A 121,896-nucleotide genomic window follows, 5' to 3' on the forward strand; every position below is an offset into this window, starting at 1 on the left:
TACTTTTATTATAATGATGTATACGCTCTTTTATGCAGCATTGTATGTATTTACACCTGTGTTTTTTTGTTTTTGTCTGACCTCAATTTCTTCCTCTTTCTGTATTTCTAACTGTTTTTTTTTTATAATTTAAAGGGAATATTACAATTTTGCAGTTTTGGTCAACATTCTCAGTAATAATTATATTGCACTCACTAAATTATTTGCTGAGATCTATGTGGCGACATTGCTCCACTAAAGGCAGACATGACATAAAGATTTTAATAGAAACCCGGGTAGCCAAACATATTTATATGCTACTAACAGCAAATACATTGAATAAAAAAACGTAATGATGCATGGATTATGTGTTTTTAACATAATGAGCAAAGGTTTTTTGCAAAGTTGCAAAACATACTGATTGTATCTGCAAAACGCTGACCAAAGCGGGCCCTACTGGGAGGTTTTCAGTGTTATTTTTGTGCATACAGCTTATAATACAGCTACCATATTGATTATGAGACAAAAAATAATAATTAAATATGACCAGAATGCACCAGTCACAGTAACATATTGGAGAAAAAAAACAAGGTAAGCTGATATACAGCCTATCTTTTAAATTAAATTGTCTTGTTTCAATAGGCCAAAAATGTAATTGCAGTACATGTAGGCCTATTTATAACATAATTTAACCATCTAAAAGTGAAAAATGAAACCGAAGGTTATATATTAATTAGACTGCATGTCTCATTGATCACCATGATCTTAAAATTGGAATTATTCTCCTCCTCAGTTCTTGGTTTACTGGCCTACTTTTGATGATGGATCATCTGACTGGCGTTAACATTACTGTCTTTTGAAGGCCGTTGCCAGTTTCAGTTTCAGACAGTGGACATTCAGTGCTACCATATGAATCATGATGATATGAAACATTTAGTTTACTATTATAACATTCAATCAAACCACAATGTGTCCCCAACATTAGCCACGGTCCTTTTGTAGCCCTGTGATGGCCGCCCCTGCTGCCACACAAGGGATTTAAATGTCGGTAACCCTCCTGCACATACCTTAGTTTTCTTTAGGTTAGTTTACACTTAATAGTTAAATATTTTCTCTCATTTAGTTTGTTGACCTTTTGACCTCATGCTCATCAGGGAACAGATAAAATGCTGAAACACAGCTTTTGTTTCATACATTATACTCCCAGCTTATTTGGTATTGTTGGCAGTAAATTAGCTTCCATTTATAGTGCACACGTTTAGTTCTTCTGTAGATTCAAGCTTTATTTCGTCTTAAATTGTTCTAATTTCTATTTCTTTTAGTTACCAGTGCTGCTGGTTGCTGCTGCTGCTGCTGCCGGGTGGACATCTTGTCAGACTGGAGCAAAAGATGGCCCCCTAAAACAGAGCTCTTAAATACAGGAAGCAGCCAATCAGAATGTACCAAGTGTGTGCCACATCATGGGGGGGATTGGGATTTCTAGTTTAGAGATTTTATTTGTTTCTTTAGACTATATTAGTTTTTTGCTTTTGTTTTGGTTAATTGCAAAATACTGCTAAACTAATTGTTCTGTTTTGTTCTGTTTGTAGTTTAGTTGGTCGTTTGTGTTACTCCTTTGTTTCAAAAATAGTCTGAATTTTGTGACACTGTCAATGCTCTGCCCGGTTCATTAAAAGAAGAAGAAGGAGAGGAAGAACTGCATTCCAATACCCATACTAGCGTACTATTTAGTTTGCAAGAAAAATATTTAGTATGGCCCAATACATAGTATGTCAAACGCAGTATGCCAAAAATACCAGGATGTCCTACTACATCCGGTCGCATTTTGCAGTATGCAAGCCAGCATGCTTCTCTGACTATTCTGACCCACAATCCTCTGCACAGCGGATGTATGAGCAAGAGGGACAAAGTTCAAGGCTTAATGTTATGACAAAGTGGTATGTCTCAATTGCATGTATACTGCCTTTGTTAGGGCAGCTGCAGTGCGTACCAAATGTAAAAAGAAAAAGTATGCAATTCGGAACATAGCCAAAGAAGAAGAAGAAGTGTGTTCTGTCAGTTTTGTCTTTGAGTAATGACAAAAATCTACCTTTGACTCCTCATGCTTCCTCCCTCACCCTCAGGCCTATACTCCTCTTCCTCGTTCTCCAGTGACAAAGTTCTACACTTTGTATGACCACCATCCACCCAGGGTGCAAGACTGTAACACTCTCTGGACATAATCCAGGCAGCTATCACATTTGCTCCAAAATGGAATTTTTTAGGAGACAGAGTTGTTAAAAGCTACTGTAGCTTTCCAGTGCAATGGAAGGATTATTACCCACAGTTTGACTGTGCTCATTTTTGTCTTTTTACCACCAAAGTGGTTTGGATAATCTGGCTAAACCATTGGTGTGTTTAAAGCGACAGTAGGCATTATATGTTTGGCATTATTGAGCTAAAATTCCATAATAACCTTTCAGCATATTGTAATTCAAGTGTTCTGAGAAATAACTAGACTTCTGCATCTCCTCTTGGCTCTGTTTTCAGGCTTTAAATAATCTAGCCCGTGACGGGAGACTTTGGCCAATCACAGGTCATTTCAGAGAGAGATAGCGTTCCTATTGGCTGTTCATTCAATGGAGGCAGCTGTAAATCACTCGTGAACAATGAGAAAGTTTGCTCCGGCTGGTGGGCGGTGCTTGGTATTTCCTCAACTGATCTCAACATGGCTGCCAGGTCACAAACTTTCTCATTTTACAGCTAAACACTACACTACAAGACGTTTGTGAAAACATTTGAGGTGAGAAATAGGCATTAGAGTAACAGAATATTGATTCATATTGGATCAGCGCTGCCTAGTTTGATCGTTTGATCGAAGTTCGTGAGTGATTGACAGCTGCTCAGAGACGGCAAGGCTCCAGCTCAGCTCCTATTGGTTGTTTTCCTCCGGTCTGTGAAATCTTGCAGATACCATTAGGAGGACACAGAGGCACATGATTTTTTTCATATTACCTGTCCCATGCACTACTGTCAGGATATGGTGACCGTTTCATAAAAATATATTTTTTTTAAATCTGCTCCAATCTGCCTACTCCAGCTTTAAAACCTGCTGTCAGGCTGCTCGTGTTTCTCGCCCCCTTCAAACTTCATTACCGTGATCCCAGATCTTTGCAATTACTTTGGTGAGTACAATGTTGTCATATAACGGACAAAAAATGATGGCCAAAAATAAGAGCCAAATTGTAATAAAGCAGAATGTTCCTTTAAGTCAGCATTGGCAACGAATGTGACTCATACACACATTTTTAAATCCCGCAAACCGCTAACCACACTGATCGCTATCGAGAGTATCCATTCAAGTTAATGTATACCTGTTGATTCAGCAAGACAGACATGTATTATTGATGTGTTAACTATCCTGTATGACTCAGCAACATAACTGTAGACGTGAAATAGTAGCTGAGTGGAGGCTGATAATGGATGAGGGCCTTCTTCTCATTAACGTCAGAAGGTAGTGATTCACGCACACACATAAGGTCATAACTCTGCCACACCACAGAATTCATCTTCTTGTGAAGTGAATGCATCCTTTACTGAGGCTGCAGTTTCTCATAAAGGTCCTTAGGAGGCGCTGTGAGTCAGGGCTTTGGGACTGCTCTTCTCATCGCCTTCATTGACATTTAATGATAATTATAACTTGGGTCACACCAGGGACAGATGCACACACGCACACTGGCTCACTAACAACACACACACACACACACACACACTGCCTGGTTAAAAACATGAAGACATTAGCGGTAACTTGATGCTGAGTGAGTATCGATCTACTCTCAGGGGGCTTAGAGAGTGAGAGAACACTAGACAGCACTTTATCACAGCACTTGACCATCGAGGCTGGCCAGTGCAAGTGTGTGTGTGTTGGTGTGTAAAGAAAGAGGAAGATGGAGCTTTAGCAAAACACTTAATGTACAGATATTTTGTAGAACACAATAATAGGATCTGAAATGTCAAATCTGTCTTTGAAATCCAGCATTTTACTCACCTTGTATTTCATTCATTACTAAAAAGCAAACTTCCTTTTCCTTCCTTCCTTCCTTCTTTCCTTCCTTCCTTCCTTCCTTCCTTCCTTCCTTCCTTCCTTCCTTCCTTCCTTCCTTCCTCCCTCCCTCCCTCCCTCCCTCCCTTCCTTCCTTCCTTCCTTCCTTCCTTCACCATCGCTCCCAATATCCTCCTGTGAGGTCCTGACTGACACATTCAATCTGTATCTATAACATTACACAGACCAGACTGAGTAGTAATCAGGCCTAGTGTGTGCGTGCGTGTGTGTGAGACCAGTAGGGATTTCATGATTATGATTGCCGAGGACACGTGCTGCTCAAATTCTTCAATGATTGCCTCCAAACGAAACATAAATGCCAAACAAAACAATAAACCCTTCGAGAGAGAGAGAGAGAGAGAGAGAGAGAGAGAGAGAGAAATGACAACATCATATACTCGGAGTCTGTTTCTTGAAGATATCCAGACCACAGCAAAAAAGTGACCAAAAGGGACTTGAAAACAAGGAGCAGATGGAAAAACAACCACATAAAAGTGCACGTGTGTGTGTTTCCATGCGTGTGTTCTTGTATCTATACATTATGTACACTGTACTCAGTTAGGCAATAATTGTGGTGTGCTCGTACGGTCATTTTTGATTACATGTTATGCTTGTTTTCACCATTCTGTTACACACAGCTCTCCAGTCCTCCATCTGTATTTGCAAATTTATCCTCAACACACACACATTTCACACACTGTCTTCTCCTCAGAAGCCAGGTCAAACTACATAGGTGCTGGTCCAGACAGACAGAGTTACTGTACGTCTTGTCTCAACCCTTTGGGCCATTGGTACACCTTTGTTTGTCTCTTGTATTCTTTCTATTTGTCTCTTAACTTGATATCTGCTTACTGTTTTGGCTCCAGTTCAGAGCCATGTTGTCACTATGATCACCACCTTTGATCTCTCCATCCTGATTCATACAGATTTATGAGTAACACACTCACATAAAGAACCTATAAATTAACGTGCACCCATGTATACAGCTTGTTTTTTTGCCTTTTGGTGTAGCTAAAATCATTGATGTTAAATATGATTGATTCTCTTTGCAACGTTTTGGGCCAAAAGCCAAAATGCCCAGCGCTTTGAAATTCCTCAGATTAATGTGTTTATTTCATCTGATTAGTAGAAAAACGGGATTTTCGGTGAAATAACATCTGACGTATTCCACTCAGCGGCTCCTCGGTGCTCTCTGGTCACCATCGAATGATTGATCGTTCAAAGGGGAGTTTGAGAAAGAAAGAGAGAAGCTGGATACGCTGGTTTGCCGTCATTCCTTTGAGCTAAAGTAATGGTTTATACAGGAAGAATGATGATTTGTAGAGAGAAAGAGAAAAAAAATGATTCGAAAAATGTGAAATCTGCCAGATAATTGCTCACTTGCATTCAGTTTAAGGATTCATTTTAATAACTATAAACCTTAAAAAGATGCCTACATATAAAATGACGTATTTTATGCCAAGCAGCCAATCTTGAATTCAGTTTTGAATAAAACCAATTCTGAATGTCAAACCTGAAATGTACACTTTGCCTAATTAAATTCACGGATGAGTAATCACTCAAGCTGACACACTTCTATTCTAGCGTTTTCTAATTACGGACTTGTAAAGTTTGAAATTTATCTTGGGTAATCGGGGACCATGACCATTTGAGCAAATGTTGTGTCAACTATTCTCTGATCTCCAACCTTCATTAGCTCTGAGAAAACTGGACTCATCATCATCATGTCAAACATGCAGAGGAATACAAATTGAACGAGGGACACTCGTACGCTCTGCTCTCCCCTCTATTTCCTCTTTTCCCTCAGTGTGTTTTCTTCTCTCAGCCCTTTTTTTTCTCTTTTAATTTGGCCCCTCTGTTTGTTTTTCTTCATTCTTTCATTAGTTGAAAAAACATAGCAGACATTCCAGCTGTAATACCACTGAGATTCAGTATCAGTGGATTCAAACTCGTGTGTGTGTGTGTCAGCGACGAACAGAGAGAGAGAGAGAGATGGCAGTACACTAGAGATGTTAGGCATTGCCTCATAATGATTCATCCCTGTGCTATGCGTACATGCAGGCAGACATATCAGCCACACAGGGGCATTATGGGAATACTGGAGATTTCTAATGAAGACATTCAGACTGGCTGAGAGCTGTATTTTTGTTTATTTGTTTGTTTTTGGCTGGATTATAGTTTACATTTTTCAGTCATCAGCATGGACACCCTCCATGCATGATCCGTAATTGGACCATAACACACTAGATGCAAGCATCATATGACTATTGCCTTCATTACACAACAGTTGACATGTATACCAAAACAGCTCTCTAAGAAATTACTTAAAATACTTGATATACATTTTGACTGATATTGCAGCACATACAAGTTAAGTCACTTTTTTTTATAAAGCCCAAATCCCAAATTTAACTCAAAAATAATTAAAAAAAATAAAGAAATCTGTGGCCTACACTCTCCATCCTTAGACCATCAGTTCACATAAGCAAGAACTCCCCAAAAACAAGGAAACATTATACAAACAGGAAAATTGTCTTAATCATAGTCTGATAACATTTTTACATAAACTCCAAAAGTATGTTTCATTCACCTTATATTTACAACATATCACAAAATGATGAACTACAAACTTTTTACAGATTCAAATAACCAGCCTTACCTCTATCAACCTGTAAATCACACACTCTACTTAAAGGGACTGTATGTAAGTTTTTCATGTATAAACATTTTTCGAAATATTGTATTGACAATGTGTGAATGGGTTGTAACCTAACCTAAAAAATGAAACTTTCTGGTTTCCTTTATCAGCCTGTAGACTACTTTAAATGTGAGGAATACGGGCTGTTTCTTTTGGATAAAATCGGATGTGACATCATGCCCACTCGCGAGTGCCTTTATTTCCTGCTTACATAGACGTTCGGTTAGAAATAGAGTCCTCTAATGCTAAAAAACGACCAGCCCCCACCATAACTCAGACTCCAACTGTAAGGGACCAAGCAGTGAAGCAACGAGGAAACAGGAGTTGTTGAACTAATTTGGGCTTTTTTATTCAGCCAAAAAATAACAAAACATTATTAAACAATAATTGAATACCTAGGTCTAACAAAAAAGAGGTTAAAGTAATATAACAATACTTATTCCCACTATTAAACCAGATGTTAACTGAACAAAACTAACCCCCCCAATGAACCATGAGGGCAGATATATATAGGGCTTAGCCAAACCAAAATAGAACACAAAGGGGTAAACAAGATGGACACAAAATATAATTAAATACCAAGCAGAACTAATTACAACCAAATCCCCCCCATAACATTGCAGCACTTGGTTTGGCCCAGTTTGAGTCCTCATGGCAGCACTTGGTTTGAGTCCTCAGCCAAGCCCCTATCTCCACCAGGAAGTCAGCTCCCCCAACAGCCAACTCAAACAAAGAAACAAATGATTAATATAACAAATAATAATATGTGTAACCTCACAGTGTTAATGTGTGAATCTAAACTATATAAGGTTAAACACAAATAAGTGATGTTAATTGTAAAGGTATAGTTGGCTGCAAATTAAATGAACCTGTGGTGGTAGTAAACTAATGAGATGAGAGAGTGTGAATCGGAATGATATTACCCTGTGTGGCTGTGACCATCACACCAACACAAACTCCAAAGAAGTACAACAAAACCAAAGTTATATCAAGTGAAGCCCATCTTGCAAAAAAGGAATGGGACCAACGTAGGGGGGGGGGGGGATCTAGTGTTGTGGAAGTGTGTGTGTGTGTACAGGGGAAGTGAGTGGTGAAGCAAGAGAGAGAGAGCGGCAGCAAGTGTGTGAGAAAACAAGCGAGCAGCGGAGCAGGAGAGAGTTAGTTTAGCTCTGATAATATCAAGTAAATGTACAGTGGAAGTTGCAGTTTGTCCAGAAATAAATGTTGCAGCTCCTCAAGACCAATAGAGGTTTCCCGCATCTTGTTTCTCCGGCTCAGGAGACCAAAACTACGGTGTTCCCCCTGTGCCTTCTGACAGCGGTCGGGAGGCTGAAGCAGGAAAAGTTAACGCTAGGATCAACATCGGCCGGGCTTTCGATTCATGGAGGGCTAACATTACTGCCAAGCATGTGATAGTGAGTATATAGTGATATTGTGTTTTTTTACTGGCTAATGTTGCTACTGATAATCAACATAATGCCTGTCAATCACGTTCAGCTTTGTGTGTGTCGCCTCACTGTTTTTACCAATGTCGCTTGCGTCTACGTAGTGCGAGCACAAGCGCAAGCAACAGAACGCGGTTTGTTGACTTAATGTCCACAAGTGTCACTTTCAACAAGCAATTTCAGATTTTTCCAATGAGTCCCTTTAAAACATACAATGGATTTTGTGATTTAGTACTGTACTTCCATAAAGTTGGAGGTCTCACAAAAACTAGATTAAAATAAGCCGACTATTAGTCCCTAGCATGGGTAAACCTCCAAAAGGACAGGATCCTACATTTCCCATAATGCAACCCCATAGCATCTTTCATTAGACCCTCCCTGCCTCATAAATGCCCATATCTTTCAAAGCTCAAAATCAGTGGAGTGTCCCTTGAAGGTGGACTAAACCAAATAGAAAACAAGGAAAGCCTGCGTGATGACTGACAACAAGATTTACCTGAATATACTGAAATCTGAGAAACATAACCTAAAATTTGTAAAAGTAAAAATAAAGAATGAAAAATGGATTATACAGAAATAAAAATTGTGGCAACAAAGATTTGCTATAGGTCATATAAACGCTTAAGGTCCCAGGATAAGGCCTCATCTTGTTGTTTGAACTCCGCAGTAACGCAGAATGTTTATCTGGGTTTTCTTATCGCCACTGAAAGTTCACCTGGAAGAATTTTTGTATCATGACTAAAATACGGAAAGACCGTTTCTTTGAAAGTGTGTTTGATGGTGTGTACAGGTGTTTTCCTAACAAGGTCAAAAAATGATATAATCCCTTGGTCATAGTCCAGCTGCACTCTGACCCTTTGGGGAAATGAGTCTCTAGATAAAACTTTCAAATCATTCTCTGGAGAATGTTCACGCAGCATGTCAGTGCAATCGCACATGAAGATGCCCCAGATGATTATATCGGTTTTACCCTTAACAGCCACACCAACAGTCCAATAACCCCCCATCTGCACGTCCCAGCTGTGTTTTCCAGAACTAAAGCCTTCAGAGCCAAGAACGTCAGTGCTGCGCAGCCTTTCTGGGTTATCAGGAAGCGGCTGACTCTCGGCGCTGTTTGTCGAACGGGTCATGTGTTCGGATATAATCAATCCACTGTCACCAGTGTTTGGGTCCAGAGTTACAGGAGCTTCAGAGAAAAACAAATATAGACAAAAGAGAAGGTTTATTGAGATAATTAATAAAGTAAAGGTATTTTTTTACTGAAGGCGTTATAGTGTATTCATAGAACAGCCTGGTGATAAAGTTTATCAGTCACATGTACAAGGCAGATTAAAATGTAAAAATATGGCGAGGCAGAAACACTTTGCTTACTGTACTGGATTAAGTTCTTCATCTTCATCCAGACTGTGAACAGCAGGTTCCCCAGGTGTTTGGCCTCATCGATCAGGGCTCCTGATGGAGTCTCTGGGTCTGGTAGCTTGCACTGAGATCTGAGGGAATATTAGGCAGCCACACATTACCAGTCAAATATTTTTGAAATACCCCATATTGGTCATATTTTTGTTTGGTGCTAGTGCATATCTTAAAGATATAATCTTCACAATTTGTATCATATCAAACCCATTTTCTGTATTATTCACGGCTGGTATTTATTCTTCTCTAGCTATAAAATGTTTGTCCGCCATTCCCACACAATGTAAAAACATTCATACAGTGTGTTTCACTTTTCCAAATTTGTGTCAGGCTAACATCCCCACCTTCAATCACAGGAAGCACAAAGAAAGCAGCTTTCATCTCCCCTAAACTTTTCAATGGGATTCACTCAGCTACCATCAACCCTGCTTCAATGTTGAAATGCAATGTTGAAGTTGACACTTTCAAATGTTGTCTATTGTTCAGCTGTGCTCTGATAGATAGTGTTCAGGACAACAACTTACCGCTCCATAGTGGATTTGACATTCTGTCAGATAAAGACAAAACAAGATAACAAATCAATACCTATCATTTTTTTAAATATTCAATATTAAGATCAGAATATGAATTAACAGAGTTCAACAGTACCAGCATGAAGAAGACGTCCTCAGCTTTCATCTCCCTCTCTAAGGTTGTGATTTTGTCTGTGAGCGAGGAGATCTCAGCCGTCAAATTAACGATCCTGATGTTCATTGCTTCACTCTTGATTGTCGCCTCTTTCCTCACTGCATCAATCCTAGCAGCCTCCTCTGCTCCCAGGAACTGGTAAAGCTTCTGAAACTCCTCTTTGATGTTCTTCTCAGTCTGCTGAGCCTGGAGCTGAGGAGGAGAAACACATTGTTTTAAATAACACATGTTGCTTTCTGCTTCTATAACCATTATGTCTGAGACTTACCTTGATGTGGCCGTCCATTTCATCACACCTGAGTTTATGAGCTTTAAATGACCCCAGTTTGGTTTTTAAATGCATCTTCTCAAGCTTGAGTTGGGCCTACAAATTAAAGGCGTACAGGTTAAATACATAGTAAACAGTGGATTAGTTACACAACACATACAGTATATGCCTGCTATGTCAAGTGCAATATGCAATATTTCTAAAATTATGAAAACTACCAAACCCTAAACCTGTCTCAGTTGTTATTAACTATATATATTTGCTTACCCTACAGGATCCTGCTGCTTCGTTGATGGGCACACAATTGTGTGTCTTGTGTTTTTGTGCATCTCTACAAATCACACAGATGAGCTGTTGATCATCCTGACAGAAGAGCTTGAGTTTCTCACTGTGCAGTCTGCAGATGTCCTTAGATCCTGAGTCAGCTCTCTTGATCTTCTCTCGTCTCAAGTCGTCAGACAGGTTTCTCAGTGCCAGATTACGTGGAGGCTGCGCCATTGGAAATATTTCCTTACAGACTGGGCATGTCTGGAGTCCACTCTGTCTCCACCACTCCTTAAGACAGTGCTTACAGAAGCTGTGACCGCACAACAGCACAACAGGATCCTTAAATATCTCACAGCACACGGGGCAGGTGCAATCCACTTCTGTTGGTGATGCTTTAGCAGCCATTCTGTTGATTTCTCCTGCGTCTGTAAAAACTGCAAACTTACTTTCACTTTCACAGATTCACTCGTATTTTGCTCAGCCAGAGCTCAGGTTCAGTGCTTTTAGCTCCAAAAGCTTTCAGCAAACACTCGTGAATACCTTGTTAAATTTAAGCGTCCTATTTACTGGATTGTCTTGCTTATTTTTGTTTTCAAAAACAACACCACGGTTGTCCCGGCGACTTTCAGCCGAATGAGTCTGTGGTTGTCGTAGTTACGGCAGCTGTTGAAAGCAGGAAGAGAATACGTAGCTGTCCTCGTGAATGCCTCTTTGTTTAGTGTTTCATTACAATGTTTAAACATACCGGATTGGTCTTTGGAGCTTTGGAGTCTTGTTTGTGGAAACGTGTCCGCTATATTCTGCTCGCGTTTGAAACGTTGCTTGTTATGATGAATATGTTGAAATCAGGAAGAGCAGCGTCGCTCTTCCTGTAAGCTAATAAAAGTTTCTAAATACACATATTCGTCTTTGGAGCTTGTTGTAGTAAACATGTGTCACGTAGAAGAACCTCATCCCTTTAAGAAAAAAAAATGAATAAAAATGTCAGGTTTTACGGGATTTGAACTCATACCAAAATCACAACTTTTGTGACAGACGGAGGTTTCCTCCAATGCGCCACCAGCACTGGTGTGGTCACAGGTGAATGTCATATTTATCTCAAATATCACACGCTAAGTAGTCACTCTGAGACGCAGAAGGCAGCCAGATTAACTTGTGACCACACTGTCCGTGTACTTCAGACCATCTGATTTACAACACAAGTAAGTGTCTGTTTATGTTTATGTTGTTGTATTCACGTGGAAACATTGAAGTTTGAAGATCTCGCATCAGCTGCACCATAAAGAAAATGTTTTCAAACCAAAAAGGCACTAGATTGAGAATTGACCCAGACAACAACACAGGAGTCAAACACTCAAGTTATTTTTATTCAGGAGAGGCCAACACATTTCACTTGTAGCCAATCAATCTGCACAACATATGACCCTCTCAAGGGGAAAACATACTATTTACACAAAGGGAGAAGAGGCAGAGAATATTGCAGGGCGTACATGATGTTATGTTCACAATATATGCATCCATTTTTGACATATGGATTGTCCATGTTATATTTTCATTATATCGTTACTCTGTACACACACAACATCTATTGCACGTCTGTACATCCTGGTAGTTAACAAGACGTACAACCTCATTCTGAAACACTTCTTCTGGCCAGGGTTAAAATCTGAGGTCGTTAACCATTGTCGCACTTGTCATGTTTGTCAATTAGCAGGTAAGCCAAACCAGACCATCCCGCCGGCACCGCTGGCGGGATGGTCTGGTCTCGCAGAAGTGTTTCAGAATGAGGTTGTACATCTTGTTAACTCCCAAATGCCCAGCCCACGGGCTTTCGTGTGCTAGAGTTAAAACATGCTCACGATAACTAACAGGAACAACAATTTGGTGGATGACATTCCACTCCACTCCAGCAGTTATCGTGGGAGACCATTTACGCATGAGAATGTCATCGTCCACATAATACTGGGCATCAGGGTTACTGGATGCATCACTTACCGTGGCAGACAAACATTTCCTCAGGCTTTTGTCTGCCCTTTGAGCAGCGAGGAGCCGCTCCCGAGTTACAGGCAGCCGGAGCTCAGGAGATGCGGTGCTAATATTTACCTGTTCTTTTACCTCCTTAGGAGGAGAATGGGACGTCACAATGGCGTCTAGTTCGGTCTCACCTGCAAGGACTTTCAACAGCACACTGTCCGTTAGATCAACATCATTACTCCTGTCACTCTCTGCAGCACGCTTCTGCTTTTGAGCGCGCGTAATTACGCACGACGGGAACAAAGCCAGCAGCTCCGACTCATCACTGTTAGCGGCGAGTCTTGGGCTGACAGAGAGTATCGGGGCCCTGTCTAACACCTCAAGCGTAGGCGTCACCTTACCCCCGGCAATGTCATTCCCCATTAACATTACGATGCCACGGATTGGCAACGCCGGGCAGACCGCTACCGGGAAGAAACCGCTTATTAATTTGGACTGCACATGCACCCGGTGCACTGGCCGCGGAACACAACCCATTTCGATTCCACTGAGCATCGTACTGTAGCCACACGCCGATTGCTCTGAAAATGGTAACGATTTTGCAATTATAACAGACTGGGAACCCCCGGTGTCGCGCAAAATCTGTATGGGACGCTGATCACCTGGCGCGCCGGTTAGCGACACTAAGCCCTCCATAATAAACGGCCTGAAGCAGGGATCAGGACTATCATCATCACACGGGTCTGTGGGATTTCCAATACGCCCTGATTTAATTAAGCCGATGCCTTTAGGCTGGCGCACAGCCGGAGACGGCTGCTGCTCCTCCTTACGTTTCAATAACAAACAATTTGCAATGACGTGTCCGGCCTTGTGGCAGTAGTAACACTCCCTCTCCTCTCTGCGCACGAGAGGAGCTCTGCTAGGACCTCTATCAACAGAGGCAGCGGGAACGAAACGAGGCCTGTCAGAAAAAGAGGACGAAGTGAACGTAACCTTGTGTGTAAGCATATACTCATCCGCCATAACAGCTGCCGCAGACAGAGTGTTTACCTTCTGCTCATTCAAATGCACAACCATGCGCTCAGGCAAACAATTTTTAAACTCTTCCAACAACATTAACTCACGAAGGGCAGAAAAATCATTACATTTATTAGCGGAACACCATTTGTCAAAGAGACTTCCCTTATCCCTCGCAAACTCCACATAAGTTTGGGTGGCGGACTTTTTCTGGGCTCTAAATTTTTGCCTATAAGCCTCTGGCACCAATTCATAGGCGCGCAGAATGGCGGCTTTCACAGTGTCATAATCTTTACTAGCCTCAAGAGGGAGCGCTGCTACTACCTCTTGGGCTTTACCAGATAACCTACATTGTAGTAGTAGGGACCACATCTCAGCAGGCCATTTAAGAGCCAGAGCAATGCGCTCAAAGGCGCTAAAGTAACAGTCCACTTCGGTTTCTCGGAACTGTGGGACTAAAGTGATGTTTTTACTAATGTCAAAAGCTCTTGGTGAATAACTAGCGAGCATTGAGGGTGAGCCAGCTGACGCAGAAGCTGCCTCTGCCGTAAGAGTTTCCCTCTGTAAATCAATCTCCATCTGACGTAACCTTACTTCAGTCAGGACCACTTTAGTCAAAGAACTTTATTTTCATGCAGTAATATATACATTTATATTTTGGCGGTACGGCTCTGCTCTGGGATCTCCCTGCCCATCCACGCGCATACGTGGATCCACGAGCCCATGTGGTAGCGTGAGACAAGGAGAGCACTCCTCCTTGCCCTTCCATGCGCACACATGGAAAGCCAAAGGCAGGGAGAGCAGCAGCAAAGACCCCCAAAACAACCATACCAGGCAATCCTCCCTGGCCTTCCATGCGCTTACATGGAAGAGCCACAGGAGGAGCCAGCTGCGCACCCAGTGAAACCCGTATAGATTCAAACGACATACAGTGATGCCATCCGCATCTACACAGGTAGCGCCCATCCACGCGCATACGTGGATCCACGAGCCTCCGTGGTAGCATGAAGCAAGGAGAGCACTCCTCCTTGCCCTTCCATGTGCACACATGGAAAGCTAAAAGCAGGGAGCGCAGCAGTAAATAACCCCCAATGACCACACCAGTGAACCTCCTTGGCCTTCCATGCGCTTACATGGAAGAGCCACAGGAGGAGCTAGCTGAGCACCCTGTGAAACCCGTGCAGATTCAAACGACATACAGTGATGCCATCCGCATCTACACAGGTTACGCCCATCCACGCGCATACGTGGATCCACGAGCCTATGTGGTAGCATGAGGCAAGGAGAGCACTCCTCCTTGCCCTTCCATGTGCACACATGGAAAGCTAAAGGCAGGAGCGCAGCAGCAAAACCCCCAAAATGACCACACCAGTCAAACCTCCCTGGCCTTCCATGCGCTTGCATGGAAGAGCCACAGGAGGAGCTAGCTGAGCACCCAGTGAAAACTCGTACACTGGTTAAACCGATGCCACTTTCCAGAAGTGACAGAACACTAAATTACCCCTCCTGCCATTATTATATTATACTACAATACAATTATTGACCAAGATTTGGTTTACACACATAAGATGCATAAAACAATTACAGTTTAATATACATGTATGTTATAACTCAAAATATACTTACTAGAAAATGGACATTATATTATATGGATATAAATGGATTACCTTGTAATATATAATCATTCTGAACAGCCTTTACTGGCGCAAAATACAGTATATCACATGGTTAAGATCATATCTGCCTGTTTTATAATCTTTGACCACCAGGTGGTTTCGTGGACATGATACATCCAGATATTAACCCTTTCCGAACCAATATGCTGGAAAGCTTTGATGCTTCATGAAGCTTCAGTTCGCCTGCATCTACACAGGTTGCAACCTTCCACGCGCGTACGTGGAAAACATGAGGTAAGGAGAGCAACCTCCTTGCCCTTCCATGTGCATACATGGAAAGCTAAAAGCAGGGAGCGCAGGGAGCCCCAAAAAATGACCACTCCAAGAAACCTCCCTGGCCTTCCCAGCGCCTACATGGAAGTACCTCAAAACTGAACTTAAGTATAGTACTTGAGTAAATGTTCTTTGCAGAACTGGTAGTACTGACAGATCTGCAGGGTTAATTTAAGGCTGTAACATGGAAAACGTGATCATCTACAGACCGATGTGTTCCTCTCTGAACATACGAGTCAGCAGAGCTGAAGAATTCCCTCCGTCATGGAAACTGAACCCGAGTCTGATGCAGCTCCCAACATCTTCCAGCTTCCTGCATCCTTCTTCTTCTTGAGTTTCCTCTGTCAGCGTGGAGCAGGAGCTGCAGAAACAGCAGCAACATGAAGCAGCAGCATGGAGCTGCAGCATAAGCAGCAGCAACATGAAGCAGCAGCAGCGTGGAGCAGCAGCATGGAGCTGCGGCAGCATCATGGAGCCGCAGCAGCAGCAGAAGCAACATGAAGCAGCAGCAGCAACATGAAACAGCAGCAGCAGCGTGGAGCAGCAGCATTGAGCTGCAGCAGCAGAAGCAACATGAAGCAGCAGCAGCAACAGTGTGGAGCAGCAGCTTGGAGCAGCAGCATGGAGCAGCATTAGCAGCAGCCGCAGCAATGTGGAGCAACAGCAGCGTGGAGCAGCAGCAGCAATGTGGAGCAGCAGCAGCGTGAAGCAGCAGCAGCGTGGAGCAGCAGTAGTCAATGTGGAGCAGCAGCAGTAGTGTGGAGCTGCAGCAGCGTGGAGCAGCAGCAGTAGTGTGAAGCTGCAGTAGTGTGGAGCAGCAGCAGTATCGTGGAGCTGCAGTAGTGTGGAGCAGCAGCAGTATCGTGGAGCTGCAGTAGTGTGGAGCAGCAGCAGCGTGGAGCAGCATCAGCAATGTGGAGCAGCAGCATTTCTTCTTTTTTCTCTTTTAAACACAGAAAACAACAAACATTAAAAACCAGACAGCAGTTAGTAAAAAACAGAGACAGGTTATGTTACACATTAAAAACAGTTCATGTCAGTGTCTGTGGCTCAGATCTGCTCAGTCACTGTGTTGAGTTAAGAATATTGATGGCATTTGGGATGAAAGACTTTTTAAACACATTTCATAAACTTAATGAAAAGCTAATTAGACTAAAACATATACAGTGAAGCCTTTGATTCTTCACAGGTTGCAGGCTGAGGCATATGGCTAGAAAGTCAAATGAGAGAGTCAATCAGATATGCCGTAACATTTACTATATATAGCCAGTAAGTTACTGAGCACTCATAGCTTTTGAGTTTCGAGGATGTCTTGAGCCTCCGGCCGGAGGTAACGCTCATAAGCGGTTGATGACCATCGGCCCCAAGCCTCGAGTGTGGAGACAAGAGTTGTTAATCTGGTGGCAGTCCGCATGATTGGCAGAGGAGGCGAAGGTGTGAGGCAAACCAAGCTTGGGACATGGGCTTCCCCTCATCTGTGACAAAGAATGACTCATTGGCTGGCTTGAGGTCGGCATCTCAGATAGTGGATCATTGAAGACGGGATTAGACTCAGATTAAACAGATGTTCCTTCCTATCTCCATCAGTCTTGCACCCTTTATGAAGGATGGCTGCAAGGATTTATCTTCTCAGATTGTGCGAAATTGCAGCAGCAGGTGGAATAATGGACCCTGGTGGAGATTTGGACTGCAATTCCCAGAAATCTCCGCGGGACTGTGACGTCATCAAAGCTCGATGGAGTGACGTAATCGATCTGCGGCGCGCGTCGAGGTGACGGCCCTTCCGTGTTTTGAAAGAAGCCGGCTTGCTGGAGATGCCGACATGGACTCTAAGCTTGGATCTGGAGTCATACTGGCGAGTGACGACTGGATGCTGGATAGAGCTGTCATGACAGGGTTGTCCTCCTGCTCCAGGGGCTGTAGCTCGGGCCGCTGGAGCTCGGACTGCTGGGCTTGGACCGGGCCTCGAACCGGGCCTCGGACCGGGGCTTGGACCGCTGGATCTCGTGCTCTTTGGAAGGCGGCTCAGCGGCCGTAGCTGGGACTGCAGCGGAGTTTCGGGCACTTTCTTTCCTTTTCTCGGCGGCTTTCCTGGGAGCGCAGGTTTTGAGAAGATCTGCTGGTGGAGTTTCGCCATGGACGCTTTCCAAAACATTACAAAAGCTCTTCATTAGAAGACCCGACTGGAGCCGTGATGTGGTTTTCAACCAGGACTTGTAGGAGCCTGGACACTGGCCATTAGGAAATGCTGTGAGCAGAACTTGAATGTCTACTTATCGGATGCGAGCTCCGGCGGATAGGGAACGGGCTCTCTTTGCCGATGGCTTCCTCTGCCTCGGATACTGTTGTTGTGACTCCATAGCTCAGTCATCATGGACGGAAATCGACATGACGAGCAGCAGGGTAAGTTGAAGCTTGTACGTGGAAAATCTGGTTGTTCTCATGTTGGTTGCGAGCGGCTTTGTAGAAGAAGCAGCACAGGTGGCCAGGTTGAAGGAGCTTAAATAAGGCGCCCTGTATGAAATTTGCCAATGAGGGCCTAGAGGGGAATCAGCTGATCTGTCAGATGATGCGTCAGCTGATTGGCCGGCCTAAGATCGGCCGCCATCAGCCGACAGCTGTCACATGAGCAGCGCTTGACTTCATGGCCTGCCTGAACTAACGCTACGCTCGATGTCTTTATCTGCCTCTATCTCCAGTTTTTTAACTTGCAGGCGGAAGTCAAGCTCTGCCTGACGTTCCTGCGCATGAGTCTGAGCCTCGAGGTGGAGACGAGCAAGGCGTACTTTTAAACGTGCCTCGTCTCGAGATCCTGCAGAACCAGGCGATAGGGGATCGTATCGAGGGAGAGTAACCGGCGTCTTAACCCGGCCCTCCGCCTCGAAGGCAATACCCGGGGCTGGTTTCGGCTCTCGCTCAGCCACAGTACTGGGAGTTCCACCCTCAGCCAGAGCGACTTCCTCCTGCATACTGGACTCTGCGGGCGCCAACATCTCAATCACCCTCAGCTCAACAAGTTTATTCACCACTAACTGCTTTAGTTCTTTCTTAATTAGCTGCCTCGATGCCGAGAAACCGAAGGGGCTGGCTATGCTTAACAGGTCGTCCTTTCTACACAGCGCAAGTTGATCACGGGTGGGGGTTTGAAGAAAACGCTCTAAATTGAACGCCATAGCACCCCCCGGTGCAAACAATCAATTAATTAATTTAAACAAGAAATTCTCGGGAATAATTAATATCCCGGACGAGCCCCCATTTATGTTACAACCCGGAGTTGGGGTAGGGGTAAAGGAAGTAACATTTGAGCCGATGTTATCAGGCAATCACTTGTTTATTAATTAGTGATTGAAATTAAAGCAATATAACACATACAATGGATGGAATTAGTACTACTGAAAACGAGGGTTTAGGGGTGGCCGAAACGGAGGAAACAAAAAGGCACACACCCTAGCCCTGAACGAGCCTAACCAGCAGACAACTCAAACAACTGTTCTACTCACAACAAAATATAACTAAACACGAGTACCTCAAACTAGTTAACAGCTAATATTACAATCTAAAGTCCACTGACTCCAGTGGGACTTATACACAGGTTCTAGTTAACAGTTTCCACACACACAGTCGAGAGGCACGGGGAACAGATCAAATGAAATCACTGCCCGCCTTGGTCTGGTCACAGCTGGCCTTTAATTATTTCCCCCTCGGCCCAGCCGGCTGGTGATTGGCTGATCACTTGTGATATGGCAGAGGCAGGACCACAAACGGCGGGAAACAAAGGGCATCTCCCTGAGAGCGTTCCGGAGGCGTGGCCCCGAAGGGAATCCCCAAGACGTGACGTCGTCTTGGAGCGACGGGACAGCTGGACGCACCAAGAGAAAAAGAACACAGGGAACAGCGCCGCACAGCAACATACAACAATACAATACTAACAATACCGAACGGTCACCTCGGCGACCGTAACACCCCCCCACATAAATACAAACCCACCGGAGTTGTCACAACCTCACATCCAACCAATACTCCTTACCCTCTGGACAAGGCGTCGGCCACAATATTTTCTGAACCCTTTTTATGTTTAATCACAAGGTTGCGTTCCTGTACCAGCAGGGCCCAGCGCATGAGCCGCTGGTTGTGGTTATACATCCGCGACAACGGATATGAGTCGGGTACGGTGACAGCGTTTACTTTACGAAAATCAGTAATGAACCTGGGTGAACCATCTGATTTAGCCTCCAGCAAACAGGGGGAGCTCCACGAACTAGTGCTGGGCTTGGCCAGGCCATTTTCCAACAGATATCTTACCTCTTTTTTCATCAGCTCTCTTTTAATCTGGTTAACACGATAAGAGTGCTGCTTAATTGATCGGGCATCTTTTACATCTATGTCATGTTCTAGTACCGTCGTACGAGTGGGAACATCACCAAAAAGACACGGATACTCAGCTACTAAGTTAACAATGTCCTGCTGCTGTTCTGCGTTCAGATGATTAAGCAGATGTGGTAACTCTTTCAGCATCTCTGAATTTGGTAACCGCGCACTGTGCTGTGAGGAGGGGCGTACAGCCAAGCCATCCTCGTCACCAGGACTTTTTTCGGCTACAATGAGCGCGGAGCAACCACTTACTGGAGAGGGGTCATGTCTTGGGGAGCGAGTTTTCACGTCACGAGAGTGATACATTTTTAACATGTTCACATGGCAAACACGAGTTTTGCTCTTTCGGTCAGGAGTATTTATCACGTAGTCTGTCTCACTAAGTTTCTTTTGGATACTATACGGTCCGGAAAAACGCACAGAGAGGGAAGAGCCCGGAATGGGTAACAGAGCCAACACTTGGTCACCCACTTCAAAGTGTCTGGCAACAGCGGATCGGTCGAACTGTTTTTTCATCTCCACCTGGGAGCTGGCGAGTGCGTCTCTCGCCAAACTACGAGCGTGATGCAAACGGTCACGGAATCTACTTACGTAGTCAAGCACATTACTCTCCTCGGACAACTCAGCCACGAGGAATCTATCTTTCAGCACCTTTAAAGGGCCGCGAACGGCGTGCCCAAAAACAAGCTCCCCTGGGCTGAATCCTAGAGATTCCTGCACGGATTCACGGGCGGCAAACAACGCAAACGGAATACCCTCATCCCAGCTTTTGTCTGACTCCAGACAGTATTTACGCAGCATGGATTTCAAGGTCTGATGCCAACGCTCCAGCGCGCCCTGTGACTCTGGGTGGTAGGCACTGGAGATCACATGTTTTACCCCTAAGGACTGAAGAACCTGTCCGAAGAGCTTGGATTTAAAATTGGTGCCTTGATCAGTCTGTACTACTTTTGGTAGACCAAAGGTAGTGAAAAACTTGGTCAGCGCTTTAACTATGGAACTGGATGTTATTTGGCGCAGCGGCACTGCTTCAGGGAACCGAGTGGAGGCGCACATAATGGTAAGTAGATACTGATTACCTGACTTCGACTTCGGTAGTGGCCCAACACAGTCTACTATGGCTCTCTCAAATGGTTCACCGATAGCAGGTATCGGGCGCAGCGGTGCCGGCGGGATGGTCTGGTTTGGCTTACCTGCTAATTGACAAACATGACAAGTGCGACAATGGTTAACGACCTCAGATTTTAACCCTGGCCAGAAGAAGTGTTTCAGAATGAGGTTGTACGTCTTGTTAACTCCCAAATGCCCAGCCCACGGGCTTTCGTGTGCTAGAGTTAAAACATGCTCACGATAACTAACAGGAACAACAATTTGGTGGATGACATTCCACTCCACTCCAGCAGTTATCGTGGGAGACCATTTACGCATGAGAATGTCATCGTCCACATAATACTGGGCATCAGGGTTACTGGATGCATCACTTACCGTGGCAGACAAACATTTCCTCAGGCTTTTGTCTGCCCTTTGAGCAGCGAGGAGCCGCTCCCGAGTTACAGGCAGCCGGAGCTCAGGAGATGCGTTGCTAATATTTACCTGTTCTTTTACCTCCTTAGGAGGAGAATGGGACGTCACAGTGGCGTCTAGTTCGGTCTCACCTGCAAGGACTTTCAACAGCACACTGTCCGTTAGATCAACATCATTACTCCTGTCACTCTCTGCAGCACGCTTCTGCTTTTGAGCGCGCGTAATTACGCACGACGGGAACAAAGCCAGCAGCTCCGACTCATCACTGTTAGCGGCGAGTCTTGGGCTGACAGAGAGTATCGGGGCCCTGTCTAACACCTCAAGCGTAGGCGTCACCTTACCCCCGGCAATGTCATTCCCCATTAACATTACGATGCCACGGATTGGCAACGCCGGGCAGACCGCTACCGGGAAGAAACCGCTTATTAATTTGGACTGCACATGCACCCGGTGCACTGGCCGCGGAACACAACCCATTTCGATTCCACTGAGCATCGTACTGTAGCCACACGCCGATTGCTCTGAAAATGGTAACGATTTTGCAATTATAACAGACTGGGAACCCCCGGTGTCGCGCAAAATCTGTATGGGACGCTGATCACCTGGCGCGCCGGTTAGCGACACTAAGCCCTCCATAATAAACGGCCTGAAGCAGGGATCAGGACTATCATCATCACACGGGTCTGTGGGATTTCCAATACGCCCTGATTTAATTAAGCCGATGCCTTTAGGCTGGCGCACAGCCGGAGACGGCTGCTGCTCCTCCTTACGTTTCAATAACAAACAATTTGCAATGACGTGTCCGGCCTTGTGGCAGTAGTAACACTCCCTCTCCTCTCTGCGCACGAGAGGAGCTCTGCTAGGACCTCTATCAACAGAGGCAGCGGGAACGAAACGAGGCCTGTCAGAAAAAGAGGACGAAGTGAACGTAACCTTGTGTGTAAGCATATACTCATCCGCCATAACAGCTGCCGCAGACAGAGTGTTTACCTTCTGCTCATTCAAATGCACAACCATGCGCTCAGGCAAACAATTTTTAAACTCTTCCAACAACATTAACTCACGAAGGGCAGAAAAATCATTACATTTATTAGCGGAACACCATTTGTCAAAGAGACTTCCCTTATCCCTCGCAAACTCCACATAAGTTTGGGTGGCGGACTTTTTCTGGGCTCTAAATTTTTGCCTATAAGCCTCTGGCACCAATTCATAGGCGCGCAGAATGGCGGCTTTCACAGTGTCATAATCTTTACTAGCCTCAAGAGGGAGCGCTGCTACTACCTCTTGGGGTTTACCAGATAACCTACATTGTAGTAGTAGGGACCACATCTCAGCAGGCCATTTAAGAGCCAGAGCAATGCGCTCAAAGGCGCTAAAGTAACAGTCCACTTCGGTTTCTCGGAACTGTGGGACTAAAGTGATGTTTTTACTAATGTCAAAAGCTCTTGGTGAATAACTAGCGAGCATTGAGGGTGAGCCAGCTGACGCAGAAGCTGCCTCTGCCGTAAGAGTTTCCCTCTGTAAATCAATCTCCATCTGACGTAACCTTACGTCTTTATCTGCCTCTATCTCCAGTTTTTTAACTTGCAGGCGGAAGTCAAGCTCTGCCTGACGTTCCTGCGTATGAGTCTGAGCCTCGAGGTGGAGACGAGCAAGGCGTACTTTTAAACGTGCCTCGTCTCGAGATCCTGCAGAACCAGGCGATAGGGGATCGTATCGAGGGAGAGTAACCGGCGTCTTAACCCGGCCCTCCGCCTCGAAGGCAATACCCGGGGCTGGTTTCGGCTCTCGCTCAGCCACAGTACTGGGAGTTCCACCCTCAGCCAGAGCGACTTCCTCCTGCATACTGGACTCTGCGGGCGCCAACATCTCAATCACCCTCAGCTCAACAAGTTTATTCACCACTAACTGCTTTAGTTCTTTCTTAATTAGCTGCCTCGATGCCGAGAAACCGAAGTGGCTGGCTATGCTTAACAGGTCGTCCTTTCTACACAGCGCAAGTTGATCACGGGTGGGGGTTTGAAGAAAACGCTCTAAATTGAACGCCATAGCACCCCCCGGTGCAAACAATCAATTAATTAATTTAAACAAGAAATTCTCGGGAATAATTAATATCCCGGACGAGCCCCCATTTATGTTACAACCCGGAGTTGGGGTAGGGGTAAAGGAAGTAACATTTGAGCCGATGTTATCAGGCAATCACTTGTTTATTAATTAGTGATTGAAATTAAAGCAATATAACACATACAATGGATGGAATTAGTACTACTGAAAACGAGGGTTTAGGGGTGGCCGAAACGGAGGAAACAAAAAGGCACACACCCTAGCCCTGAACGAGCCTAACCAGCAGACAACTCAAACAACTGTTCTACTCACAACAAAATATAACTAAACACGAGTACCTCAAACTAGTTAACAGCTAATATTACAATCTAAAGTCCACTGACTCCAGTGGGACTTATACACAGGTTCTAGTTAACAGTTTCCACACACACAGTCGAGAGGCACGGGGAACAGATCAAATGAAATCACTGCCCGCCTTGGTCTGGTCACAGCTGGCCTTTAATTATTTCCCCCTCGGCCCAGCCGGCTGGTGATTGGCTGATCACTTGTGATATGGCAGAGGCAGGACCACAAACGGCGGGAAACAAAGGGCATCCCCCTGAGAGCGTTCCGGAGGCGTGGCCCCGAAGGGAATCCCCAAGACGTGACGTCGTCTTGGAGCGACGGGACAGCTGGACGCACCAAGAGAAAAAGAACACAGGGAACAGCGCCGCACAGCAACATACAACAATACAATACTAACAATACCGAACGGTCACCTCGGCGACCGTAACAGATGCACTCAACTAACATCAGCCCTGCTTCAATGTTGAAATACTATGTTGAAGTTGACACTTTCAAATGTTGTCTATTGTTCAGCTGTGCTCTGATAGATAGTGTTCAGGACAACAACTTACCGCTCCATAGTGGATTTGACATTCTGTCAGAAAGACAAAACAAGATAACAAATCAATACCTATAATTGTTTTTAAATATTCAATATTAAGATCAGAATATGAATTAACAGAGGTCACCAGTACCAGCATTAAGAAGACGTCCTCATCCTTCATCTCCCCCTCTAGGGTTTTGATTTTGTCTTTGAGCGAGGAGATCTCTACCGTCAAATTAACAATCCTGATGTTCATTGCTTCACTCTTGATTGTCGCCTCTTTCCTCACTGCATCAATCCTAGTAGCCTCCTCTGCTCCCAGGAACTGGTAAAGCTTCTGAAAATCCTCTATGATGGTCTTCTCAGTCTGCTGAGCCTGGTGCTGAGGAGGAGAAACACATTGTTTTAAATAACACATGTTGCTTTCTGCTTCTATAACCATTATGTCTGAGACTTACCTTGATGTGGACGTCCATTTCATCACACTTGAGTTTATGAGCTTCAAATGACCCCAGTTTGTTTTTTAAATGCATCATCTTCAGCTCGAGTTGGGCCTACAAATTAAAGGCGTACAGGTTAAATACATAGTGAACAGTGGATTAGCTACACAACACATACAGTATATGCCTGCTGTGTCAAGTGCAATATGCAATATTTCTAAAATGATGAAAACTACCAAACCCTAAACCTCCCTCAGTTGTTTTTATTAACTATATATATATATATATATATATATATATATATATATATTTGCTTACCCTACAGGATTCTGCTGCTTCTTTGATGGGCACACAGTTGTGTGTCTTGTGTGTTTCTGCATCTCTACAAATCACACAGATGAGCTGTTGATCATCCTGACAGAAGAGCTTGAGTTTCTCACTGTGCAGTCTGCAGATGTCCTCAGATCCTGAGTTAGCTCTCTTGATCTTTTCTCGTCTCAAGTCGTCAGACAGGTTTCTCAGTGCCAGATTATGTGGAGGCTGAGCCATTGGAAATATTTCCTTACAGACTGGGCATGTCTGGAGTCCATTCTGTCTCCACCGATCCTTAAGACAGTGCTTACAGAAGCTGTGACCGCACAACAACATAACAGGATCCTTAAATATCTCACAGCACACGGGGCAGGAGAAATCCACTTCTGTTGGTGATGCTTTAGCAGCCATTCTGTTGATTTCTCCTGCGTCTGTAAAAACTGCAAGCTTACTTTCACTTTCACAGATTCACTCGTATTTGCTCAGCCAGAGCTCAGGTTCAGTGCTTTTAGCTCCAAAAGCTTTCAGCAAACACTCGTGAATTCCTTGTTAAATTTAAGCGTCCTATTTACTGGATTGTCTTGCTTATTTTTGTTTTCAAAAACATTACCAAGAGGCCCGGGACAACCGTGGTGTTCAGAGAAACCGACTGTACTTTCACTTTAGGCTGCGTAAATATGATGCGACGGAGGCGGATGATAGTGACGTCAGTCTGCTGTGGTGAAACTACAATGTTCTGAAGATGGACTACAAAAGACGCAATTTCCCTCCGTGCGTTTTTAAATAGGTCTTTCAGTGACAGACTCCTTCACCTGCGGTGTGTGAAGAGAGATACCACAGGTCCTCCTCCTGCTGCTGGAACACTTTACATCAACATATAATAAAGGATTATGGTGAAAAATATCACTTCATTACCAAGGTTGGAATTGAAATAAACAAAGGAATATATGATAACTATTGAGTTAATTGTTGGAGTTATGGAGAAGGTGTATAGGATCATATACATCTTCCAACTTCTTTTCGGACATGTAATATTTATTGATGTTGATTATTTGTTAATTGATTGTTTACTGTTCATTTTATTTGTTATTCTTGTTTTTTTTTTTACTGAGGTATTTGTTATATGTTCGAAATAAATAATGAATTAAAAATAAAGTGAAACCAAATGGTTGTCACTGTCCACTCATATTAAACATGAATCCCAATTAGCGTATGAGCGTATGATAATAATATGCAAGATAAGCATATAGTTTGTTATTATGAATGGCCAATGCTGCGGCCACAAGGAATTGTGGGATGTTATTCTCTCTTCTCCTTTGGTAAAGGATGGTCCAGTGTATCCTCTGCTAAAGGAGATAAGAAAGGAAGCATTGAAGCTCCTTTCCTTAGTATTTGGTGAATTCGAACAGCTCTTGTCATGGCTGCTACTGAGGTACTTACGGTTCATTTCACTCCGTTAGGAACCTTCCTCATGGATGTATTAAAGGGACTGTTTGTAAGAATCAGAAATGCATGTTAGCAGCGACACCTGCGGCCGTTCACTCTTGATGCTTAAACCTAACCAATCCAACCAACAAAGGCAGTGAGTACTAGCCAATCAGAAATAATTACCACCATCTTCCTCCAAACAACCAGTTTGTGGCTCAGTGACGGTCAGAATATGAACCTATTAGTAAAAACATATCTACAGTATAAGTTCTTTTCAGAGTTCCCAGATTGTTAACCCCTTATTCCCTAACTTCACATTTGCTCCCTTGTTCATATGTGTATCATGTACTTGCATCACCATTAGTATAACTATACTACACTGTAAATTGGGAAGAATTATGCTGCAGGTTGAAGGCAGTAATCAAAAGTGTTAGCAAATAATCCTGTTTATGTGATTGGTTTCTGTGTTTCAATCGGTAGGCTACATTCTCTATCTTTAGACCCAAAAGGACATCACATTTACAGAACATCATAAAATTACACTAAAAATTATTTTAAAAAATCAAACTTTCAACAGATTAATATATTTAGCCTTACCTCTACCAACCTGTATATCATACAATCTACATAATGAATTGTGTTAAATAGATTCTCCAGTGATTTAGTATTGTACTTCCATAAGACTCACAAGAGCTATAAAAATGGTCAAAATCAATTATGATGATGATGATGAATTATGGTGATATATCGCATGATTGTCCATAGCAAATTAATCACACATTTTTTTATCTGTTCAAAATGTACCTTAAGGGAGATTTGTCATGTAATTAATATTCTTATCATCAAGGGAGTGGACAAATATGATTGCTTTATGCGAATGTATGTATATATTTATTATTGGAAAACAATTAACACAAAACAATGAAAAATATTGTCCAGAAACCCTCACAGGTACTGCAATTAGCATCAAAAATGTGCTCAAATCATAACATGGCAAACTGAAGCCCAACAGGCAGCAACAGCTGTCAGTGTGTCAGTGTGCTGACTTGACTGTGACTTAACCCAAAATACATTTGATTATCATAAAGTGGGCATGTCTGTAAAGGGGAGACTCGTGGGTACCCATAGAACCCATTTGTATCTACATATCTTTATTTACATACCAAAATTTAGCGAAAGCTTGGAGCGTTATTTAGCATCCGAATGCGACAAGCTAGTATGACATAAATGGATTCCTTAGGTTTTTTAGTTTCATATGATGCCAGTACCTTCACTCTAGATTTAAAACTGATCCCGGTACAACCTCCAAAATATTGGCAGCCCGTCCGATTTTTAAGAGGTTAATTAAAAACAGCAAGTTGCGTTAATGCGTTAAAGAAAGTGGCGTTAAGACAAATTTGCGATAACACATTATTGTCACGTTAACTTTGACAGCCCTACATTACACATCTGTTTTTTACACTCCTCGTTATATGTAAGCTGGATTTTGTGAGGGCTTTGGTTTAGGACCCAGAAGCAGACACAGACACAGCTGGATGGTGGTTGAAAGTCAGGTGGATTTATTATAATTAAAGGTGGTGAGGGCGCTGGAGAAGGCAGGGGACAGGCAGGCTGTTGAGCAGGGTGGAGCAGCTGGAGGAATGAGCTGCGGCGGCGTGAGGATGGCTCGATGGGAGGCTGGCACTGGAATCCAGAAGACAGGAGAACACAAGGTTAGATATCAGAAGCACTAGGAAACATAAGAATAACTCTGGTAAGTAGAATACAGAGCGGCCGGGAAAATACCAACTGGTAGGCAGAACAATCTGGCGAGGACTGGCAGGAAAGCTGGTGTTCTTGTACTGTGGGTTGATTAGGTGATTGTTGACAGGTGCAGAGTGCAGAGTGGAGAGTGAGACCAGGTGCCTGATGAGGAAGCCGCGCCCCTGCCACACCCACAGGCAGGGGAGGGGGAGACCCAGGGAAAGCAGAACACTGAAAAACTCCTGGAGTCAAGGCCAGAGACGTGACAGATTTCATGTGTAAAATCAGGGGAATGCGCCTTAAAGGCAGACAAAGCCAAAAAGGAAACAAGGAAAGCCTACCTGATGACAGACAACGCTAACATGTTATTGGTCACTGACATCAAACAGTTGATGTCAAGAAGTTACAGAGATAGACCAAGATGTACACAACTATACTGAAATCTGAGAAACATAAACTAAATATGGAAACATAAAAAAAGATCAAAAGATATTATACAGTACTAAAAACTGACATAGGCAACAAGTCCAGGATCTGCAAAGGTAGATGATATCGTGAACACTTACGTTCCCAAAATAAGGGCGTAATGTGAAATGTTTATCTGGGTTTTCTTGTCGTCACTGACATTTCAGCTGGAAGGATTTTTACATTCTCACCAAAATACGGAAAGACTGTTTCTGTGAAAGTGTGTTTGATGGTGTGTACAGGTGTTTTCCTAACAAGGTCAAAAAATGATAGAATCCCTTGGTCATAGTCCAGCTGCACTCTGACCTTTTGGGGAAATGAGTTTCTAGATACAACTTTCAAATCATTCTCTGGAGTAAGTTCACGCAGAATGTCAGCGCAAAGGTGCATGTAGATGCCCCACATGTTTATATGGATTTTACCCTTAACAGCCACACCAACAGTCCATTTACCCCCCACCTTCACGTCCCAGCTGTGTTTTCCAGAACTAAAGCCTTCAGAGCCAAGAACGTCAGTGCTATATAGCCTTTCTGGGTTATCAGGAAGCGGCTGACTCTTGGCGCTTTCTGTCGAACGGGTCATGTGTTCGGATATAATCAATGCCCTGCCACCAGTGTTGGGGTCCAGAGTTACAGGAGCTTCAGAGAAAAACAAATGGAAACAAAAGAGAAGGTTTATTAAGATGTTTAATAAAGTAAAGGTATATTTTTACTGAAGGCGTTATAGTGTATTCATAGAACAGCCTGGTGATAAAGTTTATCAGTCACATGTATACGGCAGATTAAAATGTCAAAATATAGCGAGGCAGAAACACTTTGCTTACTGTACTGGATTAAGTTCTTCATCTTCATCCAGACTAGGAACAGCAGGTTCCCCAGGTGTTTGGCCTCATCGATCAGGGCTCCTGATGGAGTCTCTGGGTCTGGTAGGTTGCACTGAGATCTGAGGGAATATTAGGCAGCCACACATTACCAGTCAAATATTTTGAAATTCCCCACATTGGTCACATTTTTGTTTGGTGCTGGTGCATATCTTAAAGATATAATCTTCACAATTTTCATCATATCAAACGAAATTTTCTGTATTATTCACGGCTGGTATTTATTCTTCTCTAGCTATAAAATGTTTGTCCGCCATTCCCACACAATGTAAAAACATTCATACGGTGTGTTTCACTTTTCCAAATTTGTGTCAGGCTAACATCCCCACCTTCAATCACAGGAAGCACAAAGAAAGCAGCTTCCATCTCCCTTAAACTTTTCAATGGGATGCACTCAGCTACCATCAACCCTGCTTCAATGTTGAAATGCAATGTTGAAGTTGACACTTTCAAATGTTGTCTATTGTTCAGCTGTGCTTTAATAGATAGTGTTCAGGACAACAACTTACCGCCTCTTAGTGGATTTGACATTCTGTCAGATAAACACAAAACAAGATAACAAATCAATACCTATCATTTTTTCAAATATTCAATATTAAGATCAGAATATGAATTAACAGAGTTCAACAGTACCAGCATAAATGAGACGTCCTCAGCTTTCATCTCCCTCTCTAAGGTTTTGATTTTGTCTTTGAGCGAGGAGATCTCTACCGTCAAATTAACAATCCTGATGTTCATTGCTTCACTCTTGATTGTCGCCTCTTTCCTCACTGCATCAATCCTAGCAGCCTCCTCTGCTCCCAGGAACTGGTAAAGCTTCTGAAACTCCTCTTTGATGGTGTTCTCAGTCTGCTGAGCCTGGTGCTGAGGAGGAGAAACACATTGTTTTAAATAACACATGTTGCTTTCTGCTTCTATAACCATTATGTCTGAGACTTACCTTGATGTGGCCGTCCAATCTATCACAAGTGTGTTTATGAGCTTTAAAAGACCCCAGTTGGGCACCTGGGTTAGCTCAGTTGGTAGAGCGGGCGTCCATGTATCAAGGCTTGGTCCTGACCGCGGCGGCCTGGGTTCGAATCCGGCCTGTGGCCCTTTCCGCATCCACTCTCTCTCTCCCCCCTTTCAAGACTCTATCCACTGTCCTCAATAAAAATGGAAAAATGCCCCCAAAAAATAACTTTAAAAAAAAAAAAAAAGACCCCAGTTTGGTTTTTAAATGCATCGTCTCAAGCTTGAGTTGGGCCTACAAATTAAAGGCGTACAGGTTAAATACATAGTAAAAAGTGGATTAAAAAGTGGAATACCACTGAGATTCAGTATCAGTGGATTCAAACTTGTGTGTGTGTGTGACAGCGACGAACAGAGAGAGAGAGAGAGATGGCAGTACACTAGAGATGTTAGGCATTGCCTCATAATGATTCATCCCTGTGCTATGCGTACATGCAGGCAGACATATCAGCCACACAGGGGCATTATGGGAATACTGGAGATTTCTAATGAAGACATTCAGACTGGCTGAGAGCTGTATTTTTGTTTATTTGTTTGTTTTTAGATGGATTATAGTTTACATTTTTCAGTCATCAGCATGGACACCCTCCATGCATGATCCGTAATTGGACCATAACACACTAGATGCTAGCATCATATGACTATTGCCTTCATTGCACAACAGCTGACATGTATACCGAAACAGCTCTCTAAGAAATTACTTAAAATACTTGATATACATTTTGACTGATATTGCAGCACATACAAGTTAAGTCACTTTTTTTTATAAAGCCCAAATCCCAAATTTAACTCAAAAATAATAAAAAAAAAAAAAAGAAATCTGTGGCCTATACCCTCCATCCTTAGACCATCAGTTCACATAAGCAAGAACTCCCCAAAAACAAGGAAACATTATACAAACAGGAAAATTGTCTTAATCATAGTCTGCTAAAATTTTTACATAAACTCCAAAAGTATGTTTCATTCACCTTATATTTACAACATATCACAAAATGATGAACTAGAAACTTTCGACAGATTCAAATAACCAGCCTTACCTCTATCAACCTGTAAATCACACACTCTACTTAAAGGGACTGTATGTAAGTTTTTCATGTATAAACATTTTTCGAAATATTGTATTGACAATGTGTGAATGGGTTGTAACCTAACCTAAAAAAATAAACTTTCTGGTTTCCTTTATCAGCCTGTAGACTACTTTAAATGTGAGGAATACGGGCTGTTTCTTTTGGATAAAATCGGATGTGACATCATGCCCACTCGCGAGTGCCTTTATTTCCTGCTTACATAGACGTTCGGTTAGAAATAGAGTCCTCTAATGCTAACAAACGACCAGCCCCCACCATAACTCAGACTCCAACACAAACTCCAAGGAAGTAGAACAAACCAAAGTTATATCAAGTGAAGCCCATCTTGCAAAAAAGGAATGGGACCAACGTCGGGGGGGGGGATCTGGTGTTGTGGAAGTGTGTGTGTGTACAGGGGAAGTGAGTGGTGAAGCAAGAGAGAGAGAGCGGCAGCAAGTGTGTGAGAAAACAAGCGAGCAGCGGAGCAGAAGAGAGTTAGTTTAGCTCTGATAATATCAAGTAAATGTACAGTGGAAGTTGCAGTTTGTCCAGAAATAAATGTTGCAGCTCCTCAAGACCAATAGAGGTTTCCCGCATCTTGTTTCTCCGGCTCAGGAGACCAAAACTACGGTGTTCCCCCTGTGCCTTCTGACAGCGGTCGGGAGGCTGAAGCAGGAAAAGTTAACGCTAGGATCAACATCGGCCGGGCTTTCGATTCATGGAGGGCTAACATTACTGCCAAGCATGTGATAGTGAGTATATAGTGATATTGTGGTTTTTTACTGGCTAATGTTGCTACTGATAATCAACATCATGCCTGTCAATCACGTTCAGCTTTGTGTGTGTCGCCTCACTGTTTTTACCAATGTCGCTTGCGTCTACGTAGTGCGAGCACAAGCGCAAGCAACAGAACGCGGTTTGTTGACTTAATGTCCACAAGTGTCACTTTCAACAAGCAATTTCAGATTTTTCCAATGAGTCCCTTTAAAACATACAATGGATTTTGTGATTTAGTACTGTACTTCCATAAAGTTGGAGGTCTCACAAAAACTAGATTAAAATAAGCCGACTATTAGTCCCTAGCATGGGTAAACCTCCAAAAGGACAGGATCCTACATTTCCCATAATGCAACCCCATAGCATCTTTCATTAGACCCTCCCTGCCTCATAAATGCCCATATCTTTCAAAGCTCAAAATCAGTGGAGTGTCCCTTGAAGGTGGACTAAACCAAATAGAAAACAAGGAAAGCCTGCGTGATGACTGACAACAAGATTTACCTGAATATACTGAAATCTGAGAAACATAACCTAAAATTTGTAAAAGTAAAAATAAAGAATGAAAAATGGATTATACAGAAATAAAAATTGTGGCAACAAAGATTTTCTATAGGTCATATAAACGCTTAAGGTCCCAGGATAAGGCCTCATCTTGTTGTTTGAACTCTGCAGTAACGCAGAATGTTTATCTGGGTTTTCTTATCGCCACTGAAAGTTCACCTGGAAGAATTTTTGCATTGTTGCAAAAATACGGAAAGACCGTTTCTGTGAAAGTGTGTTCGATGGTGTGTACAGGTGTTTTCCTAACAAGGTCAAAAAATGATAGAATCCCTTGGTCATAGTCCAGCTGCACTCTGACCCTTTGGGGAAATGAGTCTCTAGATAAAACTTTCAAATCATTCTCTGGAGAATGTTCACGCAGCATGTCAGTGCAATCGCACATGAAGATGCCCCAGATGATTATATCGGTTTTACCCTTAACAGCCACACCAACAGTCCAATAACCCCCCATCTGCACGTCCCAGCTGTGTTTTCCAGAACTAAAGCCTTCAGAGCCAAGAACGTCAGTGCTGCGCAGCCTTTCTGGGTTATCAGGAAGCGGCTGACTCTCGGCGCTGTTTGTCGAACGGGTCATGTGTTCGGATATAATCACTGCCCAGCTGCCAGTGTTGGGGTCCAGAGTTACAGGAGCTTCAGAGAAAAACAAATATAGACAAAAGAGAAGGTTTATTGAGATAATTAATAAAGTAAAGGTATTTTTTTACTGAAGGCGTTATAGTGTATTCATAGAACAGCCTGGTGATAAAGTTTATCAGTCACATGTACAAGGCAGATTAAAATGTAAAAATATAGCGAGGCAGAAACACTTTGCTTACTGTACTGGATTAAGTTCTTCATCTTCATCCAGACTAGGAACAGCAGGTTCCCCAGGTGTTTGGCCTCATCGATCAGGGCTCCTGATGGAGTCTCTGGGTCTGGTAGCTTGCACTGAGATCTGAGGGAATATTAGGCAGCCACACATTACCAGTCAAATATTTTTGAAATACCCCATATTGGTCATATTTTTGTTTGGTGCTAGTGCATATCTTAAAGATATAATCTTCACAATTTTTATCATAGCAAACCAATTTTCTGTATTATTCACGGCTGGTATTTATTCTTCTCTAGCTATAAAATGTTTGTCCGCCATTCCCACTCGATGTAAAAACATTCAAACAGTGTGTTTCACTTTTCCAAATTTGTGTCAGGCTAACATCCCCACCTTCAATCACAGGAAGCACAAAGAAAGCAGCTTCCATCTCCCTTAAACTTTTCAATGGGATGCACTCAGTTATCATCAGCCCTGCTTCAATGTTGAAATACTATGTTGAAGTTGACACTTTCAAATGTTGTCTATCGTTCAGCTGTGCTCTGATAGATAGTGTTCAGGAAAACAACTTACCGCTCCATAGTGGATTTGACATTCTGTCAGATAAAGACAAAACAAGATAACAAATCAATACCTATCATTTTTTTAAATATTCAATATTAAGATCAGAATATGAATTAACAGAGTTCAACAGTACCAGCATGAAGAAGACGTCCTCAGCTTTCATCTCCCTCTCTAAGGTTGTGATTTTGTCTGTGAGCGAGGAGATCTCAGCCGTCAAATTAACGATCCTGATGTTCATTGCTTCACTCTTGATTGTCGCCTCTTTCCTCACTGCATCAATCCTAGCAGCCTCCTCTGCTCCCAGGAACTGGTAAAGCTTCTGAAACTCCTCTTTGATGTTCTTCTCAGTCTGCTGAGCCTGGAGCTGAGGAGGAGAAACACATTGTTTTAAATAACACATGTTGCTTTCTGCTTCTATAACCATTATGTCTGAGACTTACCTTGATGTGGCCGTCCATTTCATCACACCTGAGTTTATGAGCTTTAAATGACCCCAGTTTGGTTTTTAAATGCATCTTCTCAAGCTTGAGTTGGGCCTACAAATTAAAGGCGTACAGGTTAAATACATAGTGAACAGTGGATTAGTTACACAACACATACAGTATATGCCTGCTATGTCAAGTGCAATATGCAATATTTCTAAAATTATGAAAACTACCAAACCCTAAACCTGTCTCAGTTGTTATTAACTATATATATTTGCTTACCCTACAGGATCCTGCTGCTTCGTTGATGGGCACACAATTGTGTGTCTTGTGTTTTTGTGCATCTCTACAAATCACACAGATGAGCTGTTGATCATCCTGACAGAAGAGCTTGAGTTTCTCACTGTGCAGTCTGCAGATGTCCTCAGATCCTGAGTTAGCTCTCTTGATCTTCTCTTGTCTCAAGTCGTCAGACAGGTTTCTCAGTGCCAGATTACGTGGAGGCTGAGCCATTGGAAATATTTCCTTACAGACTAGACTGGGCATGTCTGGAGTCCACTCTGTCTCCACCACTCCTTAAGACAGTGCTTACAGAAGCTGTGACCGCACAACAGCACAACAGGATCCTTAAATATCTCACAGCACACGGGGCAGGTGCAATCCACTTCTGTTGGTGATGCTTTAGCAGCCATTCTGTTGATTTCTCCTGCGTCTGTAAAAACTGCAAACTTACTTTCACTTTCACAGATTCACTCGTATTTTGCTCAGCCAGAGCTCAGGTTCAGTGCTTTTAGCTCCAAAAGCTTTCAGCAAACACTCGTGAATACCTTGTTAAATTTAAGCGTCCTATTTACTGGATTGTCTTGCTTATTTTTGTTTTCAAAAACAACACCACGGTTGTCCCGGCGACTTTCAGCCGAATGAGTCTGTGGTTGTCGTAGTTACGGCAGCTGTTGAAAGCAGGAAGAGAATACGTAGCTGTCCTCGTGAATGCCTCTTTGTTTAGTGTTTCATTACAATGTTTAAACATACCGGATTGGTCTTTGGAGCTTTGGAGTCTTGTTTGTGGAAACGTGTCCGCTATATTCTGCTCGCGTTTGAAACGTTGCTTGTTATGATGAATATGTTGAAATCAGGAAGAGCAGCGTCGCTCTTCCTGTAAGCTAATAAAAGTTTCTAAATACACATATTCGTCTTTGGAGCTTGTTGTAGTAAACATGTGTCACGTAGAAGAACCTCATCCCTTTAAGAAAAAAAAATGAATAAAAATGTCAGGTTTTACGGGATTTGAACTCATACCAAAATCACAGCTTGTGTGACAGACGGAGGTTTCCTCCAATGCGCCACCAGCACTGGTGTGGTCACAGGTGAATGTCATATTTATCTCAAATATCACACGCTAAGTAGTCACTCTGAGACGCAGAAGGCAGCCAGATTAACTTGTGACCACACTGTCCGTGTACTTCAGACCATCTGATTTACAACACAAGTAAGTGTCTGTTTATGTTTATGTTGTTGTATTCACGTGGAAACATTGAAGTTTGAAGATCTCGCATCAGCTGCACCATAAAGAAAATGTTTTCAAACCAAAAAGGCACTAGATTGAGAATTGACCCAGACAACAACACAGGAGTCAAACACTCAAGTTATTTTTATTCAGGAGAGGCCAACAAATTTCACTTGTAGCCAATCAATCTGCACAACATATGACCCTCTCAAGGGGAAAACATACTATTTACACAAAGGGAGAAGAGGCAGAGAATATTGCAGGGCGTACATGATGTTATGTTCACAATATATGCATCCATTTTTGACATATGGATTGTCCATGTTATATTTTCATTATATCGTTACTCTGTACACACACAACATCTATTGCACGTCTGTACATCCTGGTAGTTAACAAGACGTAGAACCTCATTCTGAAACACTTCTTCTGGCCAGGGTTAAAATCTGAGGTCGTTAACCATTGTCGCACTTGTCATGTTTGTCAATTAGCAGGTAAGCCAAACCAGACCATCCCGCCGGCACCGCTGGCGGGATGGTCTGGTCTCGCAGAAGTGTTTCAGAATGAGGTTGTACATCTTGTTAACTCCCAAATGCCCAGCCCACGGGCTTTCGTGTGCTAGAGTTAAAACATGCTCACGATAACTAACAGGAACAACAATTTGGTGGATGACATTCCACTCCACTCCAGCAGTTATCGTGGGAGACCATTTACGCATGAGAATGTCATCGTCCACATAATACTGGGCATCAGGGTTACTGGATGCATCACTTACCGTGGCAGACAAACATTTCCTCAGGCTTTTGTCTGCCCTTTGAGCAGCGAGGAGCCGCTCCCGAGTTACAGGCAGCCGGAGCTCAGGAGATGCGGTGCTAATATTTACCTGTTCTTTTACCTCCTTAGGAGGAGAATGGGACGTCACAATGGCGTCTAGTTCGGTCTCACCTGCAAGGACTTTCAACAGCACACTGTCCGTTAGATCAACATCATTACTCCTGTCACTCTCTGCAGCACGCTTCTGCTTTTGAGCGCGCGTAATTACGCACGACGGGAACAAAGCCAGCAGCTCCGACTCATCACTGTTAGCGGCGAGTCTTGGGCTGACAGAGAGTATCGGGGCCCTGTCTAACACCTCAAGCGTAGGCGTCACCTTACCCCCGGCAATGTCATTCCCCATTAACATTACGATGCCACGGATTGGCAACGCCGGGCAGACCGCTACCGGGAAGAAACCGCTTATTAATTTGGACTGCACATGCACCCGGTGCACTGGCCGCGGAACACAACCCATTTCGATTCCACTGAGCATCGTACTGTAGCCACACGCCGATTGCTCTGAAAATGGTAACGATTTTGCAATTATAACAGACTGGGAACCCCCGGTGTCGCGCAAAATCTGTATAGGACGCTGATCACCTGGCGCGCCGGTTAGCGACACTAAGCCCTCCATAATAAACGGCCTGAAGCAGGGATCAGGACTATCATCATCACACGGGTCTGTGGGATTTCCAATACGCCCTGATTTAATTAAGCCGATGCCTTTAGGCTGGCGCACAGCCGGAGACGGCTGCTGCTCCTCCTTACGTTTCAATAACAAACAATTTGCAATGACGTGTCCGGCCTTGTGGCAGTAGTAACACTCCCTCTCCTCTCTGCGCACGAGAGGAGCTCTGCTAGGACCTCTATCAACAGAGGCAGCGGGAACGAAACGAGGCCTGTCAGAAAAAGAGGACGAAGTGAACGTAACCTTGTGTGTAAGCATATACTCATCCGCCATAACAGCTGCCGCAGACAGAGTGTTTACCTTCTGCTCATTCAAATGCACAACCATGCGCTCAGGCAAACAATTTTTAAACTCTTCCAACAACATTAACTCACGAAGGGCAGAAAAATCATTACATTTATTAGCGGAACACCATTTGTCAAAGAGACTTCCCTTATCCCTCGCAAACTCCACATAAGTTTGGGTGGCGGACTTTTTCTGGGCTCTAAATTTTTGCCTATAAGCCTCTGGCACCAATTCATAGGCGCGCAGAATGGCGGCTTTCACAGTGTCATAATCTTTACTAGCCTCAAGAGGGAGCGCTGCTACTACCTCTTGGGCTTTACCAGATAACCTACATTGTAGTAGTAGGGACCACATCTCAGCAGGCCATTTAAGAGCCAGAGCAATGCGCTCAAAGGCGCTAAAGTAACAGTCCACTTCGATTTCTCGGAACTGTGGGACTAAAGTGATGTTTTTACTAATGTCAAAAGCTCTTGGTGAATAACTAGCGAGCATTGAGGGTGAGCCAGCTGACGCAGAAGCTGCCTCTGCCGTAAGAGTTTCCCTCTGTAAATCAATCTCCATCTGACGTAACCTTACTTCAGTCAGGACCACTTTAGTCAAAGAACTTTATTTTCATGCAGTAATATATACATTTATATTTTGGCGGTACGGCTCTGCTCTGGGATCTCCCTGCCCATCCACGCGCATACGTGGATCCACGAGCCCATGTGGTAGCGTGAGACAAGGAGAGCACTCCTCCTTGCCCTTCCATGCGCACACATGGAAAGCCAAAGGCAGGGAGAGCAGCAGCAAAGACCCCCAAAACAACCATACCAGGCAATCCTCCCTGGCCTTCCATGCGCTTACATGGAAGAGCCACAGGAGGAGCCAGCTGCGCACCCAGTGAAACCCGTATAGATTCAAACGACATACAGTGATGCCATCCGCATCTACACAGGTAGCGCCCATCCACGCGCATACGTGGATCCACGAGCCTCCGTGGTAGCATGAAGCAAGGAGAGCACTCCTCCTTGCCCTTCCATGTGCACACATGGAAAGCTAAAAGCAGGGAGCGCAGCAGTAAATAACCCCCAATGACCACACCAGTGAACCTCCTTGGCCTTCCATGCGCTTACATGGAAGAGCCACAGGAGGAGCTAGCTGAGCACCCTGTGAAACCCGTGCAGATTCAAACGACATACAGTGATGCCATCCGCATCTACACAGGTTACGCCCATCCACGCGCATACGTGGATCCACGAGCCTATGTGGTAGCATGAGGCAAGGAGAGCACTCCTCCTTGCCCTTCCATGTGCACACATGGAAAGCTAAAGGCAGGAGCGCAGCAGCAAAACCCCCAAAATGACCACACCAGTCAAACCTCCCTGGCCTTCCATGCGCTTGCATGGAAGAGCCACAGGAGGAGCTAGCTGAGCACCCAGTGAAAACTCGTACACTGGTTAAACCGATGCCACTTTCCAGAAGTGACAGAACACTAAATTACCCCTCCTGCCATTATTATATTATACTACAATACAATTATTGACCAAGATTTGGTTTACACACATAAGATGCATAAAACAATTACAGTTTAATATACATGTATGTTATAACTCAAAATATACTTACTAGAAAATGGACATTATATTATATGGATATAAATGGATTACCTTGTAATATATAATCATTCTGAACAGCCTTTACTGGCGCAAAATACAGTATATCACATGGTTAAGATCATATCTGCCTGTTTTATAATCTTTGACCACCAGGTGGTTTCGTGCACATGATACATCCAGATATTAACCCTTTCCGAACCAATATGCTGGAAAGCTTTGATGCTTCATGAAGCTTCAGTTCGCCTGCATCTACACAGGTTGCAACCTTCCACGCGCGTACGTGGAAAACATGAGGTAAGGAGAGCAACCTCCTTGCCCTTCCATGTGCATACATGGAAAGCTAAAAGCAGGGAGCGCAGGGAGCCCCAAAAAATGACCACTCCAAGAAACCTCCCTGGCCTTCCCAGCGCCTACATGGAAGTACCTCAAAACTGAACTTAAGTATAGTACTTGAGTAAATGTTCTTTGCAGAACTGGTAGTACTGACAGATCTGCAGGGTTAATTTAAGGCTGTAACATGGAAAACGTGATCATCTACAGACCGATGTGTTCCTCTCTGAACATACGAGTCAGCAGAGCTGAAGAATTCCCTCCATCATGGAAACTGAACCCGAGTCTGATGCAGCTCCCAACATCTTCCAGCTTCCTGCATCCTTCTTCTTCTTGAGTTTCCTCTGTCAGCGTGGAGCAGGAGCTGCAGAAACAGCAGCAACATGAAGCAGCAGCATGGAGCTGCAGCATAAGCAGCAGCAACATGAAGCAGCAGCAGCGTGGAGCAGCAGCATGGAGCTGCGGCAGCATCATGGAGCCGCAGCAGCAGCAGAAGCAACATGAAGCAGCAGCAGCAACATGAAACAGCAGCAGCAGCGTGGAGCAGCAGCATTGAGCTGCAGCAGCAGAAGCAACATGAAGCAGCAGCAGCAACAGTGTGGAGCAGCAGCTTGGAGCAGCAGCATGGAGCAGCATTAGCAGCAGCCGCAGCAATGTGGAGCAACAGCAGCGTGGAGCAGCAGCAGCAATGTGGAGCAGCAGCAGCGTGAAGCAGCAGCAGCGTGGAGCAGCAGTAGTCAATGTGGAGCAGCAGCAGTAGTGTGGAGCTGCAGCAGCGTGGAGCAGCAGCAGTAGTGTGAAGCTGCAGTAGTGTGGAGCAGCAGCAGTATCGTGGAGCTGCAGTAGTGTGGAGCAGCAGCAGCGTGGAGCAGCATCAGCAATGTGGAGCAGCAGCATTTCTTCTTTTTTCTCTTTTAAACACAGAAAACAACAAACATTAAAAACCAGACAGCAGTTAGTAAAAAACAGAGACAGGTTATGTTACACATTAAAAACAGTTCATGTCAGTGTCTGTGGCTCAGATCTGCTCAGTCACTGTGTTGAGTTAAGAATATTGATGGCATTTGGGATGAAAGACTTTTTAAACACATTTCATAAACTTAATGAAAAGCTAATTAGACTAAAACATATACAGTGAAGCCTTTGATTCTTCACAGGTTGCAGGCTGAGGCATATGGCTAGAAAGTCAAATGAGAGAGTCAATCAGATATGCCGTAACATTTACTATATATAGCCAGTAAGTTACTGAGCACTCATAGCTTTTGAGCTTCGAGGATGTCTTGAGCCTCCGGCCGGAGGTAACGCTCATAAGCGGTTGATGACCATCGGCCCCAAGCCTCGAGTGTGGAGACAAGAGCTGTTAATCTGGTGGCAGTCCGCATGATTGGCAGAGGAGGCGAAGGTGTGAGGCAAACCAAGCTTGGGACATGGGCTTCCCCTCATCTGTGACAAAGAATGACTCATTGGCTGGCTTGAGGTCGGCATCTCAGATAGTGGATCATTGAAGACGGGATTAGACTCAGATTAAACAGATGTTCCTTCCTATCTCCATCAGTCTTGCACCCTTTATGAAGGATGGCTGCAAGGATTTATCTTCTCAGATTGTGCGAAATTGCAGCAGCAGGTGGAATAATGGACCCTGGTGGAGATTTGGACTGCAATTCCCAGAAATCTCCGCGGGACTGTGACGTCATCAAAGCTTGATGGAGTGACGTAATCGATCTGCGTCGAGGTGACGGCCCTTCCGTGTTTTGAAAGAAGCCGGCTTGCTGGAGATGCCGACATGGACTCTAAGCTTGGATCTGGAGTCATACTGGCGAGTGACGACTGGATGCTGGATAGAGCTGTCATGACAGGGTTGTCCTCCTGCTCCAGGGGCTGTAGCTCGGGCCGCTGGAGCTCGGACTGCTGGGCTTGGACCGGGCCTCGAACCGGGCCTCGGACCGGGGCTTGGACCGCTGGATCTCGTGCTCTTTGGAAGGCGGCTCAGCGGCCATAGCTGGGACTGCAGCGGAGTTTCGGGCACTTTCTTTCCTTTTCTCGGCGGCTTTCCTGGGAGCGCAGGTTTTGAGAAGATCTGCTGGTGGAGTTTCGCCATGGACGCTTTCCAAAACATTACAAAAGCTCTTCATTAGAAGACCCGACTGGAGCCGTGATGTGGTTTTCAACCAGGACTTGTAGGAGCCTGGACACTGGCCATTAGGAAATGCTGGGAGCAGAACTTGAATGTCTACTTATCGGATGCGAGCTCCGGCGGATAGGGAACGGGCTCTCTTTGCCGATGGCTTCCTCTGCCTCGGATGCTGTTGTTGTGACTCCATAGCTCAGTCATCATGGACGGAAATCGACATGACGAGCAGCAGGGTAAGTTGAAGCTTGTACGTGGAAAATCTGGTTGTTCTCATGTTGGTTGCGAGCGGCTTTGTAGAAGAAGCAGCACAGGTGGCCAGGTTGAAGGAGCTTAAATAAGGCGCCCTGTATGAAATTTGCCAATGAGGGCCTAGAGGGGAATCAGCTGATCTGTCAGATGATGCGTCAGCTGATTGGCCGGCCTAAGATCGGCCGCCATCAGCCGACAGCTGTCACATGAGCAGCGCTTGACTTCATGGCCTGCCTGAACTAACGCTACGCTCGATGTCTTTATCTGCCTCTATCTCCAGTTTTTTAACTTGCAGGCGGAAGTCAAGCTCTGCCTGACGTTCCTGCGCATGAGTCTGAGCCTCGAGGTGGAGACGAGCAAGGCGTACTTTTAAACGTGCCTCGTCTCGAGATCCTGCAGAACCAGGCGATAGGGGATCGTATCGAGGGAGAGTAACCGGCGTCTTAACCCGGCCCTCCGCCTCGAAGGCAATACCCGGGGCTGGTTTCGGCTCTCGCTCAGCCACAGTACTGGGAGTTCCACCCTCAGCCAGAGCGACTTCCTCCTGCATACTGGACTCTGCGGGCGCCAACATCTCAATCACCCTCAGCTCAACAAGTTTATTCACCACTAACTGCTTTAGTTCTTTCTTAATTAGCTGCCTCGATGCCGAGAAACCGAAGTGGCTGGCTATGCTTAACAGGTCGTCCTTTCTACACAGCGCAAGTTGATCACGGGTAGGGGTTTGAAGAAAACGCTCTAAATTGAACGCCATAGCACCCCCCGGTGCAAACAATCAATTAATTAATTTAAACAAGAAATTCTCGGGAATAATTAATATCCCGGACGAGCCCCCATTTATGTTACAACCCGGAGTTGGGGTAGGGGTAAAGGAAGTAACATTTGAGCCGATGTTATCAGGCAATCACTTGTTTATTAATTAGTGATTGAAATTAAAGCAATATAACACATACAATGGATGGAATTAGTACTACTGAAAACGAGGGTTTAGGGGTGGCCGAAACGGAGGAAACAAAAAGGCACACACCCTAGCCCTGAACGAGCCTAACCAGCAGACAACTCAAACAACTGTTCTACTCACAACAAAATATAACTAAACACGAGTACCTCAAACTAGTTAACAGCTAATATTACAATCTAAAGTCCACTGACTCCAGTGGGACTTATACACAGGTTCTAGTTAACAGTTTCCACACACACAGTCGAGAGGCACGGGGAACAGATCAAATGAAATCACTGCCCGCCTTGGTCTGGTCACAGCTGGCCTTTAATTATTTCCCCCTCGGCCCAGCCGGCTGGTGATTGGCTAATCACTTGTGATATGGCAGAGGCAGGACCACAAACGGCGGGAAACAAAGGGCATCCCCCTGAGAGCGTTCCGGAGGCGTGGCCCCGAAGGGAATCCCCAAGACGTGATGTCGTCTTGGAGCGACGGGACAGCTGGACGCACCAAGAGAAAAAGAACACAGGGAACAGCGCCGCACAGCAACATACAACAATACAATACTAACAATACCGAACGGTCACCTCGGCGACCGTAACACCCCCCCACATAAATACAAACCCACCGGAGTTGTCACAACCTCACATCCAACCAATACTCCTTACCCTCTGGACAAGGCGTCGGCCACAATATTTTCTGAACCCTTTTTATGTTTAATCACAAGGTTGCGTTCCTGTACCAGCAGGGCCCAGCGCATGAGCCGCTGGTTGTGGTTACACATCCGCGACAACGGATATGAGTCGGGTACGGTGACGGCGTTTACTTTACGAAAATCAGTAATGAACCTGGGTGAACCATCTGATTTAGCCTCCAGCAAACAGGGGGAGCTCCACGAACTAGTGCTGGGCTTGGCCAGGCCATTTTCCAACAGATATCTTACCTCTTTTTTCATCAGCTCTCTTTTAATCTGGTTAACACGATAAGAGTGCTGCTTAATTGATCGGGCATCTTTTACATCTATGTCATGTTCTAGTACCGTCGTACGAGTGGGAACATCACCAAAAAGACACGGATACTCAGCTACTAAGTTAACAATGTCCTGCTGCTGTTCTGCGTTCAGATGATTAAGCAGATGTGGTAACTCTTTCAGCATCTCTGAATTTGGTAACCGCGCACTGTGCTGTGAGGAGGGGCGTACAGCCAAGCCATCCTCGTCACCAGGACTTTTTTCGGCTACAATGAGCGCGGAGCAACCACTTACTGGAGAGGGGTCATGTCTTGGGGAGCGAGTTTTCACGTCACGAGAGTGATACATTTTTAACATGTTCACATGGCAAACACGAGTTTTGCGCTTTCGGTCAGGAGTATTTATCACGTAGTCTGTCTCACTAAGTTTCTTTTGGATACTATACGGTCCGGAAAAACGCACAGAGAGGGAAGAGCCCGGAATGGGTAACAGAGCCAACACTTGGTCACCCACTTCAAAGTGTCTGGCAACAGCGGATCGGTCGAACTGTTTTTTCATCTCCACCTGGGAGCTGGCGAGTGCGTCTCTCGCCAAACTACGAGCGTGATGCAAACGGTCACGGAATCTACTTACGTAGTCAAGCACATTACTCTCCTCGGACAACTCAGCCACGAGGAATCTATCTTTCAGCACCTTTAAAGGGCCGCGAACGGCGTGCCCAAAAACAAGCTCCCCTGGGCTGAATCCTAGAGATTCCTGCACGGATTCACGGGCGGCAAACAACGCAAACGGAATACCCTCATCCCAGCTTTTGTCTGACTCCAGACAGTATTTACGCAGCATGGATTTCAAGGTCTGATGCCAACGCTCCAGCGCGCCCTGTGACTCTGGGTGGTAGGCACTGGAGATCACATGTTTTACCCCTAAGGACTGAAGAACCTGTCCGAAGAGCTTGGATTTAAAATTGGTGCCTTGATCAGTCTGTACTACTTTTGGTAGACCAAAGGTAGTGAAAAACTTGGTCAGCGCTTTAACTATGGAACTGGATGTTATTTGGCGCAGCGGCACTGCTTCAGGGAACCGAGTGGAGGCGCACATAATGGTAAGTAGATACTGATTACCTGACTTCGACTTCGGTAGTGGCCCAACACAGTCTACTATGGCTCTCTCAAATGGTTCACCGATAGCATGTATCGGGCGCAGCGGTGCCGGCGGGATGGTCTGGTTTGGCTTACCTGCTAATTGACAAACATGACAAGTGCGACAATGGTTAACGACCTCAGATTTTAACCCTGGCCAGAAGAAGTGTTTCAGAATGAGGTTGTACGTCTTGTTAACTCCCAAATGCCCAGCCCACGGGCTTTCGTGTGCTAGAGTTAAAACATGCTCACGATAACTAACAGGAACAACAATTTGGTGGATGACATTCCACTCCACTCCAGCAGTTATCGTGGGAGACCATTTACGCATGAGAATGTCATCGTCCACATAATACTGGGCATCAGGGTTACTGGATGCATCACTTACCGTGGCAGACAAACATTTCCTCAGGCTTTTGTCTGCCCTTTGAGCAGCGAGGAGCCGCTCCCGAGTTACAGGCAGCCGGAGCTCAGGAGATGCGGTGCTAATATTTACCTGTTCTTTTACCTCCTTAGGAGGAGAATGGGACGTCACAGTGGCGTCTAGTTCGGTCTCACCTGCAAGGACTTTCAACAGCACACTGTCCGTTAGATCAACATCATTACTCCTGTCACTCTCTGCAGCACGCTTCTGCTTTTGAGCGCGCGTAATTACGCACGACGGGAACAAAGCCAGCAGCTCCGACTCATCACTGTTAGCGGCGAGTCTTGGGCTGACAGAGAGTATCGGGGCCCTGTCTAACACCTCAAGCGTAGGCGTCACCTTACCCCCGGCAATGTCATTCCCCATTAACATTACGATGCCACGGATTGGCAACGCCGGGCAGACCGCTACCGGGAAGAAACCGCTTATTAATTTGGACTGCACATGCACCCGGTGCACTGGCCGCGGAACACAACCCATTTCGATTCCACTGAGCATCGTACTGTAGCCACACGCCGATTGCTCTGAAAATGGTAACGATTTTGCAATTATAACAGACTGGGAACCCCCGGTGTCGCGCAAAATCTGTATGGGACGCTGATCACCTGGCGCGCCGGTTAGCGACACTAAGCCCTCCATAATAAACGGCCTGAAGCAGGGATCAGGACTATCATCATCACACGGGTCTGTGGGATTTCCAATACGCCCTGATTTAATTAAGCCGATGCCTTTAGGCTGGCGCACAGCCGGAGACGGCTGCTGCTCCTCCTTACGTTTCAATAACAAACAATTTGCAATGACGTGTCCGGCCTTGTGGCAGTAGTAACACTCCCTCTCCTCTCTGCGCACGAGAGGAGCTCTGCTAGGACCTCTATCAACAGAGGCAGCGGGAACGAAACGAGGCCTGTCAGAAAAAGAGGACGAAGTGAACGTAACCTTGTGTGTAAGCATATACTCATCCGCCATAACAGCTGCCGCAGACAGAGTGTTTACCTTCTGCTCATTCAAATGCACAACCATGCGCTCAGGCAAACAATTTTTAAACTCTTCCAACAACATTAACTCACGAAGGGCAGAAAAATCATTACATTTATTAGCGGAACACCATTTGTCAAAGAGACTTCCCTTATCCCTCGCAAACTCCACATAAGTTTGGGTGGCGGACTTTTTCTGGGCTCTAAATTTTTGCCTATAAGCCTCTGGCACCAATTCATAGGCGCGCAGAATGGCGGCTTTCACAGTGTCATAATCTTTACTAGCCTCAAGAGGGAGCGCTGCTACTACCTCTTGGGCTTTACCAGATAACCTACATTGTAGTAGTAGGGACCACATCTCAGCAGGCCATTTAAGAGCCAGAGCAATGCGCTCAAAGGCGCTAAAGTAACAGTCCACTTCGGTTTCTCGGAACTGTGGGACTAAAGTGATGTTTTTACTAATGTCAAAAGCTCTTGGTGAATAACTAGCGAGCATTGAGGGTGAGCCAGCTGACGCAGAAGCTGCCTCTGCCGTAAGAGTTTCCCTCTGTAAATCAATCTCCATCTGACGTAACCTTACGTCTTTATCTGCCTCTATCTCCAGTTTTTTAACTTGCAGGCGGAAGTCAAGCTCTGCCTGACGTTCCTGCGCATGAGTCTGAGCCTCGAGGTGGAGACGAGCAAGGCGTACTTTTAAACGTGCCTCGTCTCGAGATCCTGCAGAACCAGGCGATAGGGGATCGTATCGAGGGAGAGTAACCGGCGTCTTAACCCGGCCCTCCGCCTCGAAGGCAATACCCGGGGCTGGTTTCGGCTCTCGCTCAGCCACAGTACTGGGAGTTCCACCCTCAGCCAGAGCGACTTCCTCCTGCATACTGGACTCTGCGGGCGCCAACATCTCAATCACCCTCAGCTCAACAAGTTTATTCACCACTAACTGCTTTAGTTCTTTCTTAATTAGCTGCCTCGATGCCGAGAAACCGAAGTGGCTGGCTATGCTTAACAGGTCGTCCTTTCTACACAGCGCAAGTTGATCACGGGTGGGGGTTTGAAGAAAACGCTCTAAATTGAACGCCATAGCACCCCCCGGTGCAAACAATCAATTAATTAATTTAAACAAGAAATTCTCGGGAATAATTAATATCCCGGACGAGCCCCCATTTATGTTACAACCCGGAGTTGGGGTAGGGGTAAAGGAAGTAACATTTGAGCCGATGTTATCAGGCAATCACTTGTTTATTAATTAGTGATTGAAATTAAAGCAATATAACACATACAATGGATGGAATTAGTACTACTGAAAACGAGGGTTTAGGGGTGGCCGAAACGGAGGAAACAAAAAGGCACACACCCTAGCCCTGAACGAGCCTAACCAGCAGACAACTCAAACAACTGTTCTACTCACAACAAAATATAACTAAACACGAGTACCTCAAACTAGTTAACAGCTAATATTACAATCTAAAGTCCACTGACTCCAGTGGGACTTATACACAGGTTCTAGTTAACAGTTTCCACACACACAGTCGAGAGGCACGGGGAACAGATCAAATGAAATCACTGCCCGCCTTGGTCTGGTCACAGCTGGCCTTTAATTATTTCCCCCTCGGCCCAGCCGGCTGGTGATTGGCTAATCACTTGTGATATGGCAGAGGCAGGACCACAAACGGCGGGAAACAAAGGGCATCCCCCTGAGAGCGTTCCGGAGGCGTGGCCCCGAAGGGAATCCCCAAGACGTGACGTCGTCTTGGAGCGACGGGACAGCTGGACGCACCAAGAGAAAAAGAACACAGGGAACAGCGCCGCACAGCAACATACAACAATACAATACTAACAATACCGAACGGTCACCTCGGCGACCGTAACAGATGCACTCAACTAACATCAGCCCTGCTTCAATGTTGAAATACTATGTTAAAGTTGACACTTTCAAATGTTGTCTATTGTTCAGCTGTGCTCTGATAGATAGTGTTCAGGACAACAACTTACCGCTCCATAGTGGATTTGACATTCTGTCAGAAAGACAAAACAAGATAACAAATCAATACCTATAATTGTTTTTAAATATTCAATATTAAGATCAGAATATGAATTAACAGAGGTCACCAGTACCAGCATTAAGAAGACGTCCTCATCCTTCATCTCCCCCTCTAGGGTTTTGATTTTGTCTTTGAGCGAGGAGATCTCTACCGTCAAATTAACAATCCTGATGTTCATTGCTTCACTCTTGATTGTCGCCTCTTTCCTCACTGCATCAATCCTAGTAGCCTCCTCTGCTCCCAGGAACTGGTAAAGCTTCTGAAAATCCTCTATGATGGTCTTCTCAGTCTGCTGAGCCTGGTGCTGAGGAGGAGAAACACATTGTTTTAAATAACACATGTTGCTTTCTGCTTCTATAACCATTATGTCTGAGACTTACCTTGATGTGGACGTCCATTTCATCACACTTGAGTTTATGAGCTTCAAATGACCCCAGTTTGTTTTTTAAATGCATCATCTTCAGCTCGAGTTGGGCCTACAAATTAAAGGCGTACAGGTTAAATACATAGTGAACAGTGGATTAGCTACACAACACATACAGTATATGCCTGCTGTGTCAAGTGCAATATGCAATATTTCTAAAATGATGAAAACTACCAAACCCTAAACCTCCCTCAGTTGTTTTTATTAACTATATATATATATATATATATATATATATATATATATTTGCTTACCCTACAGGATTCTGCTGCTTCTTTGATGGGCACACAGTTGTGTGTCTTGTGTGTTTCTGCATCTCTACAAATCACACAGATGAGCTCTTGATCATCCTGACAGAAGAGCTTGAGTTTCTCACTGTGCAGTCTGCAGATGTCCTCAGATCCTGAGTTAGCTCTCTTGATCTTTTCTCGTCTCAAGTCGTCAGACAGGTTTCTCAGTGCCAGATTACGTGGAGGCTGAGCCATTGGAAATATTTCCTTACAGACTGGGCATGTCTGGAGTCCATTCTGTCTCCACCGATCCTTAAGACAGTGCTTACAGAAGCTGTGACCGCACAACAACATAACAGGATCCTTAAATATCTCACAGCACACAGGGCAGGTGAAATCCACTTCTGTTGGTGATGCTTTAGCAGCCATTCTGTTGATTTCTCCTGCGTCTGTAAAAACTGCAAGCTTACTTTCACTTTCACAGATTCACTCGTATTTGCTCAGCCAGAGCTCAGGTTCAGTGCTTTTAGCTCCAAAAGCTTTCAGCAAACACTCGTGAATTCCTTGTTAAATTTAAGCGTCCTATTTACTGGATTGTCTTGCTTATTTTTGTTTTCAAAAACATTACCAAGAGGCCCGGGACAACCGTGGTGTTCAGAGAAACCGACTGTACTTTCACTTTAGGCTGCGTAAATATGATGCGACGGAGGCGGATGATAGTGACGTCAGTCTGCTGTGGTGAAACTACAATGTTCTGAAGATGGACTACAAAAGACGCAATTTCCCTCCGTGCGTTTTTAAATAGGTCTTTCAGTGACAGACTCCTTCACCTGCGGTGTGTGAAGAGAGATACCACAGGTCCTCCTCCTGCTGCTGGAACACTTTACATACACATATAATAAAGGATTATGGTGAAAAATATCACTTCATTACCAAGGTTGGAATTGAAATAAACAAAGGAATATATGATAACTATTGAGTTAATTGTTGGAGTTATGGAGAAGGTGTATAGGATCATATACATCTTCCAACTTCTTTTCGGACATGTAATATTTATTGATGTTGATTATTTGTTAATTGATTGTTTACTGTTCATTTTATTTGTTATTCTTGTTTTTTTTTTTACTGAGGTATTTGTTATATGTTCGAAATAAATAATGAATTAAAAATAAAGTGAAACCAAATGGTTGTCACTGTCCACTCATATTAAACATGAATCCCAATTAGCGTATGAGCGTATGATAATAATATGCAAGATAAGCATATAGTTTGTTATTATGAATGGCCAATGCTGCGGCCACAAGGAATTGTGGGATGTTATTCTCTCTTCTCCTTTGGTAAAGGATGGTCCAGTGTATCCTCTGCTAAAGGAGATAAGAAAGGAAGCATTGAAGCTCCTTTCCTTAGTATTTGGTGAATTCGAACAGCTCTTGTCATGGCTGCTACTGAGGTACTTACGGTTCATTTCACTCCGTTAGGAACCTTCCTCATGGATGTATTAAAGGGACTGTTTGTAAGAATCAGAAATGCATGTTAGCAGCGACACCTGCGGCCGTTCACTCTTGATGCTTAAACCTAACCAATCCAACCAACAAAGGCAGTGAGTACTAGCCAATCAGAAATAATTACCACCATCTTCCTCCAAACAACCAGTTTGTGGCTCAGTGACGGTCAGAATATGAACCTATTAGTAAAAACATATCTACAGTATAAGTTCTTTTCAGAGTTCCCAGATTGTTAACCCCTTATTCCCTAACTTCACATTTGCTCCCTTGTTCATATGTGTATCATGTACTTGCATCACCATTAGTATAACTATACTACACTGTAAATTGGGAAGAATTATGCTGCAGGTTGAAGGCAGTAATCAAAAGTGTTAGCAAATAATCCTGTTTATGTGATTGGTTTCTGTGTTTCAATCGGTAGGCTACATTCTCTATCTTTAGACCCAAAAGGACATCACATTTACAGAACATCATAAAATTACACTAAAAATTATTTTAAAAAATCAAACTTTCAACAGATTAATATATTTAGCCTTACCTCTACCAACCTGTATATCATACAATCTACATAATGAATTGTGTTAAATAGATTCTCCAGTGATTTAGTATTGTACTTCCATAAGACTCACAAGAGCTATAAAAATGGTCAAAATCAATTATGATGATGAATTATGGTGATATATCGCATGATTGTCCATAGCAAATTAATCACACATTTTTTTATCTGTTCAAAATGTACCTTAAGGGAGATTTGTTATGTAATTAATATTCTTATCATCAAGGGAGTGGACAAATATGATTGCTTTATGCGAATGTATGTATATATTTATTATTGGAAAACAATTAACAACACAAAACAATGAAAAATATTGTCCAGAAACCCTCACAGGTACTGCAATTAGCATCAAAAATGTGCTCAAATCATAACATGGCAAACTGAAGCCCAACAGGCAGCAACAGCTGTCAGTGTGTCAGTGTGCTGACTTGACTGTGACTTAACCCAAAATACATTTGATTATCATAAAGTGGGCATGTCTGTAAAGGGGAGACTCGTGGGTACCCATAGAACCCATTTGTATCTACATATCTTTATTTACATACCAAAATTTAGCGAAAGCTTGGAGCGTTATTTAGCATCCGATCGCGACAAGCTAGTATGACATAAATGGATTCTTTAGGTTTTTTAGTTTCATATGATGCCAGTACCTTCACTCTAGATTTAAAACTGATCCCGGTACAACCTCCAAAATATCGGCAGCCCGTCCGATTTTTAAGAGGTTAATTAAAAACAGCAAGTTGCGTTAATGCGTTAAAGAAAGTGGCGTTAAGACAAATTTGCGATAACACATTATTGTCACGTTAACTTTGACAGCCCTACATTACACATCTGTTTTTTACACTCCTCGTTATATGTAAGCTGGATTTTGTGAGGGCTTTGGTTTAGGACCCAGAAGCAGACACAGACACAGCTGGATGGTGGTTGAAAGTCAGGTGGATTTATTATAATTAAAGGTGGTGAGGGCGCTGGAGAAGGCAGGGGACAGGCAGGCTGTTGAGCAGGGTGGAGCAGCTGGAGGAATGAGCTGCGGCGGCGTGAGGATGGCTCGATGGGAGGCTGGCACTGGAATCCAGAAGACAGGAGAACACAAGGTTAGATATCAGAAGCACTAGGAAACATAAGAATAACTCTGGTAAGTAGAATACAGAGTGGCCGGGAAAATACCAACTGGTAGGCAGAACAATCTGGCGAGGACTGGCAGGAAAGCTGGTGTTCTTGTACTGTGGGTTGATTAGGTGATTGTTGACAGGTGCAGAGTGCAGAGTGGAGAGTGAGACCAGGTGCCTGATGAGGAAGCCGCGCCCCTGCCACACCCACAGGCAGGGGAGGGGGAGACCCAGGGAAAGCAGAACACTGAAAAACTCCTGGAGTCAAGGCCAGAGACGTGACAGATTTCATGTGTAAAATCAGGGGAATGTCCCTTAAAGGCAGACAAAGCCAAAAAGGAAACAAGGAAAGCCTACCTGATGACAGACAACGCTAACATGTTATTGGTCACTGACATCAAACAGTTGATGTCAAGAAGTTACAGAGATAGACCAAGATGTACACAACTATACTGAAATCTGAGAAACATAAACTAAATATGGAAACATAAAAAAAGATCAAAAGATATTATACAGTACTAAAAACTGACATAGGCAACAAGTCCAGGATTTGCAAAGGTAGATGATATCGTGAACACTTACGTTCCCAAAATAAGGGCGTAATGTGAAATGTTTATCTGGGTTTTCTTGTCGTCACTGACATTTCAGCTGGAAGGATTTTTACATTCTCACCAAAATACGGAAAGACTGTTTCTGTGAAAGTGTGTTTGATGGTGTGTACAGGTGTTTTCCTAACAAGGTCAAAAAATGATAGAATCCCTTGGTCATAGTCCAGCTGCACTCTGACCTTTTGGGGAAATGAGTTTCTAGATACAACTTTCAAATCATTCTCTGGAGTAAGTTCACGCAGAATGTCAGCGCAAAGGTGCATGTAGATGCCCCACATGTTTATATGGATTTTACCCTTAACAGCCACACCAACAGTCCATTTACCCCCCACCTTCACGTCCCAGCTGTGTTTTCCAGAACTAAAGCCTTCAGAGCCAAGAACGTCAGTGCTATATAGCCTTTCTGGGTTATCAGGAAGCGGCTGACTCTTGGCGCTTTCTGTCGAACGGGTCATGTGTTCGGATATAATCAATGCCCTGCCACCAGTGTTGGGGTCCAGAGTTACAGGAGCTTCAGAGAAAAACAAATGGAAACAAAAGAGAAGGTTTATTGAGATGTTTAATAAAGTAAAGGTTTATTTTTACTGAAGGCGTTAGTGTATTCATAGAACAGCCTGGTGATAAAGTTTATCAGTCACATGTATACGGCATATTAAAATGTCAAAATATAGCGAGGCAGAAACACTTTGCTTACTGTACTGGATTAAGTTCTTCATCTTCATCCAGACTAGGAACAGCAGGTTCCCCAGGTGTTTGGCCTCATCGATCAGGGCTCCTGATGGAGTCTCTGGGTCTGGTAGGTTGCACTGAGATCTGAGGGAATATTAGGCAGCCACACATTACCAGTCAAATATTTTGAAATTCCCCACATTGGTCACATTTTTGTTTGGTGCTGGTGCATATCTTAAAGATATAATCTTCACAATTTTCATCATATCAAACGAAATTTTCTGTATTATTCACGGCTGGTATTTATTCTTCTCTAGCTATAAAATGTTTGTCCGCCATTCCCACACAATGTAAAAACATTCATACAGTGTGTTTCACTTTTCCAAATGTGTGACAGGTTAACATCCCCACCTTCAATCACAGGAAGCACAAAGAAAGCAGCTTCCATCTCCCTTAAACTTTTCAATGGGATGCACTCAACTACCATCAGCCCTGCTTCAATGTTGAAATGCAATGTTGAAGTTGACACTTTCAAATGTTGTCTATTGTTCAGCTGTGCTTTAATAGATAGTGTTCAGGACAACAACTTACCGCCTCTTAGTGGATTTGACATTCTGTCAGATAAACACAAAACAAGATAACAAATCAATACCTATCATTTTTTCAAATATTCAATATTAAGATCAGAATATGAATTAACAGAGTTCAACAGTACCAGCATAAATGAGACGTCCTCAGCTTTCATCTCCCTCTCTAAGGTTTTGATTTTGTCTTTGAGCGAGGAGATCTCTACCGTCAAATTAACAATCCTGATGTTCATTGCTTCACTCTTGATTGTCGCCTCTTTCCTCACTGCATCAATCCTAGCAGCCTCCTCTGCTCCCAGGAACTGGTAAAGCTTCTGAAACTCCTCTTTGATGGTGTTCTCAGTCTGCTGAGCCTGGTGCTGAGGAGGAGAAACACATTGTTTTAAATAACACATGTTGCTTTCTGCTTCTATAACCATTATGTCTGAGACTTACCTTGATGTGGCCGTCCAATCTATCACAAGTGTGTTTATGAGCTTTAAAAGACCCCAGTTGGGCGCCTGGGTTAGCTCAGTTGGTAGAGCGGGCGTCCATGTATCAAGGCTTGGTCCTGACCGCGGCGGCCTGGGTTCGAATCCGGCCTGTGGCCCTTTCCGCATCCACTCTCTCTCTCCCCCCTTTCAAGACTCTATCCACTGTCCTCAATAAAAATGGAAAAATGCCCCCAAAAAATAACTTTAAAAAAAAAAAAAAAGACCCCAGTTTGGTTTTTAAATGCATCGTCTCAAGCTTGAGTTGGGCCTACAAATTAAAGGCGTACAGGTTAAATACATAGTAAAAAGTGGATTAAAAAGTGGAATACCACTGAGATTCAGTATCAGTGGATTCAAACTTGTGTGTGTGTGTGACAGCGACGAACAGAGAGAGAGAGAGAGATGGCAGTACACTAGAGATGTTAGGCATTGCCTCATAATGATTCATCCCTGTGCTATGCGTACATGCAGGCAGACATATCAGCCACACAGGGGCATTATGGGAATACTGGAGATTTCTAATGAAGACATTCAGACTGGCTGAGAGCTGTATTTTTGTTTATTTGTTTGTTTTTAGATGGATTATAGTTTACATTTTTCAGTCATCAGCATGGACACCCTCCATGCATGATCCGTAATTGGACCATAACACACTAGATGCTAGCATCATATGACTATTGCCTTCATTGCACAACAGCTGACATGTATACCGAAACAGCTCTCTAAGAAATTACTTAAAATACTTGATATACATTTTGACTGATATTGCAGCACATACAAGTTAAGTCACTTTTTTTTATAAAGCCCAAATCCCAAATTTAACTCAAAAATAATAAAAAAAAAAAAAAGAAATCTGTGGCCTATACCCTCCATCCTTAGACCATCAGTTCACATAAGCAAGAACTCCCCAAAAACAAGGAAACATTATACAAACAGGAAAATTGTCTTAATCATAGTCTGCTAACATTTTTACATAAACTCCAAAAGTATGTTTCATTCACCTTATATTTACAACATATCACAAAATGATGAACTAGAAACTTTCGACAGATTCAAATAACCAGCCTTACCTCTATCAACCTGTAAATCACACACTCTACTTAAAGGGACTGTATGTAAGTTTTTCATGTATAAACATTTTTCGAAATATTGTATTGACAATGTGTGAATGGGTTGTAACCTAACCTAAAAAAATAAACTTTCTGGTTTCCTTTATCAGCCTGTAGACTACTTTAAATGTGAGGAATACGGGCTGTTTCTTTTGGATAAAATCGGATGTGACATCATGCCCACTCGCGAGTGCCTTTATTTCCTGCTTACATAGACGTTCGGTTAGAAATAGAGTCCTCTAATGCTAACAAACGACCAGCCCCCACCATAACTCAGACTCCAACACAAACTCCAAGGAAGTAGAACAAACCAAAGTTATATCAAGTGAAGCCCATCTTGCAAAAAAGGAATGGGACCAACGTCGGGGGGGGGGATCTGGTGTTGTGGAAGTGTGTGTGTGTACAGGGGAAGTGAGTGGTGAAGCAAGAGAGAGAGAGCGGCAGCAAGTGTGTGAGAAAACAAGCGAGCAGCGGAGCAGAAGAGAGTTAGTTTAGCTCTGATAATATCAAGTAAATGTACAGTGGAAGTTGCAGTTTGTCCAGAAATAAATGTTGCAGCTCCTCAAGACCAATAGAGGTTTCCCGCATCTTGTTTCTCCGGCTCAGGAGACCAAAACTACGGTGTTCCCCCTGTGCCTTCTGACAGCGGTCGGGAGGCTGAAGCAGGAAAAGTTAACGCTAGGATCAACATCGGCCGGGCTTTCGATTCATGGAGGGCTAACATTACTGCCAAGCATGTGATAGTGAGTATATAGTGATATTGTGGTTTTTTACTGGCTAATGTTGCTACTGATAATCAACATCATGCCTGTCAATCACGTTCAGCTTTGTGTGTGTCGCCTCACTGTTTTTACCAATGTCGCTTGCGTCTACGTAGTGCGAGCACAAGCGCAAGCAACAGAACGCGGTTTGTTGACTTAATGTCCACAAGTGTCACTTTCAACAAGCAATTTCAGATTTTTCCAATGAGTCCCTTTAAAACATACAATGGATTTTGTGATTTAGTACTGTACTTCCATAAAGTTGGAGGTCTCACAAAAACTAGATTAAAATAAGCCGACTATTAGTCCCTAGCATGGGTAAACCTCCAAAAGGACAGGATCCTACATTTCCCATAATGCAACCCCATAGCATCTTTCATTAGACCCTCCCTGCCTCATAAATGCCCATATCTTTCAAAGCTCAAAATCAGTGGAGTGTCCCTTGAAGGTGGACTAAACCAAATAGAAAACAAGGAAAGCCTGCGTGATGACTGACAACAAGATTTACCTGAATATACTGAAATCTGAGAAACATAACCTAAAATTTGTAAAAGTAAAAATAAAGAATGAAAAATGGATTATACAGAAATAAAAATTGTGGCAACAAAGATTTGCTATAGGTCATATAAACGCTTAAGGTCCCAGGATAAGGCCTCATCTTGTTGTTTGAACTCCGCAGTAACGCAGAATGTTTATCTGGGTTTTCTTATCGCCACTGAAAGTTCACCTGGAAGAATTTTTGTATCATGACTAAAATACGGAAAGACCGTTTCTGTGAAAGTGTGTTTGATGGTGTGTACAGGTGTTTTCCTAACAAGGTCAAAAAATGATATAATCCCTTGGTCATAGTCCAGCTGCACTCTGACCCTTTGGGGAAATGAGTCTCTAGATAAAACTTTCAAATCATTCTCTGGAGAATGTTCACGCAGTATGTCAGTGCAATCGCACATGAAGATGCCCCAGATGATTATATCGGTTTTACCCTTAACAGCCACACCAACAGTCCAATAACCCCCCATCTGCACGTCCCAGCTGTGTTTTCCAGAACTAAAGCCTTCAGAGCCAAGAACGTCAGTGCTGCGCAGCCTTTCTGGGTTATCAGGAAGCGGCTGACTCTCGGCGCTGTTTGTCGAACGGGTCATGTGTTCGGATATAATCAATCCACTGTCACCAGTGTTTGGGTCCAGAGTTACAGGAGCTTCAGAGAAAAACAAATATAGACAAAAGAGAAGGTTTATTGAGATAATTAATAAAGTAAAGGTATTTTTTTACTGAAGGCGTTATAGTGTATTCATAGAACAGCCTGGTGATAAAGTTTATCAGTCACATGTACAAGGCAGATTAAAATGTAAAAATATGGCGAGGCAGAAACACTTTGCTTACTGTACTGGATTAAGTTCTTCATCTTCATCCAGACTGTGAACAGCAGGTTCCCCAGGTGTTTGGCCTCATCGATCAGGGCTCCTGATGGAGTCTCTGGGTCTGGTAGCTTGCACTGAGATCTGAGGGAATATTAGGCAGCCACACATTACCAGTCAAATATTTTTGAAATACCCCATATTGGTCATATTTTTGTTTGGTGCTAGTGCATATCTTAAAGATATAATCTTCACAATTTGTATCATATCAAACCCATTTTCTGTATTATTCACGGCTGGTATTTATTCTTCTCTAGCTATAAAATGTTTGTCCGCCATTCCCACACAATGTAAAAACATTCATACAGTGTGTTTCACTTTTCCAAATTTGTGTCAGGCTAACATCCCCACCTTCAATCACAGGAAGCACAAAGAAAGCAGCTTTCATCTCCCCTAAACTTTTCAATGGGATTCACTCAGCTACCATCAACCCTGCTTCAATGTTGAAATGCAATGTTGAAGTTGACACTTTCAAATGTTGTCTATTGTTCAGCTGTGCTCTGATAGATAGTGTTCAGGACAACAACTTACCGCTCCATAGTGGATTTGACATTCTGTCAGATAAAGACAAAACAAGATAACAAATCAATACCTATCATTTTTTTAAATATTCAATATTAAGATCAGAATATGAATTAACAGAGTTCAACAGTACCAGCATGAAGAAGACGTCCTCAGCTTTCATCTCCCTCTCTAAGGTTGTGATTTTGTCTGTGAGCGAGGAGATCTCAGCCGTCAAATTAACGATCCTGATGTTCATTGCTTCACTCTTGATTGTCGCCTCTTTCCTCACTGCATCAATCCTAGCAGCCTCCTCTGCTCCCAGGAACTGGTAAAGCTTCTGAAACTCCTCTTTGATGTTCTTCTCAGTCTGCTGAGCCTGGAGCTGAGGAGGAGAAACACATTGTTTTAAATAACACATGTTGCTTTCTGCTTCTATAACCATTATGTCTGAGACTTACCTTGATGTGGCCGTCCATTTCATCACACCTGAGTTTATGAGCTTTAAATGACCCCAGTTTGGTTTTTAAATGCATCTTCTCAAGCTTGAGTTGGGCCTACAAATTAAAGGCGTACAGGTTAAATACATAGTAAACAGTGGATTAGTTACACAACACATACAGTATATGCCTGCTATGTCAAGTGCAATATGCAATATTTCTAAAATTATGAAAACTACCAAACCCTAAACCTGTCTCAGTTGTTATTAACTATATATATTTGCTTACCCTACAGGATCCTGCTGCTTCGTTGATGGGCACACAATTGTGTGTCTTGTGTTTTTGTGCATCTCTACAAATCACACAGATGAGCTGTTGATCATCCTGACAGAAGAGCTTGAGTTTCTCACTGTGCAGTCTGCAGATGTCCTTAGATCCTGAGTCAGCTCTCTTGATCTTCTCTCGTCTCAAGTCGTCAGACAGGTTTCTCAGTGCCAGATTACGTGGAGGCTGAGCCATTGGAAATATTTCCTTACAGACTGGGCATGTCTGGAGTCCACTCTGTCTCCACCACTCCTTAAGACAGTGCTTACAGAAGCTGTGACCGCACAACAGCACAACAGGATCCTTAAATATCTCACAGCACACGGGGCAGGTGCAATCCACTTCTGTTGGTGATGCTTTAGCAGCCATTCTGTTGATTTCTCCTGCGTCTGTAAAAACTGCAAACTTACTTTCACTTTCACAGATTCACTCGTATTTTGCTCAGCCAGAGCTCAGGTTCAGTGCTTTTAGCTCCAAAAGCTTTCAGCAAACACTCGTGAATACCTTGTTAAATTTAAGCGTCCTATTTACTGGATTGTCTTGCTTATTTTTGTTTTCAAAAACAACACCACGGTTGTCCCGGCGACTTTCAGCCGAATGAGTCTGTGGTTGTCGTAGTTACGGCAGCTGTTGAAAGCAGGAAGAGAATACGTAGCTGTCCTCGTGAATGCCTCTTTGTTTAGTGTTTCATTACAATGTTTAAACATACCGGATTGGTCTTTGGAGCTTTGGAGTCTTGTTTGTGGAAACGTGTCCGCTATATTCTGCTCGCGTTTGAAACGTTGCTTGTTATGATGAATATGTTGAAATCAGGAAGAGCAGCGTCGCTCTTCCTGTAAGCTAATAAAAGTTTCTAAATACACATATTCGTCTTTGGAGCTTGTTGTAGTAAACATGTGTCACGTAGAAGAACCTCATCCCTTTAAGAAAAAAAAATGAATAAAAATGTCAGGTTTTACGGGATTTGAACTCATACCAAAATCACAACTTTTGTGACAGACGGAGGTTTCCTCCAATGCGCCACCAGCACTGGTGTGGTCACAGGTGAATGTCATATTTATCTCAAATATCACACGCTAAGTAGTCACTCTGAGACGCAGAAGGCAGCCAGATTAACTTGTGACCACACTGTCCGTGTACTTCAGACCATCTGATTTACAACACAAGTAAGTGTCTGTTTATGTTTATGTTGTTGTATTCACGTGGAAACATTGAAGTTTGAAGATCTCGCATCAGCTGCACCATAAAGAAAATGTTTTCAAACCAAAAAGGCACTAGATTGAGAATTGACCCAGACAACAACACAGGAGTCAAACACTCAAGTTATTTTTATTCAGGAGAGGCCAACACATTTCACTTGTAGCCAATCAATCTGCACAACATATGACCCTCTCAAGGGGAAAACATACTATTTACACAAAGGGAGAAGAGGCAGAGAATATTGCAGGGCGTACATGATGTTATGTTCACAATATATGCATCCATTTTTGACATATGGATTGTCCATGTTATATTTTCATTATATCGTTACTCTGTACACACACAACATCTATTGCACGTCTGTACATCCTGGTAGTTAACAAGACGTACAACCTCATTCTGAAACACTTCTTCTGGCCAGGGTTAAAATCTGAGGTCGTTAACCATTGTCGCACTTGTCATGTTTGTCAATTAGCAGGTAAGCCAAACCAGACCATCCCGCCGGCACCGCTGGCGGGATGGTCTGGTCTCGCAGAAGTGTTTCAGAATGAGGTTGTACATCTTGTTAACTCCCAAATGCCCAGCCCACGGGCTTTCGTGTGCTAGAGTTAAAACATGCTCACGATAACTAACAGGAACAACAATTTGGTGGATGACATTCCACTCCACTCCAGCAGTTATCGTGGGAGACCATTTACGCATGAGAATGTCATCGTCCACATAATACTGGGCATCAGGGTTACTGGATGCATCACTTACCGTGGCAGACAAACATTTCCTCAGGCTTTTGTCTGCCCTTTGAGCAGCGAGGAGCCGCTCCCGAGTTACAGGCAGCCGGAGCTCAGGAGATGCGGTGCTAATATTTACCTGTTCTTTTACCTCCTTAGGAGGAGAATGGGACGTCACAATGGCGTCTAGTTCGGTCTCACCTGCAAGGACTTTCAACAGCACACTGTCCGTTAGATCAACATCATTACTCCTGTCACTCTCTGCAGCACGCTTCTGCTTTTGAGCGCGCGTAATTACGCACGACGGGAACAAAGCCAGCAGCTCCGACTCATCACTGTTAGCGGCGAGTCTTGGGCTGACAGAGAGTATCGGGGCCCTGTCTAACACCTCAAGCGTAGGCGTCACCTTACCCCCGGCAATGTCATTCCCCATTAACATTACGATGCCACGGATTGGCAACGCCGGGCAGACCGCTACCGGGAAGAAACCGCTTATTAATTTGGACTGCACATGCACCCGGTGCACTGGCCGCGGAACACAACCCATTTCGATTCCACTGAGCATCGTACTGTAGCCACACGCCGATTGCTCTGAAAATGGTAATGATTTTGCAATTATAACAGACTGGGAACCCCCGGTGTCGCGCAAAATCTGTATGGGACGCTGATCACCTGGCGCGCCGGTTAGCGACACTAAGCCCTCCATAATAAACGGCCTGAAGCAGGGATCAGGACTATCATCATCACACGGGTCTGTGGGATTTCCAATACGCCCTGATTTAATTAAGCCGATGCCTTTAGGCTGGCGCACAGCCGGAGACGGCTGCTGCTCCTCCTTACGTTTCAATAACAAACAATTTGCAATGACGTGTCCGGCCTTGTGGCAGTAGTAACACTCCCTCTCCTCTCTGCGCACGAGAGGAGCTCTGCTAGGACCTCTATCAACAGAGGCAGCGGGAACGAAACGAGGCCTGTCAGAAAAAGAGGACGAAGTGAACGTAACCTTGTGTGTAAGCATATACTCATCCGCCATAACAGCTGCCGCAGACAGAGTGTTTACCTTCTGCTCATTCAAATGCACAACCATGCGCTCAGGCAAACAATTTTTAAACTCTTCCAACAACATTAACTCACGAAGGGCAGAAAAATCATTACATTTATTAGCGGAACACCATTTGTCAAAGAGACTTCCCTTATCCCTCGCAAACTCCACATAAGTTTGGGTGGCGGACTTTTTCTGGGCTCTAAATTTTTGCCTATAAGCCTCTGGCACCAATTCATAGGCGCGCAGAATGGCGGCTTTCACAGTGTCATAATCTTTACTAGCCTCAAGAGGGAGCGCTGCTACTACCTCTTGGGCTTTACCAGATAACCTACATTGTAGTAGTAGGGACCACATCTCAGCAGGCCATTTAAGAGCCAGAGCAATGCGCTCAAAGGCGCTAAAGTAACAGTCCACTTCGGTTTCTCGGAACTGTGGGACTAAAGTGATGTTTTTACTAATGTCAAAAGCTCTTGGTGAATAACTAGCGAGCATTGAGGGTGAGCCAGCTGACGCAGAAGCTGCCTCTGCCGTAAGAGTTTCCCTCTGTAAATCAATCTCCATCTGACGTAACCTTACTTCAGTCAGGACCACTTTAGTCAAAGAACTTTATTTTCATGCAGTAATATATACATTTATATTTTGGCGGTACGGCTCTGCTCTGGGATCTCCCTGCCCATCCACGCGCATACGTGGATCCACGAGCCTCCGTGGTAGCATGAAGCAAGGAGAGCACTCCTCCTTGCCCTTCCATGTGCACACATGGAAAGCTAAAAGCAGGGAGCGCAGCAGTAAATAACCCCCAATGACCACACCAGTGAACCTCCTTGGCCTTCCATGCGCTTACATGGAAGAGCCACAGGAGGAGCTAGCTGAGCACCCTGTGAAACCCGTGCAGATTCAAACGACATACAGTGATGCCATCCGCATCTACACAGGTTACGCCCATCCACGCGCATACGTGGATCCACGAGCCTATGTGGTAGCATGAGGCAAGGAGAGCACTCCTCCTTGCCCTTCCATGTGCACACATGGAAAGCTAAAGGCAGGAGCGCAGCAGCAAAACCCCCAAAATGACCACACCAGTCAAACCTCCCTGGCCTTCCATGCGCTTGCATGGAAGAGCCACAGGAGGAGCTAGCTGAGCACCCAGTGAAAACTCGTACACTGGTTAAACCGATGCCACTTTCCAGAAGTGACAGAACACTAAATTACCCCTCCTGCCATTATTATATTATACTACAATACAATTATTGACCAAGATTTGGTTTACACACATAAGATGCATAAAACAATTACAGTTTAATATACATGTATGTTATAACTCAAAATATACTTACTAGAAAATGGACATTATATTATATGGATATAAATGGATTACCTTGTAATATATAATCATTCTGAACAGCCTTTACTGGCGCAAAATACAGTATATCACATGGTTAAGATCATATCTGCCTGTTTTATAATCTTTGACCACCAGGTGGTTTCGTGGACATGATACATCCAGATATTAACCCTTTCCGAACCAATATGCTGGAAAGCTTTGATGCTTCATGAAGCTTCAGTTCGCCTGCATCTACACAGGTTGCAACCTTCCACGCGCGTACGTGGAAAACATGAGGTAAGGAGAGCAACCTCCTTGCCCTTCCATGTGCATACATGGAAAGCTAAAAGCAGGGAGCGCAGGGAGCCCCAAAAAATGACCACTCCAAGAAACCTCCCTGGCCTTCCCAGCGCCTACATGGAAGTACCTCAAAACTGAACTTAAGTATAGTACTTGAGTAAATGTTCTTTGCAGAACTGGTAGTACTGACAGATCTGCAGGGTTAATTTAAGGCTGTAACATGGAAAACGTGATCATCTACAGACCGATGTGTTCCTCTCTGAACATACGAGTCAGCAGAGCTGAAGAATTCCCTCCGTCATGGAAACTGAACCCGAGTCTGATGCAGCTCCCAACATCTTCCAGCTTCCTGCATCCTTCTTCTTCTTGAGTTTCCTCTGTCAGCGTGGAGCAGGAGCTGCAGAAACAGCAGCAACATGAAGCAGCAGCATGGAGCTGCAGCATAAGCAGCAGCAACATGAAGCAGCAGCAGCGTGGAGCAGCAGCATGGAGCTGCGGCAGCATCATGGAGCCGCAGCAGCAGCAGAAGCAACATGAAGCAGCAGCAGCAACATGAAACAGCAGCAGCAGCGTGGAGCAGCAGCATTGAGCTGCAGCAGCAGAAGCAACATGAAGCAGCAGCAGCAACAGTGTGGAGCAGCAGCTTGGAGCAGCAGCATGGAGCAGCATTAGCAGCAGCCGCAGCAATGTGGAGCAACAGCAGCGTGGAGCAGCAGCAGCAATGTGGAGCAGCAGCAGCGTGAAGCAGCAGCAGCGTGGAGCAGCAGTAGTCAATGTGGAGCTGCAGCAGCGTGGAGCAGCAGCAGTAGTGTGAAGCTGCAGTAGTGTGGAGCAGCAGCAGTATCGTGGAGCTGCAGTAGTGTGGAGCAGCAGCAGTATCGTGGAGCTGCAGTAGTGTGGAGCAGCAGCAGCGTGGAGCAGCATCAGCAATGTGGAGCAGCAGCATTTCTTCTTTTTTCTCTTTTAAACACAGAAAACAACAAACATTAAAAACCAGACAGCAGTTAGTAAAAAACAGAGACAGGTTATGTTACACATTAAAAACAGTTCATGTCAGTGTCTGTGGCTCAGATCTGCTCAGTCACTGTGTTGAGTTAAGAATATTGATGGCATTTGGGATGAAAGACTTTTTAAACACATTTCATAAACTTAATGAAAAGCTAATTAGACTAAAACATATACAGTGAAGCCTTTGATTCTTCACAGGTTGCAGGCTGAGGCATATGGCTAGAAAGTCAAATGAGAGAGTCAATCAGATATGCCGTAACATTTACTATATATAGCCAGTAAGTTACTGAGCACTCATAGCTTTTGAGTTTCGAGGATGTCTTGAGCCTCCGGCCGGAGGTAACGCTCATAAGCGGTTGATGACCATCGGCCCCAAGCCTCGAGTGTGGAGACAAGAGTTGTTAATCTGGTGGCAGTCCGCATGATTGGCAGAGGAGGCGAAGGTGTGAGGCAAACCAAGCTTGGGACATGGGCTTCCCCTCATCTGTGACAAAGAATGACTCATTGGCTGGCTTGAGGTCGGCATCTCAGATAGTGGATCATTGAAGACGGGATTAGACTCAGATTAAACAGATGTTCCTTCCTATCTCCATCAGTCTTGCACCCTTTATGAAGGATGGCTGCAAGGATTTATCTTCTCAGATTGTGCGAAATTGCAGCAGCAGGTGGAATAATGGACCCTGGTGGAGATTTGGACTGCAATTCCCAGAAATCTCCGCGGGACTGTGACGTCATCAAAGCTCGATGGAGTGACGTAATCGATCTGCGGCGCGCGTCGAGGTGACGGCCCTTCCGTGTTTTGAAAGAAGCCGGCTTGCTGGAGATGCCGACATGGACTCTAAGCTTGGATCTGGAGTCATACTGGCGAGTGACGACTGGATGCTGGATAGAGCTGTCATGACAGGGTTGTCCTCCTGCTCCAGGGGCTGTAGCTCGGGCCGCTGGAGCTCGGACTGCTGGGCTTGGACCGGGCCTCGAACCGGGCCTCGGACCGGGGCTTGGACCGCTGGATCTCGTGCTCTTTGGAAGGCGGCTCAGCGGCCGTAGCTGGGACTGCAGCGGAGTTTCGGGCACTTTCTTTCCTTTTCTCGGCGGCTTTCCTGGGAGCGCAGGTTTTGAGAAGATCTGCTGGTGGAGTTTCGCCATGGACGCTTTCCAAAACATTACAAAAGCTCTTCATTAGAAGACCCGACTGGAGCCGTGATGTGGTTTTCAACCAGGACTTGTAGGAGCCTGGACACTGGCCATTAGGAAATGCTGTGAGCAGAACTTGAATGTCTACTTATCGGATGCGAGCTCCGGCGGATAGGGAACGGGCTCTCTTTGCCGATGGCTTCCTCTGCCTCGGATACTGTTGTTGTGACTCCATAGCTCAGTCATCATGGACGGAAATCGACATGACGAGCAGCAGGGTAAGTTGAAGCTTGTACGTGGAAAATCTGGTTGTTCTCATGTTGGTTGCGAGCGGCTTTGTAGAAGAAGCAGCACAGGTGGCCAGGTTGAAGGAGCTTAAATAAGGCGCCCTGTATGAAATTTGCCAATGAGGGCCTAGAGGGGAATCAGCTGATCTGTCAGATGATGCGTCAGCTGATTGGCCGGCCTAAGATCGGCCGCCATCAGCCGACAGCTGTCACATGAGCAGCGCTTGACTTCATGGCCTGCCTGAACTAACGCTACGCTCGATGTCTTTATCTGCCTCTATCTCCAGTTTTTTAACTTGCAGGCGGAAGTCAAGCTCTGCCTGACGTTCCTGCGCATGAGTCTGAGCCTCGAGGTGGAGACGAGCAAGGCGTACTTTTAAACGTGCCTCGTCTCGAGATCCTGCAGAACCAGGCGATAGGGGATCGTATCGAGGGAGAGTAACCGGCGTCTTAACCCGGCCCTCCGCCTCGAAGGCAATACCCGGGGCTGGTTTCGGCTCTCGCTCAGCCACAGTACTGGGAGTTCCACCCTCAGCCAGAGCGACTTCCTCCTGCATACTGGACTCTGCGGGCGCCAACATCTCAATCACCCTCAGCTCAACAAGTTTATTCACCACTAACTGCTTTAGTTCTTTCTTAATTAGCTGCCTCGATGCCGAGAAACCGAAGGGGCTGGCTATGCTTAACAGGTCGTCCTTTCTACACAGCGCAAGTTGATCACGGGTGGGGGTTTGAAGAAAACGCTCTAAATTGAACGCCATAGCACCCCCCGGTGCAAACAATCAATTAATTAATTTAAACAAGAAATTCTCGGGAATAATTAATATCCCGGACGAGCCCCCATTTATGTTACAACCCGGAGTTGGGGTAGGGGTAAAGGAAGTAACATTTGAGCCGATGTTATCAGGCAATCACTTGTTTATTAATTAGTGATTGAAATTAAAGCAATATAACACATACAATGGATGGAATTAGTACTACTGAAAACGAGGGTTTAGGGGTGGCCGAAACGGAGGAAACAAAAAGGCACACACCCTAGCCCTGAACGAGCCTAACCAGCAGACAACTCAAACAACTGTTCTACTCACAACAAAATATAACTAAACACGAGTACCTCAAACTAGTTAACAGCTAATATTACAATCTAAAGTCCACTGACTCCAGTGGGACTTATACACAGGTTCTAGTTAACAGTTTCCACACACACAGTCGAGAGGCACGGGGAACAGATCAAATGAAATCACTGCCCGCCTTGGTCTGGTCACAGCTGGCCTTTAATTATTTCCCCCTCGGCCCAGCCGGCTGGTGATTGGCTGATCACTTGTGATATGGCAGAGGCAGGACCACAAACGGCGGGAAACAAAGGGCATCTCCCTGAGAGCGTTCCGGAGGCGTGGCCCCGAAGGGAATCCCCAAGACGTGACGTCGTCTTGGAGCGACGGGACAGCTGGACGCACCAAGAGAAAAAGAACACAGGGAACAGCGCCGCACAGCAACATACAACAATACAATACTAACAATACCGAACGGTCACCTCGGCGACCGTAACACCCCCCCACATAAATACAAACCCACCGGAGTTGTCACAACCTCACATCCAACCAATACTCCTTACCCTCTGGACAAGGCGTCGGCCACAATATTTTCTGAACCCTTTTTATGTTTAATCACAAGGTTGCGTTCCTGTACCAGCAGGGCCCAGCGCATGAGCCGCTGGTTGTGGTTATACATCCGCGACAACGGATATGAGTCGGGTACGGTGACGGCGTTTACTTTACGAAAATCAGTAATGAACCTGGGTGAACCATCTGATTTAGCCTCCAGCAAACAGGGGGAGCTCCACGAACTAGTGCTGGGCTTGGCCAGGCCATTTTCCAACAGATATCTTACCTCTTTTTTCATCAGCTCTCTTTTAATCTGGTTAACACGATAAGAGTGCTGCTTAATTGATCGGGCATCTTTTACATCTATGTCATGTTCTAGTACCGTCGTACGAGTGGGAACATCACCAAAAAGACACGGATACTCAGCTACTAAGTTAACAATGTCCTGCTGCTGTTCTGCGTTCAGATGATTAAGCAGATGTGGTAACTCTTTCAGCATCTCTGAATTTGGTAACCGCGCACTGTGCTGTGAGGAGGGGCGTACAGCCAAGCCATCCTCGTCACCAGGACTTTTTTCGGCTACAATGAGCGCGGAGCAACCACTTACTGGAGAGGGGTCATGTCTTGGGGAGCGAGTTTTCACGTCACGAGAGTGATACATTTTTAACATGTTCACATGGCAAACACGAGTTTTGCTCTTTCGGTCAGGAGTATTTATCACGTAGTCTGTCTCACTAAGTTTCTTTTGGATACTATACGGTCCGGAAAAACGCACAGAGAGGGAAGAGCCCGGAATGGGTAACAGAGCCAACACTTGGTCACCCACTTCAAAGTGTCTGGCAACAGCGGATCGGTCGAACTGTTTTTTCATCTCCACCTGGGAGCTGGCGAGTGCGTCTCTCGCCAAACTACGAGCGTGATGCAAACGGTCACGGAATCTACTTACGTAGTCAAGCACATTACTCTCCTCGGACAACTCAGCCACGAGGAATCTATCTTTCAGCACCTTTAAAGGGCCGCGAACGGCGTGCCCAAAAACAAGCTCCCCTGGGCTGAATCCTAGAGATTCCTGCACGGATTCACGGGCGGCAAACAACGCAAACGGAATACCCTCATCCCAGCTTTTGTCTGACTCCAGACAGTATTTACGCAGCATGGATTTCAAGGTCTGATGCCAACGCTCCAGCGCGCCCTGTGACTCTGGGTGGTAGGCACTGGAGATCACATGTTTTACCCCTAAGGACTGAAGAACCTGTCCGAAGAGCTTGGATTTAAAATTGGTGCCTTGATCAGTCTGTACTACTTTTGGTAGACCAAAGGTAGTGAAAAACTTGGTCAGCGCTTTAACTATGGAACTGGATGTTATTTGGCGCAGCGGCACTGCTTCAGGGAACCGAGTGGAGGCGCACATAATGGTAAGTAGATACTGATTACCTGACTTCGACTTCGGTAGTGGCCCAACACAGTCTACTATGGCTCTCTCAAATGGTTCACCGATAGCAGGTATCGGGCGCAGCGGTGCCGGCGGGATGGTCTGGTTTGGCTTACCTGCTAATTGACAAACATGACAAGTGCGACAATGGTTAACGACCTCAGATTTTAACCCTGGCCAGAAGAAGTGTTTCAGAATGAGGTTGTACGTCTTGTTAACTCCCAAATGCCCAGCCCACGGGCTTTCGTGTGCTAGAGTTAAAACATGCTCACGATAACTAACAGGAACAACAATTTGGTGGATGACATTCCACTCCACTCCAGCAGTTATCGTGGGAGACCATTTACGCATGAGAATGTCATCGTCCACATAATACTGGGCATCAGGGTTACTGGATGCATCACTTACCGTGGCAGACAAACATTTCCTCAGGCTTTTGTCTGCCCTTTGAGCAGCGAGGAGCCGCTCCCGAGTTACAGGCAGCCGGAGCTCAGGAGATGCGTTGCTAATATTTACCTGTTCTTTTACCTCCTTAGGAGGAGAATGGGACGTCACAGTGGCGTCTAGTTCGGTCTCACCTGCAAGGACTTTCAACAGCACACTGTCCGTTAGATCAACATCATTACTCCTGTCACTCTCTGCAGCACGCTTCTGCTTTTGAGCGCGCGTAATTACGCACGACGGGAACAAAGCCAGCAGCTCCGACTCATCACTGTTAGCGGCGAGTCTTGGGCTGACAGAGAGTATCGGGGCCCTGTCTAACACCTCAAGCGTAGGCGTCACCTTACCCCCGGCAATGTCATTCCCCATTAACATTACGATGCCACGGATTGGCAACGCCGGGCAGACCGCTACCGGGAAGAAACCGCTTATTAATTTGGACTGCACATGCACCCGGTGCACTGGCCGCGGAACACAACCCATTTCGATTCCACTGAGCATCGTACTGTAGCCACACGCCGATTGCTCTGAAAATGGTAACGATTTTGCAATTATAACAGACTGGGAACCCCCGGTGTCGCGCAAAATCTGTATGGGACGCTGATCACCTGGCGCGCCGGTTAGCGACACTAAGCCCTCCATAATAAACGGCCTGAAGCAGGGATCAGGACTATCATCATCACACGGGTCTGTGGGATTTCCAATACGCCCTGATTTAATTAAGCCGATGCCTTTAGGCTGGCGCACAGCCGGAGACGGCTGCTGCTCCTCCTTACGTTTCAATAACAAACAATTTGCAATGACGTGTCCGGCCTTGTGGCAGTAGTAACACTCCCTCTCCTCTCTGCGCACGAGAGGAGCTCTGCTAGGACCTCTATCAACAGAGGCAGCGGGAACGAAACGAGGCCTGTCAGAAAAAGAGGACGAAGTGAACGTAACCTTGTGTGTAAGCATATACTCATCCGCCATAACAGCTGCCGCAGACAGAGTGTTTACCTTCTGCTCATTCAAATGCACAACCATGCGCTCAGGCAAACAATTTTTAAACTCTTCCAACAACATTAACTCACGAAGGGCAGAAAAATCATTACATTTATTAGCGGACCACCATTTGTCAAAGAGACTTCCCTTATCCCTCGCAAACTCCACATAAGTTTGGGTGGCGGACTTTTTCTGGGCTCTAAATTTTTGCCTATAAGCCTCTGGCACCAATTCATAGGCGCGCAGAATGGCGGCTTTCACAGTGTCATAATCTTTACTAGCCTCAAGAGGGAGCGCTGCTACTACCTCTTGGGGTTTACCAGATAACCTACATTGTAGTAGTAGGGACCACATCTCAGCAGGCCATTTAAGAGCCAGAGCAATGCGCTCAAAGGCGCTAAAGTAACAGTCCACTTCGGTTTCTCGGAACTGTGGGACTAAAGTGATGTTTTTACTAATGTCAAAAGCTCTTGGTGAATAACTAGCGAGCATTGAGGGTGAGCCAGCTGACGCAGAAGCTGCCTCTGCCGTAAGAGTTTCCCTCTGTAAATCAATCTCCATCTGACGTAACCTTACGTCTTTATCTGCCTCTATCTCCAGTTTTTTAACTTGCAGGCGGAAGTCAAGCTCTGCCTGACGTTCCTGCGCATGAGTCTGAGCCTCGAGGTGGAGACGAGCAAGGCGTACTTTTAAACGTGCCTCGTCTCGAGATCCTGCAGAACCAGGCGATAGGGGATCGTATCGAGGGAGAGTAACCGGCGTCTTAACCCGGCCCTCCGCCTCGAAGGCAATACCCGGGGCTGGTTTCGGCTCTCGCTCAGCCACAGTACTGGGAGTTCCACCCTCAGCCAGAGCGACTTCCTCCTGCATACTGGACTCTGCGGGCGCCAACATCTCAATCACCCTCAGCTCAACAAGTTTATTCACCACTAACTGCTTTAGTTCTTTCTTAATTAGCTGCCTCGATGCCGAGAAACCGAAGTGGCTGGCTATGCTTAACAGGTCGTCCTTTCTACACAGCGCAAGTTGATCACGGGTGGGGGTTTGAAGAAAACGCTCTAAATTGAACGCCATAGCACCCCCCGGTGCAAACAATCAATTAATTAATTTAAACAAGAAATTCTCGGGAATAATTAATATCCCGGACGAGCCCCCATTTATGTTACAACCCGGAGTTGGGGTAGGGGTAAAGGAAGTAACATTTGAGCCGATGTTATCAGGCAATCACTTGTTTATTAATTAGTGATTGAAATTAAAGCAATATAACACATACAATGGATGGAATTAGTACTACTGAAAACGAGGGTTTAGGGGTGGCCGAAACGGAGGAAACAAAAAGGCACACACCCTAGCCCTGAACGAGCCTAACCAGCAGACAACTCAAACAACTGTTCTACTCACAACAAAATATAACTAAACACGAGTACCTCAAACTAGTTAACAGCTAATATTACAATCTAAAGTCCACTGACTCCAGTGGGACTTATACACAGGTTCTAGTTAACAGTTTCCACACACACAGTCGAGAGGCACGGGGAACAGATCAAATGAAATCACTGCCCGCCTTGGTCTGGTCACAGCTGGCCTTTAATTATTTCCCCCTCGGCCCAGCCGGCTGGTGATTGGCTGATCACTTGTGATATGGCAGAGGCAGGACCACAAACGGCGGGAAACAAAGGGCATCCCCCTGAGAGCGTTCCGGAGGCGTGGCCCCGAAGGGAATCCCCAAGACGTGACGTCGTCTTGGAGCGACGGGACAGCTGGACGCACCAAGAGAAAAAGAACACAGGGAACAGCGCCGCACAGCAACATACAACAATACAATACTAACAATACCGAACGGTCACCTCGGCGACCGTAACAGATGCACTCAACTAACATCAGCCCTGCTTCAATGTTGAAATACTATGTTGAAGTTGACACTTTCAAATGTTGTCTATTGTTCAGCTGTGCTCTGATAGATAGTGTTCAGGACAACAACTTACCGCTCCATAGTGGATTTGACATTCTGTCAGAAAGACAAAACAAGATAACAAATCAATACCTATAATTGTTTTTAAATATTCAATATTAAGATCAGAATATGAATTAACAGAGGTCACCAGTACCAGCATTAAGAAGACGTCCTCATCCTTCATCTCCCCCTCTAGGGTTTTGATTTTGTCTTTGAGCGAGGAGATCTCTACCGTCAAATTAACAATCCTGATGTTCATTGCTTCACTCTTGATTGTCGCCTCTTTCCTCACTGCATCAATCCTAGTAGCCTCCTCTGCTCCCAGGAACTGGTAAAGCTTCTGAAAATCCTCTATGATGGTCTTCTCAGTCTGCTGAGCCTGGTGCTGAGGAGGAGAAACACATTGTTTTAAATAACACATGTTGCTTTCTGCTTCTATAACCATTATGTCTGAGACTTACCTTGATGTGGACGTCCATTTCATCACACTTGAGTTTATGAGCTTCAAATGACCCCAGTTTGTTTTTTAAATGCATCATCTTCAGCTCGAGTTGGGCCTACAAATTAAAGGCGTACAGGTTAAATACATAGTGAACAGTGGATTAGCTACACAACACATACAGTATATGCCTGCTGTGTCAAGTGCAATATGCAATATTTCTAAAATGATGAAAACTACCAAACCCTAAACCTCCCTCAGTTGTTTTTATTAACTATATATATATATATATATATATATATATATATATATATTTGCTTACCCTACAGGATTCTGCTGCTTCTTTGATGGGCACACAGTTGTGTGTCTTGTGTGTTTCTGCATCTCTACAAATCACACAGATGAGCTGTTGATCATCCTGACAGAAGAGCTTGAGTTTCTCACTGTGCAGTCTGCAGATGTCCTCAGATCCTGAGTTAGCTCTCTTGATCTTTTCTCGTCTCAAGTCGTCAGACAGGTTTCTCAGTGCCAGATTATGTGGAGGCTGAGCCATTGGAAATATTTCCTTACAGACTGGGCATGTCTGGAGTCCATTCTGTCTCCACCGATCCTTAAGACAGTGCTTACAGAAGCTGTGACCGCACAACAACATAACAGGATCCTTAAATATCTCACAGCACACGGGGCAGGAGAAATCCACTTCTGTTGGTGATGCTTTAGCAGCCATTCTGTTGATTTCTCCTGCGTCTGTAAAAACTGCAAGCTTACTTTCACTTTCACAGATTCACTCGTATTTGCTCAGCCAGAGCTCAGGTTCAGTGCTTTTAGCTCCAAAAGCTTTCAGCAAACACTCGTGAATTCCTTGTTAAATTTAAGCGTCCTATTTACTGGATTGTCTTGCTTATTTTTGTTTTCAAAAACATTACCAAGAGGCCCGGGACAACCGTGGTGTTCAGAGAAACCGACTGTACTTTCACTTTAGGCTGCGTAAATATGATGCGACGGAGGCGGATGATAGTGACGTCAGTCTGCTGTGGTGAAACTACAATGTTCTGAAGATGGACTACAAAAGACGCAATTTCCCTCCGTGCGTTTTTAAATAGGTCTTTCAGTGACAGACTCCTTCACCTGCGGTGTGTGAAGAGAGATACCACAGGTCCTCCTCCTGCTGCTGGAACACTTTACATCAACATATAATAAAGGATTATGGTGAAAAATATCACTTCATTACCAAGGTTGGAATTGAAATAAACAAAGGAATATATGATAACTATTGAGTTAATTGTTGGAGTTATGGAGAAGGTGTATAGGATCATATACATCTTCCAACTTCTTTTCGGACATGTAATATTTATTGATGTTGATTATTTGTTAATTGATTGTTTACTGTTCATTTTATTTGTTATTCTTGTTTTTTTTTTTACTGAGGTATTTGTTATATGTTCGAAATAAATAATGAATTAAAAATAAAGTGAAACCAAATGGTTGTCACTGTCCACTCATATTAAACATGAATCCCAATTAGCGTATGAGCGTATGATAATAATATGCAAGATAAGCATATAGTTTGTTATTATGAATGGCCAATGCTGCGGCCACAAGGAATTGTGGGATGTTATTCTCTCTTCTCCTTTGGTAAAGGATGGTCCAGTGTATCCTCTGCTAAAGGAGATAAGAAAGGAAGCATTGAAGCTCCTTTCCTTAGTATTTGGTGAATTCGAACAGCTCTTGTCATGGCTGCTACTGAGGTACTTACGGTTCATTTCACTCCGTTAGGAACCTTCCTCATGGATGTATTAAAGGGACTGTTTGTAAGAATCAGAAATGCATGTTAGCAGCGACACCTGCGGCCGTTCACTCTTGATGCTTAAACCTAACCAATCCAACCAACAAAGGCAGTGAGTACTAGCCAATCAGAAATAATTACCACCATCTTCCTCCAAACAACCAGTTTGTGGCTCAGTGACGGTCAGAATATGAACCTATTAGTAAAAACATATCTACAGTATAAGTTCTTTTCAGAGTTCCCAGATTGTTAACCCCTTATTCCCTAACTTCACATTTGCTCCCTTGTTCATATGTGTATCATGTACTTGCATCACCATTAGTATAACTATACTACACTGTAAATTGGGAAGAATTATGCTGCAGGTTGAAGGCAGTAATCAAAAGTGTTAGCAAATAATCCTGTTTATGTGATTGGTTTCTGTGTTTCAATCGGTAGGCTACATTCTCTATCTTTAGACCCAAAAGGACATCACATTTACAGAACATCATAAAATTACACTAAAAATTATTTTAAAAAATCAAACTTTCAACAGATTAATATATTTAGCCTTACCTCTACCAACCTGTATATCATACAATCTACATAATGAATTGTGTTAAATAGATTCTCCAGTGATTTAGTATTGTACTTCCATAAGACTCACAAGAGCTATAAAAATGGTCAAAATCAATTATGATGATGATGATGAATTATGGTGATATATCGCATGATTGTCCATAGCAAATTAATCACACATTTTTTTATCTGTTCAAAATGTACCTTAAGGGAGATTTGTCATGTAATTAATATTCTTATCATCAAGGGAGTGGACAAATATGATTGCTTTATGCGAATGTATGTATATATTTATTATTGGAAAACAATTAACACAAAACAATGAAAAATATTGTCCAGAAACCCTCACAGGTACTGCAATTAGCATCAAAAATGTGCTCAAATCATAACATGGCAAACTGAAGCCCAACAGGCAGCAACAGCTGTCAGTGTGTCAGTGTGCTGACTTGACTGTGACTTAACCCAAAATACATTTGATTATCATAAAGTGGGCATGTCTGTAAAGGGGAGACTCGTGGGTACCCATAGAACCCATTTGTATCTACATATCTTTATTTACATACCAAAATTTAGCGAAAGCTTGGAGCGTTATTTAGCATCCGAATGCGACAAGCTAGTATGACATAAATGGATTCCTTAGGTTTTTTAGTTTCATATGATGCCAGTACCTTCACTCTAGATTTAAAACTGATCCCGGTACAACCTCCAAAATATTGGCAGCCCGTCCGATTTTTAAGAGGTTAATTAAAAACAGCAAGTTGCGTTAATGCGTTAAAGAAAGTGGCGTTAAGACAAATTTGCGATAACACATTATTGTCACGTTAACTTTGACAGCCCTACATTACACATCTGTTTTTTACACTCCTCGTTATATGTAAGCTGGATTTTGTGAGGGCTTTGGTTTAGGACCCAGAAGCAGACACAGACACAGCTGGATGGTGGTTGAAAGTCAGGTGGATTTATTATAATTAAAGGTGGTGAGGGCGCTGGAGAAGGCAGGGGACAGGCAGGCTGTTGAGCAGGGTGGAGCAGCTGGAGGAATGAGCTGCGGCGGCGTGAGGATGGCTCGATGGGAGGCTGGCACTGGAATCCAGAAGACAGGAGAACACAAGGTTAGATATCAGAAGCACTAGGAAACATAAGAATAACTCTGGTAAGTAGAATACAGAGCGGCCGGGAAAATACCAACTGGTAGGCAGAACAATCTGGCGAGGACTGGCAGGAAAGCTGGTGTTCTTGTACTGTGGGTTGATTAGGTGATTGTTGACAGGTGCAGAGTGCAGAGTGGAGAGTGAGACCAGGTGCCTGATGAGGAAGCCGCGCCCCTGCCACACCCACAGGCAGGGGAGGGGGAGACCCAGGGAAAGCAGAACACTGAAAAACTCCTGGAGTCAAGGCCAGAGACGTGACAGATTTCATGTGTAAAATCAGGGGAATGCGCCTTAAAGGCAGACAAAGCCAAAAAGGAAACAAGGAAAGCCTACCTGATGACAGACAACGCTAACATGTTATTGGTCACTGACATCAAACAGTTGATGTCAAGAAGTTACAGAGATAGACCAAGATGTACACAACTATACTGAAATCTGAGAAACATAAACTAAATATGGAAACATAAAAAAAGATCAAAAGATATTATACAGTACTAAAAACTGACATAGGCAACAAGTCCAGGATCTGCAAAGGTAGATGATATCGTGAACACTTACGTTCCCAAAATAAGGGCGTAATGTGAAATGTTTATCTGGGTTTTCTTGTCGTCACTGACATTTCAGCTGGAAGGATTTTTACATTCTCACCAAAATACGGAAAGACTGTTTCTGTGAAAGTGTGTTTGATGGTGTGTACAGGTGTTTTCCTAACAAGGTCAAAAAATGATAGAATCCCTTGGTCATAGTCCAGCTGCACTCTGACCTTTTGGGGAAATGAGTTTCTAGATACAACTTTCAAATCATTCTCTGGAGTAAGTTCACGCAGAATGTCAGCGCAAAGGTGCATGTAGATGCCCCACATGTTTATATGGATTTTACCCTTAACAGCCACACCAACAGTCCATTTACCCCCCACCTTCACGTCCCAGCTGTGTTTTCCAGAACTAAAGCCTTCAGAGCCAAGAACGTCAGTGCTATATAGCCTTTCTGGGTTATCAGGAAGCGGCTGACTCTTGGCGCTTTCTGTCGAACGGGTCATGTGTTCGGATATAATCAATGCCCTGCCACCAGTGTTGGGGTCCAGAGTTACAGGAGCTTCAGAGAAAAACAAATGGAAACAAAAGAGAAGGTTTATTAAGATGTTTAATAAAGTAAAGGTATATTTTTACTGAAGGCGTTATAGTGTATTCATAGAACAGCCTGGTGATAAAGTTTATCAGTCACATGTATACGGCAGATTAAAATGTCAAAATATAGCGAGGCAGAAACACTTTGCTTACTGTACTGGATTAAGTTCTTCATCTTCATCCAGACTAGGAACAGCAGGTTCCCCAGGTGTTTGGCCTCATCGATCAGGGCTCCTGATGGAGTCTCTGGGTCTGGTAGGTTGCACTGAGATCTGAGGGAATATTAGGCAGCCACACATTACCAGTCAAATATTTTGAAATTCCCCACATTGGTCACATTTTTGTTTGGTGCTGGTGCATATCTTAAAGATATAATCTTCACAATTTTCATCATATCAAACGAAATTTTCTGTATTATTCACGGCTGGTATTTATTCTTCTCTAGCTATAAAATGTTTGTCCGCCATTCCCACACAATGTAAAAACATTCATACGGTGTGTTTCACTTTTCCAAATTTGTGTCAGGCTAACATCCCCACCTTCAATCACAGGAAGCACAAAGAAAGCAGCTTCCATCTCCCTTAAACTTTTCAATGGGATGCACTCAGCTACCATCAACCCTGCTTCAATGTTGAAATGCAATGTTGAAGTTGACACTTTCAAATGTTGTCTATTGTTCAGCTGTGCTTTAATAGATAGTGTTCAGGACAACAACTTACCGCCTCTTAGTGGATTTGACATTCTGTCAGATAAACACAAAACAAGATAACAAATCAATACCTATCATTTTTTCAAATATTCAATATTAAGATCAGAATATGAATTAACAGAGTTCAACAGTACCAGCATAAATGAGACGTCCTCAGCTTTCATCTCCCTCTCTAAGGTTTTGATTTTGTCTTTGAGCGAGGAGATCTCTACCGTCAAATTAACGATCCTGATGTTCATTGCTTCACTCTTGATTGTCGCCTCTTTCCTCACTGCATCAATCCTAGCAGCCTCCTCTGCTCCCAGGAACTGGTAAAGCTTCTGAAACTCCTCTTTGATGGTGTTCTCAGTCTGCTGAGCCTGGTGCTGAGGAGGAGAAACACATTGTTTTAAATAACACATGTTGCTTTCTGCTTCTATAACCATTATGTCTGAGACTTACCTTGATGTGGCCGTCCAATCTATCACAAGTGTGTTTATGAGCTTTAAAAGACCCCAGTTGGGCACCTGGGTTAGCTCAGTTGGTAGAGCGGGCGTCCATGTATCAAGGCTTGGTCCTGACCGCGGCGGCCTGGGTTCGAATCCGGCCTGTGGCCCTTTCCGCATCCACTCTCTCTCTCTCCCCCCTTTCAAGACTCTATCCACTGTCCTCAATAAAAATGGAAAAATGCCCCCAAAAAATAACTTTAAAAAAAAAAAAAAAGACCCCAGTTTGGTTTTTAAATGCATCGTCTCAAGCTTGAGTTGGGCCTACAAATTAAAGGCGTACAGGTTAAATACATAGTAAAAAGTGGATTAAAAAGTGGAATACCACTGAGATTCAGTATCAGTGGATTCAAACTTGTGTGTGTGTGTGACAGCGACGAACAGAGAGAGAGAGAGAGATGGCAGTACACTAGAGATGTTAGGCATTGCCTCATAATGATTCATCCCTGTGCTATGCGTACATGCAGGCAGACATATCAGCCACACAGGGGCATTATGGGAATACTGGAGATTTCTAATGAAGACATTCAGACTGGCTGAGAGCTGTATTTTTGTTTATTTGTTTGTTTTTAGATGGATTATAGTTTACATTTTTCAGTCATCAGCATGGACACCCTCCATGCATGATCCGTAATTGGACCATAACACACTAGATGCTAGCATCATATGACTATTGCCTTCATTGCACAACAGCTGACATGTATACCGAAACAGCTCTCTAAGAAATTACTTAAAATACTTGATATACATTTTGACTGATATTGCAGCACATACAAGTTAAGTCACTTTTTTTTATAAAGCCCAAATCCCAAATTTAACTCAAAAATAATAAAAAAAAAAAAAAGAAATCTGTGGCCTATACCCTCCATCCTTAGACCATCAGTTCACATAAGCAAGAACTCCCCAAAAACAAGGAAACATTATACAAACAGGAAAATTGTCTTAATCATAGTCTGCTAAAATTTTTACATAAACTCCAAAAGTATGTTTCATTCACCTTATATTTACAACATATCACAAAATGATGAACTAGAAACTTTCGACAGATTCAAATAACCAGCCTTACCTCTATCAACCTGTAAATCACACACTCTACTTAAAGGGACTGTATGTAAGTTTTTCATGTATAAACATTTTTCGAAATATTGTATTGACAATGTGTGAATGGGTTGTAACCTAACCTAAAAAAATAAACTTTCTGGTTTCCTTTATCAGCCTGTAGACTACTTTAAATGTGAGGAATACGGGCTGTTTCTTTTGGATAAAATCGGATGTGACATCATGCCCACTCGCGAGTGCCTTTATTTCCTGCTTACATAGACGTTCGGTTAGAAATAGAGTCCTCTAATGCTAACAAACGACCAGCCCCCACCATAACTCAGACTCCAACACAAACTCCAAGGAAGTAGAACAAACCAAAGTTATATCAAGTGAAGCCCATCTTGCAAAAAAGGAATGGGACCAACGTCGGGGGGGGGGATCTGGTGTTGTGGAAGTGTGTGTGTGTACAGGGGAAGTGAGTGGTGAAGCAAGAGAGAGAGAGCGGCAGCAAGTGTGTGAGAAAACAAGCGAGCAGCGGAGCAGAAGAGAGTTAGTTTAGCTCTGATAATATCAAGTAAATGTACAGTGGAAGTTGCAGTTTGTCCAGAAATAAATGTTGCAGCTCCTCAAGACCAATAGAGGTTTCCCGCATCTTGTTTCTCCGGCTCAGGAGACCAAAACTACGGTGTTCCCCCTGTGCCTTCTGACAGCGGTCGGGAGGCTGAAGCAGGAAAAGTTAACGCTAGGATCAACATCGGCCGGGCTTTCGATTCATGGAGGGCTAACATTACTGCCAAGCATGTGATAGTGAGTATATAGTGATATTGTGGTTTTTTACTGGCTAATGTTGCTACTGATAATCAACATCATGCCTGTCAATCACGTTCAGCTTTGTGTGTGTCGCCTCACTGTTTTTACCAATGTCGCTTGCGTCTACGTAGTGCGAGCACAAGCGCAAGCAACAGAACGCGGTTTGTTGACTTAATGTCCACAAGTGTCACTTTCAACAAGCAATTTCAGATTTTTCCAATGAGTCCCTTTAAAACATACAATGGATTTTGTGATTTAGTACTGTACTTCCATAAAGTTGGAGGTCTCACAAAAACTAGATTAAAATAAGCCGACTATTAGTCCCTAGCATGGGTAAACCTCCAAAAGGACAGGATCCTACATTTCCCATAATGCAACCCCATAGCATCTTTCATTAGACCCTCCCTGCCTCATAAATGCCCATATCTTTCAAAGCTCAAAATCAGTGGAGTGTCCCTTGAAGGTGGACTAAACCAAATAGAAAACAAGGAAAGCCTGCGTGATGACTGACAACAAGATTTACCTGAATATACTGAAATCTGAGAAACATAACCTAAAATTTGTAAAAGTAAAAATAAAGAATGAAAAATGGATTATACAGAAATAAAAATTGTGGCAACAAAGATTTTCTATAGGTCATATAAACGCTTAAGGTCCCAGGATAAGGCCTCATCTTGTTGTTTGAACTCTGCAGTAACGCAGAATGTTTATCTGGGTTTTCTTATCGCCACTGAAAGTTCACCTGGAAGAATTTTTGCATTGTTGCAAAAATACGGAAAGACCGTTTCTGTGAAAGTGTGTTCGATGGTGTGTACAGGTGTTTTCCTAACAAGGTCAAAAAAATGATAGAATCCCTTGGTCATAGTCCAGCTGCACTCTGACCCTTTGGGGAAATGAGTCTCTAGATAAAACTTTCAAATCATTCTCTGGAGAATGTTCACGCAGCATGTCAGTGCAATCGCACATGAAGATGCCCCAGATGATTATATCGGTTTTACCCTTAACAGCCACACCAACAGTCCAATAACCCCCCATCTGCACGTCCCAGCTGTGTTTTCCAGAACTAAAGCCTTCAGAGCCAAGAACGTCAGTGCTGCGCAGCCTTTCTGGGTTATCAGGAAGCGGCTGACTCTCGGCGCTGTTTGTCGAACGGGTCATGTGTTCGGATATAATCACTGCCCAGCTGCCAGTGTTGGGGTCCAGAGTTACAGGAGCTTCAGAGAAAAACAAATATAGACAAAAGAGAAGGTTTATTGAGATAATTAATAAAGTAAAGGTATTTTTTTACTGAAGGCGTTATAGTGTATTCATAGAACAGCCTGGTGATAAAGTTTATCAGTCACATGTACAAGGCAGATTAAAATGTAAAAATATGGCGAGGCAGAAACACTTTGCTTACTGTACTGGATTAAGTTCTTCATCTTCATCCAGACTGTGAACAGCAGGTTCCCCAGGTGTTTGGCCTCATCGATCAGGGCTCCTGATGGAGTCTCTGGGTCTGGTAGCTTGCACTGAGATCTGAGGGAATATTAGGCAGCCACACATTACCAGTCAAATATTTTTGAAATACCCCATATTGGTCATATTTTTGTTTGGTGCTAGTGCATATCTTAAAGATATAATCTTCACAATTTTTATCATAGCAAACCAATTTTCTGTATTATTCACGGCTGGTATTTATTCTTCTCTAGCTATAAAATGTTTGTCCGCCATTCCCACTCGATGTAAAAACATTCAAACAGTGTGTTTCACTTTTCCAAATTTGTGTCAGGCTAACATCCCCACCTTCAATCACAGGAAGCACAAAGAAAGCAGCTTCCATCTCCCTTAAACTTTTCAATGGGATGCACTCAGTTATCATCAGCCCTGCTTCAATGTTGAAATACTATGTTGAAGTTGACACTTTCAAATGTTGTCTATCGTTCAGCTGTGCTCTGATAGATAGTGTTCAGGAAAACAACTTACCGCTCCACAGTGGATTTGACATTCTGTCAGATAAAGACAAAACAAGATAACAAATCAATACCTATCATTTTTTTAAATATTCAATATTAAGATCAGAATATGAATTAACAGAGGTCACCAGTACCAGCATGAAGAAGACGTCCTCAGCTTTCATCTCCCTCTCTAAGGTTGTGATTTTGTCTGTGAGCGAGGAGATCTCAGCCGTCAAATTAACAATCCTGATGTTCATTGCTTCACTCTTGATTGTCGCCTCTTTCCTCACTGCATCAATCCTAGCAGCCTCCTCTGCTCCCAGGAACTGGTAAAGCTTCTTAAAATCCTCTTTGATGGTCTTCTCAGTCTGCTGAGCCTGGAGCTGAGGAGGAGAAACACATTGTTTTAAATAACACATGTTGCTTTCTGCTTCTATAACCATTATGTCTGAGACTTACCTTGATGTGGCCGTCCAATCTATCACAAGTGTGTTTATGAGCTTTAAAAGACCCCAGTTTGTTTTTTAAATGCATCATCTTCAGCTTGAGTTGGGCCTACAAATTAAAGGCGTACAGGTTAAATACATAGTAAACAGTGGATTAGTTACACAACACATACAGTATATGCCTGCTATGTCAAGTGCAATATGCAATATTTCTAAAATTATGAAAACTACCAAACCCTAAACCTGTCTCAGTTGTTTTTATGAACTATATATACTGTATATATATATATTTGCTTACCCTACAGGATTCTGCTGCTTCGTTGATGGGCACACAGTTGTGTGTCTTGTGTTTTTGTGCATCTCTACAAATCACACTGTAAGAGCCAAAACCTGATGCTGGCATACTGAGGTTGTGGTGTAATTCACTTTTATGAACACTAGGTGGCACTGCATTAATTGACTGACCCAGCCACGGGTATATAAGTAAGGAGGTGTGTTGTTGGCGTCAGGGTTTAGCCCGGAAGGGCAAATGGTTTTTGACCGCAAGGACGCTGAAATGTTTGCTGTGTAGTTGTTGTTACTCGTTGCTATGGTAACCGAAGCATGCTTCCTTAATACCATATTAGGAATAAAGGAACTGTTATGGTAAACCCAACGAGCGGACTCAGGAGCAATTTTGTACAGCACAACAGACAACTAAAGGACCATCTACAGCGAAAAGCGCGTCAGTCCAGGGCTAATCACCTCAGTAGCTAAAGTATCAGACTTTAGCTCCTACAATTAGTCAAAAACCCGTCCTGTTGGAACTCCGTTGAAACGGCGGCACGTTTGGAACTCAACGGAAGCGACGCGGGAGGACGAGGAGAGCTGCCGGTGTGGATTTCGGCTGCGTTTGGAGGACGTCTGCAGCCATCCATGGGCGGAGGAGTTACGGAGGAGCTACGGAGCTAATGCTAACGCCGGCTGTGGAGCATCGGACCACGGCATCACTACAAGGCGCCCGACGCGGAGGTATCGTAGCGCTACACTGTAATGGCCATATAAAGTGTGTGCACACATACGCGGGCGGAAATCCAATGCATTGGTTGCCGAAGCGGGCGGACTTTGGACTTTGCGCTGACTGTTTGTTGCATTGACTGTTAAGTGACTGACTGTTTAGTATGGAGAGTCGCGAAGCGGCGTCGGGCCGTATTACCGGGTCTGGTGTACAAACCGCTAGTGAGACTGGCGGTGTTGAAACACCAGCTGAGAAGCGGGTAGTAAAGCTCACCGTGAAAGCGCTTGCTGATAAACTGGAAAAGTTGCAAGACAGCAGAAGGGCTAAGCTAAACAAAGTAACAAACATACGAAAATCAATTCAAAGTTTGATGCTAATGGGTGATAAAGAACAGGTACAAAATGCTCTTGAAGAGTTGATTAATGTGTGTAATGAAGCTAAATGTGTGCATGAATCTCTGTTGGTTTTGTTGCCATGTGATGAAAAAGAAAAACATGTAACATGGTTTAATGCAAAAATGCTGGCACCAAATGAGTGTATTGCTGAGGCAAAAAGGTTGGTTTCATGCATTGAAGGTGACACACATGAAAAGGGTAATATTGAGGATGATATTCATCCAGATGACAGTGTTTCAAATGTTTGTAGCAAACACTCAAGCCACAAAAGTGTCAACAGTGGTAAGTCCAGTACCACATCCTCTGCCAGAATAAAGATGGAGGCAGACAGAGCTGCACTCATGGCTCGCGTTGCCTCTTTAAAAGAAAGACAAGCTTTGGAGGAGCAAGAACAGCAGCTGAAGGGTCGGGTTGAGCAGCTGAAGAGGAAAAGAGAGCAGCTTGACTTGGAAGCTGAACTAGCTGCATCCACTGCTAAGCTAGCAGTATTGAGGGCATATGATGTGGGAAGCTCCTCTCAAGTACCATCAAATGGCATGAATTCCTATTTGCAAAAGGAAACTGGAATTTGCAAATGTATTGAATCCTGCAAAGGAATACAAGCCTGGATCATGGAAATCAACACAACAAAATGATATGACAAAGGGATCATCACTGTCTAATAGGCCATTGGATGTGAGACCACAGGAAACTCAGCATGGGCTAAAAGCTGCTTCAAAATGTCAACACAGGCCAAATGAACATCAGCAGGAAAACAATTTGTTGGGAACATCACAGCATCTGCAGTACCAACCAACAACTGCTCAGTTAAAGCCAGAGGAAAGGCAGCCTACATACCAGCATCTGGTCGGTCAACATCCAACTGTGGACATACTTACCATCATGCACAGACAAAATGAAATCACAGCTGCTTTGGTTCAACAGCAGCGTTCACTGTCTCTACCACCGAGAGATATTCCCTTATTCGAAGGGGATCCTCTTCAATACAGGACATTCATCAAAGCCTTTGAGCAAGGAGTGGAGGAAAAGGCAGGACAAGCAGATTGTTTGTATTATTTGGAACAATTTACCAGAGGACAGCCACAAGAACTGGTACGTAGCTGCCAACATATGGCTCCTGAGCGTGGCTATGCAGTGGCGAAGGGTCTTCTACAGGAACACTTTGGAAATCAGTACAAAATTGCAACTGCTTATATGGAAAAGGCTTTGGCTTGGCAAATAATAAAATCTGAAGACGTGAAAGCACTCCAAGCGTACTCTTTGTTCTTACGTGGCTGTTGTAACGTGATGGGGGAACTCCAGTACATGGAAGAACTGGATATGCCTGTAAACATGAGAGCCATCATTTCAAAGTTGCCATACAAAATGAGAGAACAATGGAGGACAGTAGCTCACGACATAATGGAGAAAAGCAATAACAGAGCTTACTTCATTGATCTGGTCAAATTCATGGAGCGTCGTGTCAGAATTCTTTCCGACCCGCTGTTTGGCAACATACAGGAACCAACATCTGGCGTTACTGGGACAAAGCCTCTCACCATGTTTAAGCCACAGTCTGGATACAAGGTGAAGGGAAACATTGTTGCCACCACAGTAACATCTAAGGACTTGCCTGAGGGGGCTCAGGAACCAACATCAGATCCAGCCAAGGATGAAAAAGCTGAATGCCTCTGCTGTGCTCGTAGTCACTCATTGGACGAGTGCAAACAGTTCAAGGGAAAGACGCACAAGGAGAAAATTCTGTTTCTGAGGGAAAAGGGAGTTTGCTTTGCATGCTTAGGTGATGGTCACATGAGCAGGGATTGCGAGAGGCGCATGACATGCAAGGTTTGTGGACAAACTCATCCCACTGTGCTTCACATCAAAAGGCAAACAACAGCTTGGCAGCAGGAACCATCTCAACAGCCATATTCATTCCAAACATGTGGACATACAGGGGCCGGTGAGGACCGGTGTGTTCTATCCATTCTCCCTGTAAAGGTGAAATCTGCCAAAGGAAATCGCATTATTGAAACCTATGCCTTTTTGGATCCTGGTAGTTCAGCCACATTCTGCTCAGAACATCTAATGCAGAGGCTGAATGTTACAGGCAGAAGAACCAGCTTCTTGTTGTGCACAATGGGTCAAGAAACAGTTGTTCCAGCTTACTCCTTGACTGGTTTGGAGGTCTCTGATCTGGATGGTGATGACTTCTATATTCTCCCAGAGGTTTTCACACAGGAGAAAATGCCATTTACCACTGATAGCATGGTGACACACGAGGACCTGGCTAAATGGCCCTACTTGTCAAAAGTTCACATTCCAAGCATCAAGGCAAATGTCGACCTGTTGATTGGAACAAATACTCCCAAGATATTGGAGCCTTGGGAGGTCATCAACAGCTGCGGGAATGGCCCGTATGCCATTAGGACTGTGCTGGGATGGGTTGTAAATGGGCCGCTGATTGGAAACAGTGGCACCCTGGAGGCAGGGCTTCCCTCCGCTAATGTGAACCGGATCTCTGTGTAAACTGGAAGAAATGCTAACCAAGCAGTACAATCATGACTTCAATGAAAGGAGTGAGGAGGAAAAGGAAAGGTCCAGAGAAGACCTCAAGTTTCTGGAAACTGTGGAGCACTCAGCGGTACTTCAGGATGGGAAGTATTGGTTGAAATTGCCTTTTGAAGAGCAAGGAAGTCTATCTGCCTAACAACTTTGTGGTGGCAAAGCAAAGTATCCAGGGTTTGAGGAAAAGGTTCCTCAACAACAAACACTTGCACCAGGAGTATGCAGGGTACATGAATGCGCTCATCAGTAAGACCTATGCAGAGCCAGTACCTCAACATCAACTGCATCAGGAAAATGGTCCTACTGTCCAGCTCATTGGCTACTTGTTTGACTGGAGAGGGCTCAAGACATCAGTTGCCTGGTTCCTCAGGTTAAAGGTCGGGTTGTTAGGAAGGATTCGCCTACGAAAGCAGCTGGAAGCTTCTGAGGCTAACTATTCGGAGGAAACCAGTCAGGACAGACCAAAGCCACCATAATTGAAAGGCCAGTGACAAAACTCTGTTTGGCACATGGAGTTTAAATACATAACTTGGTGTATTGTAACATTTGGCTCCTCTTTTTTGTGTATTTTGTTTGAATTGTTATGTCTGCCTACCATAACAATTAGGGGCCGGTGTGTAAGAGCCAAAACCTGATGCTGGCATACTGAGGTTGTGGTGTAATTCACTTTTATGAACACTAGGTGGCACTGCATTAATTGACTGACCCAGCCACGGGTATATAAGTAAGGAGGTGTGTTGTTGGCGTCAGGGTTTAGCCCGGAAGGGCAAATGGTTTTTGACCGCAAGGACGCTGAAATGTTTGCTGTGTAGTTGTTGTTACTCGTTGCTATGGTAACCGAAGCATGCTTCCTTAATACCATATTAGGAATAAAGGAACTGTTATGGTAAACCCAACGAGCGGACTCAGGAGCAATTTTGTACAGCACAACAGACAACTAAAGGACCATCTACAGCGAAAAGCGCGTCAGTCCAGGGCTAATCACCTCAGTAGCTAAAGTATCAGACTTTAGCTCCTACACACACAGATGAGCTGTTGATCATCCAGACAGACGAGCTTGAGTTTCTCACTGTGCAGTCTGCAGATGTCCTCAGATCCTGAGTTAGCTCTCTTGATCTTCTCTTGTCTCAAGTCGTCAGACAGGTTTCTCAGTGCCAGATTACGTGGAGGCTGAGCCATTGGAAATATTTCCTTACAGACTGGGCATGTCTGGAGTCCACTCTGTCTCCACCACTCCTTAAGACAGTGCTTACAGAAGCTGTGACCGCACAACAACATAACAGGATCCTTAAATATCTCACAGCACACAGGGCAGGTGCAATCCACTTCTGTTGGTGATGCTCTAGCAGCCATTCTGTTGACTTTTCCTGCGGCTGTCAGACTGCAAACTTACTTTCACTTTCACAGATTCACTCGTATTTTGCTCAGCCAGAGCTCAGGTTCAGTACTTTTAGCTCCAAAAGCTTTCAGCAAACACTCGTGAATTCCTTGTTAAATTTAAGCGTCCTATTTACTGGATTGTCTTGCTTATTTTTGTTTTCAAAAACATTACCACGGTTGTCCCGGTGTTACGGTTTAACAGGCGACCCTGTTAACTGGCGACTTTCAGCCGAATGAGTCTGTGGTTGTCGTAGTTACGGCAGCTGTTGAAAGCAGGAAGAGAATACGTAGCTGTCCTCGTGAATGCCTCTTTGTTTAGTATTTCATTACAATGTTTAAACATACCGGATTCGTCTTTGGAGCTTTGGAGTCTTGTTTGTGGAAACGTGTCCGCTATATTCTGCTCGCGTTTGAAACGTTGCTTGTTATGATGAATATGTTGAAATCAGTAAGAGCAGCGTCGCTCTTCCTGTAAGCTAATAAAAGTTTCTAAATACACATATTCGTCTTTGGAGCTTGTTGTAGTAAACATGTGTCACGTAGAAGAACCTCATCCCTTTAAGAAACAAAAATGAATAAAAATGTCAGGTTTTACGGGATTTGAACTCATACCAAAATCACAACTTTTGTGACAGACGGAGGTTTCCTCCAATGCGCCACCAGCACTGGTGTGGTCACAGGTGAATGTCATATATATCTCAAATATCACACGCTAAGTAGTCACTCTGAGACGCAGAAGGCAGCCAGATTAACTTGTGACCACACTGTCCGTGTACTTCAGACCATCTGATTTACAACACAAGTAAGTGTCTGTTTATGTTGTTGTTGTTGTATTCACGTGGAAACATTGAAGTTTGAAGATCTCGCATCAGCTGCACCATAAAGAAAATGTTTTCAAACCAAAAAGGCACTAGATTGAGAATTGACCCAGACAACAACACAGGAGTCAAACACTCAAGTTATTTTTATTCAGGAGAGGCCAACAAATTTCACTTGTAGCCAATCAATCTGCACAACATATGACCCTCTCAAGGGGAAAACATACTATTTACACAAAGGGAGAAGAGGCAGAGAATATTGCAGGGCGTACATGATGTTATGTTCACAATATATGCATCCATTTTTGACATATGGATTGTCCATGTTATATTTTCATTATATCGTTACTCTGTACACACACAACATCTATTGCACGTCTGTACATCCTGGTAGTTAACAAGACGTAGAACCTCATTCTGAAACACTTCTTCTGGCCAGGGTTAAAATCTGAGGTCGTTAACCATTGTCGCACTTGTCATGTTTGTCAATTAGCAGGTAAGCCAAACCAGACCATCCCGCCGGCACCGCTGGCGGGATGGTCTGGTCTCGCAGAAGTGTTTCAGAATGAGGTTGTACATCTTGTTAACTCCCAAATGCCCAGCCCACGGGCTTTCGTGTGCTAGAGTTAAAACATGCTCACGATAACTAACAGGAACAACAATTTGGTGGATGACATTCCACTCCACTCCAGCAGTTATCGTGGGAGACCATTTACGCATGAGAATGTCATCGTCCACATAATACTGGGCATCAGGGTTACTGGATGCATCACTTACCGTGGCAGACAAACATTTCCTCAGGCTTTTGTCTGCCCTTTGAGCAGCGAGGAGCCGCTCCCGAGTTACAGGCAGCCGGAGCTCAGGAGATGCGGTGCTAATATTTACCTGTTCTTTTACCTCCTTAGGAGGAGAATGGGACGTCACAATGGCGTCTAGTTCGGTCTCACCTGCAAGGACTTTCAACAGCACACTGTCCGTTAGATCAACATCATTACTCCTGTCACTCTCTGCAGCACGCTTCTGCTTTTGAGCGCGCGTAATTACGCACGACGGGAACAAAGCCAGCAGCTCCGACTCATCACTGTTAGCGGCGAGTCTTGGGCTGACAGAGAGTATCGGGGCCCTGTCTAACACCTCAAGCGTAGGCGTCACCTTACCCCCGGCAATGTCATTCCCCATTAACATTACGATGCCACGGATTGGCAACGCCGGGCAGACCGCTACCGGGAAGAAACCGCTTATTAATTTGGACTGCACATGCACCCGGTGCACTGGCCGCGGAACACAACCCATTTCGATTCCACTGAGCATCGTACTGTAGCCACACGCCGATTGCTCTGAAAATGGTAATGATTTTGCAATTATAACAGACTGGGAACCCCCGGTGTCGCGCAAAATCTGTATGGGACGCTGATCACCTGGCGCGCCGGTTAGCGACACTAAGCCCTCCATAATAAACGGCCTGAAGCAGGGATCAGGACTATCATCATCACACGGGTCTGTGGGATTTCCAATACGCCCTGATTTAATTAAGCCGATGCCTTTAGGCTGGCGCACAGCCGGAGACGGCTGCTGCTCCTCCTTACGTTTCAATAACAAACAATTTGCAATGACGTGTCCGGCCTTGTGGCAGTAGTAACACTCCCTCTCCTCTCTGCGCACGAGAGGAGCTCTGCTAGGACCTCTATCAACAGAGGCAGCGGGAACGAAACGAGGCCTGTCAGAAAAAGAGGACGAAGTGAACGTAACCTTGTGTGTAAGCATATACTCATCCGCCATAACAGCTGCCGCAGACAGAGTGTTTACCTTCTGCTCATTCAAATGCACAACCATGCGCTCAGGCAAACAATTTTTAAACTCTTCCAACAACATTAACTCACGAAGGGCAGAAAAATCATTACATTTATTAGCGGAACACCATTTGTCAAAGAGACTTCCCTTATCCCTCGCAAACTCCACATAAGTTTGGGTGGCGGACTTTTTCTGGGCTCTAAATTTTTGCCTATAAGCCTCTGGCACCAATTCATAGGCGCGCAGAATGGCGGCTTTCACAGTGTCATAATCTTTACTAGCCTCAAGAGGGAGCGCTGCTACTACCTCTTGGGCTTTACCAGATAACCTACATTGTAGTAGTAGGGACCACATCTCAGCAGGCCATTTAAGAGCCAGAGCAATGCGCTCAAAGGCGCTAAAGTAACAGTCCACTTCGGTTTCTCGGAACTGTGGGACTAAAGTGATGTTTTTACTAATGTCAAAAGCTCTTGGTGAATAACTAGCGAGCATTGAGGGTGAGCCAGCTGACGCAGAAGCTGCCTCTGCCGTAAGAGTTTCCCTCTGTAAATCAATCTCCATCTGACGTAACCTTACGTCTTTATCTGCCTCTATCTCCAGTTTTTTAACTTGCAGGCGGAAGTCAAGCTCTGCCTGACGTTCCTGCGCATGAGTCTGAGCCTCGAGGTGGAGACGAGCAAGGCGTACTTTTAAACGTGCCTCGTCTCGAGATCCTGCAGAACCAGGCGATAGGGGATCGTATCGAGGGAGAGTAACCGGCGTCTTAACCCGGCCCTCCGCCTCGAAGGCAATACCCGGGGCTGGTTTCGGCTCTCGCTCAGCCACAGTACTGGGAGTTCCACCCTCAGCCAGAGCGACTTCCTCCTGCATACTGGACTCTGCGGGCGCCAACATCTCAATCACCCTCAGCTCAACAAGTTTATTCACCACTAACTGCTTTAGTTCTTTCTTAATTAGCTGCCTCGATGCCGAGAAACCGAAGGGGCTGGCTATGCTTAACAGGTCGTCCTTTCTACACAGCGCAAGTTGATCACGGGTGGGGGTTTGAAGAAAACGCTCTAAATTGAACGCCATAGCACCCCCCGGTGCAAACAATCAATTAATTAATTTAAACAAGAAATTCTCGGGAATAATTAATATCCCGGACGAGCCCCCATTTATGTTACAACCCGGAGTTGGGGTAGGGGTAAAGGAAGTAACATTTGAGCCGATGTTATCAGGCAATCACTTGTTTATTAATTAGTGATTGAAATTAAAGCAATATAACACATACAATGGATGGAATTAGTACTACTGAAAACGAGGGTTTAGGGGTGGCCGAAACGGAGGAAACAAAAAGGCACACACCCTAGCCCTGAACGAGCCTAACCAGCAGACAACTCAAACAACTGTTCTACTCACAACAAAATATAACTAAACACGAGTACCTCAAACTAGTTAACAGCTAATATTACAATCTAAAGTCCACTGACTCCAGTGGGACTTATACACAGGTTCTAGTTAACAGTTTCCACACACACAGTCGAGAGGCACGGGGAACAGATCAAATGAAATCACTGCCCGCCTTGGTCTGGTCACAGCTGGCCTTTAATTATTTCCCCCTCGGCCCAGCCGGCTGGTGATTGGCTGATCACTTGTGATATGGCAGAGGCAGGACCACAAACGGCGGGAAACAAAGGGCATCCCCCTGAGAGCGTTCCGGAGGCGTGGCCCCGAAGGGAATCCCCAAGACGTGACGTTGTCTTGGAGCGACGGGACAGCTGGACGCACCAAGAGAAAAAGAACACAGGGAACAGCGCCGCACAGCAACATACAACAATACAATACTAACAATACCGAACGGTCACCTCGGCGACCGTAACACCCCCCCCACATAAATACAAACCCACCGGAGTTGTCACAACCTCACATCCAACCAATACTCCTTACCCTCTGGACAAGGCGTCGGCCACAATATTTTCTGAACCCTTTTTATGTTTAATCACAAGGTTGCGTTCCTGTACCAGCAGGGCCCAGCGCATGAGCCGCTGGTTGTGGTTATACATCCGCGACAACGGATATGAGTCGGGTACGGTGACGGCGTTTACTTTACGAAAATCAGTAATGAACCTGGGTGAACCATCTGATTTAGCCTCCAGCAAACAGGGGGAGCTCCACGAACTAGTGCTGGGCTTGGCCAGGCCATTTTCCAACAGATATCTTACCTCTTTTTTCATCAGCTCTCTTTTAATCTGGTTAACACGATAAGAGTGCTGCTTAATTGATCGGGCATCTTTTACATCTATGTCATGTTCTAGTACCGTCGTACGAGTGGGAACATCACCAAAAAGACACGGATACTCAGCTACTAAGTTAACAATGTCCTGCTGCTGTTCTGCGTTCAGATGATTAAGCAGATGTGGTAACTCTTTCAGCATCTCTGAATTTGGTAACCGCGCACTGTGCTGTGAGGAGGGGCGTACAGCCAAGCCATCCTCGTCACCAGGACTTTTTTCGGCTACAATGAGCGCGGAGCAACCACTTACTGGAGAGGGGTCATGTCTTGGGGAGCGAGTTTTCACGTCACGAGAGTGATACATTTTTAACATGTTCACATGGCAAACACGAGTTTTGCGCTTTCGGTCAGGAGTATTTATCACGTAGTCTGTCTCACTAAGTTTCTTTTGGATACTATACGGTCCGGAAAAACGCACAGAGAGGGAAGAGCCCGGAATGGGTAACAGAGCCAACACTTGGTCACCCACTTCAAAGTGTCTGGCAACAGCGGATCGGTCGAACTGTTTTTTCATCTCCACCTGGGAGCTGGCGAGTGCGTCTCTCGCCAAACTACGAGCGTGATGCAAACGGTCACGGAATCTACTTACGTAGTCAAGCACATTACTCTCCTCGGACAACTCAGCCACGAGGAATCTATCTTTCAGCACCATTAAAGGGCCGCGAACGGCGTGCCCAAAAACAAGCTCCCCTGGGCTGAATCCTAGAGATTCCTGCACGGATTCACGGGCGGCAAACAACGCAAACGGAATACCCTCATCCCAGCTTTTGTCTGACTCCAGACAGTATTTACGCAGCATGGATTTCAAGGTCTGATGCCAACGCTCCAGCGCGCCCTGTGACTCTGGGTGGTAGGCACTGGAGATCACATGTTTTACCCCTAAGGACTGAAGAACCTGTCCGAAGAGCTTGGATTTAAAATTGGTGCCTTGATCAGTCTGTACTACTTTTGGTAGACCAAAGGTAGTGAAAAACTTGGTCAGCGCTTTAACTATGGAACTGGATGTTATTTGGCGCAGCGGCACTGCTTCAGGGAACCGAGTGGAGGCGCACATAATGGTAAGTAGATACTGATTACCTGACTTCGACTTCGGTAGTGGCCCAACACAGTCTACTATGGCTCTCTCAAATGGTTCACCGATAGCAGGTATCGGGCGCAGCGGTGCCGGCGGGATGGTCTGGTTTGGCTTACCTGCTAATTGACAAACATGACAAGTGCGACAATGGTTAACGACCTCAGATTTTAACCCTGGCCAGAAGAAGTGTTTCAGAATGAGGTTGTACGTCTTGTTAACTCCCAAATGCCCAGCCCACGGGCTTTCGTGTGCTAGAGTTAAAACATGCTCACGATAACTAACAGGAACAACAATTTGGTGGATGACATTCCACTCCACTCCAGCAGTTATCGTGGGAGACCATTTACGCATGAGAATGTCATCGTCCACATAATACTGGGCATCAGGGTTACTGGATGCATCACTTACCGTGGCAGACAAACATTTCCTCAGGCTTTTGTCTGCCCTTTGAGCAGCGAGGAGCCGCTCCCGAGTTACAGGCAGCCGGAGCTCAGGAGATGCGGTGCTAATATTTACCTGTTCTTTTACCTCCTTAGGAGGAGAATGGGACGTCACAGTGGCGTCTAGTTCGGTCTCACCTGCAAGGACTTTCAACAGCACACTGTCCGTTAGATCAACATCATTACTCCTGTCACTCTCTGCAGCACGCTTCTGCTTTTGAGCGCGCGTAATTACGCACGACGGGAACAAAGCCAGCAGCTCCGACTCATCACTGTTAGCGGCGAGTCTTGGGCTGACAGAGAGTATCGGGGCCCTGTCTAACACCTCAAGCGTAGGCGTCACCTTACCCCCGGCAATGTCATTCCCCATTAACATTACGATGCCACGGATTGGCAACGCCAGGCAGACCGCTACCGGGAAGAAACCGCTTATTAATTTGGACTGCACATGCACCCGGTGCACTGGCCGCGGAACACAACCCATTTCGATTCCACTGAGCATCGTACTGTAGCCACACGCCGATTGCTCTGAAAATGGTAACAATTTTGCAATTATAACAGACTGGGAACCCCCGGTGTCGCGCAAAATCTGTATGGGACGCTGATCACCTGGCGCGCCGGTTAGCGACACTAAGCCCTCCATAATAAACGGCCTGAAGCAGGGATCAGGACTATCATCATCACACGGGTCTGTGGGATTTCCAATACGCCCTGATTTAATTAAGCCTTGCCTTTAGGCTGGCGCACAGCCGGAGACGGCTGCTGCTCCTCCTTACGTTTCAATAACAAACAATTTGCAATGACGTGTCCGGCCTTGTGGCAGTAGTAACACTCCCTCTCCTCTCTGCGCACGAGAGGAGCTCTGCTAGGACCTCTATCAACAGAGGCAGCGGGAACGAAACGAGGCCTGTCAGAAAAAGAGGACGAAGTGAACGTAACCTTGTGTGTAAGCATATACTCATCCGCCATAACAGCTGCCGCAGACAGAGTGTTTACCTTCTGCTCATTCAAATGCACAACCATGCGCTCAGGCAAACAATTTTTAAACTCTTCCAACAACATTAACTCACGAAGGGCAGAAAAATCATTACATTTATTAGCGGAACACCATTTGTCAAAGAGACTTCCCTTATCCCTCGCAAACTCCACATAAGTTTGGGTGGCGGACTTTTTCTGGGCTCTAAATTTTTGCCTATAAGCCTCTGGCACCAATTCATAGGCGCGCAGAATGGCGGCTTTCACAGTGTCATAATCTTTACTAGCCTCAAGAGGGAGCGCTGCTACTACCTCTTGGGCTTTACCAGATAACCTACATTGTAGTAGTAGGGACCACATCTCAGCAGGCCATTTAAGAGCCAGAGCAATGCGCTCAAAGGCGCTAAAGTAACAGTCCACTTCGGTTTCTCGGAACTGTGGGACTAAAGTGATGTTTTTACTAATGTCAAAAGCTCTTGGTGAATAACTAGCGAGCATTGAGGGTGAGCCAGCTGACGCAGAAGCTGCCTCTGCCGTAAGAGTTTCCCTCTGTAAATCAATCTCCATCTGACGTAACCTTACTTCAGTCAGGACCACTTTAGTCAAAGAACTTTATTTTCATGCAGTAATATATACATTTATATTTTGGCGGTACGGCTCTGCTCTGGGATCTCCCTGCCCATCCACGCGCATACGTGGATCCACGAGCCCATGTGGTAGCGTGAGACAAGGAGAGCACTCCTCCTTGCCCTTCCATGCGCACACATGGAAAGCCAAAGGCAGGGAGAGCAGCAGCAAAGACCCCCAAAACAACCATACCAGGCAATCCTCCCTGGCCTTCCATGCGCTTACATGGAAGAGCCACAGGAGGAGCCAGCTGCGCACCCAGTGAAACCCGTATAGATTCAAACGACATACAGTGATGCCATCCGCATCTACACAGGTAGCGCCCATCCACGCGCATACGTGGATCCACGAGCCTCCGTGGTAGCATGAAGCAAGGAGAGCACTCCTCCTTGCCCTTCCATGTGCACACATGGAAAGCTAAAAGCAGGGAGCGCAGCAGTAAATAACCCCCAATGACCACACCAGTGAACCTCCTTGGCCTTCCATGCGCTTACATGGAAGAGCCACAGGAGGAGCTAGCTGAGCACCCTGTGAAACCCGTGCAGATTCAAACGACATACAGTGATGCCATCCGCATCTACACAGGTTACGCCCATCCACGCGCATACGTGGATCCACGAGCCTATGTGGTAGCATGAGGCAAGGAGAGCACTCCTCCTTGCCCTTCCATGTGCACACATGGAAAGGTAAAGGCAGGAGCGCAGCAGCAAAACCCCCAAAATGACCACACCAGTCAAACCTCCCTGGCCTTCCATGCGCTTGCATGGAAGAGCCACAGGAGGAGCTAGCTGAGCACCCAGTGAAAACTCGTACACTGGTTAAACCGATGCCACTTTCCAGAAGTGACAGAACACTAAATTACCCCTCCTGCCATTATTATATTATACTACAATACAATTATTGACCAAGATTTGGTTTACACACATAAGATGCATAAAACAATTACAGTTTAATATACATGTATGTTATAACTCAAAATATACTTACTAGAAAATGGACATTATATTATATGGATATAAATGGATTACCTTGTAATATATAATCATTCTGAACAGCCTTTACTGGCGCAAAATACAGTATATCACATGGTTAAGATCATATCTGCCTGTTTTATAATCTTTGACCACCAGGTGGTTTCGTGCACATGATACATCCAGATATTAACCCTTTCCGAACCAATATGCTGGAAAGCTTTGATGCTTCATGAAGCTTCAGTTCGCCTGCATCTACACAGGTTGCAACCTTCCACGCGCGTACGTGGAAAACATGAGGTAAGGAGAGCAACCTCCTTGCCCTTCCATGTGCATACATGGAAAGCTAAAAGCAGGGAGCGCAGGGAGCCCCAAAAAATGACCACTCCAAGAAACCTCCCTGGCCTTCCCAGCGCCTACATGGAAGTACCTCAAAACTGAACTTAAGTATAGTACTTGAGTAAATGTTCTTTGCAGAACTGGTAGTACTGACAGATCTGCAGGGTTAATTTAAGGCTGTAACATGGAAAACGTGATCATCTACAGACCGATGTGTTCCTCTCTGAACATACGAGTCAGCAGAGCTGAAGAATTCCCTCCGTCATGGAAACTGAACCCGAGTCTGATGCAGCTCCCAACATCTTCCAGCTTCCTGCATCCTTCTTCTTCTTGAGTTTCCTCTGTCAGCGTGGAGCAGGAGCTGCAGAAACAGCAGCAACATGAAGCAGCAGCATGGAGCTGCAGCATAAGCAGCAGCAACATGAAGCAGCAGCAGCGTGGAGCAGCAGCATGGAGCTGCGGCAGCATCATGGAGCCGCAGCAGCAGCAGAAGCAACATGAAGCAGCAGCAGCAACATGAAACAGCAGCAGCAGCGTGGAGCAGCAGCATTGAGCTGCAGCAGCAGAAGCAACATGAAGCAGCAGCAGCAACAGTGTGGAGCAGCAGCTTGGAGCAGCAGCATGGAGCAGCATTAGCAGCAGCCGCAGCAATGTGGAGCAACAGCAGCGTGGAGCAGCAGCAGCAATGTGGAGCAGCAGCAGCGTGAAGCAGCAGCAGCGTGGAGCAGCAGTAGTCAATGTGGAGCAGCAGCAGTAGTGTGGAGCAGCAGCAGTAGTGTGAAGCTGCAGTAGTGTGGAGCAGCAGCAGTATCGTGGAGCTGCAGTAGTGTGGAGCAGCAGCAGTATCGTGGAGCTGCAGTAGTGTGGAGCAGCAGCAGCGTGGAGCAGCATCAGCAATGTGGAGCAGCAGCATTTCTTCTTTTTTCTCTTTTAAACACAGAAAACAACAAACATTAAAAACCAGACAGCAGTTAGTAAAAAACAGAGACAGGTTATGTTACACATTAAAAACAGTTCATGTCAGTGTCTGTGGCTCAGATCTGCTCAGTCACTGTGTTGAGTTAAGAATATTGATGGCATTTGGGATGAAAGACTTTTTAAACACATTTCATAAACTTAATGAAAAGCTAATTAGACTAAAACATATACAGTGAAGCCTTTGATTCTTCACAGGTTGCAGGCTGAGGCATATGGCTAGAAAGTCAAATGAGAGAGTCAATCAGATATGCCGTAACATTTACTATATATAGCCAGTAAGTTACTGAGCACTCATAGCTTTTGAGCTTCGAGGATGTCTTGAGCCTCCGGCCGGAGGTAACGCTCATAAGCGGTTGATGACCATCGGCCCCAAGCCTCGAGTGTGGAGACAAGAGCTGTTAATCTGGTGGCAGTCCGCATGATTGGCAGAGGAGGCGAAGGTGTGAGGCAAACCAAGCTTGGGACATGGGCTTCCCCTCATCTGTGACAAAGAATGACTCATTGGCTGGCTTGAGGTCGGCATCTCAGATAGTGGATCATTGAAGACGGGATTAGACTCAGATTAAACAGATGTTCCTTCCTATCTCCATCAGTCTTGCACCCTTTATGAAGGATGGCTGCAAGGATTTATCTTCTCAGATTGTGCGAAATTGCAGCAGCAGGTGGAATAATGGACCCTGGTGGAGATTTGGACTGCAATTCCCAGAAATCTCCGCGGGACTGTGACGTCATCAAAGCTCGATGGAGTGACGTAATCGATCTGCGGCGCGCGTCGAGGTGACGGCCCTTCCGTGTTTTGAAAGAAGCCGGCTTGCTGGAGATGCCGACATGGACTCTAAGCTTGGATTTGGAGTCATACTGGCGAGTGACGACTGGATGCTGGATAGAGCTGTCATGACAGGGTTGTCCTCCTGCTCCAGGGGCTGTAGCTCGGGCCGCTGGAGCTCGGACTGCTGGGCTTGGACCGGGCCTCGAACCGGGCCTCGGACCGGGGCTTGGACCGCTGGATCTCGTGCTCTTTGGAAGGCGGCTCAGCGGCCGTAGCTGGGACTGCAGCGGAGTTTCGGGCACTTTCTTTCCTTTTCTCGGCGGCTTTCCTGGGAGCGCAGGTTTTGGGAAGATCTGCTGGTGGAGTTTCGCCATGGACGCTTTCCAAAACATTACAAAAGCTCTTCATTAGAAGACCCGACTGGAGCCGTGATGTGGTTTTCAACCAGGACTTGTAGGAGCCTGGACACTGGCCATTAGGAAATGCTGGGAGCAGAACTTGAATGTCTACTTATCGGATGCGAGCTCCGGCGGATAGGGAACGGGCTCTCTTTGCCGATGGCTTCCTCTGCCTCGGATGCTGTTGTTGTGACTCCATAGCTCAGTCATCATGGACGGAAATCGACATGACGAGCAGCAGGGTAAGTTGAAGCTTGTACGTGGAAAATCTGGTTGTTCTCATGTTGGTTGCGAGCGGCTTTGTAGAAGAAGCAGCACAGGTGGCCAGGTTGAAGGAGCTTAAATAAGGCGCCCTGTATGAAATTTGCCAATGAGGGCCTAGAGGGGAATCAGCTGATCTGTCAGATGATGCGTCAGCTGATGGGCCGGCCTAAGATCGGCCGCCATCAGCCGACAGCTGTCACATGAGCAGCGCTTGACTTCATGGCCTGCCTGAACTAACGCTACGCTCGATGTCTTTATCTGCCTCTATCTCCAGTTTTTTAACTTGCAGGCGGAAGTCAAGCTCTGCCTGACGTTCCTGCGCATGAGTCTGAGCCTCGAGGTGGAGACGAGCAAGGCGTACTTTTAAACGTGCCTCGTCTCGAGATCCTGCAGAACCAGGCGATAGGGGATCGTATCGAGGGAGAGTAACCGGCGTCTTAACCCGGCCCTCCGCCTCGAAGGCAATACCCGGGGCTGGTTTCGGCTCTCGCTCAGCCACAGTACTGGGAGTTCCACCCTCAGCCAGAGCGACTTCCTCCTGCATACTGGACTCTGCGGGCGCCAACATCTCAATCACCCTCAGCTCAACAAGTTTATTCACCACTAACTGCTTTAGTTCTTTCTTAATTAGCTGCCTCGATGCCGAGAAACCGAAGTGGCTGGCTATGCTTAACAGGTCGTCCTTTCTACACAGCGCAAGTTGATCACGGGTGGGGGTTTGAAGAAAACGCTCTAAATTGAACGCCATAGCACCCCCCGGTGCAAACAATCAATTAATTAATTTAAACAAGAAATTCTCGGGAATAATTAATATCCCGGACGAGCCCCCATTTATGTTACAACCCGGAGTTGGGGTAGGGGTAAAGGAAGTAACATTTGAGCCGATGTTATCAGGCAATCACTTGTTTATTAATTAGTGATTGAAATTAAAGCAATATAACACATACAATGGATGGAATTAGTACTACTGAAAACGAGGGTTTAGGGGTGGCCGAAACGGAGGAAACAAAAAGGCACACACCCTAGCCCTGAACGAGCCTAACCAGCAGACAACTCAAACAACTGTTCTACTCACAACAAAATATAACTAAACACGAGTACCTCAAACTAGTTAACAGCTAATATTACAATCTAAAGTCCACTGACTCCAGTGGGACTTATACACAGGTTCTAGTTAACAGTTTCCACACACACAGTCGAGAGGCACGGGGAACAGATCAAATGAAATCACTGCCCGCCTTGGTCTGGTCACAGCTGGCCTTTAATTATTTCCCCCTCGGCCCAGCCGGCTGGTGATTGGCTAATCACTTGTGATATGGCAGAGGCAGGACCACAAACGGCGGGAAACAAAGGGCATCCCCCTGAGAGCGTTCCGGAGGCGTGGCCCCGAAGGGAATCCCCAAGACGTGACGTCGTCTTGGAGCGACGGGACAGCTGGACGCACCAAGAGAAAAAGAACACAGGGAACAGCGCCGCACAGCAACATACAACAATACAATACTAACAATACCGAACGGTCACCTCGGCGACCGTAACAGATGCACTCAACTAACATCAGCCCTGCTTCAATGTTGAAATACTATGTTGAAGTTGACACTTTCAAATGTTGTCTATTGTTCAGCTGTGCTCTGATAGATAGTGTTCAGGACAACAACTTACCGCTCCATAGTGGATTTGACATTCTGTCAGAAACACAAAACAAGATAACAAATCAATACCTATAATTGTTTTTAAATATTCAATATTAAGATCAGAATATGAATTAACAGAGGTCACCAGTACCAGCATTAAGAAGACGTCCTCATCCTTCATCTCCCCCTCTAGGGTTTTGATTTTGTCTTTGAGCGAGGAGATCTCTACCGTCAAATTAACAATCCTGATGTTCATTGCTTCACTCTTGATTGTCGCCTCTTTCCTCACTGCATCAATCCTAGTAGCCTCCTCTGCTCCCAGGAACTGGTAAAGCTTCTGAAAATCCTCTATGATGGTCTTCTCAGTCTGCTGAGCCTGGTGCTGAGGAGGAGAAACACATTGTTTTAAATAACACATGTTGCTTTCTGCTTCTATAACCATTATGTCTGAGACTTACCTTGATGTGGACGTCCATTTCATCACACTTGAGTTTATGAGCTTCAAATGACCCCAGTTTGTTTTTTAAATGCATCATCTTCAGCTCGAGTTGGGCCTACAAATTAAAGGCGTACAGGTTAAATACATAGTAAACAGTGGATTAGCTACACAACACATACAATATATGCCTGCTGTGTCAAGTGCAATATGCAATATTTCTAAAATGATGAAAACTACCAAACCCTAAACCTCCCTCAGTTGTTTTTATTAACTATATATATATATATATATATATATATATTTGCTTACCCTACAGGATTCTGCTGCTTCGTTGATGGGCACACAGTTGTGTGTCTTTTGTGTTTCTGCATCTCTACAAATCACACAGATGAGCTGTTGATCATCCTGACAGAAGAGCTTGAGTTTCTCACTGTGCAGTCTGCAGATGTCCTTAGATCCTGAGTTAGCTCTCTTGATCTTTTCTCGTCTCAAGTCGTCAGACAGGTTTCTCAGTGCCAGATTATGTGGAGGCTGAGCCATTGGAAATATTTCCTTACAGACTGGGCATGTCTGGAGTCCATTCTGTCTCCACCACTCCTTAAGACAGTGCTTACAGAAGCTGTGACCGCACCACAGCACAACAGGATCCTTAAATATCTCACAGCACACGGGGCAGGTGCAATCCACTTCTGTTGGTGATGCTTTAGCAGCCATTCTGTTAATTTCTCCTGCGTCTGTAAAAACTGCAAGCTTACTTTCACTTTCACACATTCACTCGTATTTGCTCAGCCAGAGCTCAGGTTCAGTGCTTTTAGCTCCAAAAGCTTTCAGCAAACACTCGTGAATTCCTTGTTAAATTTAAGCGTCCTATTTACTGGATTGTCTTGCTTATTTTTGTTTTCAAAAACATTACCAAGAGGCCCGGGACAACCGTGGTGTTCAGAGAAACCGACTGTACTTTCACTTTAGGCTGCGTACATATGATGCGACGGAGGCGGGTGATAGTGACGTCAGTCTGCTGTGGTGAAACTACAATGTTCTGAAGATGGACTACAAAAGACGCAATTTCCCTCCGTGCGTTGTTAAATAGGTCTTTCAGTGACAGACTCCTTCACCTGCGGTGTGTGAAGAGAGATACCACAGGTCCTCCTCCTGCTGCTGGAACACTTTACATCAACATATAATAAAGGATTATGGTGAAAAATATCACTTCATTACCAAGGTTGGAATTGAAATAAACAAAGGATATATGATACATATAGAGTTAATTGTTCGAGTTAGGATCATATACTTCTTCCAAATTATTTTCGGACATGTAATATTTATTGATGTTGATTATTTGTTAATTGATTGTTTACTGTTCATTTTATTTGTTATTCTTGTTGTTTTTTTTACTGAGGTATTTGTTATATGTTCGAAATAAATAATGAATTAAAAATAAAGTGAAACCAAATGGTTGTCACTGTCCACTCATATTAAACATGAATCCCAATTAGCGTATGAGCGTATGAGAATAATATGCAAGATAAGCATATAGTTTGTTATTATGAATGGCCAATGCTGCGGCCACAAGGAATTGTGGGATGTTATTCTCTCTTCTCCTTTGGTAAAGGATGGTCCAGTGTATCCTCTGCTAAAGGAGATAAGAAAGGAAGCATTGAAGCTCCTTTCCTTAGTATTTGGTGAATTCGAACAGCTCTTGTCATGGCTGCTACTGAGGTACTTACGGTTCATTTCACTCCGTTAGGAACCTTCCTCATGGATGTATTAAAGGGACTGTTTGTAAGAATCAGAAATGCATGTTAGCAGCGACACCTGCGGCCGTTCACTCTTGATGCTTAAACCTAACCAATACAACCAACAAAGGCAGTGAGTACTAGCCAATCAGAAATAATTACCACCATCTTCCTCCAAACAACCAGTTTGTGGCTCAGTGACGGTCAGAATATGAACCTATTAGTAAAAACATATCTACAGTATAAGTTCTTTTCAGAGTTCCCAGATTGTTAACCCCTTATTCCCTAACTTCACATTTGCTCCCTTGTTCATATGTGTATCATGTACTTGCATCACCATTAGTATAACTATATTACACTGTAAATTGGGAAGAATTATGCTGCAGGTTGAAGGCAGTAATCAAAAGTGTTAGCAAATAATCCTGTTTATGTGATTGGTTTCTGTGTTTCAATCGGTAGGCTACATTCTCTATCTTTAGACCCAAAAGGAAATAAAGGGAAATATTATGAAAACAGGAAAAATTGTCTAAAATTATTTTAATCAGTCTGATCACAAAAGATTTACATGATTAAACTCTAAAAGTCTACTTCAATAGCCGTAACAACAGTTGATATATCAAATCAAATCATAACAGCTTATTCATTTACGGAACATCATAAAATTACACTAAAAATTATTTTAAAAAATCAAACTTTCAACAGATTAATATATTTAGCCTTACCTCTACCAACCTGTATATCATACAATCTACATAATGAATTGTGTTAAATAGATTCTCCAGTGATTTAATATTGTACTTCCATAAAGATGGAGGAGTCACAAGAGCTATGAGAATGGTCAAAATCAATTATGATGATGATGATGATGATGATGAAGAATTATGATGATATATCGCATGATTGTCCATAGCAAATTAATCACACATTTTTTTATCTGTTCAAAATGTACCTTAAGGGAGATTTGTCATGTAATTAATATTCTTATCATCAAGGGAGTGGACAAATATGATTGCTTTATGCGAATGTATGTATATATCTATTATTGGAAAACAATTAACAACACAAAACAATGAAAAATATTGTTCAGAAACCCTCACAGGTACTGCAATTAGCATCAAAAATGTGCTCAAATCATAACATGGCAAACTGCAGCCCAACAGGCAACAACAGCTGTCAGGGTGTCAATGTGCTGACTTGACTGTGACTTAACCCAAACTACATTTGATTATCATAAAGTGGGCATGTCTCTAAAGGGGAGACTCGTGGGTACCCATAGAACCCATTTTTATCTACATATCTTTATTTACATACCAAAATTTAGCGAAAGCTTGGAGCGTTATTTAGCATCCGAATGCGACAAGCTAGTATGACATAAATGGATTCCTTAGGTTTTTTAGTTTCATATGATGCCAGTACCTTCACTCTAGATTTAAAACTGATCCCGGTACAACCTCCAAAATATTGGCAGCCCGTCCGATTTTTAAGAGGTTAATTAAAAACTGCACGTTGCGTTAATGCGTTAAAGAAAGTGGCGTTAAAAAAAAAAGTGCGTTAACACATTATTGTCACATTAACTTTGACAGCCCTACATTACACATCTGTTTTTTACACTCCGTGTTATATGTAAGCTGGACTTCATGTGTAAAATCAGGGGAATGCGCCTTAAAGGCAGACAAAGCCAAAAAGGAAACAAGGAAAGCCTACGTGATGACAGACAACACTAACATGTTATTGGTCACTGACATCAAACAGTTGATGTCAAGAAGTTACAGAGATAGACCAAGATGTACACAACTATACTGAAATCTGAGAAATATAAACTAAATATGGAAACAAAAAGAAGATAAAAAGATATTATACAGTACTAAAAACTGATATAGGCAACAAGTCCAGGATTTGCTAATGTAGATGATATCTTAAACACTTACGTTCCCAAAATAGGAGCGTAATGTGAAATGTTTATCTGGGTTTTCCTATCATCACTGAAATTTCAGCTGGAAGGATTTTTGCATTCAATCTAAAATATGGAAAGACTGTTTCTGTGAAAGTGTGTTTGATGGTGTGTACAGGTGTTTTCCTATCAAGGTCAAAAAATGATAGAATCCCTTGGTCATAGTCCAGCTGCACTCTGACCGTTTGGGGAAATGAGTTTCTAGATACAACTTTCACATAATCCTCTGGAGTAAGTTCATTCAGCATGTCAGTGCAATCGCTCATGTAGATGCCCCACATGTTTGTAGAGATGTTACCCTCAGCAGCCACACCAACAGTCCAATAGCCCCCCACCTCCACGTCCCAGCTGTGTTTTCCAGAACTAAAGCCTTCAGAGCCAAGAACCTCAGTGCAATGTAGCCTTTCTGGGTTATCAGGAAGCGGCTGACTCTTGTCACTTTCTGTCGAACGGGTCATGTGTTCGGATATAATCACTGCTATGCCACCAGTGTTTGGGTCCAGAGTTACAGGAGCTTCAGAGAAAAACAAATGGAAACAAAAGAGAAGGTTTATTGAGATGTTTAATAAAGTAAATGTATTTTTTTACTGAAGGTACATTACTGTGTATTCATAGAACAGCCTGGTGATAAAGTTTGTCAGTCACATGTATACGGCAGATTAAAATGTCAAAATATAGCAAGGCAGAAACACTTTGCTTACTGTACTGGATTAAGTTCTTCATCTTCATCCAGACTAGGAACAGCAGGTTCCCCAGGTGTTTGGCCTCATCGATCAGGGCTCCTGATGGAGTCTCTGGGTCTGGTAGCTTGCACCGATATCTGAGGGAATATTAGGCAGCCACACATTACCAGTCAAATATTTTGAAATTCCCCACATTGGTCACATTTTTGTTTGGTGCTGGTGCATATCTTAAAGATATAATCTTCACAATTTGTATCATATCAAACGAAATTTTCTGTATTATTCACGGCTGGTATTTATTCTTCTCTAGCTATAAAATGTTTGTCCGCCATTCCCATACAATGTAAAAATATTCATACAGTGTGTTTCACTTTTCCAAATTTGTGTCAGGTTAACATCCCCACCTTCAATCACAGGAAGTGCAAAGAAAGCAGCTCCCATCTCCCCTAAACTTTTCAATGGGATGCACTCAACTAACATCAGCCCTGCTTCAATGTTGAAATACAATGTTGAAGTTGCCACTTTCAAATGTTGTCTATTGTTCAGCTGTGCTCTGATAGATAGTGTTCAGGACAACAACTTACCGCCTCTTAGTGGATTTGACATTCTGTCAGATAAACACAAAACAAGATAACAAATCAATACCTATAATTGTTTCAAATATTCAATATTAAGATCATAATATGAATTAACAGAGTTCAACAGTACCAGTATAAATGAGACGTCCTCAGCTTTCATCTCCCCCTCTAAGGTTTTGATTTTGTCTGTGAGCGAGGAGATCTCTACCGTCAAATTAAAAATCCTGATGTTCATTGCTTCACTCTTGATTGTCGCCTCTCTCCTCACTGCATCAATCCTAGCAGCCTCCTCTGCTCGCAGGAACTGGTAAAGCTTCTTAAAATCCTCTTTGATGGTCTTCTCAGTCTGCTGAGCCTGGAGCTGAGGAGGAGAAACACATTGCTTTAAGTAACACATGTTGCTTTCTGCCTCTATAACCATTATGTCTGAGACTTACCATGATGTGGCCGTCCAATCTATCACAAGTGCGTTTATGAGCTTTAAAAGACCCCAGTTTGGTTTTTAAATGCATCGTCTCTAGCTTGAGTTGGATCTACAAATTAAAGGCGTACAGGTTAAATACATAGTAAACAGTGGATTAGTTACACAACACATACAGTATATGCCTGCTGTGTCAAGTGCAATATGCAATATTTCTAAAATGATGAAAACTACCAAACCCTAAACCTGTCTCAGTTGTTTTTATGAACTATATATATGTATATTTGCTTACCCTACAGGATTCTGCTGCTTCGTTGATGGGCACACAGTTGTGTGTCTTGTGTTTTTGTGCATCTCTACAAATCACACAGATGAGCTCTTGATCATCCAAACAGACGAGCTTGAGTTTCTCACTGTGCAGTCTGCAGATGTCCTTAGATCCTGAGTTAGCTCTCTTGATCTTTTCTCGTCTCAAGTCGTCAGACAGGTTTCTCAGTGCCAGATTACGTGGAGGCTGAGCCATTGGAAATATTTCCTTACAGACTGGGCATGTCTGGAGTCCACTCTGTCTCCACCACTCCTTAAGACAGTGCTTACAGAAGCTGTGACCGCACAACAACATAACAGGATCCTTAAATATCTCACAGCACACAGTGCAGGAGAAATCCACTTCTGTTGGTGATGCTCTAGCAGCCATTCTGTTGATTTCTCCTGCGTCTGTAAAAACTGCAAGCTTACTTTCACTTTCACAGATTCACTCGTATTTGCTCAGCCAGAGCTCAGGTTCAGTGCTTTTAGCTCCAAAAGCTTTCAGCAAACACTCGTGAATTCCTTGTTAAATTTAAGCGTCCTATTTACTGGATTGTCTTGCTTATTTTTGTTTTCAAAAACATTACCAAGAGGCCCGGGACAACCGTGGTGTTCAGAGAAACCGACTGTACTTTCACTTTAGGCTGCGTACATATGATGCGACGGAGGCGGGTGATAGTGACGTCAGTCTGCTGTGGTGAAACTACAATGTTCTGAAGATGGACTACAAAAGATGCAATTTCCCTCCGTGCGTTGTTAAATAGGTCTTTCAGTGACAGACTCCTTCACCTGCGGTGTGTGAAGAGAGATACCACAGGTCCTCCTCCTGCTGCTGGAACACTTTACATCAACATATAATAAAGGATTATGGTGAAAAATATCACTTCATTACCAAGGTTGGAATTGAAATAAACAAAGGATATATGATACATATAGAGTTAATTGTTCGAGTTAGGATCATATACTTCTTCCAAATTATTTTCGGACATGTAATATTTATTGATGTTGATTATTTGTTAATTGATTGTTTACTGTTCATTTTATTTTTTATTCTTGTTGTTTTTTTTACTGAGGTATTTGTTATATGTTCGAAATAAATAATGAATTAAAAATAAAGTGAAACCAAATGGTTGTCACTGTCCACTCATATTAAACATGAATCCCAATTAGCGTATGAGCGTATGAGAATAATATGCAAGATAAGCATATAGTTTGTTATTATGAATGGCCAATGCTGCGGCCACAAGGAATTGTGGGATGTTATTCTCTCTTCTCCTTTGGTAAAGGATGGTCCAGTGTATCCTCTGCTAAAGGAGATAAGAAAGGAAGCATTGAAGCTCCTTTCCTTAGTATTTGGTGAATTCGAACAGCTCTTGTCATGGCTGCTACTGAGGTACTTACGGTTCATTTCACTCCGTTAGGAACCTTCCTCATGGATGTATTAAAGGGACTGTTTGTAAGAATCAGAAATGCATGTTAGCAGCGACACCTGCGGCCGTTCACTCTTGATGCTTAAACCTAACCAATCCAACCAACAAAGGCAGTGAGTGGTAGCCAATCAGAAATAATTACCACCATCTTCCTCCAAACAACCAGTTTGTGGCTCAGTGACGGTCAGAATATGAACCTATTAGTAAAAACATATCTACAGTATAAGTTCTTTTCAGAGTTCCCAGATTGTTAACCCCTTATTCCCTAACTTCACATTTGCTCCCTTGTTCATATGTGTATCATGTACTTGCATCACCATTAGTATAACTATATTACACTGTAAATTGGGAAGAATTATGCTGCAGGTTGAAGGCAGTAATCAAAAGTGTTAGCAAATAATCCTGTTTATGTGATTGGTTTCTGTGTTTCAATCGGTAGGCTACATTCTCTATCTTTAGACCCAAAAGGAAAAAAAGGGAAATATTATGAAAACAGGAAAAATTGTCTAAAATTATTTTAATCAGTCTGATCACAAAAGATTTACATGATTAAACTCTAAAAGTCTACTTCAATAGCCGTAACAACAGTTGATATATCAAATCAAATCATAACAGCTTATTCATTTACGGAACATCATAAAATTACACTAAAAATTATTTTAAAAAATCAAACTTTCAACAGATTAATATATTTAGCCTTACCTCTACCAACCTGTATATCATACAATCTACATAATGCATTGTGTTAAATAGATTCTCCAGTGATTTAATATTGTACTTCCATAAAGATGGAGGAGTCACAAGAGCTATGAGAATGGTCAAAATCAATTATGATGATGATGATGATGATGATGAAGAATTATGATGATATATCGCATGATTGTCCATAGCAAATTAATCACACATTTTTTTATCTGTTCAAAATGTACCTTAAGGGAGATTTGTCATGTAATTAATATTCTTATCATCAAGGGAGTGGACAAATATGATTGCTTTATGCGAATGTATGTATATATCTATTATTGGAAAACAATTAACAACACAAAACAATGAAAAATATTGTTCAGAAACCCTCACAGGTACTGCAATTAGCATCAAAAATGTGCTCAAATCATAACATGGCAAACTGCAGCCCAACAGGCAACAACAGCTGTCAGGGTGTCAATGTGCTGACTTGACTGTGACTTAACCCAAACTACATTTGATTATCATAAAGTGGGCATGTCTCTAAAGGGGAGACTCGTGGGTACCCATAGAACCCATTTTTATCTACATATCTTTATTTACATACCAAAATTTAGCGAAAGCTTGGAGCGTTATTTAGCATCCGAATGCGACAAGCTAGTATGACATAAATGGATTCCTTAGGTTTTTTAGTTTCATATGATGCCAGTACCTTCACTCTAGATTTAAAACTGATCCCGGTACAACCTCCAAAATATTGGCAGCCCGTCCGATTTTTAAGAGGTTAATTAAAAACTGCACGTTGCGTTAATGCGTTAAAGAAAGTGGCGTTAAAAAAAAAAGTGCGTTAACACATTATTGTCACATTAACTTTGACAGCCCTACATTACACATCTGTTTTTTACACTCCGTGTTATATGTAAGCTGGACTTCATGTGTAAAATCAGGGGAATGCGCCTTAAAGGCAGACAAAGCCAAAAAGGAAACAAGGAAAGCCTACGTGATGACAGACAACACTAACATGTTATTGGTCACTGACATCAAACAGTTGATGTCAAGAAGTTACAGAGATAGACCAAGATGTACACAACTATACTGAAATCTGAGAAATATAAACTAAATATGGAAACAAAAAGAAGATAAAAAGATATTATACAGTACTAAAAACTGATATAGGCAACAAGTCCAGGATTTGCTAATGTAGATGATATCTTAAACACTTACGTTCCCAAAATAGGAGCGTAATGTGAAATGTTTATCTGGGTTTTCCTATCATCACTGAAATTTCAGCTGGAAGGATTTTTGCATTCAATCTAAAATATGGAAAGACTGTTTCTGTGAAAGTGTGTTTGATGGTGTGTACAGGTGTTTTCCTATCAAGGTCAAAAAATGATAGAATCCCTTGGTCATAGTCCAGCTGCACTCTGACCGTTTGGGGAAATGAGTTTCTAGATACAACTTTCACATAATCCTCTGGAGTAAGTTCATTCAGCATGTCAGTGCAATCGCTCATGTAGATGCCCCACATGTTTGTAGAGATGTTACCCTCAGCAGCCACACCAACAGTCCAATAGCCCCCCACCTCCACGTCCCAGCTGTGTTTTCCAGAACTAAAGCCTTCAGAGCCAAGAACCTCAGTGCAATGTAGCCTTTCTGGGTTATCAGGAAGCGGCTGACTCTTGTCACTTTCTGTCGAACGGGTCATGTGTTCGGATATAATCACTGCTATGCCACCAGTGTTTGGGTCCAGAGTTACAGGAGCTTCAGAGAAAAACAAATGGAAACAAAAGAGAAGGTTTATTGAGATGTTTAATAAAGTAAATGTATTTTTTTACTGAAGGTACATTACTGTGTATTCATAGAACAGCCTGGTGATAAAGTTTGTCAGTCACATGTATACGGCAGATTAAAATGTCAAAATATAGCAAGGCAGAAACACTTTGCTTACTGTACTGGATTAAGTTCTTCATCTTCATCCAGACTAGGAACAGCAGGTTCCCCAGGTGTTTGGCCTCATCGATCAGGGCTCCTGATGGAGTCTCTGGGTCTGGTAGCTTGCACCGATATCTGAGGGAATATTAGGCAGCCACACATTACCAGTCAAATATTTTGAAATTCCCCACATTGGTCACATTTTTGTTTGGTGCTGGTGCATATCTTAAAGATATAATCTTCACAATTTGTATCATATCAAACGAAATTTTCTGTATTATTCACGGCTGGTATTTATTCTTCTCTAGCTATAAAATGTTTGTCCGCCATTCCCATACAATGTAAAAATATTCATACAGTGTGTTTCACTTTTCCAAATTTGTGTCAGGTTAACATCCCCACCTTCAATCACAGGAAGTGCAAAGAAAGCAGCTTTCATCTCCCCTAAACTTTTCAATGGGATAAACTCAGCTACCATCAGCCCTGCTTCAATGTTGAAATACTATGTTGAAGTTGACACTTTCAAATGTTGTTTATTGTTCAGCTGTGCTTTAATAGATAGTGTTCAGGACAACAACTTACCGCCTCTTAGTGGATTTGACATTCTGTCAGATAAACACAAAACAAGATAACAAATCAATACCTATAATTGTTTCAAATATTCAATATTAAGATCATAATATGAATTAACAGAATTCAACAGTACCAGCATAAATGAGATGTCCTCATCTTTCATCTCCCCCTCTAAGGTTTTGATTTTGTCTGTGAGCGAGGAGATCTCTACCGTCAAATTAAAAATCCTGATGTTCATTGCTTCATTCTTGATTGTCGCCTCTCTCCTCACTGCATCAATCCTAGCAGCCTCCTCTGCTCGCAGGAACTGGTAAAGCTTCTTAAAATCCTCTTTGATGGTCTTCTCAGTCTGCTGAGCCTGGAGCTGAGGAGGAGAAACACATTGCTTTAAGTAACACATGTTGCTTTCTGCCTCTATAACCATTATGTCTGAGACTTACCATGATGTGGCCGTCCAATCTATCACAAGTGCGTTTATGAGCTTTAAAAGACCCCAGTTTGGTTTTTAAATGCATCGTCTCTAGCTTGAGTTGGATCTACAAATTAAAGGCGTACAGGTTAAATACATAGTAAACAGTGGATTAGTTACACAACACATACAGTATATGCCTGCTGTGTCAAGTGCAATATGCAATATTTCTAAAATGATGAAAACTACCAAACCCTAAACCTGTCTCAGTTGTTTTTATGAACTATATATATGTATATTTGCTTACCCTACAGGATTCTGCTGCTTCGTTGATGGGCACACAGTTGTGTGTCTTGTGTTTTTGTGCATCTCTACAAATCACACAGATGAGCTGTTGATCATCCAAACAGACGAGCTTGAGTTTCTCACTGTGCAGTCTGCAGATGTCCTCAGATCCTGAGTTAGCTCTCTTGATCTTTTCTCGTCTCAAGTCGTCAGACAGGTTTCTCAGTGCCAGATTACGTGGAGGCTGAGCCATTGGAAATATTTCCTTACAGACTGGGCATGTCTGGAGTCCACTCTGTCTCCACCACTCCTTAAGACAGTGCTTACAGAAGCTGTGACCGCACAACAACACAACAGGATCCTTAAATATCTCACAGCACACAGTGCAGGAGAAATCCACTTCTGTTGGTGATGCTCTAGCAGCCATTCTGTTGATTTCTCCTGCGTCTGTAAAAACTGCAAGCTTACTTTCACTTTCACAGATTCACTCGTATTTGCTCAGCCAGAGCTCAGGTTCAGTGCTTTTAGCTCCAAAAGCTTTCAGCAAACACTCGTGAATTCCTTGTTAAATTTAAGCGTCCTATTTACTGGATTGTCTTGCTTATTTTTGTTTTCAAAAACATTACCAAGAGGCCCGGGACAACCGTGGTGTTCAGAGAAACCGACTGTACTTTCACTTTAGGCTGCGTACATATGATGCGACGGAGGCGGGTGATAGTGACGTCAGTCTGCTGTGGTGAAACTACAATGTTCTGAAGATGGACTACAAAAGACGCACTTTCCCTCCGTGCGTTATTAAATAGGTCTTTCAGTGACAGACTCCTTCACCTGCGGTGTGTGAAGAGAGATACCACAGGTCCTCCTCCTGCTGCTGGAACACTTTACATCAACATATAATAAAGGATTATGGTGAAAAATATCACTTCATTACCAAGGTTGGAATTGAAATAAACAAAGGATATATGATACATATAGAGTTAATTGTTCGAGTTAGGATCATATACTTCTTCCAAATTATTTTCGGACATGTAATATTTATTGATGTTGATTATTTGTTAATTGATTGTTTACTGTTCATTTTATTTTTTATTCTTGTTGTTTTTTTTACTGAGGTATTTGTTATATGTTCGAAATAAATAATGAATTAAAAATAAAGTGAAACCAAATGGTTGTCACTGTCCACTCATATTAAACATGAATCCCAATTAGCGTATGAGCGTATGAGAATAATATGCAAGATAAGCATATAGTTTGTTATTATGAATGGCCAATGCTGCGGCCACAAGGAATTGTGGGATGTTATTCTCTCTTCTCCTTTGGTAAAGGATGGTCCAGTGTATCCTCTGCTAAAGGAGATAAGAAAGGAAGCATTGAAGCTCCTTTCCTTAGTATTTGGTGAATTCGAACAGCTCTTGTCATGGCTGCTACTGAGGTACTTACGGTTCATTTCACTCCGTTAGGAACCTTCCTCATGGATGTATTAAAGGGACTGTTTGTAAGAATCAGAAATGCATGTTAGCAGCGACACCTGCGGCCGTTCACTCTTGATGCTTAAACCTAACCAATCCAACCAACAAAGGCAGCGAGTGGTAGCCAATCAGAAATAATTACCACCATCTTCCTCCAAAAGACCAGTTTGTGGCTCAGTGATGGTCAGAATAGGAACCTATTAGTAAAAACATATCTACAGTATAAGTTCTTTTCAGAGTTCCCAGATTGTTAACCCCTTATTCCCTAACTTCACATTTGCTCCCTTGTTCATATGTGTATTATGTACGTGGAACACCATTAGTGTAACTATATTACACTGTAAATTGGGAAGAATTATGCTGCAGGTTGAAGGCAGTAATCAAAAGTGTTAGCAAATAATCCTGTTTATGTGATTGGTTTCTGTGTTTCAATCGGTAGGCTACATTCTCCATCTTTAGACCCAAAAGGAAAAAAAAGGGAAACATTATGAAAACAGGAAAAATTGTCTCAATTATTTTAATCAGTCTGATCACAAAAGATTTACATGATTAAACTCTAAAAGTCTACTTCAATAGCCGTAACAACAGTTGATATATCAATCAAATCATAACAGCTTATTCATTTACAGAACATCATAAAATTACACTAAAAATTATTTTAAAAAATCAAACTTTCAACAGATTAATATATTTAGCCTTACCTCTACCAACCTGTATATCATACAATCTACATAATGCATTGTGTTAAATAGATTCTCCAGTGATTTAATATTGTACTTCCATAAAGATGGAGGACTCACAAGAGCTATGAGAATGGTCAAAATCAATTATGATGATGATGATGATGAATTATGCTGATTAATCGCATGATTGTCCATAGCAAATTAATCACAATTTTTTTTATCTGTTCAAAATGTACCTTAAGGGAGATTTGTCATGTAATTAATACTCTTATCAACATGGGAGTGGACAAATATGCTGCTTTATGCAAATGTATGTATATATCTATTATTGGAAAACAATTAACAACTCAAAACAATGACAAATATTGTCCAGAAACCCTCACAGGTACTGCATTTAGCATAAAAAATGTGCTCAAATCATAACATGGCAAACTGAAGCCCAACAGGCAACAACAGCTGTCAGGGTGTCAATGTGCTGACTTGACTGTGACTTAACCCAAACTACATGTGATTATCATAAAGTGGGCATGTCTCTAAAGGGGAGACTCGTGGGTACCCATAGAACCCATTTTTATTTACATATCTTGAGGTCAGAGGTCAAGGGACCCCTTTGAAAATGGCGATGCCATTTTTTCTCACTAAAATTTAGCGAAAGCTTGGAGCATTATTTAGCATCCGATTGCGACAAGCTAGTATGACATAAATGGATTCGTTAGGTTTTTTAGTTTCATATGATGCCAGTACCTTCACTCTAGATTTAAAACTGATCCCGGTACAGCCTCCAAAATATCGGCAGCCTGTCAGATTTTTAAGAGGTTAATTAAAAACTGAAAGTTGCGTTAATGCGTTAAAGAAAGTGGCGTTAAAACAAATTTGCGATAACACATTATTGTCACATTAACTTTGACAGCCCTACATTACACATCTGTTTTTTACACTCCGTGTTATATGTAAGCTGGATTTCATGTGTAAAATCAGGGGAATGCGCCTTAAAGGCAGACAAAGCCAAAAAGGAAACAAGGAAAACCTACGTGATGACAGACAACACTAACATGTTATTGGTCACTGACATCAAACAGTTGAAGTCCAGGATCTGCAAAGGTAGATGATATCGTGAACACTTACGTTCCCAAAATAAGGGCGTAATGTGAAATGTTTATCTGGGTTTTCTTATCATCACTGACATTTCAGCTGGAAGGATTTTTGCATCATGACTAAAATACGGAAAGACTGTTTCTGTGAAAGTGTGTTTGATGGTGTGTACAGGTGTTTTCCTAACAAGGTCAAAAAATGATAGAATCCCTTGGTCATAGTCCAGCTGCACTCTGACCTTTTGGGGAAATGAGTCTTTAGATACAACTTTCAAATCATTCTCTGGAGAACGTTCATGCAGCATGTCATCGCAATCGCACATGTAGATGCCCCACATGTTTATATGGATTTTACCCTTAACAGCCACACCAACAGCCAAATAACCCCCAATCTCCACGTCCCAGCTGTGTTTTCCAGAGCTAAAGCCTTCAGAGCCAAGAACGTCAAAGCCGCGCAGCCTTTCTGGGTTATCAGGAAGCGGCTGATCCTTGTCGCTTTTTGTCGAACGGGTCAAGTGTTCGGATATGGTTAATCCACTGCTGCCAGTGTTGGGGTCCAGAGTTACAGGAGCTTCAGAGAAAAACAAAATAGAAACAAAAGAGAAGGTTTATTGAGATAATTAATAAAGTAATGGTAATTTCTTTTACAGAAGGAGTTACAGTGTATTCATAGAACAGCCTGGTGTTGCATTGACGATAAAGTTCATCACTTACAAGTACAATGCAGAATAAAATGTAAAAATATAGCGAGGCAGAAACACTTTGCTTACTGTACTGGAATAAGTTCCTCATCTTCCTCCAGACTAGGAACAGCAGGTTCCCCAGGTGTTTGGCCTCATCGATCAGGGCTCCTGATGGAGTCTCTGGGTCTGGTAGGTTGCACTGAGATCTGAGGGAATATTAGGCAGCCACACATTACCAGTCAAATATTTTTAAATTCCCCAAATACACCTTTTCCAAATTTGTGTCAGGCTAACATCCCTACCTTCAATCACAGAAAGCACAAAGAAAGCAGCTTCTATCTCCCCTAAACTTTTCAATGGGATGCACTCAGCTAACATCAACCCTGCTTCAATGTTAAAATACAATGTTTAAATTGACACTTTTGTAGACTCTGTAGATCATTTAAATGTGCTTTAATAGATAGTCTTCAAGAAACAACTTACCGCTCCACAGTGGATTTGAAATTCTGTCAAATAAAGAGGATGACAAAAAATCAATACCTCTAATTTTGTTGTAAATATTCAATATTAAGATCAGAATATGAATTAACAGAGGTCACCAGTACCAGCATTAAGAAGACGTCCTCAGCTTTCGTCTTCCTCTCTAAGGTTTTGATTTTGTCCGTGAGCGAGGAGATCTCTGCCGTCAAATTAAAAATCCTGATGTTCATTGCTTCACTCTTGATTGTCGCCTCTCTCCTCACTGCATCAATCCTAGCAGCCTCCTCTGCTCCCAGGAACTGGTAAAGCTTCTGAAAATCCTCTTTGATTGTCTTCTCAGTCTGCTGAGCCTGGAGCTGAGGAGGAGAAACACATTGTTTTAAGTAACACATGTTGCTTTCTTTCTCTATAACCATTATGTCTGAGACTTACCTTGATGTGGCCGTCCATTTCATCACACGTGCGTTTATGAGCTTTAAATGTCCCCAGTTTGGTTTTTAAATGCATCATCTCAAGCTTGAGTTGGGCCTACAAATGAAAGGCGTACAGGTTAAATACATAGCAAACAGTGAATTAGTTACACAACACATATGTCTGCTATGTGCAATATGAAGAATTGAATAACTATAATCCAGCATAACTATTCTTAGTCTTCTTCTTACGCCACATTTTTTGTCACGCTACTCCTCTCGTAGCGCTGCCAATACATGCACAAAAAACACATCAAAACTTGCGTAATGATTGGGAATGGTGTGCTATGACTTTTCTCAGATATTCACCTTGCCATTTTCATAAAAATCGCAAAAAACTGTGAAAAATATCCCCATAGAGAATAATGGGAAATTGACGTGAAGAGAGCTCAAAAACACTCCTCTTTGAGGCCATATTGATTCGCCATACTTTATCGTAGAAAAAGGATTAAAAGATTAAACTGTTCACGAGACTTGGGATTTCATTGGGCCATATGAGCATTTTGATAGCTGGCACAGTTTTCACGAAACCGCAGTTTACGTTTCGGGAAATTTTCAGACCGTGTCATATTTTATAATGGGTGTGCATGGGACAGAATATTCAGAGCTAGAGTGGATGACATCACAGCTAGAGTGGAGAGAAGCTTTAAAATCTTCATTAAAAATATCTTAAAACTGCTCCCATTCCCATAAATTTCACAAATCATACATAATTTCTGGTCTAAATGTTGGAAATATTGTGCTGGTCGCAGACATGTAACTATGGAATCAAACGGACTTACATATAGGCACTCATGTTAACACAGACCAAAAAAAAATTTGGTGAACAACACACAGTACCAGTTTTCTAACCTGCTCCCATGCTCCCATATTTGACACTACACACACGTGTTCTGCAGGGTGTTTTCTCTAAGATGATATTAATATTTTGGCGATTGGACTCACGGTTTTTGACTGGAAAGCAGGGCTTTGACAGGTAGTTTTGTACAAAATCATGCGTCAAATCTGTCTTAAGATGTTTTCTGCCCCTCCCCCCTCCACTCCTCACGGTGCCCAAATCACCATGGCAACCAGTGATGTGTGTATGTGTCACTGGCACACATAGGTCACACATAGGCAACACATAGGCCACACATACAGTAGGTCACTCATAGGCCACACATAGGTCAGGTTAAACTCGCACTGTTGCAAACAAGCTCAGGATGAGGCTTGTTTTTCAAAATAAAAGCCCCATAGAGTAACTTGTATCTTAACAGGAAGCTCAGGACGTGGGATGCGTATCAAGTACCAGGCACAATGTCATAATTTCTCACGAAAATGTGTAGTTATTTCTAAAATTATAAAATTATTAAATTATTAAAATTATTAAAACTATCCTATGTTTTTTATTAACTATATATATATATTTGCTTACCCTACAGGGTTCTGCTGCTTCGTTGATGGGCACACAGTTGTGTGTCTTGTGTTTTTGTGCATCTCTACAAATCAAACAGATGAGCTGTTGATCATCCTGACAGAAGAGCTTGAGTTTCTCACTGTGCAGTCTGCAGATGTCCTTGGATTCGGAGTTAGCTCTCTTAATCTTCTCTTGTCTCAAGTCGTCAGACAGGTTTCTCAGTGACAGATTACGTGGAGGCTGCGCCATTGGAAATATTTCCTTACAGACTGGGCATGTCTGGAGTCCACTCTGTCTCCACCATTCCTTAAGACAGTGCTTACAGAAGCTGTGACCGCACAACAGCACAACAGGATCCTTAAATATCTCACAGCACACGGGGCAGGTGAAATCCAATTCTGTCGGTGATGCTCTAGCAGCCATTCTGTTGACTTTTCCTGTGGCTGTCACACTACAAACGTACTTTCACAGATTCACTTGTATTTGCTCAGCCAGAGCTCAGGTCCAGTACTTTTAGATCCAAACGCTTTCAGCAAACACTCAGAAATTCCCTGTTATAAAAAGATAAACGTCTATTTTACTTGATCGTCTTGCTTATTATTTGTTTTCAAATACATTACCACGAGCAGATTTAGGTGCTGACTTCTCACTTCTTCCTGTCTTCTGTGTGATAAGGGAGGAGTTTTTGCTTTATTATACCTGCAGTTGTGTCCTGCCCTGTGCAATAAATAGAAACACACTCATCTGGTTTTGCCTAATGAGGAAAGAAATGATCTTGTTTATCCGATTGGTTTCTGTATCACAAAATGGCAAATCATATACAACCTTTTACACCTCACTAGTGTAAGGGAGGAGTAACATTGAGATTAAAAGTGCAGACACAGATCAGGGTAAAAGGTCACTGTGTTTTCATAATGTTGGCATTATGTTTTTGGGTTGTCCGTACCATTCTTGTGAACGAGATATCTCAGAACGCCTGGAGGAAATGTTTCCAAATTTGGCACAAACGTCCACTTGGACTCAAGGATGAACTGATTATAATTTTGTGGTCAAAGGTCACTGTGACCTCACAAAACTTTTTTTTTTGCCATAACTCAAGAATTCACGTGCTAATTATGACAATAAGATAAATTAGAAAGGGCTATTTAACGCATAGAGATTTGATCACATTTTAACATAAACACACATTTTATTTCAGCATCTTTTTCTTGGCAGTACTCTCACACATCTCTTTCTCTCATGCACACACATTCACATTACAGCACACACATCAGCTACACACATCAAACTCACAGCAGTGAAAATCAGAAGTGATTTGCCCCTTTGACCGCTGCAGCAATAGCTATCAAAGGCTAACTGCTTTAACATGATAGCACACACACCACCATGTGGCCAGCTGATGTGGTATACTCTTTATCCCCTCTCTCTCTCTCTCTCTCTCTCTCTCTCTCTCACTGTCTCACACATAGACTTTAAAGGAGAACACTTCATGAATCTGTCCTACACTGTGCAAACTGTGTCCTCTCCCTTTCAGTCTCCTCTGACAGCACAACACGATTTGTGGATTTTAAGCTGCTCCAATTATGCAACATCTCAATAGATAAAAGCTTAATTGTAGAATTTATTTTATCATTTCTGCACCAACATTCAGTCTTAATCACTTTTGGTTCCATGTGGTTGATATGTTTTGGTGTCTGTGTGTAAAAA

The 121,896-nt window shown here is 43.8% G+C and overlaps 7 protein-coding genes and 2 pseudogenes across 7 annotated transcripts; all 9 read right to left on the minus strand.

Moving 5' to 3' along the window:
• Positions 1 to 7,722: 7,722 nt before the first annotated feature.
• LOC141756230 (zinc-binding protein A33-like) lies at positions 7,723 to 11,299 on the minus strand. The gene is made up of 6 exons (XM_074615803.1): positions 10,839 to 11,299; positions 10,572 to 10,667; positions 10,265 to 10,495; positions 10,141 to 10,163; positions 9,575 to 9,693; positions 7,723 to 9,389 (listed from the first exon to the last, which is right to left on the minus strand). The coding sequence occupies exons 1-6, from the start codon at positions 11,241 to 11,243 to the stop codon at positions 8,884 to 8,886; spliced, it is 1,380 nt and encodes a 459-aa protein (XP_074471904.1). The 5' UTR covers positions 11,244 to 11,299; the 3' UTR covers positions 7,723 to 8,883.
• A 20,100-nt stretch (positions 11,300 to 31,399) lies between these two features.
• LOC141756231 (zinc-binding protein A33-like) lies at positions 31,400 to 35,834 on the minus strand (annotated as a pseudogene).
• A 20,051-nt stretch (positions 35,835 to 55,885) lies between these two features.
• Positions 55,886 to 60,352, minus strand: LOC141756339 (zinc-binding protein A33-like). The gene is made up of 6 exons (XM_074615995.1): positions 59,855 to 60,352; positions 59,588 to 59,683; positions 59,281 to 59,511; positions 59,157 to 59,179; positions 58,591 to 58,709; positions 55,886 to 58,405 (listed from the first exon to the last, which is right to left on the minus strand). The coding sequence occupies exons 1-6, from the start codon at positions 60,257 to 60,259 to the stop codon at positions 57,900 to 57,902; spliced, it is 1,380 nt and encodes a 459-aa protein (XP_074472096.1). The 5' UTR covers positions 60,260 to 60,352; the 3' UTR covers positions 55,886 to 57,899.
• A 17,164-nt stretch (positions 60,353 to 77,516) lies between these two features.
• LOC141756601 (E3 ubiquitin-protein ligase TRIM35-like) lies at positions 77,517 to 80,009 on the minus strand. Its single transcript, XM_074616465.1, has 5 exons — positions 79,992 to 80,009; positions 79,233 to 79,463; positions 79,109 to 79,131; positions 78,543 to 78,661; positions 77,517 to 78,357 (listed from the first exon to the last, which is right to left on the minus strand). Exons 1-5 carry the CDS (start codon positions 80,007 to 80,009, stop codon positions 77,852 to 77,854), a joined length of 897 nt encoding a protein of 298 aa, XP_074472566.1. The 3' UTR covers positions 77,517 to 77,851.
• Positions 80,010 to 80,127: 118 nt separating this feature from the next.
• On the minus strand, positions 80,128 to 83,009 carry LOC141756602 (zinc-binding protein A33-like; annotated as a pseudogene).
• Positions 83,010 to 83,189: 180 nt separating this feature from the next.
• Positions 83,190 to 103,884, minus strand: LOC141756319 (E3 ubiquitin-protein ligase TRIM35-like). Its single transcript, XM_074615952.1, has 3 exons — positions 103,236 to 103,884; positions 102,946 to 103,041; positions 83,190 to 83,754 (listed from the first exon to the last, which is right to left on the minus strand). The coding sequence occupies exons 1-3, from the start codon at positions 103,695 to 103,697 to the stop codon at positions 83,464 to 83,466; spliced, it is 849 nt and encodes a 282-aa protein (XP_074472053.1). The 5' UTR covers positions 103,698 to 103,884; the 3' UTR covers positions 83,190 to 83,463.
• A 1,300-nt stretch (positions 103,885 to 105,184) lies between these two features.
• LOC141756465 (zinc-binding protein A33-like) lies at positions 105,185 to 109,123 on the minus strand. The gene is made up of 6 exons (XM_074616181.1): positions 108,588 to 109,123; positions 108,312 to 108,407; positions 108,005 to 108,235; positions 107,881 to 107,903; positions 107,315 to 107,433; positions 105,185 to 107,127 (listed from the first exon to the last, which is right to left on the minus strand). Exons 1-6 carry the CDS (start codon positions 108,990 to 108,992, stop codon positions 106,622 to 106,624), a joined length of 1,380 nt encoding a protein of 459 aa, XP_074472282.1. The 5' UTR covers positions 108,993 to 109,123; the 3' UTR covers positions 105,185 to 106,621.
• A 1,427-nt stretch (positions 109,124 to 110,550) lies between these two features.
• Positions 110,551 to 114,598, minus strand: LOC141755996 (zinc-binding protein A33-like). Its single transcript, XM_074615400.1, has 6 exons — positions 113,940 to 114,598; positions 113,664 to 113,759; positions 113,357 to 113,587; positions 113,233 to 113,255; positions 112,667 to 112,785; positions 110,551 to 112,479 (listed from the first exon to the last, which is right to left on the minus strand). The coding sequence occupies exons 1-6, from the start codon at positions 114,342 to 114,344 to the stop codon at positions 111,974 to 111,976; spliced, it is 1,380 nt and encodes a 459-aa protein (XP_074471501.1). The 5' UTR covers positions 114,345 to 114,598; the 3' UTR covers positions 110,551 to 111,973.
• A 1,298-nt stretch (positions 114,599 to 115,896) lies between these two features.
• Positions 115,897 to 121,102, minus strand: LOC141756450 (zinc-binding protein A33-like). Its single transcript, XM_074616149.1, has 6 exons — positions 120,208 to 121,102; positions 118,756 to 118,851; positions 118,449 to 118,679; positions 118,327 to 118,349; positions 117,931 to 118,049; positions 115,897 to 117,731 (listed from the first exon to the last, which is right to left on the minus strand). Exons 1-6 carry the CDS (start codon positions 120,610 to 120,612, stop codon positions 117,226 to 117,228), a joined length of 1,380 nt encoding a protein of 459 aa, XP_074472250.1. The 5' UTR covers positions 120,613 to 121,102; the 3' UTR covers positions 115,897 to 117,225.
• Between the last annotated feature and the right edge of the window lie 794 nt (positions 121,103 to 121,896).

This window comes from Sebastes fasciatus, chromosome 18 (genome assembly GCF_043250625.1).
Source record: "Sebastes fasciatus isolate fSebFas1 chromosome 18, fSebFas1.pri, whole genome shotgun sequence".
NCBI classification, from domain to species: domain Eukaryota; kingdom Metazoa; phylum Chordata; class Actinopteri; order Perciformes; family Sebastidae; genus Sebastes; species Sebastes fasciatus.

Bases quoted from the DNA above. Each gene is read 5' to 3' on its own strand.
- LOC141756230 (XM_074615803.1), bottom strand. From the start codon at position 11,243: ATGGCTGCTAAAGCATCACCAACAGAAGTGGATTGCACCTGCCCCGTG. The intron at 10,668-10,838 runs GTAAGCAAATAT...TTTAATTTGTAG, and splicing joins AAGCAGCAGGATCCTGTAGG to GCCCAACTCAAGCTTGAGAA. The intron at 10,164-10,264 runs GTACTGTTGAAC...TTTATCTGACAG, and splicing joins AGGACGTCTTCTTCATGCTG to AATGTCAAATCCACTATGGA.
- LOC141756339 (XM_074615995.1), bottom strand. From the start codon at position 60,259: ATGGCTGCTAAAGCATCACCAACAGAAGTGGATTGCACCTGCCCCGTG. The intron at 59,684-59,854 runs GTAAGCAAATAT...TTTAATTTGTAG, and splicing joins AAGCAGCAGGATCCTGTAGG to GCCCAACTCAAGCTTGAGAA. The intron at 59,180-59,280 runs GTACTGTTGAAC...TTTATCTGACAG, and splicing joins AGGACGTCTTCTTCATGCTG to AATGTCAAATCCACTATGGA.
- LOC141756601 (XM_074616465.1), bottom strand. The intron at 79,132-79,232 runs GTACTGTTGAAC...TTTATCTGACAG, and splicing joins AGGACGTCTCATTTATGCTG to AATGTCAAATCCACTAAGAG. The intron at 78,662-79,108 runs GTAAGTTGTTGT...ATATTCCCTCAG, and splicing joins GTCAAATCCACTAAGAGGCG to ATCTCAGTGCAACCTACCAG.
- LOC141756319 (XM_074615952.1), bottom strand. From the start codon at position 103,697: ATGTGTGAAAGTGAAAGTAAGCTTGCAGTTTTTACAGACGCAGGAGAA. The intron at 103,042-103,235 runs GTAAGCAAATAT...TTTAATTTGTAG, and splicing joins AAGCAGCAGAATCCTGTAGG to GCCCAACTCGAGCTGAAGAT. The intron at 83,755-102,945 runs GTAAGTCTCAGA...TCTCCTCCTCAG, and splicing joins AAATGGACGTCCACATCAAG to CTCCAGGCTCAGCAGACTGA.
- LOC141756465 (XM_074616181.1), bottom strand. From the start codon at position 108,992: ATGGCTGCTAGAGCATCACCAACAGAAGTGGATTTCTCCTGCACTGTG. The intron at 108,408-108,587 runs GTAAGCAAATAT...TTTAATTTGTAG, and splicing joins AAGCAGCAGAATCCTGTAGG to ATCCAACTCAAGCTAGAGAC. The intron at 108,236-108,311 runs GTAAGTCTCAGA...TCTCCTCCTCAG, and splicing joins GATTGGACGGCCACATCATG to CTCCAGGCTCAGCAGACTGA.
- LOC141755996 (XM_074615400.1), bottom strand. From the start codon at position 114,344: ATGGCTGCTAGAGCATCACCAACAGAAGTGGATTTCTCCTGCACTGTG. The intron at 113,760-113,939 runs GTAAGCAAATAT...TTTAATTTGTAG, and splicing joins AAGCAGCAGAATCCTGTAGG to ATCCAACTCAAGCTAGAGAC. The intron at 112,480-112,666 runs GTAAGCAAAGTG...TTTTCTCTGAAG, and splicing joins GAAGAACTTAATCCAGTACA to CTCCTGTAACTCTGGACCCA.
- LOC141756450 (XM_074616149.1), bottom strand. From the start codon at position 120,612: ATGGCTGCTAGAGCATCACCGACAGAATTGGATTTCACCTGCCCCGTG. The intron at 118,350-118,448 runs GTACTGGTGACC...TTTATTTGACAG, and splicing joins AGGACGTCTTCTTAATGCTG to AATTTCAAATCCACTGTGGA. The intron at 118,050-118,326 runs GTAAGTTGTTTC...ATATTCCCTCAG, and splicing joins TTCAAATCCACTGTGGAGCG to ATCTCAGTGCAACCTACCAG.